The 143,197-nt window shown below is 50.5% G+C and overlaps 1 protein-coding gene across 3 annotated transcripts; it reads left to right on the forward strand.

Annotated features, from left to right (window-relative positions):
- The first annotated feature begins 47,155 nt into the window (after positions 1-47,155).
- Positions 47,156-118,001, forward strand: FOXP4 (forkhead box P4). Of its 3 annotated transcripts, XM_029069176.2 has the most exons (19): positions 47,156-47,306; positions 70,454-70,682; positions 87,426-87,515; positions 95,094-95,216; positions 97,184-97,270; positions 100,979-101,126; positions 101,745-101,961; positions 102,375-102,479; positions 103,486-103,573; positions 104,048-104,131; positions 104,521-104,725; positions 105,376-105,452; positions 106,652-106,753; positions 111,528-111,649; positions 111,953-112,003; positions 112,425-112,491; positions 114,038-114,207; positions 115,713-115,865; positions 116,128-118,001. In XM_029069176.2, exons 2-19 carry the CDS (start codon positions 70,470-70,472, stop codon positions 116,567-116,569), a joined length of 2,544 nt encoding a protein of 847 aa, XP_028925009.1. In that variant the 5' UTR covers positions 47,156-47,306; positions 70,454-70,469; the 3' UTR covers positions 116,570-118,001. The 3 variants fall into 3 exon arrangements, with proteins under 3 accessions (XP_028925009.1, XP_028925010.1, XP_028925011.1); XM_029069177.2 differs by lacking the exon at positions 111,953-112,003; XM_029069178.2 differs by having other exon boundaries at positions 115,713-116,221.
- Positions 118,002-143,197: the final 25,196 nt, after the last annotated feature.

Below are 143,197 nucleotides of genomic sequence, written 5' to 3' on the forward strand. Positions count from 1 at the left end.
TCAATGGCAGCTACATTAATAATAATAATTATGTGTTGCACTTGTTAAATGCTTATTATGTGCCAAGCACTGTTCTAAAATCTAATCCGGTTGGACACAGTCCCTGTCCCACGTGGGCTCACACTCATATCCCCATTTTACAGATGAGGTAACTGACACTTAAAGACGTGAAGTGATTTGCCCAAGGTCACACAGCAGACATCCCCCATTAAACCAGGTGGGAAGAAGGGTTCTGCTTCCTCAGGGCCGCTTGCGGAATCCTCCACCCGAACACTGGCTCTGCCAGTGACCCCGGGCCAGGTTACACCCAGAGCCACTCCTGACCTGGAATAGTGATCTTTCTCTCCTGCTTAGGATCTTCATCTCCCGCCTACCTGGCCTGGCGAGCTTCTTCCCCACAAACCCCTGCTGCAGAAGAGACCACCCCCCCATCCCCCATACTATTCATCTGAGGGAAGTTTCTGTTCCTTCCAACATGATCTGAAGGAACCACACATGAAACGGGATGAATAATCAAACTTACCTCACCAAGACATTCTGGCCTTTCGGAATCAGTAGCTCACTGGGACGACAGCCTGACCACTGGTCCCCCTTTTCCTGCTGACCCGGCTCTTTAATCAGTCAAAGAGGTGCCAACAGGAAATGCTTTCAGGGTCAGGGGAGGCAGCAGGGCTGGGACTCAGTGGGGAATGGGAGCTGAGCCTGGCGGGGGGCAGGGGGTGGCCATGATTCCCTACCTGGGCTGGACCCTCTTCCCCTCAGCCCCCCAACATGCCCTTCCCCTTCTGGCAGGAACATCTCTGGGATTAATCAGCTCTTGGTTTCTGCACAGTAAATAAATGTTAGAAGTGACGGAGTTTCCTTTTAAAGGTATGCACCGTGGCCTGGCAGAGGGCTCTGCTGGCCAGCTGGGCCCTTGTTTGGCAATGTTTTTGCTGCAGAACAAGTGTGATCGACAAAGATTTATCACCATTTTCATTAACTGAAGTTGGTTTTGTTTTGAGTTTTCTATCGGGGGTCCCAGAGTTGCAGATTTATGGGGGTGGGAGGGATGGGAGGGGGGCGGTATATGGGCTCGCTGTATTTTCAGGGCAGGAGGGGAAGGAAAGGAGGGGGGGAGCAGGAGAGGGCCGGGTGTTGGGGGGGGGGGGCAAGTGCTGGAGAATGAGAGAGTCTGAGTGAGTCTCCTGATCCTGAAGAGAGAGTTCTAGGGCTGGGAAGGGTCATGAGCAGGTACCCAGAGGGCCATGGGGCTGCAGCCCCCTCTACTGCAACCGGGCAGGAGAGAGAGAGAGGGAGGAAGAGGGAACCTCACTCTCAACCAGAAGCCGAGGAGGAGAAATTCACCTGGGAGGGAATGATCTCCCCCTCTAAACTGCAAGCTCATTTATTCATTCAGTAGTATTTATTGAGCGCTTTCTGTGTATTTATTGAGCATTTACTGTGTGCAAAGCTTCCAAGCACTTACAAGTACTAGGTGCTTGGAAAGTACAGTACAGCAATAAAGAGAGACAATCCCTGCCCACAGCGGGCTTACAGTATAGCAGAGGGAAGACAGACATCAAAGCAAGTAAAAAAAATCAATATAAAAAAATTAGAACTATATGCCTAAGTGCTATGGAACAGGGAGGGAGGAAGGGCAAAGGGAGTGAGTCGAGGTGATGCGGAAGGGAGGGGGAGCTGGGGAAAAGGGGGCTTAGTCTGGGAAGGCCTCTTGGAGGAGGTGTGCCTTCAGTAGGGCTTTGAAGAGGGAAAGAGTGATTGTTTGATAGATTTGAGGAGGGAGGGTGTTTCAGGCCAGAAGTAGGATGCGGGCCAGGAGTCGGCAGTGAGACAGGCGAGATCAAGGTGCAGTGAGGTTAGCTCCAGAGGAGCGGAGTCTGTGGGCTGGGATGTAGAAGGAAAGAAGGCCAAGATTGATTATCTTGGTTTATTTATTTACTTATTGATTGATTATCAATCCCAGGAGAGAAAAATTGTCAACTATTTCAATCTTCTCTCTGTCCACTACAAATGTGTTAAAGAACACTGCACTAAAACTTGGAAGACTGCAATAGAGTTAGAAGACAAAGACCTTGCCCTCAAGGAGCTTACAACCTAACAGAATCCCATCTTGGCCAGAGTGGAATGATATCTCAATCCAGCGGTAGTATTTACTGAGCACTTATTTTGTGCAGAGAATTGTACAAAGACCTGGGGAGGGTACAGTAGAGGACATGCTCCTTGCCCTTAAGAAGCTTACATTCTAGCTGGGGAGCCAGGCACTGAAATAAATAGCTGTTCCATGTCCCAGCCTTACTTCTGCCCCTCAACCCGGAATCTGGGCACCAGGAGCTGACAAGACTGCTCTAATTCGCTTAACCCCTGTATACTGACTGTCCTCTGGGGGTTAGAGGTCACCCAAAGCAGTGTGGCTTTCAAGGAGTTAGACAGAGCATCAGACACTTGCAGATCTAATTGTCTCAAAAGCCCTTAAGGGTTTGCTTCTCTGCTCTTCAGATGCCTGAGGGATGGGATTCTACAGCTCCTGGAGACTTGAGCCAGTGGCCTAGTCTCTTCCTTTCTTCCCAAGCTCCTCCCAGCTAGTCTTGGGCGAGGCTGATTCATCTCAGGATCCTTCCCCATCCCTGGCATCCGATTCCATCTCCTGGCTTGTTGTGGGCCAGGGAATATGTCTACCAACTCTGTTATAGTGTAATCTCCTAAGTGTTTAGTTCAGTGTTCTGTACAGAGGAAGCGCTCAGTAAATATTATTGACTGATTGGCACCAAAGTGTAGTCAGACGTATGCAGGGCTAGCAGGTGGGAGAGACAGGCATCTATCCTGCAGCCTAGAAAGCTGCCTCAGTCATCAATCAATCATATTCTCCCTCTCCTTAGATCTGACTCCCATGTGGGACAGCACTGTACCTCCCCCAGAGCTCAGAAAAGTGCTCAACACAAAAGAAGCACTTAATGAATACTTCAAGAATTTTTAAAAATATATTTATGAGTATTTGTTAAGCACATAGTCTAGGTCGATAAATGAATTAAGGAATTGAGAGAGTACAATAGTGTCTGTAGACATGATCCCTGCCCTCCAGAACCAGAGAAGCAGCGTGGCTCACTGGAAAGAGCACGGCCTTGGGAGTCAGAGGTCGTAAGTTCGAATCCCGGCTCTGCCACTTGTCAGCTGTGTGACTGTGGACAAGTCACTTAACTTCTCTGTGCCTCAGTTACCTCATCTGTAAAATGGGGATTAACTGTGAGCCTCACGTGGGACAACCTGATGACCCTGTATCTACCCCAGCGCTTAGAACAGTGCTCGGCACATAGTAAGCGCTTAACAAATACCAACATTATTAACCTTAAGATCTAGCTGGGAAGACAGGCACTAAAATAAATTACAGGTAGGGGAAGTAACCTAGTTTAAGATATGAACATAAGTCCTGTGGTGGTTGGGTTGGGGGTAAGTACTCCCTGAACAGTGCCTGCACTAAGTAAACGGGCAAATAGAAAGCAAATAACTCCAGAGTGGGGGCATATTTTAAAACTTCATTTAAAATGGGGGGGGGAGCAGGTGTGTATGTGTGTGTGTGTTTTCCCACCCAGTTAATGCTACAGAGTAGGCAAAGGGACCAGCAGTTCAGTCCTTTTGAGGTCTTAGAGAAAGGAGTATTTATTTATACTTGGCATTTACTTTAGTGTTCTCAAACACCACGCTGGTTCCCAGAGGCACCCTCACCGGAGAGGAGGGGAAACCGAGGCAGAGGGGAGGCAGGCTCCAGGGGAAATCCCTTGTCAGGGCCAGGGCCCCTGACACTAGTACCTCCCTCCGTCCACCCCCTCTCATCGACTCGCCCCGCCACTCCTCTCCCCACCCCCAACCTGCACTTCCCCAACCCTTCCTTCACCTGAGAGCAGCAGGAGGCCCCGTTCCAGGTGCTGAAAGGTTCTTTCAGAAAAAAGGGCGAAAGGTATTTGGCCCTGGGGCTGCCAGGTAGGAGTCAGAAATGTGTCTCTGGGAGGGGAAGGTTGGCTGTTTATATGTAAACAGAGAGAGGGAAAGCTGCTTCCGTCTGTTTGATTCAGGAAAGGAATCCAAATTTCAAGCTGGCAGTTTTCTCTAAGCAATAAGCCTCTCCCTCCTTCCCTCCCCCACCATAATGTCTTTGCAGAACTTTTTCCAGCATTCTCACTTCTAAAACAAATAAGCCAAAACAAAAATAAAGTGGAAAAATATTCCCCAGGCATCTCCTTGAGAACTTCCGGCCCCCAGGAGATCCAAGCCGAGGGGGCCCTGGTGGGCATGGGGTTTTAGAGGGAGGAAGGGGCTCTGATCCCACCTGTTTCTTGTTTCTCCCCACTTCCCCCCTTCAGTAAGGAACAGGGAGCAGACTCGAGGGCCTCTGCAGGGGTGCTAGGGGCCCAGAGACCTTTCCAAATGTTGGCCGACCGGCTGATCATTGGTCTTTATGAAGCGCTTCCTTTGTACAGAGCACTGAACGAAGAGGTTGAGGGAACAAATATGAAAAGTGGACATGATTCCTGCCCTCAAGATGCTTACGGTTTAGTGGGGGAGACCGACTAAAACAAAGTAAATCACAAAATATAAGGAGACACATGTAAGTGCAAAGAGGGTGGGATGAGTATCAAAGTGCATAGGAGGTATCTACCCAAGTGAATAGGTGATACAGAGGAGAGGGAGAATGAGATGGGAGATGAGCGGTTACTCAGGGGAGACTTCCTGGTGGAGATATGATTTTTGAACATGGGGAGAGTGCTAGGGAGGGAATTCCAGGGAGGAGAGAAGGTGTGAGCGAAGGGTGGAAGGAAAGAGAGAGGCACAGTGAGCAGGTTGGTACTAAAACAGTGAAGTGTGGGGGCTGAGTTGTAGTGATTGCCCCACCCCCAACCCCACAGCACTTATGTACTTATCTTTAAATTACATACTATAAATTATTAATTCCTATTAATGTCTGTCTGCCCCTCTAGACTATAAGCTCGTTATGGGCAGGGAACTTGGCTAAGTCAGCTGTACTCTCCCAAGGACTTAGTAGAGTGTGCTGCACACAGAAGGTGTTCACTAAATACCACTGATTGACTGATTGGGAAATGGAGCCAAGGTAAGTAGGAAGAAAGAGAGCTGACACTCCCCCGCCCCACTTGGTCTCTAGGCACAAGCTTCCTGGACAAAAGGGTGATCCTGCTGCACCTCCCAACTGGCTCCCACTGGGGAATGTTCTCACAGACTCTTCTTCTTTTCCAGGCAGTGGATGCCTCCCCCTCTCTCCCCCGCAGGAGGCTGGTCCAGAGACCAAGCCCGGCTGGGGCCAAGGAACTGACCTTGCTGTTGAGCTGTAAAGAATCGGGGAAGGGTAACCGTGCCATTAGTTTAACACTTACTATGTGCCAGGCACTGCACTGAACATTGGGGTGGATACAAGCAAATCGGGTTGGACGCAGCCTCTGACCCACGTGGGGTTCACAGGCTTAATCACCATTTTACAGATGGGATAACTGAGGCACAGAGAAGTGAAGTGACTCACCCAAAGACTCACAGGAGACAAATGGCTGAGCCAGGAATAGAACACAGAACCTTCTGACTCCAGGGCCCAGGCTCTATCCACGGTGATTCTCTAGGGTGGAGTAGGGGGTCCGTCATTCTCTCCCTGGGGAGCTGAGCCCCTCACAACTCCACTCAGAGCAGAGCAGTTGCAGCAGTCACTGTCACCTCACTAGAAAGTGAAAGGACCTCTGGGCCAGGGATGAGGGGCCCAGGGCCTTCAGGCCCAGGGACTTTTCCAGCTGGAGAAGCAGCATGGCCTAATGAAAAGAGCACAGGATTGAAAGTCTGCTGTGTGACCTGGGCAAATTACTTATCTTCTCTGGATCTCAGTTTCCTCATGTGGAAAATGAGGATTAAATGTGTCTCTTCCTTAAACTGTGAGCCCCATGTAGGACAGGGACAGTGTCCAAACTGATTATCTACCTCAGTGCTTAGTACAGTACTTGGCACATAGTAAGTGCTTAACAAATACCACCATGATCATTATTATTTCTGGTGACAGAGGATAAGAGGTTATACCTCCAGAGAGTTGGAATTCCCTCCCCAGGACACAGGCAGGGAAATCAATCAATGGTATTTACTGAGTACTTATCATGTGCAGAGCATTGTACTAAGCGCTTGGGAGAACACAATATAACAGAGTTGGTAGACGCGTTCCCTGCCCACAATGAGTTTATACAGTCAAGAGATGAGTTTACAGTCTAGATCCCTGAAGGCCAGCTCTCTCGTCGACTTCTGAATCACCTCCAACCTTAAAGCCCCTAATGCCAAGAGAGACAGAATGGGGAATGGCCTAGGGAAAGAGAAGCAGCAAGGCCTAATGGAAAGACCCCAGGCCTGGGAAAAAGGTCACTTGGGTTCTATTCCCGGGTCTGCCAATTGCCCGCTGTGTGACCTTGGGCAAGTGACTTCACTTTTCTTTGTCTTAGTTTTTTCATCTCTAAAATGGAAATTCAATACCCATTCTCTCTTCCCTTTAGGCTATGAGTCCTCTGTGGGAATGTGACTAATCTGATTGTCTTATAACTATCCCAGTACTCAGCATAGTGCTTGGCACATAGTAAGCGCTTAACAAGTCCGTAGTTATTATTAGGGTGACAGGAGAGAGTTCACCACATCGCCTAAGGGAGAGGCCTGGGCTCTCATGAGGGCACCAGAGTCCATAGGAAATGAACGTAGACTGGCCGGAGTCCTTGGCCCTCTTTGCCATCCCCAGCCCGGAAATAGGGCAAAGATAATAATTGTGACATTTGTGAAGTACTTACTATATACCAGGAATTGTTGTAAGAACTGGGGTGGATAAAAGCAAATGGGGTTGGATACAGTCCCTGTCCCACAGGGGGGTCACAGTCTTAACCCCGTTTTACAGCCAAGGTAACCGAGACCCAGAGACGTTGAGTGACTTGTCCAAGGTCACACAGCAAACAGTGGCAGAGCAGAGACTAGAATCCAGGTCCTTCTGACTCCCAGACCTGTGCTCCATCTACTAGGCCAAGATCTCACTATTCATTCATTCATTCAATAGTATTTATTGAGCACTTACTATGTGCAGAGCACTGTACTAAGCGCTTGGGATGAACAAGTCGGCAACAGATAGAGACAGTCCCTGCCGTTTGACGGGCTTACAGTCTAATCGGGGGAGACGGACAGACGAGAACAATGGCACTAAACAGCGTCAAGGGGAAGAACATCTCGTAAAAACAATGGCAACTAAATAGAATCAAGGCGATGTACAATTCATTAACAAAATAAATAGGGTAACGAAAATATATACAGTTGAGCGGACGAGTACAGTGCTGTGGGGATGGGAAGGGAGAGGTCAAAGGGCCAAGCATTTGTGACTCTCCCCCTGAAGACCTGAATTCTCCCTCCTTCCTCCTCATTCCCCCTTCCAACCCAGCATGGCCCCCTACCCCTCCACCTTCCTTTTCCATAAAGATTAGTCTGTGTTGCTCCTCTATCAAAGCCCATGGTCGCCTGTAGGGTAAACACGCAGTCAGGAGACAGAAAACTTCAGGCCCAAACTCTCTCTGCTCCCCCTTCCAGCATAAACGGAGAGGCTTTTAAGAAGGGCAATGGTTTTCACTAAATCTCCCCTATCAGCAGAAACCTTTGAAAGAGTTTGTTTAAAGGCCGCAGAGATAAACAGCCCATGGAAGTGTTTGTTTAAGATGTATGTACTGGGGCTAGTGGTAGGAGGTGGGGGTCTCCTCTATTCCGGGACCAGGGGCCTCCCCAAGGGGCTCAGGGAGCTGGGTGGGCACCGAGCTGGAGCTCTGCACCTGAGTACCATTCTGGGGGAGAAGGAGGAGAAGGAGGAGGAGGAGGAAGAGGAGGAAGTTTGTCCATCCCTTGCCAATCTGTCACTAGGATCCAGGTCCTTCTGAAGAGGAGGGGCAGGGAATGGTCCCTAAAAGGGAGAGGGGGAAAAAAACAGGTTCTTTTCAGTTTTCAGGAACAGAACTGAGAAGAAGGTGAAAGAGGACACGGGTGGAGGAGGGAGGGTGAGCACAGGGAGGAGAGGTTGCCATCTGGTCACGGGGAGCAGGTGAGGAAGGAGAAACCCTGGCAGCAATTTATAATTGTGGTATCACTATGTGCCAAGCACTGGGATCGATGCTTTACCATTGGAGAGGACTAGGTCCCTGACCCACACAGTCTAAGGGGGAAGGAGAACAGGTATCTGAATTTCATTTTACAGATGAATAAGCTGAGGCCCAGAGAAGTTAAGTCACTTGCTCACACAGCAGGCAAGTCACAGAGCTGGGATTAGAACTCACTAGATGCCTGTTCTTTCCACAAGGCTATACTGCTCTCTTGAAACCTCCCTGTACCTCCCTTTCCTTTCCTCAGACTCAGCTTTGGCTCCAGTGTTCATCTCCAAAAAGGTGATATAGTTCATTCCCTCCAGGTTCCTGACCCCAACTATGGAAGTAAAAGGAAAAGGAACAGGTGTCAGGGTACCAGGAAGCAGGGAGATTCAGGGGAGGGAGGCATGTAAAGGTTGGGGAGAGCAGGTTGTCGATCCCCTGAACCCTAGATCTTCTATTAATCAATCAATCATAATCAAGTATTGAGCACCACTGTGTGCAGAGCACCATACTGAGTGCTTGGAAGAGCACAATAGAGTTGATAGACATGTTCCCTTTCCACAATGAGCTTGTAGTCCATAGGGGAAGACAGGCATTAATATAAATCAGCAATTTATAACATATAATTTATAGATATGTACAAAAGTGCCAAGGGGAAAATACCAAATGCCCAGGGGTAATAAATCCAAGTGCATAGACGATGCAGAAGGGATCAGTGTGGCATAGTGGATAGAGCAAGGGCCTGGGAGTCAGAAAGTCAAGGGTTCTAATCTCGGCTCCACCACTTGTCTACTGTGTGACCTTCGGCAAGTCATTTCACTTCTCTGGGACTCAGTTACCTTTCCCCCTTCTGGACTGTGAGCCCGTTGTGGTCAGGGATTGTCTCTATTTGTTACTGGTTTGTACTTCCCGGGGGCTTATTACAGTGCTCTACACACTGTTAGCGCTCAATAAATATGGTTGAATGAATGAATGAATGAGTGGGAACCAGGGAAAAGAGCACTTAACTGGAGAAGACCTCTTGGGGCTATGAGACCTTACTGAGCACTTGGGACAGTACAATAGTTAGAAGACATAATTGCAGCCCAATCAATCAATCAATCAATCAATGGTATACCTTGAACAGTTACTGTGTGCAGAGCACTGTTCTAAGTGCTTAGGAGAGTACAGTACAGTGGAGTTGGTCAGTTAGTGAGTTGTATTTTGAGCTCTTACTATGTGCAGAGCTCTGTACTCCGTCTCCCCCGATTAGACCGTAAGCCCGTCAAACGGCAGGGACTGTCTCTATCCGTTGCCGACTTGTTCATTCCAAGCGCTTAGTACAGTGCTCTGCACATAGTAAGCGCTCAATAAATACTATTGAATGAATGAATGAATGTACTAAAAGCTTGGGAGAATACAACACAACAATAAACAGACACATTCCCTGCCCCACAGCAAGCTTACAGTCTAGTTGGTAGATGTTGACTCCTGTCCTCAAGGAGCTAACAGTCACTGAGCCCCAAACCTGGCTAGCTGGACTCTGACCTCAGAACTGGAGCCCGTTTCTCCTCATTTATGCCCAGGGCCAGAGGATGCCAGGGGGCACTGCCTGCCTTCCCTGGACCGCGGCTCCCTCAGCCTCTCGGCTACCCGTCTCTTCTGCCTCCTCGTTTTCTCACAAAGGAAACACCCGGCCAAAGCGATTGATTTAGAAGCAGAGAAGCCGGCACTTTTCCTTTCAAAACCTCTGCCTCTCGTTTTCCTTCTCAGAAAGGAGGAAGCCCCTTCTGTTGAGTACACAGCCTGTAATTTCCCCGTCAGATCCCAGGCAGCAGGTCAGTGTTGTGACTGACTGTGTGAGGATCGCTCCCTTAAGAGTAATTACACTAAATTCCCCTCTGAAGGACAGACAGCTTTCTCTGGATATGATACAAGGAACCCGTTTTCCCTATTCACTTAAATTCATGAATTCTGCGGCGGTCACTGAGCCCTCAGCACTCGGAGGCTTTATGCGATTACAGCAACTTCCCGAGGAGCTGGGGAGGAACTCCTGGTGAATCCTGAGCTGGAGAGGCAGGGAGCATGGGGCAGGAAGCACCAACTCCACGCCCTTTGTTTGTTCGGTGGCCATGTCCCTGATCCCCTCCTCCACTTCCTCCTCCTCCTGGGAAGCCAGCTGGGAGTCCGTCCCGCTCCATGCTGGAAGAGAGGAGAGGCAATCCTCAGAAAGCCCAGCAAGTGGAGAGCCAGAGATCCTGTCTCTCGAGGCCAGGGCAGCAGAAAGATTCTCAGGGGCTCAAGCCTCTGCCCTGAGAAGCCCAAGAGAAGAGTGCCCATCCAAGTTGGGCAGGCTCCCGGGGGCCGGGGAGGCCTCTGCATTCTGGGAGGCTTGGACGGTTGGGGGGCAGTGGGGCACTGTCGCGAGGATCGGGCCCGCAGCAGGTTGCGTTCGATCCAGCTTGGACACGGAGGCTCCCCACTCCTTTCTCTGACACAGCCTCCCTGCTTCTCCTCTCCTGGCTCTCTCCTGAGGGGACCTCACCAAGAGTCCGGGAGTCACTCACCCACAACAAACAGTTAAAAGGAAGAAAACGGGCTGGAAATATCAATGCACTTTGGTAACAATAAACTCTGCTTTTAATTTATGCTAATATGCAGGGCTGTGATGACAGTAAGAACTAAATTACAGAGTGGCTTTCTAGCTGGTAATTATCCCTCCATTTTGCGCTACTCGGGAAGATGGACACACAATTATGCTCTCTTGCTGTATATTAATACGGATTCTTGACATCTTCAGCAGACCTGGAGCTGTCATCGGGCTTTTTGTCTCCTTTAATTGAAAATTAATGGTTACTGGGTTGCCACGGAAACAGAGGCCACGGACGCCAATGGCGCTCACGTCTCACCGAGGGACTGGCGCGGTGCGTGTCCGGAATGACCTTGAAAGTTAAAAGAAAAAAACTTAAAAAAAGAGGGGCGAGCGGGAAAAAATGAGAACTAAAGGGTTGGATAATCTGTGTCTCCCAGCCAAGCTGGGAGAGACGGGGAGAGGGCGGGAGGGAGGGCGGAGGGGCGAGGGAGGGTTGGATGGCGGGTGGTGGATTGAACGGGAACGGTGCGGGAGGAGTAGGAAACTTCCTGTCTTTCGAAGCTCAGAGAACGAGAACAGCGCGGGGCTGGAGGGGGGCAAACCCTGAAATGGAAGTGTTGGGGACGGCTGTTTAGGGAGCTGGATCGAGGCTCGCTAGCCCCGGTCTCACTGGGCCAGAGTTTGCTGGACAAGGACTCTCTGCATCAGGCTGAATCAGGGCTCTCTAAACCGGATTTCCCTGAGCCAGGCTGGACTGGTGCTCTCTGGGCCAGAGTTGGCTGGACTAGGCCAGGCCAGAGCTCACTGGGTCAGGCTGGGATGGGGTTCTTTGGGCAGGGGCTTTTTGGCCTGGGCTGGGTCACTAGGCTGGGTCATAAGCTGCTGAGGATCCCCAACAAGAGCAGAGGTGTGGGGGAGACTGACCAGAGAATACTCTGAGGTGAATGTTTGCAGCAGAAACGTCAGGGCAGGACAGCGTGATGATCAGGAAGGAGGCCAGTCAGTCAGTCAATCATATTTATTGCATGCTTACTGTGTGCAGAGCACTGTACTGAGCGCTTGGGAGAGTATGCTATAACACAAACAGGCAAATTCCCTGCCCATAAGGAGTTTACAGCCTAGAAAAGGAGGCAGGTTTTCAGGTTGGGGCCATCAGTTTGAAGACACAACAAAAGAACTCTGAGGAGTGGGGTGGGGGAGGAGGGCGAGAGGGGGCAAGAAGGATTGTGTGTGGAGATAAGATTCAAAATGAAGGGGGAACTGGCAGGGTGGAGAGAGTGGGCTTGCCCAGAGAAGTCGAAGAGGGCCCGGTCTGGGTGCCCACAGAACAGGGTGGTGGGCAGGGATCGCATCGACCAACTCTCTTGAATTGTACTTTCACGAGCACTTAGTTCAGTGCTCTTTACACAGCAAGTGTTAAGTAAATACCATTTACTGATGGATTTATCGGTGGGTCCTGGCCCCTCTGGGGACTTAAGAAGGGGAGAAAATAGAGAGGAATTGGAGGGAATTTGGGGAGTTGGGGCAACACCCCAATGGGCTGACCCCCCCGCCCCCCGACTAGCACCTGCAAACCAGAAACCGAGGGAAGGGAGAAGCAGGAGAAGGACTCCCAGGCCTCCTCCTACCTGTACCGATGCCCCTCTTCACCCAGACGTGGGGCGGGATGGCAGTCGGGGGTCTGTCTGCCGGCAGCCTCCAGATGTCTCCCTTTCTCCGGCCAGGGGCTCCCCCACAGATCCCATCTGTACTCCCCCCTCTTCCCCACCTCTCCTTCGAGCTAGGTTGGGATGTAACCCCATACTGACCACAGTGCTGAAGGCACCCCTGCTCCCTGGAGTCCACCTCTGTGGACACTGGCCAGTGCCTCTAGACATCCCCAGCAGTAGCTGCTAGAACAGTCCCGTCCTGCCTGCTGAGTGTCAGCTCACCTGAACTCCTGCACAGGGAGGGGTTCTTCCACCAACTGGAGAACCCGGGGGTCACCGATTCCCTCGCCCAGTGGGGCTCCAACCCCCTTTGGGCCTCATTTTCCCCATCTACTGAGGAAGCAGCATAGAGTAGTGGATAAAGCCCAGGTCTGGGAGTGAGAAGGTCATGGATTCTAATCCCCGCTTCGCTACTTGTTTGTTGTGTGACCTTCGCTTCTCTGGGCCTCAGTCACCTCATCTGTAAAACGGGAATTGAGACTGTGAGCTCCACGTGGAACAGGGACTGTGTCCTACCCAATTTGTGTGTATCCACCCCAGTGTTTAGTACAGTGCCTGGAACGTAGGAAGCACTTAAATTATTATCAAGGTCCTGAGTGAGGCAGTTGCGGAAATCCACGGAGCGTATGTGGCGTGGGGGGAGGGCAGGGAACAGTGCCAAGGTCGGCTTTGCCATGCCCATCCAGGAATGGTCCCTCCCCTCCCTGCCACCGGCATCCCCCCTTGTCCACAGAGCCCCACAGAGCCCGGGAGGCCATGCCGGAAGCCCCAAACTCCCGTTAACCCCCCTGCGATCCACCGATTTTACCAACACCCCCTGTTCCCGCCCAGCAGGTCCCCTCACCCCCTCGGCCCCCCATCCCATCTCTCCCCGCCTCTCGTGCCCCATTGCCGCCACCCCCAGGGAGCTCAGCTCTTGGCTGGAGGGCACTGAGCGAAGCAGCCAGTAACTCCGAGCTCTCCGGCTCCTCTTTAGGCATCCCAGGAGGGGGGAGATCTGAGAGAAGTCGGTGGAGAAGGCGCCTGCAGCAATGTCAGCTCGAGAGCAGTCGGGCTGACAAGCTGCTGAGCGGGGATTAAGGTCGGGATCAGGGAAGCCAGCGAGCCGGAGAGAGGTTCTCACTTCCTTGGGCATCTGCCTGCAGAGTGGGTTCCCTGCTCCTTTCCAGTTCCTGAGCCAGGACCATGGGTGGGTCCCGATGGCTTTGGATCTGGGGAAGCCCCAGGCCCCTGCTTGGGAACCTGCTCGCCACACCGAGGTCTCCCAGCTCCTCCAGCATCCTGGGAAACTCAGCCCCTTTCTAGGGTGCTGGGATCAGATAAAGCCCTCAGTTCCTCTCCTAACTCCCTGGGAGAAGCCAAGCACGTACTCACCCGTGACTCAGTTTATCCAGTTGGAGCTATCGCCACCCCCCTGTTTCTCCCCCTTTCACCACCCCCATCCGAAGGCCCCACTCCATATTTATTTATATTAATTTCTGTCTCCCCCTCTTGACTGAAAGCTCGTTGTGGTCAGGGAATGTGTCTGTTTATCATTGCGTTGTCCTCTCCCAAGCGCTGAGTACGGTGCTCCGTACATAGTAAGCGCTCAATAAATATGACTGACTGACTGAATGAATGAATCCTAGGTTGGGACTAGAGGGTAAGGAGAAAATGTCCCCAAGTGCTGATGTGTGACTCAGAGGAAAAAGCTTAAGAAATCTCTGGGAGTTTCTACCTACTGCTCAGCTCACTAGTCCTCCCCCAGAGCCCAGGCGTTTGAACAGAAGCCCTGTCCCTCTTGCAGGAGCTCAACCTTATCTACTGGAGGACACTGGGTTTCCTCCCTCCAGTGCAAGGAGGGGCCTGAACCCCCGGTGTGCATGTGTGTGCGGAGGGGTCGGGGAGGGGGGGTGGAGGCTGACTGGGCCCTCCTCAAGGCCCTGACCACAGCCGGTGGTATTTAGGAAAGAAGGTCTAATGGAAGCAGTGTGGGCTAGAGGAAAGAGCACGGGCCTGGGAGTCAGAGAACTTGAATTCTAAATCTGGTTCTGTTATTTGCCTGCTGTGTGACTTTGGGCAGTCACTTCACTTCTCTGGGCCTGTTTCCTTTTCTGTAGAATGGGGATTAAATATGTGTTTTCGCTCCTACTTAAACTGTGAGCACCATGTGGGACAGGGACTGTGACTGATCTGATTATCTACCCCGCCACTTAGTACAGTGCATGACCCATAGTAAGAGCTTAATAAATGTCACTATCATTATTATTATTATTGTTAGTACAAAGTCTGTCCAGGGCCACACCCCCACCTTCGCCCAAATTAATGTTCCTGCGAAAGGGAAATTTATACTCCTATTAATAGGGTATGCATAACTCTGGGAGCTAACAATTAATCAATCTATCAGTGGTATTTATTGAGCACTTAGTGTGTGCAGTGTACTGTACTAAGTGCTTGGGAGAGTCCAGGATAACAGAGTTGGTAGACATGTTTCCTACCCACAAGGAGTTTACAGTCTACAGGGGGAGAAAAGGTATGCCAGTGTACCCTCCAACTCAGAAGTCCCAGAGGATAAGGGCAGTAGTGAGGCCCTTGGGGAGCCCATGGAATGACCCATGCAGTCCTTCCAGGCTGAGGCAAGCTGGGACAGGCTGAGACATTTCTTCAGGTTCATCCAAGACCCCTCAGGGCTAACTGGTGGCATCTCACTGGGCTGGTTCAGGCTTGGCTTGGAGAGTACGGTGTGGGTCAGTCTAGCCTGCACAGAACTGAGGTAGGGGAAGAACATGGCATCGGGCTGGTCTCTGGTACCCGAGGAGCTCAAGGGACACCTCCAAAAGATAACTGGGATTTAGGGGAGACTGATAGTGTTTGGAGGGTCTGAAAGTCTGACAGGAGAGGTGCCTCTAAAAGTGTGTCTAGTGACAATATACGCATTTTTCTGGGAGGAATGTCTGTATGTATGTGTGCTTGCATATGTCTCTCTGGGATAGTGTCTCGGTGTATATCTGAGGGGTGGTATTTGTGTATATGTCTGGACTGTGCTTATATGTACTTATTTTATAGATGTGCTTATCTTACATTGTCTATTACTTCCTCCTACGTGTAATGTATTTTCGTGCCTGTCTCCCCCACTAGGTTGAAAATCCCTTGAGGGCAGGGATTCTGCTGCACTCTTCTAAGCACCTAGTACAGTGTTCTGCACACAGTAGGAGCTCAATTAACACCGTCGATCGATTGGTGTAGGTGTGTTCTTGTGTATGCACATGTATTGGTATATGGGTAATGACCAGGCAGCTTGTGTCTTTTGGGTATGTGTATGCAACCCAGTTAGCCAGGAGTGTGTAGATGCATCTGGGGAAGCGTCGCTATTTGCGCGTGTTTGTATGTCCATCATAGCATGTGTGCCCAGGTGTGTCTGAGCCTATGAATCTTTTAGGGAGGCAATATCTGTTTATGCATCTGGGGATCTGTGTCTATATGTAATTGTGTGAATAATAGGTATATTTGTGTGTGTGTGTGTGTGTGTGTGTGTGTTTTGGGGTTGAGAGTGTTAGTTAGTATGTGGATCTATTGGGTGTGTATGCCTTTATAGCTATAATAACATTTATGGCATTTGTTCAACATTTACTTTGTGCCAAGCACTGTTCTAAGCACTGGGGTACATGCAAGGTAATCAGGCTGGACACAGTCCCTATCCCACATGAGGCTCATAGCCTTAATCCCCATTTTACAGATGAGGTAACTGAGGCCCAGAGAAGTTAAGTGACCTGTCCAAGATCACACAACAGACAAGTGGCAGAGCTGCTATTATTGTGTGACTGCCTCTTTGCATGAGAAATATACATCCACATGTGGATGTGTCAAATGCCTGTCAGGGTGAGGGGGGTTAGGGGTGCCAATTCTGGGTTCAATTCTGGGATCCCCTTCCCACCACAAAGATTACAGATTTGGGAAAGCGTGGACATGCCCATAGCCACTCCATCTCTCCCCTTGGATCCAGATGGCCACAGAAAATGGAGCTACAAGGAGGTAGTTCATTTCCAGTTCTCCTCTAGGGTCGGTGGAAGGTTCCTGTCCCATTCATTCAGTTGTATTTATTGAGCACCGAGTGTGGAGCACTGTGCTAAGTGCTTGGGAGAGTATAGTTCAATCGTATTTACTCAGCACTTGGTGTGTGCAAAGCACGGTATTGAGCACTTGGGAGAGCCGGGGCCAAGAGGTCATCATGCCCTGCCTGCCAAACCTCTGCTCACCGAGGCTGTGATGCTGAGCTGGGGGCTCCGAGGACACAAGGGGCTGTTCATTCTCAGCAGAGATCAGGACGGGGGGTTCCACCCTCCGAAGCCTCACCTCCTGGAAACACACCCTCTCTAAGGCCTGCCCCAAGTTCATCCCCTAGCTCACAATGAAAGATTGGTATGTGTGTGTCTGTGTGTGTGTGTGTGTGTATGTATGTGCCCACATATGCCTGCTCCGCTCTGACACGCATAGATTGTAATGGTCTGGGGTGGTGTGTGATGGGGAGATGGTTGTATGTGTATCTGACTGGGGATTTGTGTGACTTGCCTGTGACTGTGTGTCCCTGCTTTTTTATGTTTCAACTGGCAGGGTGGTTCAGTGTGTTTGTGTGACTATGATGTAAGAATGCATCTATTTGGGGCAGCGTGTCCATGTTTTGTCTGTGTGTCTTGGGGAGTATTTTCATACCTCTCCATGGATAAGTACCTATGTATGTTTTTATGTCCTTCCGGAGATATCTGGCTGTGCATATATCTGTCTGTTGACCCTTGTCTGAATGTGTGCATTTCTGTGTGGCTGTCTGGTGAAGGGTTTTTTAAAAAACATTATTATTATCAAAAATAATAATGATAATAATAGCTGTCAAATGTGTTAAATGCTTACCATGTGCCAAACACTGTTCTAAGCTCTAGGGGTAAATACAATATGATAAGATTGGATACAGTCTCTGTCCCACATGGGGCTCACAGTTTAAAAGGAAAGGAGAATAGCTATTTAATCTCGATTTTACAGATGAGGAAACTGAGGCACCGAGAGGTCAAGTGATTTACCCAGGCAAGTGTGTGTATGTCTATGTTAAGTGCATTCACAAGTGTCTGACTGAGTATCTTTAAGGGCATGTGGTTCTGTTGGGACACATACATTTGCATGTTCCTAGGTGTGAATATGTGTCACTGGGTTGTGGGTTGGGTCTTGGAGGGTTTGTCTGGATGAGTTCCTTTCTGGGTGTATTTTTGTGAATGTATTTATGTGAACGTGTCTGGGAGGGTGTGTTCGTATAAGTGGGGGTGTATGTTGGTATATATTACGTGTCTGCTCTGGGAAGTGTGTCTGAGCATCTATGTGTCTGTGTGCAGGTGTGTGCTTGCATAGTAGGGAAGAGGTGGGATCTATATTTTAATGTGAGTGTGTCTTCCATTATGTGCAGTGTGTCGGGGTCAGACGGCTGCCGGGGAATGGGTGATTGCGTGGGTCTGTATACATGTCTGAGTGTCCACGTGGCTATGCTTACATTCAAAGGAGAGGGTTTATTTATTTTTTTATGGTATTTGTTAAGCGCTTACTATGTACCAGGCCCTGTACTAAATGCTAGGATAGATACAAGCTAATCTTGGACATAGGACACAGGTTTGGACACAGTCCATGTCCCCCATGGGCCTCACAGTCTAAAACCCTATTTAAAGATGACGTAACTGAGGGTCAAAGAAGTGAAGTGACTTGCTTAAGGTCACACAACAGACAGGTGGCAGAGCTGGAATTAGAACGCAGGTCCTTCTGACTCGAGGCCCGGGGTCTAACCATTAGACCATGCTGCTTCTCGTGTCTGTATGTGAATGTGTTTTTGTATGTGAGTGAAGTGTATGCATCTACAGATTTGTGCATGGGAATGGATAGTGTTATATCTGGGGATAGTGTTATATGTGCTTATATTTGTATATGTTTGATGTGCGTAGTGTGCATTCGGTATGTAGTATACATGCCATTAAATGTATATGGTGCATATGTATGTCTGCATGATTAATGTGTGGGTGTTAGTGAAGAATGTGTACTGCACTTATTTGTATATGGTTTATCTTTGAGTGAGGGTGGGGACTGTGTATTTGCACGTGGCGTGCATTTGATTTTTGAAAATTGTGTGGGTGATTGGAATTGTGTGCGTGTGATGTGTATGCTCACCGTAGTATCCAAAAGAATCCTGCTTCGTACTTCTTGCTTTCTAGTTTGACTTTGGCAATTTCCCCCACTTCCATCCTCACTCGTGTGCACTGCGCCTCCCATTCCTCTACCCTCAAAAATGCCATCCCCCAATCTGCTTCCCAAGCTGTATGATGGGGTCAGGAGCTCTGGCAATGGAGTAGAGAGACCCTGGGATTCCCCCATCCCATCACGGACTCTGTCCAGAAAGGTCAATCAAAGGTACCCTGAGCTGGATCACAGAGCATTTTCTCTCCCCTCCTACCAGTCAATCAATCAGTGGCATTTATTGTGCACTTGGCAGAGCACAATATAACAGAGTTGGCAGAAACGTTTCCTGCCCGCAGCAAGTTTACAGTTTAGAGGGAGCTGCCTTCCTTGAGGACGGGGCAGGTGGTTCTGGAATTGGGGTTGGGGCTGGGAAATGAGGCCAGGGAAGTCCCAGATGGACGCAGGAGAGATTCTTTATCCCTCACCCTTCCGCCCTTAGGGTTCTCAGGGGTTTGTCCTAGGCAATCTTAGGGCTAATAATTAGAAGAATTGTAACCATGGCATTTTCTCCCCCTCTTAACTGTAAGCTTTTCGCAGGCAGAGAACGTGTCTACCAACTCTGTTATACCGGACTTTCCCAAGTGTTTAGTAGGGAGCTCTGCACACAGTAAGAGCTCAATAAATACAATTGATTGATTGATAAGCTCTTATAATGTGCCAGATACTGTGCTGTGTACTGGGATAGACACAAGATAATTGGGTTAATCCAATTACCATGTTAATCCAAGGATTTATCCTATCCCGCCTTGATTACCGTATCGGCCTTCTTGCTGACCTCTCTGCCTCTTCATGTCTCCCCAGTCCAATCCATACTTCACTCAGCTGGTCGTATAATTTCTCCACAAAAATGTTCAGTCCATGTTTCCCCCTTCCTCAAGAACCTCCAGTGGTTGCCCATCCTCCTCCCTATTGAACAGAAACTCCTTACCATTAACTTTAAAGCACTCAATCATCTTGCATCTTCTACCTCCTTGCTACTCTCCTACTAACCCACTGACACATTTCGCTCCTCTAATGCCAACCTTCTCACTGTACCTCGATCTTGTCTATCTAGCCACCGAACTCTAGTCCATGTCCTGCTTCTGGCCTGGATTGCCCTCCCTCCTCATAATCGACAATTACTCTCTGCACCTTCCAAGCCGTATTGAAGGCACATCTCCTCCAAGAGGCCTTCCCCGACTAAGCCCTCTTCCACTCTCTTCTGTGTCGCCCTGACTTGTTTCCTTTATTTATCCCTCCTCCCAGTCTCACAGCACTTATATTCATATCCATAATTTATTATAAATGTTAATATTTGTCTCCCCCCTTCTAGACTATTAGCTCACTGTGGGCAGGGAATGTGCCCGGTAAATTGTTCTATTATACTCTCCCAATCACTTAGTACAGTGCTTTGTACACATCAAGCGCTCAATAAATATGATTGACTGATTGATTGGGTTAGACCCTGTCCCGGTTGCACGTAGAGTCCACAATCTAAATCTCCATTTTACAGATGAGGTAACTGAGGCACCGAGAATTGAAGTGACTTGCCCAAGGTCACACAACAAAGTAGCACAGCCGGGACTAAAACCCAGGTCTTCTGATTCCCAGGCCTGTGCTCTTTCCACTAGGTAATGCTGCTTCTGCCTTAAGGTTCCTAGCTCCTGCCCCAAACTCTGACCTTTGTTTGGCTCAACACTGGATGATGCATTGACCAGCTTAGCTCTGGCCAATCAATCAATCAGTCAGTGTTCTGGGAGTCAGGGTGAACCCCTACCTGGGAGGAGAAGGGCAGAAGGAATAGTCAAACCCCCTCCCACCAACCCCTCACCTCTCCCAACTAAAAAGCACAGAGGCATGGAGTCGCAACTTGGAAGAGAATCCAAAGTTTGAAGAAGTCTGAATCAGTGTGCCTTCACCTTTCTTTCCTCAGATCTGTTCCTAGGACCCAGGCCTTTCCTCTGGGCTAGCAGCCTGTGCTTTCCAAGAAGGACCAGAAAACTTTGTCTGAAGATCGTGACCCTGACCTCCGCACCTGCCTGCTGCCTGGCCTGCTTTGACCTCATAAATGCTGCCCAGAACTTTCAGAAGCAGGAGTTATTATTATTATTATTACGTTTGTTAAGTGCTTATTCTACATGAAGCACTGTTCTAAGTGCTAGGGTAGATACAAGTTAATGAGGTTGGACATAGTTCCTGTCCCACAAGGGACTCACACTTTAAATAAGAGGGAGAACTGGTATTGCAACCCCATTTTACTGTTGAGGAAACTGAGGTGCAGAGAAGTTAAGTGACTTGTCCAAGGTCCCACAGCAGACAAGTCCCAGAGGTGGGATTAGAACCCAGGTCCTCTGACTCCTAGGCCCATGCTCTTCCCATTAGGCCATGCAGCTTCTGAGACCACCTGACCCTCAGTTCTGCCTCTGTCTGAGTCCCCATGAAAGATCATTCAGCAGGGTCAGGGGGCTCTAGTTAGGAAGATTAAACTTTCTACAGGCCTCAGAGTAGGTAAAACTATAGCAGTCAAGACCAGAACAAGAATATTAACTTAGCTTGTTAAGTACTTACTATGCGCCAAGCACTGTACTAAACTTTGGGGTAGCTACAAGATCATCAAGTTGGACATAGTCCCGGTCTCATGGGCAAATCACTTCACATATCTATGCCTCAGTTTCCTTATCTATAAAATGGGGTCTCAATACCTATTCTTTCTCCTGCTTAGACTCTGAGCCCCATGTAGCACAGGAGCTATGTCTGACCTGATTAACTTGTATCTACCGCAGCACTTAGTACAGTGCTTGGCACATAGCAGCGGCTTAACAAGTAAATTATTATTATCATTTATATAATATTGTTACATTATTATTATCAATTAATTTAATGCCTGTTCTCTCTCCCCATTATTAATGATAATATAATAATGATAATGGGGAGAGAGAACAGGTATTAAATCCCCATTTTACAGACGAGGAGACCTAGGCACAGAGAAGTTAAGTGACTTCCCCACAGTCACCCAGCAGGGAAGTGGCAGAGTCAGTATTAGAACCCAGGTCCTCTGACTCCCAGGTTCAGGCCCTTTCCATTAGGCCACATTGCCTCTCTAGGGCTCATGTGTCTCCACCCAGGGGATCCCATAATTTACTTTCCCTCCCCTCTCCCCGGGGTGTGTGTAAGGAATTGCCAGCCAGCTGAGCAGAGCAGCAGCCCTCTGTCCTCTGAGCGCACAGTGTGCGTGGCTCAACCACCGGCTGCTCCTTCACAAGTATTGTGTCCGAGTATTGTGTCCCGTGTCACCTACCCGGGGAGTCCCCCGTGTTACACCCCGTCTCCCAAGGAGGAGGAGGACACCACGTGGGCTGGGGAAGGGGACGAGCCACATCCCAGAACTCCTGCAAGTGTTAAAAAAGAAAAAACTCAATCGGCCCCTGAATGGAAAAAATAAACCGTTCCCTGAAAAAAAAAAATTCGAAAAAATATCTGCGTAGTGAGCTGTGACACTTGGTTACACAAATAGCAGCCGCAGAGGGGAAAATCATGTTTTCTCTTTCATTATTTATCACTCTCTAACCATCTCCAGCTGAGTGAGTAAACAGCCTCATTGGCCTGTAATGAGAACAGGCTGCCGCTGCTGCCCTACTGCCACCGCGGCTGCTCCTGCTGAGAGAGGATGAGGAGGGTGGAGGTTGTGGAGTGCGTTTGTGTGTGTGACCCCCACAGAGCCGACCATCTTAGAAAGCATGGTTGAAAGCGATTCATTTGAACCCCGTTATCCAAAGGACCAGTGACCCAAACCGAGGCCACTTTGGATAATTCCCCCCAAAAGTTTGGAGAACCAAAGTTCATTAAATGGTTAGCTCCTCGAGGGCAGGAACTAGGACTTTTACAAGTCCCTAGTAAAGTATTCAGCACAAAGTAAGCGCTGAATGAATACTGATAATAAAATGAAATGAAATGGGCCCACCCTTGGGTGACACCTGAGCTCTCTCAGCCCCAGTTAGCTCAGTTGATCTGCTAATTTCTGTAGTAGAGCTCTTGGGCAAGGGTCCAACAAGCAAGGGTTGAGAGGGTAAGCCTGTCCGCTATCTCAGCGGCAGCAATAACAGCAGCGGGAGTCTTGGAGGACAATCCGAGCTCTGTTTTTGCCTCTCCCTGGCCTTGGGCAAACTCTATCTCGGTCTTTCCCACTTGGTTTCCTGCAAGAGTGTGTGGGGCAGAGGGAAGGATCCAGGCCTGGCCCGGCCCAGGAGTGATTCATAAACGCTTTTAGAATTCCACCCTCCTGCCCGTGTCATTAACCAGCCCACACCCTGGTCCCCACCCCTCCCAGCATCCCCGGGATCCTGCTTCCGAGGCCAGGAACAAGAGGAGCCTGGGAAAGCCAGGGCCAAATGTGGGTAGGATTCCGAACTTGATTCAAATTTTCCCCTATCTCGCTGCCTGATTTCTTTCTGGCTCTGAGCCTGAGGACTGTTGCTCATTTGCATGGCTGTCTGAGTCACCCTGGGTCAGAGCATGGGAAGGGAGGCGTGGCTGGCTGCTACTCTCCCCACACGCTTCTCTCCCCAGCCTGGCTGGGATCCCGGAGCCTGGGCACCCTCAGGCTTCCTAGGGGAAGGAAGGACTGGAGCACTATGCCTTCATGCCCAGTATCTGTCTGGGAAACCTGCAGGGGCTTAGGCTGAGGGAGAGTTGGAGTTGGGAGGAAAGCAACTCCTGAGGAAGGGAGTGGGAGATGGGAGAGAGCACTGAACCGTGGTCCCTCCTGTGCTACTGTCGGGCATTAGTGGATAGAGTGTGGTCCTGGGAGTCCAAAAGACCTGGACTGTAATCCCTGCTCCAGCAAATGTCTGCTGTGGGACCTGGGGCAAGTAACTTAACTTCTCTGGGCCTCAGTTACCTCATTCGTAAAGTGGGGATTGAGAGTGTGAGGCCCACGTGGGACGGGGGCTGTGTCTAACCTGATGCAACTGTACCTGCTCCAGTGCTTAGAACAGTGCTTGGCACAGAGTAAACACTCTCTAACAAGTACCAATATGATTATCATTATTATTATTATTTGGCAGCCAACCCAGCTCAACCCCCATGTCCGGTCTCCAGGTCCTGTCAATTCTTCCTCCACAATTTCTCCAACTTCCCCTCTGCCACTTTTCTCCATCCAAACTGACACCAGGTTGGTCCAGGCCTTTGTCATATTATGGCTTGACTACTGCATCAGCCTCCCTGCCTCTAACCTCTCTCCTTTCTAGTCTATGCTTTGCTTTGTTGCTGGATCATTTTTCTAAAACATCATTTTGCTCACATCCCCCGATTCCTCAAAAACCTCCAATGATGGCCATCACTCCCCGCATCAAGCAGAAACTCCTGACCGTTGGCTTTAAGGCCTTCGGGCAGCTTTCTTCCCTCCTACTTTTCCTAATTCCTCTCCTACTACCCCCCTACTCCTAGGCTCCACTGCTCCCAGAGACCTAAAATCCATGAGTTTACCAAACTCTTCTTAAACCCTTTGATATCTTCTGCCTCTACGACTTCCCGTGGTGATGTGCTCGCCATCCACTGGGTGAAGAAGTATTTTCTTTTGTTTATTTGTTTGGAATCTACCCCCTTCAGGCTTCAGTGGGGGCTGTGGGATTGATGAACAATGAGTCTGCGTTTGTCTTGCACCCCTTTTATGGTTTTGTAGAGCTCAGTCCTGCATCTTCTAACCTTCATCTTTCCAGACCAAGATTATCGTCACCGTCGTCATCAGCCATAGATGATCCAAATGCCATTGACTTTGCCCCTACAGCCTTTCAGGTAGGTGGGAGAGTTAAACCCGATTCTACTATTTCTACGATTCTATGATTTCTACTTCAGAGAAGCGGCACGGAGTAGTGGATAGAGCATGGGCCTGGGAGTCAGAAGGTCATGGGTTCTAATCCCCGCTCAGCTGCTTGTCTGTTGTGTGACCTTGGGCAAGTCACTTCACTTCTATGGGCCTCAGTTACCTCATCTGTAAAATGGAGATTGAGACTGTGAGCCCCATGTGTTCTTTGTATCCACCTCATCGCTTAGTACAGTGCCTGGCACATAGTTAAGCACTTAACAAATACCATATTATTATTTCTCTTATCCCTAATCTCTTCTACTGTTTGTCTCCCCCATAGACTGTAAGCTCCTTGAGGGCAGGGATCGAGTCTACCAAGTCTGTTTTATTGTATTTTCCCAAGTGCTTAGCACAGTGCTCTGTACACAGTAAGCACTCAATAAATACCACGGATTGATGGATTGCCCCTGGATTTGGAAAAAGAGTCGGGGAGGAACCAAAATATCAGGCGGGGGTCGGAATGCTGGGGGACCAGGGAGAGTGGGGAGGGCAATGGGAGCAGGCTGGAGTCCTTGTGAATGGGTTGAGGGCTGGATACAGGCTGGGGGGGCGGGTCTCACATCGCCAATGGGAGCGGGGCGTCTACAGTGCAAGTGGGGGCCCGGGCCCTCACGGCTGGGTGTGGGCTGGGGTCTTTGCAATGCTAGCGGTGACTGGGGTCTTAGCTGTGCTAGGGAGGGACTTATGTCTTTGAAGAGTTAGCAAGGGCTACTGTCTTTGCGGTGCCTGCCTAGGGTTGGGGATCTGTGCAGCGCTAGTGGGATTTGGGTTCTTTGCAGAGGTAGACTCTAGTCCTCTAGATTGTAAACTCGTTGTGGACAGGGACTGTGTCTGTTTATTGTTATATCGTACTCTCTGAAGCGCTTTGTACACAGTAAGTGCTCAATAAATATGATTGACTGACAGTGCTAGTGGGGGCTGGGGTCCCTGCGATGTGAGAGGGAACTGGGTGTGAACGTGGATGGGGACCCTAGAGCTGTGGGACAGGATGTGTGGGATCCCGGGGGAGAGTGCGATAGGGTGGAGGGGAGGCAAGTGAGTAGGCTACAAAAACACTGAGAATCAGACAGGAGGCAAAATGGACAAAGAGGGAGAGGAATTCCTCCTTTAATGCCTTTTAGAGAAGCAGCGTGGCTTAGTGGATAGAGCACAGGCCTGGGAGTCAGAAGTTCATGTGTTCTAATCCCAGCTCTGCCACTTGTCTGCAGTATGATCTTGGGCAAATCGCTTCACTTCTCTGTGCCTCAGTTACCTCATCTGTAAAATGGGGATGGAGATCGTGAGCCCCACGTGAGACAGGGACTTTGTCCAATCTGATTACTTGTATCCACGTCAGCGCTTGGAACAGTGCCTGGCACATAGTAAGTGCTTAACAAACACCATTATTATTATTACTATGCCTCTAACTTCCTCTTTCTCTCTGCTACCCTTCTCTTCCTCCCTCTTCCATCCACTCTCTCTTTTACTCCCTTCCCTCCTTCTTCTTCCTTCACTTCCTCCTCCCTTGTAATAATAATGATAGTAGCAGGAATCATTGTTGTATTTGTTAAGCGCTTACCATGTATCAAGTACTGTTCTAAGTGCTGGGGTAGATACAAGGTAATCAGATTGGACTCAGTCCCATTTTACAGATGAGGAAACTGAGGCTCAGAGAAATTGTGACTTGCCCAAGTTCACACAGCAGGGCAGGTCCTCTGACACCCAGGCCCATGCTCTTTCCACTAGACCATGCCGCTCCATCTCCCCAAAGCCTATCCCAATATCCCACTTCCCACAGTGGGAAACAGTGTTGGTGAGTGGAAAGATGATGGGTCTGAAAGTGAGAGCTGGGTTCTAATCCCAACTCTTCAATGTACCTACTGTGAGACCCTGGACAATTTACTTAACTTTTCTGTGCCTCAGTTTGCTCATCTGCAAAATAGGGATTCATTCTCCCTCCTAATTATACTGTGAGCCCCAGGTGGGACTTGATTTTCTTGTATCAACACCAGTACTTAGAGAAGCAGCGTGGCTCAGTGGAAAAAGCCCGGGCTTGGGAGTCAGAGGTCATGGGTTCGAATCCCAGCTCTGCCACTTGTCAGCTGTGTGACGGTGGGTAAGTCACTTAACTTCTCTGTGCCTCAGTTACATCATCTGTAAAATGGGGATTAACTGTGAGCCTCACATGGGACAACCTGATTACCTTGTATCTACCCCAGCACTTAGAACAATGCTCTGCACATAGTAAGCGCTTAACAAATACCAACATTATTATTATTATTATTTAGTACAGTGCATGGCACCTAGTAAGTACTAAACAAGTACTATATTTATTATATGATTCCCAAGCTCCTTCTCCCTCTAACCCCCCCATCATTGTCATCAGAAGCAGCAACAGAATTTAGTGAGCATTGACTATGTACAGAGAAATATATTAACTGCTTGGGAGTATATAAGAAAACTAGACGACATAGTCGCTGCCCTCAAGCTGTCTTCAGTCAAATGGGGAAGACAAGCAGTCACAAATTGAATGCATACAATGAAAATGAGAAGGGAGATATAGAAACAGCTTTCTCCCTAATTACAGTGTAAGCTCCTTTGGGGTAGGAATGGGTCACTAGGAATGTGTTTTGTGCAGTGCATTATATCCACTGGGTATTCAGTACATACTGCTATTATTATGACTACTTCTCATTCCCCTACTGCTGCTCCATCCCCCAGTCACCCTGGATGCCCTTTGTCATATCTTCTCCAAACCTTATTTGTCAATCTTACTGTACAGTTAGCACCCGGTATTCTGTGGTTTCAAAGAATGGCAAAACCACACCTTTTGTTTTATTTTCTATGGGCTTCCTGGTGACTCTGATTGAAGAACAGTCAACAATGTCTCTTCCATCTGCCCATCTTCATGGAGTTGGGAATTGATCTAATTTTCTCTAAATGGATTACTTTGGACTTGCTCATACTGAAGTTCAATTATTACTTCTTTTCCTACTTACACTGCATTATGAGGTCTTCCTGAAGTCTATCTCCATCAACAAACCATTTCACCATCTGAAAGAATTTAGAACCATCGGCCATCCTAGCGAATTCGGGGTGGGGGGGGCTCCCCTTTTACTCTTCCTCTTCCTCCTCCTCTTCCTGTCCTCCTCCTCCCTTCCTCTGCTCCTCTTCCTCTTTTATCAGATGCTTTAGATGAAGAGATCACTCTAACAAGCACTGAGACTATACAATAAAAGTAGAAGGTCCCTGTTCTCTAGGATTTTTTTTTACTTTTAATGGTATTTGTTGAACACTTACTATGTGCCAGACCCTGTACTAAATGCTGGGATAGATACAAGGTAATCAGTTTGGACACAGTCCATGGCCAACAATCTTAATCCCTATTTTCCAGATGAGGTAACTGAGGCAGACAGAAGTGACTTGCCCACAGTCACACTGGAGAGTCGGGTGTAGAGCCCAGATCCTCTGACTCCCAGATCCATGCTCTTTCCACTAGGCCACGCTGATTCAAGTTTACAATCAAACTCCTAGAATCAGTTCTTAGATTCCCCACTATTTTCATTTTTCTCTCCAGAAAAGAGACTGTTTATTCCTATCTTTTACTTTCTGTCTTTTGACCATTTTCTACCAGTGACAAAATAGTCTGTTCAACCCTATGGTTATTCAATTTTTTATAAAGCCTTAGAAGGGAAACATTTTTCATAAGACTTCTGTAAATCTAAATACATTATACCTAGATTCCCCTTCTATCTAGATGCTTACAGTCACTTTCAAAAAAATCTTAGCAGATTAATAAGGCATCAGTTTCCCCAAAGACACCATGCTTGTCTTTTCCTCAACAAGGTGGGTTTAAAAACAAACTGCTCCTGATCTGAAATTTAATGATAGCTTCTACTAGTTTAGATGGTATAGCAGTGAGACTCACTGGACAATAATTCTCAGAGATATCTCTAGAGCCTTTTTATTGATAAAGTGGCATTCTCTGCCAGCCTTTTGGTGAGCGATTGTAACAGTAGGTTTTACATTCTTGCTAGGAATTATGTCATTTCCTCTCCGAGACCCTTCAGGACACCATCTAGCCCCAGTTATCTATTTACATCTAGTTTATAAATGTGGTCTAAATCATCTTATGCATTCATCACCCCTAGATCCAAACCCTCTGACATACCTGCTATGAAAAGCAATTTGTACAGTGGAGCTTCCTTATCCCCTAGTGACTGAATTAAAGAATTCACTGAACTTCTGAGCTATCTTCTTTACATCCTTACATGCACCCTTTACCCCCCAAATCATCAAGTAGTCCCACACACTCCCTAACTAGCTTCCTAGTTTGATAAAGTTTGATCAATTTAGAGAATATTTTATTATTAGCTTTGGTGGTTCTAGCAATTAGCTTTCCAAGCTCTTTTGTGGTTCACCTAATTTCCTGTTTGCACCTGACCTGTCATTCTTTATGGACTATCCTGTTTCCTCCCTCATGTGAGCTTTCCATTTTATAAAGGATGACTATTTCCTAAGGTGACCTTTTCCTTTGCCAGTCAGCCATGCCGCGTTTCTATTTGACAGCTGGAGTTTTTTTGTTCTGTGGCCTACATTTCACCGAGGCCTCTAACATTGCCTAACTACAATTCCCACTTTATCTTCATTCCCTTTCCTAAAAGTTAATATCTGTGTCTTGTGGGATTCAGACTCCCCTGCCCACTTAAAATGGCAAATTTAGTTGTGTGGCATCTGTGTGTGGCTTTCCCACCTATACCAGTGCCCTGCTCCATGCCCCATTCTGCCTCTCAGGGTAATAGCTCTCCCTTGTGAATTCTAGGACTAATTTTTCCAGAAAATGGTTATTCACCCTCTCCGAAAACCTTACTTCCACTTCTGGTCCTGATGAGCTGCACAGCCAGTATGGGTGAGGAAGAGCGGTATGTCCCACGCTGACTTCCTGCCCAGGTTTTGCAGCTTCTCCCATCTCATCCAACAATGCGTGTTCGCTTTCTCTATCCTGGCCAGGTGGTGGATCATACTATCCGATTACAATATTTTCATTGTTTCAGTTTGGAATTCTCACCCATGGATAAGTCCCCCTCTTGGCTGGTAAGACTTCTCTGTTATTACTATATTTATGGCCTTTCACATCCTGTGTCATTCATCCATTCAATCATATTTACTGAGCACTTAACTGTGTGCAGAGCACTGTACTAAGCGCTTGGAAAGTACAATTCAGCAACAAAGAGAGACAATCCCTGCCCACCATGGGCTCACAGTCTAGAAGGGGGGAGACAGACATCAAAATAAGTAAACAGGCATCTATAAGCATTGATATAAATGAATAGAATTAGCTAAATATATATAGTAACATATATATATACATATCAGAACAAGTAAAACAGGGATTAATATAAATAAATAGAATTAAAGATATATATATATATATATATATACACAAGTGCTGCAGGGTGGGGAGGGTGGGTAGAGCAAAGGGAGCGAGTCAGGGCAAGGTGGCGGGGGGGGGGGAGTTGAGGAAAAAGGGGGGCTTAATCTGGGTCCCATCCAATCTTCTCTGCCTTGTCAAATTTAGAGCCTAGCTGCCCTGTAGCCTTCCCCCAAGATTCAAAGAGGTTGGTTATCTCCAGGTCTTCCCTGATTTGCTAAGCATTCCAGTTTACCAGTTATTGTTCAGCTTCTTTAGAATTAGTGTAATAACAATTTTACTAATCCTAGCATTTGTTCATTCAGTTGTATTCAATGAACGTTTACTGTGCACAAAGCACTGCACTAAGCACTTGGAAAAGTACAATATAACAATAACAGACACATTCCCTGCCCACAGTGAAAGCACTTACTAAGAGTCCAGCGCTGTACTGAGCACTGGAATAGATGCATGGCAATCAGATCAGACATTATAGACATATTTAGGCATTTGGGGTTTTCATCTTTGGCCTATTTCCATACCTGCCAGGTTCCTCACTTGAGAGGCAGTTAATCAATCAATCATATTTATTGAGAGTTTACTGAGTCCCGAGCACTATACTAAGTGCTTGGGAGAGTACAATATAACAAAATTATTATTAGTAATAACTGTGCTACTTAAGTGTTTACTATATGCCAGGCACTGTTCTAAACACTAGGATGGATACAGCAAATTGGGTTGGACACAGTCCCCGTCCTAAATGGAGCTCACAGTCTTTATCCCATTTTACATGAGGTAACTGAGGCACACAGAAGTGAAGTAACTTGTCCAAGGTCTCACAGCAGACTAGTTGGCAGAGTCAGGGATTAGAACCAGGGCCTTCTGACTCCTAAGCCTGTGCTCTATCCACTAGACCATGCTGTTTCTCACATAGTAGACGTTCACTGCCCACAACAAATTAGAATCTATTGATTTATTTCCATATTTGCCCACTTCCTTGCTTGAGAGGCAGCCTAATTTGCCTTCCTAGTTAACTTCAAATGTCCCAGGAACACTAATAATGTTGGTATTTGTTAAGCGCTTACTATGTGCAGAGCACTGTTCTAAGCGCTGGGGTAGATACAGGGTAATCAGGTTGTCCCACATGAGGCTCACAGTTAATCCCCATTTTCAGATGAGGTAACTGAGGCACAGAGAAGTTAAGTGACTTGCCCACAGTCACACAGCTGACAAGTGGCAGAGCCAGGATTCGAACTCACGACGTCTGACTCCCAAGCCCGTGCTCTTGCCACTGAGCCACGCTGCTTCTCCTCTCAGAACCCCCAGCCCTTAAACCCTCCTTCACTGAGTCACCTCCCTCTGGGGTTTTTGTAAACCCAGGGCTCCTGTTTTTTTGCATTCATTCAATCAATCAGTAGTATTGATTGCCTACTGTGTGCAGAGCACTGTACTAAGCACTTGAGAGAGTGTAAGCCCGTCAAAGGGCAGGGACTGTCTCTATCTGTTGCCGACTTGTACATTCCAAGCGCTTAGTACAGTGCTCTGCACATAGTAAGCGCTCAATAAATACTATTGAATGAAGGAATTAATTAATTAATATGCATTATCTCTGCCTTCAAGAGGTATACAATCTAGCCAGGAGAGACAGACATTAAAGTAATGAAATGTAAATTGTAAGCTCACTGTGGGCAGAGAACTAGTCAACAACTCTGTTGTACTGTACACTCCCAAGTGCTTAGTACAGTGTTCTATATACAGTAAGCACTCAATAAATATCATTGGTTAGGAGGAACTACAGATGACATAAGATATGTACATTAGTGCAACAGGGGTTACTAATATTGAGGTGGCAAGAAGTGCTGAAGTGCGGTGCAGGGATATAAAGTGTGAAGATTATAAATTAATCCCCTCCCCCAACTCTGTTCGTAGGTGAAAACCAGATCTTCTACCTCTGAATCACCCTGACCAGTGGCCTGGAGCCATTGATTTGCCAGGTTTGACCTGTCCTCTAAGAGGGCCTAAAGTTTATTCATTCCCCTCTCCCAGACTCACAGCACTTATGTACAGATCTGTAATTTATATATTTATATTAATGTCTGTCTCCCCATCTAGATTGTAGACTCGTTGTGAGCAGGGAATGTCTGTTTAATGTTATTTTGTATTCTCCCAAGTGCTCGGCACAGTGCTTTGAACACAGTAAGGGCTCAATAATACCAATGAATGAATGAATGAATGAATGAATGAATGAAAGATCCAATCCTCTCCTCTTGATTCCATCACCTTCCGATGAGATCTCAGAATTCTGCCTGCCTCCTCATCCCTGTGAGGGCACCTGGAAGTGTTTGGGAAAGACACTGGACTACAGGCTCATGCCTAGTCACCTGACTTTTTATTTTTGGTATTTGTTAAGCGCTTCCTACATGCCAGACACTGTACTAAGCACTGGGGTAGAATCAAACCAATCAGGATGGACATCGTCCATGTCCCACATGGGACTCACAGTCTTAATCCCCACCTTACAGATGAGGTATAAAGAGGTTAGGTGACTTGTCCAAGGTCACACAGTAGACAAGCGAGCACGGGCTGAGGAGTCAGAGGTCCTGGGTTCTAATCCCAGCTCCGCCACTTGTCAGCTGTATGACCTTGAGCAAGTCACTTAACTTCTATGTGCCTCAGTCCCCTCATCTATAAAATGGGGATTAAGACTGTGAGCCCCACGTAGGACAACCTGATTACTTTGTATCTACCCAGCACTTAGAACAATGCTTGGCACATAGTAAGCACTTAACAAATACCAAAATTATTACTATTATTATTACAAGTAGTGGAGCTGAGTTTAGAACCCAAGTCCTTCTGACTCACAGTCCCGTGCTCTATCCACTAGGCCATGCTGCAAATTATTGACAGTGTCCATTTTCTCATCTTCCAGCTTTACTCTTTTGGGGACTTAGAAAGGATCAGAAAAGGTAATGTCAACTCTGACTCAATATATTTACTGAGCACTTACTTTATGAAGAGCACTGTGCTAAGCACTTGGGAGAGTTGCCAGATATGTTCCCTGTCCACAGTGTTTACTTTCTACAGGACTGCAAGCAGTTAGAATCTCTCGGCTCACTTTGCCTCTGAATCTACTTCCCTGCAAAGATCCTGTCTGCTGTCTCTCTACACATATACATCAATCAATCATACTTATTGAGCACTTACCATGTGCAGAGCACTGTACTAAGCGCTTTTTAAAATGGTAGTTAAGTGCTTACTATTTGCCAGACACTGTACTAAGCACTGAGGAAGATACAAGTTAATCAGGTTGTACATAGTCCATAGTCCACATAAGGCTCACAGTCTTAATCCCCATTTCACAGAAGTAACTGAGGTCCAAAGAAGTTAAATGACTTGCCCAAGGTCACACAGCAGACAAGTGGTAGAGCTGAAATTAGAACCCAGATCTTTTTGACTCACAGGTCTGTGCCCCATCCTTTATGCCATGCTGCTTCTCAGACTATGGTGTTCTGGATGCTTCTCCTTTGCTTCCATGGGTCAGGGACCATCCCAAACCTGATTATCTATCTGCCTAATGATCAAATCTCCTACCACCTCCTGTTTCTGTATGACCTGTGGGCACCTCTTCCCCTGAGGAAAGCCCTCAGGACAAAGGGACACTATTCTTATTAACAGTACTGCATTGATCGCACACCTCTGACTGCTATAACTACTACTAATAATAATGATAATAATAATATCTGTGGTATTTGTTAAGCACTTACTAGGTGATAAGAGCTGGAGTAGATTTAGTTCTATTACAGGAAACACAATCCCCATCCAAGAGTCTACAGGGGAGGGAGAACAGATATTTAATCCCATTTTACAGATGAGGAAACTGAGGCCTAAAAGTCAAGGTACTTGCCCAGAGTTCACAGCAGGTAAATGGTGGAGCAGGAATTTTAGCTCAGGTCTCCTGACCCTCAATCCTGTGGTTTTTCCACTAGGCCACCTTGCTATAGGCACAGGTCAGTACTAGATTCTTGAGAAACATTCAGAATGAATTAAATACTGGACCATAGTCCCACCCACCCCCACCCCCTACCCCCCACTCCACCCTAACCATCTTGCTCCTTGTCTTTCTCCCTGCTCTGGCCTATGTCCCAGCTCTGCCCTGGTCCATAGTAATAATGATAATTCTAGTATTTGTTAAGCACTTACTGTGTGCTAAGCACTGGGATAGTTACACCGTAATCAGGTCAGACACAGTCCCTGTCCCAGATGGGACTCACAGACTAAGAAGAAAGGAGAACAGGCATTGAATCCCCATTTTACAGTTGTGGAAACTGAGGCATAGCAGGTAAGTGGCAGACCCCAGGTCCTCTGACCTCCAAATCTGTGCTCTTTCCACTAGGACACACTGCTTCTCTAACCCTGCATCATCTCTGTCCTGTCTTCTTTGGTCCCTCTCAACCCCAAGGCCCTTATGTACATATCTTTAAATTATATGTTATAAACTACTCACTTATTTTAATGTCCATCTTCCCCTCTAGACTGTAAGCTCATTGTGGGCAGGATACGGGTCTGCCAACTCTGCTATCCTCTACTCGCCCAAGCACTTAGTACAGTACTTCGCACATGAGTGTTTAACGAATACCATTGATTACTGACAGGGAGGGCCCTGTGGCCCCAGGTTCCCAGTGGATACGCCAAATGTCCCTCTCTGTCCCGCATCCCAACCACAGAGCCCCCAGAGGACCCCAAAACCCCAACCAGGCCAGCCCGCAGCCCCCATCTAGAAGCAGGGCATAGGGAGGACAGGTAGGGATCCGACAGTGAAATAGTTCTTGCAGGATCAACAAAAGCACAGCAATGACAGCAGCTCAGCTGGAATCTCTGGATTCCCAAGGTCTCTCTAGGTCAGCGAGGGCGTGGAGGCAGTTTTCCTGGCTGTAGTGCAACCCTGCCCCTGACACTGGGGACCACTCCCTTCTCTTGGAAATGCCGTCAAACCTTGGTTTTTTCTGGCAGTGTCCTCTCCTGGTTCTCCTCCTGCCTCTCTGGCCAATTTTCTCCATCTCTTATGTAGGCTCCCCCTCTGCCTCCTCAACCCCTAACTGTGGGTGTCCGTCAGGGCTCGGTTCAAGGTCCCCATCTCTTCTCAATCCCCGTGTATCCTTCGGGCAGTTCACCCGCTGTCACGGCTTCAACTATGACCTTTATGCAGATTGATTCCCAAATCTACCTCGCTACCCCCCACTTCTCTCTCTCTTTGCAATCTCACATTTCCTCCCACTTCCAAGACATTGCCACATGGATGTCCTGAAAGCACCTCAAATTTTCATCATACCCGAAACTAGAATCCTCATCTTCCCTCCCAAATCCTCTCCTCCACTTAACCGTTGATACCATCCACTTGGTCTCTCAAGTTGACAACCTTGGCATTAGCCTTGACTCCTCTCTCTCTCTTTTAACCCCCTAATGAGTCAGTCACCAAATCCTGCCAGTTTCTTTCTTCGTAGCTCCAAATTGCTCTCCTCCCTTTCCATCCAGACTGCCACAGCACTGATCCAACCACTTGCCAAGTCCAAATTTGTCTACTGCACCAGCCTCCTTGCCGACCTCCCTGTTTCCAATCTCTTTCCTCTCCAGCCCATACTTCTCTCTGCTGCCCAGATCATTTTTCTCTCTGAAAAACCTCCACTGTGCCTCATTCTCCTCTCTTATTTGTTCATTCATTCATTCGTATTTATTGAGTGATTACTGTGTGCAGAGCACTGTACTAAGCACGTGGAAAGTACATTTCAGCAATAAAGAGAGACAATCCCTGCCCAAACTGGGCTTACAGTCTAGAAGAATAATGATGATATTTGCTAAGCGCTTACTATGCGCCAGGCACTGTTCTAAGATCTGGGGTAGATACAAGAAGATCAGGCTGTCCCACTTGGGGCTCACTCACTGTCTTAATCCCCATTTTACAGAGGAGGTAACTGAGGCACAGAGAAGTTAAGTGACTTGCCCAAAGTCATACAGCTGACAAGAGGGGGAGTCAGAATTAGTACCCATGACCTCTGACCCCCAAGCCCTTGCTGTTTCCACTAAGCTGCGCCGCTTCTCGGCTACCAGCTTCTTACTCCCACCTTCCCATCTGCCCGAAACTCCCTCCCCCTACACATTTGGCAAACAACTGCTCTCCTCATCTTCAAAACCTATCTGAAATCACATCTCCTTCAGGAGGACTTCCCTGATTAATCTCTCATCTCATTTCCCCTCCCATTTCCACTTCAGCACTTCCACATCACCTAGGCACTTCAATATTCACACCCCCTGTAGCACATATGTGCATACATATTTTTATAATCTCTACTTAATGTTATATCTCTAACCTCCACTGCTTCCTCCTATCTATATTTTAGTGTCTGTTTCCTCCACTAGATTGTAATAATAATGTTGGTATTTTTTTAGCGCTTACTATGGGCAGAGCACTGTTCTAAGCACTGGGGTAGATACAGGGTAATCAGGTTGTCCCACGTGAGGCTCACAGTTAATCTCCATTTTACAGATGAAGTAACTGAGACAAAGAGAAGTTAAGTGACTTGCCCACAGCCACACAGCTGACAAGTGGCAGAGCCGGGATTCGAACCCATGACCTCTGACTCTGAAGCCCAGGCTTTTTCCACTGAGCCACGCTGCTTAAGCTGCTTATGGGCAGGGATCATGTCTAGTAATTTCACTGTACTCTCCCAAGTACTTGGAGTGATCTGCCCACAGTTGGTTCTCAATCAATCAATCAATCAATTAATTAGTGATCTCTATTGAGTTCTTATCATGGACAGAGCAGTGTACCAATGCTTGGAAGCGTAAAATACCCTGTCCTCAAGGAGCTTGCAGTTTAGTGGGGGAGACAGACATTAAAATCAATTTCAGGTAGGGGAAGCAACTGAATCAATTGATCAATCAGTGCTATTAAAATAGGTATTATTGACTGATGGATAGGTTGATAAAGTCATCAGGTTCAAGCCCCTGCTTCCAGGCATACAAATAACTAAACCATCCAGGGCAAGTAGATCATAATCAGCTCTCCCTTCTTAAAGATCTCCAGAGATGGAGATTCCATAACCTTAGAGAAACAGCATGACCTAATGGAAAGAGCCTGGACCTGGGTTCTAATCCCAGCTCTGCCGCTTGTCTGCTGTGTGACCTTGGGCAAGCCACTTTGCTTCTCTGGGTCTCAGTTACCTCCCCTATAAAATGGGGATAAAGACTGTGCTTCGCATGTGGGACATGAAATGTGTCCAACCTGATTATTTTGTATCTACCCCATTCATTCAATAGTATTTATTGAGTGCTTACTATGTGCAGAGCACTGTACTAAGCGCTTGGAATGTACAAATTGGCAACAGATAGAGACAGTCCCTGCCCACTGACGGGCTAACAGTCTAATCGAGCATTTAGTACAATGCCAGGCACATAGCAAGGACTGAATAAATTATATATATATATAAAATTTTCTGTTTTGATCTGCTATAACTTGGCAATCAGGAAATTCTTTATAGCTCTCTATTTTCATTTAAATCAATTTCCTCTTGTTTGGCCTTCAAGGCTAAAGAGAACAACTGATCAGCATTAGCCCACAGAAATCCTTCACATGTTTGAATGTAGTTATTAAACCTTACCCCCTCCTAGCCTCCTCTTCTCCAAGGAAACCCCCCCTCCTCCAATTCTTTTAACCTTTCTTCATTCCTTTTAGTCATTTTTGTGTCTCATATCTGGACCCTCTTTAGTATCTCTATATCCCTTTCAAAATGCCATGACCAAAATGCAGCCTGGTACTTAAGTAAGGGACAGACAGGAGCAGATCAGAGCAGGAGATGTCTTCCCAGCTCTGATTATTAGTATCATAAAAGTATTGTTAGCTGCTTACTACGTATCAAGCACTGTTCTAAGCGGTAGGGTAGGTACAAGTTAATCAGGTCAAACACTGTCCCAGTCCTGCATGTGACCCACAGCTTTAAGTAGGAGGAAGAACAGGTATTTAATCCCCCACTTAACAGTTGAGGAAACTGAGGCACAGAGAACGTAAGCTACTTGCCCAAGGCCACACAGAAGGCAGCAGCTGGCAGAGTCAGATTTAGAATTCGGGTCTCCTGACTCCCAGTGCTGGGCTCTTTCCAGACCACATCTCCTCCCGTTTTGTGTATGTAATGCACTCCCAAGCACTTGACTCCATTGAATTCATTCATTCAAAATAGTATTTATTGAGCGCTTATTATGTGCAGAGCACTGTACTAAGCACTTGGAATGTACAATTCGGACTGTTTCTCCAGAACTATTTCTTCACTTAATCTCCAGCCCCTTGAATCTCATTTCCATCTTCCGCAGGGCACCAGCACAGCCCAACTTGGGGTCTTCTGCAAATTGGATAGGACTGATCTCGATTCTACCACCCAGGCTGTCAGGAGTGAGGCTGAGGAGAAACTCGTTATGGGCAGGGAATGTGTCTGTTTAATATTGTACTCTCCCAAGCACTTAGTATAGTGTTTTGTACACAGTAAGCCCTCGATAAATGCAATTGGATGAATGAATGAATGAACGAATACCTACTCAGGCAGGAAGCTTCTCAACACCCCCAACACCTCACCAAGTCACCAACTCCCTGTGTTGTGACCCTCAAGTTGCCGAGGCACCTACCCAGCCATAGAGTGGTCAAAACCAAACCTTCCTGACTTGTCGATGAGGCTGTCATGTGGGGTGGAATCAGAACCTTTCTGAAGTCTAGTTAGATTACATCTATTGCTTTCTCTCTTGCCTATGTGGTCTGCCTCTCTCCTAGAAGGAGATTAACACTGTCTTCCAACGTGAACTCTTCACAAAGCCTTCGCTCTCTAGTCACTCTGACTCTGCTAGGAGGTTACAAAATGCTCGTTTGATCATTTGTTCCAGAATCTTCCCGGGTGTCAGTGTAAACTGACTGGTCACCCCTGTTTCCAGCTGCCATTCTCCCTGCTCCTCTCCATAATAATCATTAAGAACTGTGATATTTGTTAAGCGCTTACTATGTGTCAAGTGCTGTTCTAAGGACCAGGGTATATACAAGTTGATCAGGTTGGACGTAATCCCCATCCCACATGGAGTGACTTGCCCAAGGTCACCCAGCAGATAAGTGGTGGAGGCGGGATTATAACCCACGACCTCTGACTCCCAAGCCCATGCTCTTGCCACTAGGACATGCTGCTCCCCATCGTTGCCTCTCTGCTTCTCACCCCAATCCCCTGCCCCTCTCTCTATCCTCCTCTCCCTTTGCCCTCCCTTCCCTTTCCTCCTCCTCCCCCTTCCCCCACTCCTGTCCAATGGTTGTGGTTCCAGTGCTCGAGTTCCAGTGTTCCGGAGCCAGTGCTCCGACTCCATCCCCCCGGGCTCCAGGCTTTTTCCCTCGTCCTCCTCCCTGCGCTGCTGCATCAGGAGGAAGAGGTCCAGGGAAACCCCAGTGTGGGAAATGCATTCGAGCCGAGAAGGCCGTGTTCTAATTGATGGAAAATTGGTTATTTCTGTCCGATTACTGTTCCTGTTCTGGTCCCTAATGACTGATTTTCCCCCCTCGAGGGTGGGCCCGGTCGCTCGCCACTCCTCGACGTGGGCTGGGGGACTCCGACGACAAAGTAGGGTGGCAGGGGGGAGAGGAGGACCTGCTGGGGTGGGGGATGAGGAGTTCAAGGCGGGAAGGTTGAGGGTCCCTTTCCCTCCCCCTAACCCCCACCCCTGATCGCCCATGCCCAGAGAGACATTTCAGGGTCGGGGCCCGGTACCTCCTCCACCCTCCATCCTCCACCCCTCCTCGTCCCCCTCCGCCGGCGGAAGAAACCCGCTCCTTCTGCCGTACTCGGAGCATTACGGTAATTTGCTAACCCGGCTCCCCGGGCCAGAAATGGGGACTCGGGGGCGAGGGACTGGTCCCCGCCAGAACCCCCAAACCCAGGCGCAGGGACGAACGTCCCAGGAGGGAATCTGAAGGCGCTGGATTCCAAGACTTGGAATAGCGTCGAGGTCCTCCAGGCTCTGCCTGAGCCTAAATGAGCGTTCGTCTACACAACAGGTCACCCGGCCAGTGTTGTTTCCCACAGCGCCCCAATCTTCTCGGCAGGAGGCTCCCTTCTGAGATTGCTTCATGAGAAGTAGCGTGGCCTAGTGGCAAGAGCACGGGCTTGATAGTCAGGGGATGTGGGTTTTAATCCCGGCTCCACTGTGTGACCTTGGCAATTCACTTAACTTCTCTGTGCCTCGGTTGCCTCATCTGTAAAATGGGGATTAAGACTGTGAGCCCCACGTGGGACAACCTGATTACCTTGGATCTACTCCAGCGCTTAGAACAGTGTTTGGCACATAGTAAGTGCTTAACAAATATTATTATTATTCCCAGAGCACTAAAGCACTCCCGGTACCTGCCAGGAAGGACTGTCTCAGAAGGACCTTGTTCTCTCTCCTGGGCCACGTCCTACCTCTGGCCTGGAATGCCCTCCCTCCTCACCTCCACCAAGCTAGCACACTTCCCCCATTCAAAGCCCTACTGAAAGCTCACCTCCTCCAGGAGGCCTTCCCAGACTGAGCCCCCCATTTCCTCTGCTCCTCCTCCCTTCCCCATTGCTCCTACTCTCTCCCTCTGCTCTACCTCCCTCCCCACCCCCACAGCACTTGTGTATATATGTACATATTTATTATTCTATTTATTTTATTAAGGATGTGTATATATCTACAATTCTGTTCATATTGACGCCATTGATGCCTGTCTACTTGTTTTGTTTAGTTGTCTGTCTCCCCCCTTCTGGACTGTGAGCCCGTTGTTGCGTAGGGTTGTCTCTATTTGTTGCTGAATAGTACTTTCCAAGCACTCAGTACAGTACTCTGCACATAGTAAGCACTCAGTAAATACGACTGCATGAATGAATGAATGACCGTCGAATCGGAAACAGTCTTAGTATCCTCGCCCCTCTCCCCTCCTCCCCCTCTCACTATTGCTAATGCAAATCCCTCAGGAGCTAGCAGGAGAATTCTTGCACGAGTGAGTATCTATCTGCCCGAGGCTCTAAGAGCAGCAATTTAACAGTAATGCTATTTAATGGGAGCTCCCTGCTAATCAATCGATTAATAGTATTTATTGGGCACTTACTCTGTGCAAAGCGCTGTCCTAAGCACTTGGGTGAGTTCAAGAGTTGGTAGACACGTTCCCTGGCCACAGTGATAATTATAATAATTATTATGATATTTGTTAAGGGCTTACTGTGTGCCAAGCACTGTACTAAGCGCTTGGAAAGTGTGATTATGCGACAAATAGATACAAGGTAATCAGGTTGTCCCACCTGGGGCTCGCAGTTTTCATCCCCATTTTACAGATGAGGTAACTGAGGCACAGAAAGTGAAGAGGCTTGCCTTCACACAGAAGACAAGTGGTGGAGCCGGTATTAGAACCCGCATCCTCTGACTCCCAAGCCAGTGCTCTTGCCACTAAGGAGCTTATGATCTATAAATATTAACGTAAGTAAATACACCACGGATATACTGGGCGAAAATTCACTACTACTAATAATAATAGTGGTATTTATTAAGTGTTTACTATGCAGCAAACACTGTCCTAAGCACCGGTATAGATACAAGATAATCAGGTCACATGGGGCTCTGAGGTACAGAGAAGTTAAGTGTCTTGCCCAAGGTCACACAGCAGAAAAGTGGCAGAATCAGGATTAGAACCCAAGTCCTCTGTCCTCCTGACCCAGTCTCTCTTCACACCATACCACAGTAATTCCCTAACTAAGCACTTGAGAAAGTACGACAGAAGTATGAGAACCATTGCCTGCTCACAAGAGCTTACTTTCTAAGGGAGAGTCCAGTGTAACAGTGTGGTCTAGTAGAAAAAGCACGGGCCTGAGTTCTAAACCTGGCTCCCTCATTTGTCGGTTGTGTGGCCTAGGGCAAGTCACCCATCTTCTCCATGTCTCAGTTTCCTCAGTAAGGCAATAAGTGGGAGAGTAGGGGGGTGAAGAGAGCTGATACGTAAGATGGGGAGAGTTGGTGGAGAACCTCAAAGACGATTCAAATGATTTTGTTTGATGAGGAAGGAAATGGGAAGTCATTGGAAAATTTTGAGGAGAGGGGAGATTTGGGATGAGTGGCCCTTCAAGAAGATGATCCATGCAGTCATGGGATTAGAGTGGGGTGGAGGCTGAAGTCAGGGAGATAAACCAAGAGGCTGATACAATAATCTAGCCACAGTGTGACAAGAGCTTGGACAGAAAGTGTAAGAGTAGGTGAGAAGGATGGAGAAGGAGTAGTTGGATCAATTAATAATGATAATGGTAATTATGGTAATTATATCATTATCATTATTATTATTGTTGTGGTGGTATTTAACTCCTTACTCTTCTGAGTACTGGGATCGGTACGCGATGATCAAGTTGCATATAGTCCTTGGCCCACAAGAGACTCGCAGTCTAAAAGGGAGAGAAAACAGGTATTTAATCTCCATTATACAGATATGGAAACTGAGGCACAGAGAAGTTAAGTGAGTTGCCTGAAGTCACACAGCAGGCACGTGGTGGAGCCAAGATTAGAAACCAGGTCCTCTGATTTCCAGATCCGTGCTCTTGCCACTAAGCCACACTGTTTAATCAATCAATGGTACTTAATGGACATTTATTGTGTTCAGAGTTCAGTACTTAACACTTGGGAAAGTACAGCACAACAGATACCCCTGCCCACAAGGAGTTTACAGTCTCTTCCCGGCCTTTCCAAACAGGCTGAACAGCTCCCTCCTCTTCCCTGATCCCCTCTCCCCTCATTTCCCCTAGACCTTCATTCAGCCTTTCCTTCAGTGCCTACCTGAAGAGCCCCCTCCTCCAAGAAGCCCTTCCACCGAAGGCAGGAGAGCACACACTTCCTCTGAGCTCTGCACATAGTAAGTGTTCCATAACTATGATGGATTAATTGATGGATTGATTGTTCCTCACACCAGCACCAATACAGCTGTGGATGTGGGTGGCTGTTGGTCTCAGCTTCCCTCTGGCACACACACATTTCAGAAACAGTACCTCTTCCTCCTGCTGCACCTTACTGTTAAGATCAGAGAAGGCATCTGTTTCATCAGCCCCTACCTGAATGCCCCTAACTGTGGTCCCTGCCCCAGGTAACTGCACCATCCCCAGTCTTCCCCCAGTGACCTAGAGGGTACCTGTACCTGGAAATCCCCCCTGTCTGACTCGCCGCGTAGACTGAAATCTCGTTGTGGGCAGGGATTGTGTTTAGTTCAGTGCTCTGCACACAGTAGTCAGTCATACTTATTGAGCATTTACTGTGTGTAGAGCAATGAACTAAGCCAGCGGAGAGTACAATATAACAATAAACAGTCACATTCCCTGCCCACAACAAGACTATGGTCTAGAGTAAGCATGCAGTAAATTCCATTGTTTGTTTGTCTCACTGTCCAGGCTGACTGGGGAGGAGCTTCCCGAAACACACACCGGTCTCTAGGTGCTCGAGGTTTGGGGGGTCGCATGGCATGCGCCCCAGCCTCAGACCCCTTCAGTGGGCTCTTGGCGAAGGTACAGAGCTGATGGAGGAGAGATATAAGCAGCAGGGACCCTGGTTGGGGGGAGGGAGAGTTGACACCAGAAGTGGAGAGAGGGACACAAGTAAGGGGAGGGGGACGATAATAAGTCACTTAACTTCTCTGTGCCTCAGTTCCCTCATCTGTAAAATGGGGATTAAGACTGTGAGCCCCACGAGGGACAACCTGATTCCCCTGTGTTTACCCCAGCGCTTAGAACAGTGATCTGCACATAGTAAGTGCTTAACAAATACCAACATTATTATTATTAATAATCATGTCATTTGTTAAGCGCTTACTCTGTGCCAGGCACTTTACTAAGCACTGGGGTGGATACAAGAAAATCAGGCTGAACAGAGTCCTTGTCCCCCTTGGGGTTCACAGTCTTAATCCACATTTTACAGATGAGGTGCTGAGGCACAGGAAAGTTACGTGACTTGCTTAAGGCCACACAGCAGATAAGTGATGGAGGAGGAATTAGAACCCATAACCTTCTGACTCCCAGATCCGAGCTCTATCCACTATGCCATGCTCTTTCCCCAAAAGCCAGTTGCCGGGAACTTAATAAACTGTGAGCTCTTTGTGGGCAGGGATTGTCTCTCTTTATGGCTTTATTACCAAGAGCTTAGTATAGTGCTCTGCACACAGTAAGTGCTGAGTAAATACGACTGAATGAATAGAAATGATAATAAAAAAATACTATCTGTACAGTGCTTACTATGTGTCAAGCACCATGCTAGAGGCAAGATAAACGGATCAGACACAGTCCCTGTCCCACCCGAGGCTTCCCCATTTTACAGATGGGGAAACCGAGGCACAGCCAAGTTAAGGGACTTTCCCAAGGCCACGCAGCAGGGGAACCTCCGATGCTGGGACAATAAGGATGCTGCAGGGAGGGATAGAGAAAGCACGATGGAGACGCACACACTGTGCTGGGGAATGGGGTGGTGGGCAAAGGAAGGAGGAGTCACTGCCTGTGCCCTCATGGGCGGAGAGTCCAATGAGGGAGGCAGGGCAGAGCGGCACACCCAGGAGCTGGAGGGCTGGGCGGAGAAAGGAGAAAGGGTGATCCTTCCCCTCCAGGAAAGCTCCAGACGGACAGACGGGGCCCAGGGGGCGGGACAGAGGAAGAAGTTAGAGTCCCTGCCTTCCACCGGGAGAAAGGCGGCAAAAAGGACCATGGAGAAGGGACGATTTGCAGTCGGCCAGAAAGATGAATGGGACATCTTCTGGAGGGTGGTGGGCTGGGCTGGGGGAGACGGTGGAAGTCAGGGAGCGGGGATCCAGAGGGGTCTTTGTTGGCAGAGAAGTGGACGCAGCCGGGGCCTGGAGAGAGGCCCGGCACCACGATGTCCTTTCTTGGCCCATTCAGAAATACTGGGGTGGGAGGGGTCTTGGGGGGCAAGGGATGAGCTGCTGAAAAGAGGGAAGGAGCCCGGGAGGGGGGAGGCCACCCAAGGTCCTCTCTGCCCCGTCCCCAAAATCCCCTTCGCTGTCACCCTGCTTTTCACCCTCTCCCCCTAAAATACATCTATCTAGACTGTGAGCTCGTTGTGGGCAGGGATTGTCTCTCTTTATTGCTGTATTGTACTTTCCCAAGCACTTAGTACAGTGCTCTGCCCACAGTAAACGCTCAATAAAGAGAAGCAGCGTGGCTTAGTGGAAAGAGCGCGGGTTGGGAAGACAAAATTCGGGGGTTCTAATCCCGGGTCCGCCACTTGTCAACTTCGTGACTTGGGCAAGTCACTTCACTTCTCTATGCCTCAGGGACCTCATCTGTAAAATGGAGATTAAGACAGTGAGCCCCAGCTGGGACAACCTAATAATAATAATAACAATCGTGGTATTTGTTAAGCGCTTATTATGTGCCAGGCACTGTTGTATGCGCTGGGGTGGATATAAGGAAATCGGGATGGACATAGACCTTGTCCTGCATGGGGCTCACAGTCTTATTCCCCATTTTACAGATGAGGCGACTAAGGCCCAGAGAAGTGAACTGGCTTGCCCAAGGCCACACCGCAGGCAAAGGGTAGAGCCGGGATTACAACCTGATTACCTTGTATCTCCCCCGACGCTTAGAACAGTGCTTGGCACATAGTAAGCGCTTAATTTGAAGAAGTAACTTAATTTGGGAAAGTAGCATGGCATCGTGAATAAAGCACGGGCCTGGGAGTCAGAAGGTCATAGGTTCTAATCCCGGCTCTGCCACTTGTCAGTACCTGTGTCCAGCCTGATTTGCTTGTATCCACCCCAGCGCTTAGTACAGTGCCTGGCACAGAGTAAAGGCTTAGAGAAGCAGCGTGGCTCAGGGGAAAGAGCATGGGCTTTGGAGTCAGAGATCGTGGGTTCTAATCCCGGCTCTGTCACCTCTCAGCTGTGTGACTTTGGGCCAGTCACTTCACTTATCGGACCCTCAGTTCCCTCATCTGTAAAATGGGGATTAAGACTGTGGGCCTCACGTGGGACAACCAGATTACCTTGTATCTACCCCAGCGCTTAGAAGAGTGATCGGCACATAGTAAGTGCTTAACAAATCTGTTGCCGAATTGTACTTTCCAAGCGCTTAGTACAGTGTTCTGCACACAGTAAGCGCTCAATAAATACCATTATTATTATCATTATTATTAACAAATACCAGCGCTTAGAAGAGTGCTTGGCACATAGTAAGCGCTTAACAAATACCAACCTTATGAACAAATACCATTATCATCATTATTCTTAACAAATACCAGCGTTTAGAAGCGTGATTGGCACCCAGTGAGCGCTTAACAAATACCAACATTATGAACAAATGCCTTATTAGCATTATTAACAAATGCCAGCGCTTAGAAGAGTGCTTGGCACACGTAAGCGCTTAACAAATACCAACAATATGAACAAACACCATCATCATCGTTATTCTTAGCAAATACCAGCGCTTAGAAGAGTGCTTGGCACACAGTGAGCGCTTAACAAATACCGACATTATGAACAAATACCTTATTAGCATTATTAACAAATACCAGCGCTTAGAAGAGTGCTTGGCACACAGTGAGCGCTTAACAAAGAGCAACAATATGAACAAACACCATTCTCATCATTATTCTTAACAAATACCAGCGCTTAGAAGAGTGACTGGCACCCAGTCAGCGCTTAACGAATGCCATCATTATGAAACGCCACCGTCAAGATTAATCGTTATTATTATTATCGTTAGACTGGGAGCCCGTCACTGGGCAGGGACGGTCTCTATCCGTTGCCGAATTGGTGCCTTCCAAGGGCTTAGTGCAGTGCTCCGCACCTAGTAAGCGCTCAGCAAATCCGATTGAATGAATCTCTCCGCCTCGTTGGATTTCCCTCCACGCCGAGGGCCCCGGGGAAAAGCCGCTGCCCCTGGTTTAGATGGATTGTGGTAGCGGCCCTCCTCCCTCTCTTCCCTCCTCCTCCCTCTTCCCTCCTCTTCCCTCTTCCCTCCTCTTCCCTCCTCCCGCCCCTCCTTCCCTCCCTCCCCCTCCCGGCCGCAGTCCCTCCCAGCCCCGGCTCTCAGTCGCAGCCCCTCGGAGTCCGGGATCGCCTGTGTCCCTCCGGCCCGGCCGGCCCGGCCAGCCTGTGTCCCTCCGGCCCGGGGAGCCGCGGCCAGAAGGAGCCGGGGGTGGGGAGGTCGGGGACGCCGGGGTCCCGGAGGCGCCGAGCGGAGGAGGAGGAGGAGGAGGAGGAGGAGGAGGAGGAGGAGGAGGAGGAGGAGCGCAGCGGCCAACGAAGTGTGATGCCCCGGCGGGGTTAGAGCCGCGGGCCGAGCCGGGAGGCCGGACGGAGCCCCATGTCCCGGGAGAGCTGAGCAGCCGTGGAGACGGACAGGTGGGTGCCGGCACTGGACCGGACCTGGCCCCGCACCGGACCGGACAGGACCGGACCTGGCCGGAGGGGTGGGGGAGGAAGGGGACCCCCGGCTCCCTGTGCCCACTTGGCGTTGTCCAAACTGTCCGGGCCGGGGACACGGCTCGGCCCGCTCCCTCACTTTGTGCCTTTCAGGACCGGACGGTCGACCACTCCCCTCCCCGCCCCCCTCCCTGCTTGGGACCCCCACCCCACCCCCGGGTTCGGGGGAACAGGTGGGGTTGGAGGAGAGCGGTGTTGGGGGGATCCGAGACGGTCCGGGAGGGGGGGCAAAGAAGTGATTTTTCCTCCTCCCCCCGGCCTGAGGGTCGAAGCTGGGAATTGTGCCCCGCCCCCTTCTTGGTCGGGCTGGGGAAGGGGCGTCGAGGGAGCCGACCCCCCCCCCCCCACACACACACACACATACCCGGAGCCAGGACTCAGACAAAGGCAACTTCTAGGCCGGGCGTCCGCGAAGTCGAGGGTGGAGAAAGGGGGCAGAGACCCCGGACCCCCCCCGCCCTTCTTTTCCACTCCGGAGAGCCGAGCCCGGGGGAAGGGTCCGCCCGCCTGACCCGGGGAGGGACTGGCAAGGGCCGGGGGTCGAGGTCGGCTGCGGGAGCCCGGGGGCAGGGGTCCCCACTTAACCCCGGAATCCCTTCTCCCACGAGAAGGACCAGTGCGGGACACTTTCCCAGACCCTCGAGTCCCCCCGAGGTGGCCCCAGCAGGGAAACCCCCCACCCCCCTACCTCCGACCCCCTCCCCGGCCCGAGCCCCGGGGGGCTTTTGGGGAGGGGGCAGGGGCGTCTCGGTGGGAGGTCGGAGGGAAAGCGGGAGAAGTTACCCCGACTCCGGCCGGGCTCCGGCCTGGCCCCCGCGACCAGCCCAAGCGAAGTTGAGGCCCGGGGGGAGGGGGCGGTGGGAAGGGGTCCCCGGGAGAGGAGGGGGGTGGGCTGGGTCGGGGGGACCCTGGGGCCCGCCCCTCCAGCCGGCCCTTTCCTCGCAGGCCGCGGGTTTCGTTGGAAGCGGGGCCGAGAAGCCTGGGAAGCAGCGTGGCGTAGTGGTTAGAGCACGGGCCTGGGAGTCCGAAGGTCGGGGGTTCTCATCCCGGCTCCGCCGCTTGTCGGCCGTGTGGCCTGGGGCAAGTCACTGCACTTCTCTGGGCCTCAGTGGCCTCCTCTGGAAAAGGGGGATTAAGACTGTGAGCCCCATGCGGGACAGGGACTGCAACCAACCCAATTTGCTTGTATCCACCCCGGCGCTTAATGCACACAGTGCCTGGCACATAGTAAGCGCTTAACAAATATCACAGTTTTTATTATTTACTTATTTATTATTATTATTATTAAGGTGAGGCCCGCTCCCTTGGAGACGGGATAGGGGCGCACGCGATCTCCGAGGGGACGGAGTGAAGATATCCGGGGAAGCTCCCAACGCGGTAAACTGCCCTGCCTCGGCCCAGGAGCCGCGGGTGGTGACCCTGGGAATGTGCCCACGTGTGCTCTCATCCCACGGCGGGGATCCGGACCCTGGGCGGAGGCGGGACGGACCCCCTCCCCGCCTCCCGACCCCCTTCCACCCAAAGACAGAGACACCCACCGACAAAACGGAGCGGAGAATGGCAGGGGTGAGCCTGGAGAGTTCAAATCCAAGCCCGCATCCCTTTGGTCAAAGCGGGTTTCCGCCCGAACGAATTAGCTCGGCGTTCCCAGCGGCCTCTCCCCTTCTTTGGAGTGGTGGGATAAGGAGGGGAGGGGTGTCAGGAGGGGAGGGGAGGGAAGGGGGCTGCCTACCCTCGGCGGAAGGGTCTCTCCTTTCCCAGGCCCTCTTCCCATCCCTCCTCTCTCCTGCTCCCGTCCAAGGCTCTCGCCCCGGAGAGGACCCAGGTCCGTCCAGCTTCCAGTTGGCCCGAATTCTCAAATCGTTAGCCCAATTTTCCGAACCCCTGGAGGGCGGGGGTCGCCTCCCGTCCCCCCACCCCTCTCCCCGCCCCGGGCATGACCGAGACTCCAGTTTAGGCCGGTGTCTCCCCGGGCCCGACCCGCATCCGTCTTTCCCTACCTCCTCGTCCTTTCCTCTGGCCGCTGGCAAAAGAGGCCGCCTGACTGGGCTGGGAGAGCAAGGCGCCTGGGTTCCCGTTGGGGCGGCTGCTCTCGCTCGCTCCGGACTATCGACGGTCCCGGGCTCAGCGCCCGCCGCCCCCCAAAACCGCCCCAACCCCGGCCCCAGCCCGGATCCGCCCTCACCGGCGGGATTTACACTTTGCTCGCCTGCTATTTTTTTCAAGTTGTGAAACTTTGTTTTGACAATAAGGCAGAGTGTCGGGGACGACTCTAACCGCCGAGGGAGAAGGACGGAGAGGCTGGATTATGGGCCGCCACGGCCAGTTATCTCTGTTTCTTCAGCTGCCTCCCTTGATCAGTCCGGCTGAGGTCGGTCTGTCTTGGTCTTTTGCCTTTCCTTTGCGCCTCTCTGTCTCTCTCTCTCCCTCCCTTTCCCTCTTCTCCCCTCTTCTCCTTCTGTCTCTCTTTTCCCATCCGTTTCTGCTGCTGTCTCTGTCATTTTTCCGTCTTGCCTCTCTCCGACTCTCCCTCCGACCCTGCCGCTATCCCCCTTTTTCCCCTTACATAACCACATATACACATCCATGTGTCCACCTACAAACAAATATTACACACAAACACGTATGTGCAAATACATATGCACACCCATGCACACCTGTGCACACACATGCAGACACCTAAACAAGGACATACAGATACATATGCGGCCAGTCACCTATATATATAGTAAGTGCTTAATAAATACCCTTATTATTATGATTTATATGCACACACCCTCACACGCTGCCCCTTTGAGTTCCCCTACTTTCCATTTCCGGGCAGCTGGGCCAAGTTGTGTCCCGCAGACCTCCGTCGGGCAGTGTCTCTCTCTCTCTCTCTCCCTCTTTCTCTCTCCTCCTCCTCCCCACTCCCCTCCAGGATCCCCTTTTGAGTCTGGACAGCTCCCGCTCACCCCCCGGTCGCCCCCGCCCTCGTTATTCCGCCTGGTTCGGGCTCTCCTGGCTCCGAGAGAGGCCGGGACCGGGGACGGCAAACGGAGACCGAGGCCCGGGTCCACCCGCCCTGGTGACCACGGACCCTAGGGTGGACCTTCTCGGGCTCCGGCCCGGTAAACGGACCCTAAGAAGGGAAGGGATTTGGCCTAGAACCGTCCCCGATCACCGCCCTCCCCAGTGCGGCCCTTTCTGCGGGGTCGGGGAGAGAGACTCCCCAGCTCCATCCCGGCCCTCCTCCGGAGGGAGCCTCCAATGTGGGGAGCCTTCGGGGCCGGATCCAATTGACGGGGTCCCCGTTATACTATCCCACCCCGGTCGGTGGAGGATGAGGGGTCCGAGGGGAGAGAGTGAGGGGGAAAAAAAAAGCTATCCTAAGCCCCGCGGCGCTGGAAGCGGGGAGTCCGAGCCTAAAGCCTCGAACTCATCACCCCGGGGAAGGCTGGCCTGGGGGAGGTCGAGGCCCCCAAGGGGCTGGGGCCGGGCGAAAGACTGAGGTGGGGAGGGGGTGTCAGCAGCAGCTGGGGGGCTACACGTCACCCCCCAATTCACACGCACGCACACACCGTCCCATAGCTTTGTCCTCCCTAGAGTCCTGAGCGGTCCCAGCCGGGGGGGGCGGGGAGGGGAGGGGGTCCCTGGAAACCCCCAACCGGTCCGCTTCCCTGGCCTTGGTGGTTTCGGATTCCTAGGGCAGGTGTCATTCCCCCGCCCCGCTCCTCGACGGCCCTGCCGTCCTAGCGGTCCCGGGGAAACGGGGCCGGCTGGGCCGGCTTCGGCCGCATTTGGCGGGGAGAAGCCCGCACGGGTGGCTCGAATGCCCGGAGGCCCCCGATGGGCAGCTGCGGGAAGGCCGGAGGCCAGCGAGGGTCGGGGCCTCTCCGGCCTTTCCCGGATCCGCGGGTCCTGCCGTCCTGCGGGGGAAACGGGCGCGGAGGTCGGGCAGAGGGTCAGCCCCACGTGGGACAGCCCCATTACCCTCTCTCTACCCCAGCGCTTAGAACAGTGCTTGGCACGTAGTAAACCCTTGGCAAATACCTTCATCATCGTTATTATTATTATCATTCCCAGCCGCGGCAAGAACCCCTCTCCCGGGAGGGACCTGCCAGAGCCGCGCGTTAGCCGCGGCGAGTCCGGTCGCTCAGAAGAGTCGGGAAGTTTTTGACGACCGCATTTCGGCTCCGTTCCCCTGCTTCCCCAGCGAACCCCTCAACCTCGCTCGGGTTGCGTGTGCGTCTTGGGCCCCCGCACCGTCTCTGCGCGCTCTGGTCAGGGCCGGTTTTCCACCCTCCTGGTCTTCGTGTCCGGTCCTGATTTTCCGGGCCGGACGAATCTCCCTCCCTCCCTCTGGGGCTCCTCTTTCCATCCCGGGCTGAGCCTCCGCCCTCCATCCTTGCTCGCCCTTTAACCCCGGTTCCGCGCTCTCCCCGTCCCGTCCCGTCCCCTTCCATCCCGTTTGGGGTTTTCCCTCGGCGCGCTCCCTCTCGGAACCGGGTTTGTACCGGGATGGCTTGGGTCTTCGGGATCAGAAGTGGGCGGTCGCCCCCCGCCAGGATGGCAGGGAAGGATCTGGTCAGGGTCAGCAGGGTCGCAGAGCCTCAGCCGGCCCCTGGAGCCTTTCTCTCCGTGGTCTCCCTTCACCTCCCACCTCTCCCGCCCGTCCTGTCCCTCACTGCCGGTCCCTTTCCCCTCCTCGTCCCCCTGCCCGCGTGACTGTCCCCAATTCCAGGGGTTCCCCGAGGTTGCCCCGATTCCCGATTTGCGGCTGCGAGGGGACGGGGAATCGGCTGCAGTCGGGCCGCCTGACCGGGGGTCTGGAGCCGCCTCATGGCCAGCCTGCGCCCTCGCCCCTCCGGCTGTCTTTCTCGCCCTCCTCTCCCGCTGCCAGCGCTTTGCTGGGACGGGCAGGGCCGGCTCAGCCCTTCCTCGCCCTGCAGGGAGCGGGGAGGAGGCCGAGAGACAGCCCAGGATGAAGTCCAGGGTGGCCAACGCTTCCTCTCTCTGGCCGCCGAGCTCCCTTCCCCAGCCAAGGCCTTGGGCAGAGGGGAGGTCAGAGAGCCTCAAGTCTGGATCTGGGTCAGCGTCTCTCCGTCCGGAGATTAAGGTGCCGTTCGAGTAACAGGCCCGGGGGGGCCTTTCTCAAGGAAGCCTCTCTTCCAGTTCAGGATTCGCTGCTTCCTTATTCCCTGGATCCTCCCCTGAGCATTTCGTTTGGCACTCCTGCTCTTCGTGGAGTTTGGCTTCCTGGACACCGGGGACCTGGCCAGGGTTGTCTGCTCTGATCCAAATTGGGCCTGAGTAATTCCCTGTGTCCAAAGCAGCCCCTTCCCTGCCCCGAAGAGTATCTGAATATTGGCCGGGAGGAGGTGCTGATGGCGGCTGTAATAATAATAATAATAATAATAATAATGGTCTTTGTTCAGCGCTTACTCTATGCCAAGCCCTGTTCTAAGCGCTGGGGTAGATACAAGGTGCTCAGGTTGTCCCACGTGGGGCTCACAGTCTTAATCCCCATTTTACAGATGAGATCACTGAGGCACAGAGAAGTTAAGTGGCTTGCCCAAGGTCACACAGCAGACAAGTGAAAGAGCCAGGGTTAGTGATGACGATGGTGGCAGAATTGATCGTAAAGGTGACGGCGGTGGTGTTGACTGTGTTTAAGTTTTATTTTAGAGTGGTATCTGTTAAGCGCTTACTACGGGCCAGACTCCATACTAAGCGCTGGGGTAGATGCAAGCTAATCAGGTTGGACACAGTCCCTGTCCCACCTGGGGCTCACAGTCTCAATCCCCATTTTACAGATGAGCTAACTGAGGCATAGAGAAGTGAAGTGACTTGCCCAAGGACGCACAGCAGACAAGTGGCGGAGCCAGAATTAAAACCCATGACCTTCTGACTCCCAGGTCCGTGCTCTGTCCGCTACACCATGCTGCTTCTCGTTTGACTGGAAACATTTCAAGGACAGGAATGATGTCTCACCCACTTGTTATGGGGCAGCGCCGAGTAACTTTCACTCCCAAAGTGGATGTGTGAGATGATGAAGATGGTGGTGGTGATTAGGTTTTACCGGTAATGATGATGATGACGGTGAAGGGGTGGAAAAAAAAAATGGAGGTGATAGTCTTGCCCGGAGTTCTCAGGGAAGACCTTCAACCCAGGTCGGTGGGTCAAGGAGGGAATAGCCCTGGGAGTCGGTGCCTCTGGCCTCAGGCCTGTTTCGAGGTTCAGGCTGACCCCGCCCCACTCCAGTCTTCCAGTTCCCTTCTCCTCGGGACCACAGGTACGGAGAGGGAAAGATGAGGAGTAGTTGGTCTCCAAGACTGGCAGGAGAAATGAAGGGGGCTAGTTGGGCTTAACCCCTCACACCCCCTTTAATTCCTTGCTAAGAGCTTTCTATGTGCCAAGCACTGTTCTGAGCGCTGGGGTAGATACAAATGAATCGGGTTGGACACAGTCCCTGTCCCCTAAGGGGCTCACACTCTTCATTCCCCCATTTTACAGATGAGGGAACTGAGGCCCAGAAAAGTGAAGTGACTTACCCGAGGTAACATAGCAGACATGTGGAAGAGTCCGAATTAGAACCCAGTTGCTTCTGACTCCTAGGTCCAGGCACTATCCACGAAGCCATGCTGCTTTTCACTGTAAACTCGCTGCGGGCAGGGGACATGTCTGTCAACCTCTGCATTCATTCATTCATTCATTCATTCATTCATTCAAGGCGGTTAGTTGCACTTACCCACTCACATCCCCTTGATTCCCTTACAGACTCGTTGTGGGCAAGGTACATTCACTCATACAGTCGTGCTTATTGAGCACTCACTATGTGCAGAACACTGTACTAAGTGTTTGGGAGGGTACAATGTAACAATAAACCCACATTCTCTGCCCATAACTAACCGTATTGCCCTCTCCCAAGTGTTTAGAACGGTACTCTGCACACCCTAAGTGCTCAGTAAATACACCGATTGATTACTCCCTTAGACGGACTCATAAACACCCAGAGAGACACACATCCTTACACATTCACTTCCTCAAACCCTCCACCCCTCAGAGACACGCACATTTCTACACTCACACCTTCACACCTACTCTCTGACCTTTGCCCAAGCTCATACACAGGGACACACATGCTTACACATTCACCCCTACACACGCCGGTATCACGTTTCCACTTTTAAAAAAGAAACCACCCCAGCTTTTTGCCCCCATTTCCCAGCTAATCAATCTAGTACTCTGCTTTGTCGGTGGGGGCGGGGCCTCTCTGGGCCACTCGCTCTCCCCGGGCTGAGGCCTATGAGGCTGCGATTGCCAGGTAAATTAGGACACAGTCAGCTTCGGGACCTAAACGGCCCAAATGGGCAGTCGGAGCCCTGGCAGCTCCCTGGCACATTCCTTCCACACTGGCACACGGTCCCAAGGATTGTCTCCCTCACTCCCCCATCCCGCCCCTCCCTTAGCCTCCCTTCTCCTCCTGTGCCCTGCAGATCCACAGGGGAGAGCGGAGAAGCCTGGGGCGTGTCATTTCAACCTTTCACGGCTGCACCGCCCAAGCCGGACAAGGCTCCAGAAAACCAACTCCCCTGGTGCCCCCTCATCGATTAAGCAGTTAGAGCCTGATCAGAAAGGGTTCTGCCCACCCCGTCCCCCGCCTCCCACTTCCCCACCCCCCCACCCCACACCCTGATTCCCATCACCGAGATTTCCCTTCATCAGAATCTCACATCCTCCAGAAATTAATTGGATGCCTCTTGTTATCAATTAATTGAATCTCGTTGGGACAAAGCTCAGTGCGGCAGGGGGGCAGTCCTTGTATGCCACTAGCCACCACCCCCACCCCCACAAGGGACATCAAAGCCCCTCCTCCAATCTTTTTTTTTTTAATTCATTCATCACCTAAATAAAATCCAAGAATCCAAACTCCCTTTCCCCTAGTCTCCTACTCAGGGGACTTCCTAGTACTCTGTGGAGAAGGTCGGGGGCACCAGGCTCCTACCCACAACTCTCTCACCTTGATTCTCCCCCCTTAAAATCCCTCTCCCTCTCCCCCCACCCCACACATCTGCCTCTTGCTCTTGTCTCTATCTGCATTTTCCTCTGCCTGAACCTCTCACTCTTTGTCTGCTTCCACCTCCTTCTCCATTAGTTTTATCTCCTGGAAATAAACCAGCATCTTAGAAGTTATCCATGGATGGGGACATCCTGCAGACCCGTGCTCCAAGCTGGAAATTCTCAAAGCTGCCACCCATCCCCTCCCCTTCAGCTCCAGAGTTGGGGGCGGGATCGCCCTGTGGGCTCTGTGACTAACTTTGGCTCCAACCTCAGCCTCTGTCTGGCCTTGGGATGTAGGGTGTCATGTTGGCTGGGTCCAAAGGTGAGGCTAGGGGCTTGGAGGGGATTGGGCCTGAACCCCACTGGTCTGAATTATTCACTGAGATTACGCTGTTTGCAAATAATTATATGTTTGTCTTTGCCATTAGCCAATATAAGCTTCTTGTGGGCAGGGAAGGTGTCTCTCCTTTCTCTTCTTTCCCAAACTTTCCCAACATTTAGTTTAGTGCATTGCATCTGGTTGGCATTCAATACCCTGCTCAGTTTGCTACCCTGGCCCTGCTTAGTTAGCTTGTTAAAATCCATTGATTTGGGATAGGGATTTGAAATTTTTCTTTTTCTAGAAAATTAGGAGCTAGAGACATATCTTCTCCTGCTCATCTTCTCTTTTCCCATCGCTTCCCCGAGCAGAGCATATAATAATTATGGTATTTGTAAAGCACTTACTAAGTACAGCATATGTTAATGAGGGACAAATTGGGGTGGGGTGTAGGGCCTAGGTTTGGTGAAGAGACGGGGAGGAACATGCTTGTTCTGGGGTGTCAGGAAGAATTGGGGCATATAGAATTTTCCTAAGTTTTTGGTAGATCGGCTTGATTCCATCCCAGGAACCATCTGAGAGTCCCCTTCCCATCTCTTGTGCTGCCAGGACAGCACCCCCGGCTTACAGCAGTAATAGTAATTGTGGAGTTTAAGTACTTACTAGCTTACTATATAATAATCAAAAATAATAATAATTGTGGTATTTGTTAAGCAATTACTGTGTGCCAGGCACTCTACAAAGTGCTGGGTTGGATACAAGCAAATCAGGTTGGACACAGTCCCTGTCCCACATGGGGCTCACAGTCTTAATCCCCATTTTACAGATGAGGTAACTGAGGCCCAGAGAAGTGAAGTGACTTGCCCAAGGTCACACAGCAATTGGCGGAGCTGGGAATAGAACCCATGATCTTCTGACACCCAGACCTGTGCTCTATCCATGGCACCATGCTGTTTCTCTATATGCCAAGCACTGTGCTAAACTCCAAGGCAGGTGCAGTCAGATCAGACACAGACCCTGCTCAAAGGGGAGGGAGGACTGGTATCTCATCTACATTTTACAAATGAGGAAACAGACCCAGAGAAGTAAAATGACCTGCACAAAGTCATCCAGCAAGCGTTACAGAGCTGGGACTAGAACCCAGGACCCTTGACTCACAGGTTCCTGCTCTTTTCCCTAGGCCATGCTGCTTAGGACCACTGGTTGAACTCTTCACTTCACCCTTCCTATGCTGGGTCAGCTCTGAAACTGAGACTGCTGAGCCATTAGACTGTGTAAGGCAGGGTGGGATCCAGACTTCATCAGCAGGACCAGTTGGGTCCTGCCCCTGGATCCAACCCCTAGACCCTGTCCCTCTTTTTCCCACCCTTTCCCCTCCCTCCCCCCCCCCAGCAGAAGCCTCTCCACCTTAGAGGGGCTCATGTCAGGATAGGGGGTCTTGGGCAATAGTCAATTAGGCTTGACTTTCCAGAAGTGCCCAGATTCTCCGAAAGTGTTCAGCTAGAGACAGGGTGGTGAATGAGGACTAGAAGGAAGTGGGTAGGGCAGAAAAGGAGGTGGGAATGGATCCTTGACACCCCCCCCACCCCAATAATATGGAGGGGCCTCCGGCTCCCAGCATAGGTGCCACCACTGGAGACGATGCTGGGAAGTGGAGGTGGGTTGCCGGGGCAGGGTGAATGGTCGTCAAGCCTCTTCCTGCCCCAGGAACAGAGAGGAGGCCAGGGCACTCAGATCCAGGCTGTCTGAGCCAGCTGGCTCCTTGGCCAGGGCCCAACCTCAGACCCTGGGGCAGGGTTGACCCCATCTAAGATCCAACTGCCAGGCCGGGGGTCTTGGACTCCTAGCACCCCTCATGCCCCATGCCTTGGGAGCCCCCATGTGAGACGTCACTATTTAATTAGACGTCTCTGATTAACCAAACTTGGCATTCGGCTTCTCCTGCCCTCATCTTTCCTGGCTGCGAATCAATGGCTTTGATATGCTAATTAGGGAGTAATTTAATTTCAAAAGGCCGCAATTAACAAGGGTGTTGTGGACATGCTGTAGTTAAGCGGTGTAATCTAATTTGCATTAGTAACAAGCAGGGACTAATTAGAAGCTTAATTAGACACTTAGATGGCTCTTGTGTTTACTTTCTTAATGAGATGGAGTGGAGCCTTTTTTTTTTTTTTGGTTAATTCTTCTTTTCTAGAGCTTCCTAGCTGGAAGGACCAGGCTCAGTCCCTGTGCCAGGTCCGGTGGTGTCCTGGGGATCTTCCTGATTAGGGAGTCGGCTCTGTCCCTGGGCTAGGAGAAATTGGCTCTGGGCTCCAGCAGGCAGTGGAGGCATGCCTGGGTTGGAGGGAGTAGCCTTCTGGGCTAAGGGGAGTCACTCAGGGAAGGCAAGCAGAGCCCCAATCATGAAAAACTCATGCACCACCAAATCTGGTGTTACTATCTGACTGAGAATCCCATGGAAGTCTGGGTCACCCCTAAAAGAGAGAAGCCAGAGTGTCACCCTTCGAACCAAGAACACTGATCAGAGGAGGGTGGGGTGGGAGGGCTGCGGGGAGGATTCCCTGAGTTGGGCTGCAGGGTTTACACGTGTCCCTGATTTGTAGGTTCAGAGGCTCTCTGGCAAACCGGCAGATGACCATAATAATAATAATAATGATAGTATTTGTTAAGCCCTTACTATGTGCCAAGCACTGTTCTAAACGCCGGGGTAGCTACAAGGTAATCAGTTTGTCCCACGTGGGGCTCACAGTCTTAATCCCCATTTGACAGATGAGGTAACTGAGGCACAGAGAAGTGAAGTGACTTGCCCAAGGTCACAAAGCAGACAAGTGGCAGAGGCGGGATTAGAACCCATGTCCTCTGACCACCCCCCAAGCCCGGGTTCTTGCCATTAGGCCATGATGCCACGGCCCTGCCAGCCCCATCGGCTGCTCTTGCATCCCTGGCTAAAGGGCTCCTCACTTCCTGCTCAAAGGGACCACAAGGAGCTACTAAGTAACATCCTCTAGAGACCAGTCCCCTCTTCTAGGAGAGATTGGGCCTCTTTTGATGCAGGGTGGGAAGTTAGTGGCTTAGCGGATAGAGTACGGGCCTGGGAGTCAGAAGGACCTGGGGTCTAATTCTGGCTCTATGACAAGACTGCTGTGTTGCCTTGAGCAAGTCACTTCATTTCTCTGTTCCTCAGTTCCTCAGTAAAATGTAGATTAATAATGTGAGGACCACGTGGGTCAGGGACTGTGTCCAACCTGATTAACCCGTATCTACCCCAGCACTTAGAATAGTGCTTGGCACATAGTAAGTGCTTAACAAGTACCACAGTTATTAATGCACCCTGAGCTACCCCGCTGCCTTTCCAAGATGAGAGAGGAGACAGAGGCCTCAAAGGAGGAAAGGCCCAAACCCAGAGAGGATTGGGGAATTGAAAGTCAAGTTGCACAGAAAAGGACAGGAGAGATGAGGCAAGATCTGGAGAAGAAAAGATTAGGAATCCCTCCAAACCCTGGATGATTCAGTCATTCACTTGCCTGGAGGCAGGAGACTGGACCAGATGATCTGTCAGGGTCCCTTGGAGTGTGGGATTCTAGAATATAAACCACACAACTCCTGCATCCTCTGACCCCTGGCTCACCCCCTTCCTCCTGCCTGGAACTCCCCCGCCCCATTCCCAGCTGCTAGACCTCAGGTCTCCCCATTTTCAAAACCCTACTTAAATTCCACATCCTCCAGTTAGGCTTCCCTGATTAACCCTCCCTTCTCTCATTTCAGCATTTTTGCACTCTCGACTTCTCACTTCCGTTTCATATATAGTTTACATACTCTACTAATTGAGCCCTTCTTCCTTCTATTTACAAATTATTTAATGTCTGTCTTCCCGCAAGACTGTAAGATCCCTGGGAGCAGGGATCATAGTCCAGTACTCTGCATACAGCAAGTGATCAATAAATGTCATTGATTGACTGAGGAGAAATAGACATAAGTTTAGGGGTCAAAGCGGGCTAGGGAAAAGCTGAGATGGGTGGTGAAGGATCTTGGTTCTCAATATGACTTTGGGTCTTTACCTCTGCTCCCAGGCTTTGCCCAGAAGAACCTCGTGGGGTTAGGTGCCTGGAGGATTAGGGAGAAAGGCAGAGCCGGATTTAGGTGGAGGGGGACCAGCCCAGCCTAGCTTGGTGGGCACCCAGTGATCTCGGCAGGTGGTTGGAGGAGAAGGTACAAAGTCTAGCTTTCAGAAAAAGGGAGGGGGAAGGGCCCTGGACAGCTTTGTCAGGCCACAGAGAGCAGAAGCAGAGGGGGAGCCAGGGAATCAGTCAATCAATCGTATTTATTGAGCCCTCGTTATGTGCAGAGCTCTGTACTAAGTATTTGGGAGAGTACAATACAACAAGGGAAGGGAAGAGAAGACCGAGTGGGGCAGCTACCCTTTGGATGGGTGGGAGGGGAGAGGAGTGTAAGTGTGTGTGATAATAATAACAACGGTATTTGCGAAGTGCTTACTATGTGCCAGGCAGCACTGTACTAAGCACTGGAGTGGATACAAGCAAATCAGGTTGGACACAGTCCCTGTCCCACATGGGCCTCACAGTTTCAATCCTCATTATAATAATAATAATGTTGGTATTTGTTAAGCGCTTACGATGTGCAGAGCACTGTTCTAAGCGCTGGGCTAAATACAGGGTAATCAGGTTGTCCCACGTGAGGCTCACATTTTACAGATGAGGGCACTGAGGCACAGAGAAGTGAAGTGACTTGCCCACAGTCACAAAGCTGACAAGTGACAGAGCCAGGATTTTACAGATGAGGTAACTGAGGCACAGAGAAGTGAAGTGACTTGTCCAAGGTCACACAGCAGACAGGTGGCAGAGCATATATTAGAACTCATGACCTTCTGACTCCCAGGCCCGTGCTCTCTCCACTATGCCCTGCTCTGTGTGTGTGTGTGTGTGTCGTGTGTGTGTGTACGTGTGCACGTGCGCATGTGCATGCTCTCACATGGATGGGGTCTGAGGCTGGCAAAAGATTGAGTTGGCACTCCTGCTGCCTAGAAAGGCACTACGAGGGTTTTTCTAGGCATCTGTGGTTTGGTAGTTCCAGAGGCGCTTCCCCCGTGAGAGGGGATCAGTCCCCACTTTACTAGGAGGGATCAAAATCAGGGTGGGCTCCCACTGTGTGAGGTGGGGGGCACCTCAGACTGACACATAACCCCCTCCCGTGGGAAAGCACTCCAGTGGTGGAGGAAGAGTGGAAGAAATGAGGGCCCTCTCACCTTCTCTCCTTTCCCAGTCTTACTCTGATACCTCCTCCCTCCATACTCCCTGGGGCTTCGGTTTGTTTTGGTTTTGGGTTTTTTTTTTTGCTTTTAGTATTGTGTATTTTTTAAATGGTATTTGTTAAGTGCACACTATGTGCCAGGCATTGCTAGGTTCTGGGATAGAACTCCATGAACTCTGACTCCTAAGCCCATGCTTTTGAACACAGTCCATGTCCCACATGGGGCTCATTAATCCCCATTTTACAGATGAGGTAACTGAGGCACAGAGAAGTTAAGTTACTTGCCCAGGGTCACACAGCAGCCAAGTGGTGGAGCTGGAATAAGCTCTTGGCTCCCAAACACAAAGCCTGCAGTGAAGAGCAACTGGTCAACTTGGGGCTGAAGAGTCAGCCCTTCCCTGAGGGCCTCTCTGCTGGTCAAAAACGTCTGGTTTTCAGCTGGCCTGCCCCTGTCCGGTATGTTCCCAGACATCTTCATGTCTAGTTTTCTTTTCGATTCCTAACCCCACTCTGCTCGGCTCCTACTTCACCTCAATAGTATCTACCGAGCACCTACTGAGTGCAGAGCACTGTACTAGAGTTTGGGAGAGTACCATAGAATTAGTAGAATAGAATTAGTAGAAATTCTAATTCTAAATGCAGAATTTCATGGCTCACAAGTGGCACCTGTGTTCACATGGACTTGGGAAGAGACCACATGGCAACAGAGGGGTGCTGGGGTCCCCCCAGAAACGCACACAGCAACTATATAGATTCTGTAGACTTCCCCAAAGAACCTTGTTGTGTATGTCGCCTTTACGTAAATTATATCACAGGGCCAGTAAAGGGCCATTGGGAATCCTTTAGTGTCATCGATAGTTAACGTATCCTGACTAGGAGTGTGCAGACAGAGGGATCTTGGGAATGGGCTCTGGGAAGCAGATGGGAAGCAGCTGGGAAGCAGCGTGGCCTAGTGGATAGTCCACGGGGCTGGGATTCAGAAGGACCTGGTTTCTAATTCTGTCTCCATCTCTTGTCTGCCGTGTGACCTTGGGTAAATCACTTATCTTCTCTGTGCCTCAGTTGCCTCATCTGTAAAACAGAGATTAAGACCGTGAGCCCCATGTGATACAGGGACTATGTCCAGCCCAATTAGCTTGTATCTACCCCAGTGCTTAGTACAGTGCTTAGCACATAGCAAGTGCTTAACAAATACCACTTCCAGCTGGGACCCCAGGCCAATCTCCCTGCATCACCCCAGTTCCAGTGGGGAACAGATCACTCAGCACAGAGGAGGATTTCACCATTTACCAAACCCCTCTATCTTCAGGGTCTGAATTCTCCAAAAAATGTCTCTCTCCCCTGTAAGACTGTGAACTCTCTGAGGGCAGAGCTTTCATCTCTCCTTTCCATTGAACTCTCCCAAGCACAGAACAGTGTTCCGTCCACAGTAAGCGCTTGACGAATACCAGTGATTGATCAACTGGTTGATCACTTCCCCCTCTGTGTAAACTTGACACCTGTGGGTCTGGGATGAAAGGTGCTTTGGGCCAGAACAGTGTTGGGGGAGGGGAGCAGCAGGGCTCAGGATCAGCTGAGGATCTGGGCTATCTTGTGGTCTGCTGGACTCAACGTGAGTTGGGGCTTGGGCTCTGTCTTCTGCTATGAGACCAAATGAAGAGGTCGGGCCCTGAGCTGAGGGAATCTAGAATGTAAACTCATCGAGATCAGGGAAATGACTGTTTATTGTTGCATTGTACTCTCCCAAGTGCTTAATACAATGCTCTGCACACAGTAAGCACTCAGTAAATACGATCGATTGAGTAAGTGGGACCCGGATCAAGCTGGGAATTGGGGAGGCAGAGGTGGGGGATGGAAGCCAATGACTCTACCAGGGTGGACTTCCTGTCATTCCTGACCAGGTGGGCATTCAGGAGGACCAAAGGGCCAGTGACCACTTGCCCCCTTCCCCTCCACCTCCCAGTGCCACCCTAAGGACTGGCAGAGCTAGCTGGAGGAGTCCCCGGATCCAAGGCAATTCAGGCAGAGGGTTGGATTCAGTCAGCCCGCCCTGCCAGCCTCACCCTCCCTGCCAGCCTCGCCCTCCCTCCTGGCCTCTGGCCTCCTTGGCTTCTGTCCAGCTTCTGCAGGAAGTTTCTGGGGCCCTGAGGCAGAGAGGAGGTGGTGGTTAGGGATTGGATGGTGTCCCCAGTCCACTCTTCAGAAACAGACTAGCCTTCCCCCCACCCGCCACTGGCCCTTTCTTCTAGTACAGGCCTCCTTCCTCCTGTCTCTCCCCTTTCTAGTCCATAGTTGAGAAGAAGAATAATAACTGTGGTATTTATTAATCACTTACTATGTTCCAAGCACTGTACTAAGTGCTGGGGCAGATTCAAGCTGAGTTGGCCACAGTCCCTGTCCCGCATAGGGCTCACCGTCTTGGTCCCCATTTTACAGACGAGGTAACAGAGGCTTGGAGAAGCAGGTGACTTGCCCAAGGTCACACAGCAGACAAAAGGAAGAGCTGGGATTAGAACCTAGGTCCTTCTGACTCCCAGGCCAGTACTCTATTCACTAGGCCGCACTGCTTCTCTACTTTACTCTGCTGACCGGATCATTTTTCTACAGAAACGTTCAGTCCATTTTTCCCCATGCCTCAAAAATCTCCTGTGGTTACCCATCCACCTCTGCATCAAAGAGAAACTCTGCACCGGCGGCTTTCAAGCACTCAATCCCCTTGCCCCCTCCTACCTCACGTCGCTACTCTCCTACTACATCCCAGCCCGCTCACTTCGCTATGACTACTACCAGCCCTTCCAGGGCAGGTTTTTCCCCAAGTTCTCTGTAGAGACATCACCTGACCCCTATCCATTTATTCATTCATTCATTCAATCATATTTATTGAACTCTCACTGTGTGCAAAGTATCATATTAAGCGCTTGGCCCCCTATCCCACCATTGCTCTGTCCCTCAGCCGTGCCTCAGTGTCGGATCTGAGTCACTGAGCCCAGCAAAGAGTGAATCCAAAGTAGAACCAGATATGCCATTCTGAACAGCCGTCATGGGCGCAGAGCTCTGCGGGGAATGTAACCCCCGGCCCCACAAAACATAGATGCGTCTGTGGATACATGGGTATGTGGTGAGAAGCAGCATGGCCTAGTCGTTGGAACACAGGCCTGGGAGTCAGAAGAATTTGGGTTCTAATGCAGACTTTGCCGTTTGTCTGCTCTGTGACCTTGGGTAAGTCATTTCACTGTGCCTCAGTTCTCTCATCTGTAAAAAGGGGATTAGGACTGTGAGCGCTATGTGAGACAGGGACTGTGTCCAACTCGATTAGCTCATATCTACCCCATTGTTTAGTACAGTGCCTGACACATAGTAAGTGCTTCACAAATATAGGGGGGGAAAAATGCTTCATTCGCAGGCGTAAGTCCGCTTGCCTGGGGGGAAATTAGAAATTCGGCTGAATGTGTTTTTGCGCCCGTCTGTGTCCCTGAATTGGTGTGGCCGGGTAGGTACTTGGGAGGAAGTGCAATTTGGTATCTCGGGCTGCTCAGGGGCACCCATCAGTCTGTTAATTGTGCTAATTAGCTATCACAGAGGTGTTAATTGGAAAACCCTGGTCTTGTGCCTATTTGGGGAAGGAAATGTCAATAAAAATTAATTGATGAATTGGCAGGGCACTGGACAGGTCCACAGGCAGTCAGTGGAGGGGGAGGCTAAGCTACAGGGCGAGAGAAATGGTGCTGCTCAATTAAGCAACTATTAATTAAAAAGTCATGGTCATTAATAGTGCCATATGGTCTCGCTGAAGACACAAAAGATGTCTCTATGCCCTCTCCCTCATGCCCGTACCTTAACCCTTTCCTTCCCCATGCCCCCTCCCCTGCCCATGACCTCTCCCAAGCACTCAGTACAGTGTTCTGCATAGAGCAAGTGTTCACCGACTGATTCCCAAAACTGTCCTCTCCCCCAACCCTGTCCTCTCTCCTTCTTGCCTGGACCCTCTCCTCCCGGCCTTCCACTGGAGTTTCTCTTTCTAAAATTGCTGCTCCTCCCAGCTGTGAAGAGGATGAGGGCAAGGGGAGGGAGGGAATGCTAGCATAGGAGAGGCAGTTTTCCCATTTCCCTAGATTCAGGTGTTCCTGCTGCTCACCCAGACAGAGAACCAAGGGCCCCAGCAGAGATTGGAAGACATCACCGCCAGACCCTACAACCCTATGACCCTTAGCCTAGCCTTCCCATCCAGCAGGATCCCAACCTCACCACTCCTAGTCCTATTACCCCCAACACTGGCTTCCCTACCAATCAGCCTCCAGCCCTGCCACCCACAACCCCATTACACAACCCTGGCTTTCTACCCAGCCAACCCTCGGCCCCAATTCCCCCAACTCTGGCTTCCCACCGATCAGTCCCTAGCCCCACCACCCCTAGTTCCATTTACCCACAAATTTGACTTCCCATTCAGCCAACCCCAGCCCCATAACCCCTGACCCTGGCTTCCCACTCAGTAAGTCCCATCACCCGTAGCCAGTCCCACCACTCCTAGCCCCATTACCCCCAACCCTGGCTTCCTGCCCAATCGGTAACCAGGACCCTTACCCCAAACCTTGATTTCCTACTAAATTAGCCCCTAGCCCCACCAACACCAGCCCCATTACCCCCAATCCTGGCTTCCCACCCAGACAGCCCTCAACTGCCCCCAAACTGAGCTACACTGGGTTCATGTAGGCCTCTGGTTGAATGGAGCTTGTTCCAGTCCAGACCCCAGCTTCCCAAACACTTCTGATGAAATTTGGAAGGAGCCTGGGCTTGGGTCACTGGAGACTTGGACTAGCACTGGCTCCCCAGGACCCCTGACCCAAATTCTTGCTACTGGAAGAAGGTGGACAGGCAGGAGATTTGGTACCGAGCTGGAAGGAGGCTAGGCGGAGGGGGAGGGTGGAAGCAAGAGCCAGAGGAGGGCAGGGGGTGGGAGTGTCTTGGGCAGGAGAATGAGAGGCCTCTAATCTGAGGAAATTCTTCCCATTGGATGATCCAGGCCCCCTGCCCAGAGAGACTCTAAGAGGAGGAGGGAGGAAGCACAATAGAGTGGAGAATTGCAAGAGAGGGGAGGAGGGGCAGGGAAAGGGGAAAGCTGTGGGATCGATCACCCTGGCCTCCTGGAAGTTTATTGTTTAGATTTTCTGTGCCTGGGACACAGCTGGGCTTTGGGCATCCCCAACCCACCCTGCCCCTGTGTCCATCCCGCCTGGTAGTGATGCCTTGGCCACAGAGGCAGGGCTGGGGGCCCAGGCGAGGACCCCTGCTGCACTTTTGTTTGAAAATACTAAAAAAACTCTCTCCTCCCCCTGCTCACTGCCTCTGCTCTCCCTCCCACAGACAGGCTGTGCCTTACTTCCATCCCAGGACTCCTGCTCTCTGTGAGTCAGTGAGTTAATCGTATTTATTGAGCACTTACTGCCTGCTAACCACTGTACTAAGTGCTTGGGAGAGTACAATACAACAATAAGCAGACACATTCCCTGCCCACAATGAGCTTACAGTCTAGAGGAAAATAGTATTTGTTAACCATTTGCTATGTGCCAGGCACTGTACTAAGTGCTGAGGGTAGACATAAGCTAATCAGGTTGAGCACAGCCTATGCCCTACGTGGGGCTCATAGGCTTAATCCCTATTTTATGAGTAAGTTAACTGAGGCCCAGAGAAGTCAAGTGACTTGTCCAGTGTTGTATATATGGACATCTCTATAATTCTTTAATTTATATTGATGCCTGTTTACTTATTTTGATGTCAGTGTGGCTCAGTGGAAAGAGCCCGGGCTTGGGAGTCAGAAGTCATGTGTTCAAATCCCGACTCTGCCACTTGTCAGCTGTGTGACTGTGAGCAAGTCACTTCACTTCTCTGTGCCTCAGTTATCTCATCTGTAAAATGGGGACGAAGACTGTGAGCCTCACGTGGGACAACCTGATTACCCTGTATCTACCCCAGAGCATAGAACAGTGCTCTGCACATAGTGAGTGCTTAACAAATACCAACATTATTATTATTATTATGTATGTCTCCCCCCATTCTAGACTGTACGCCCAGTGTGGGCAAGGATTGTCTCTCTTTATTGCTGAATTGTATTTTCCAAGTGCTTAGTTTAGTGCTCTGCACACACTATGCCCTCATATGATTGAATAAATACATCTTACAGCTGATAAGTGGCATAGCTGGAATGAGAACCCAGATCCTTTTGATTCCCAGGCCTGTGCTCTATTCACTAGCATGGAAGTTTGGGAGAAAAGATGTGCAGGTATAATGGTGAGGAAAGTGTGCAGGTGTTTGGGTAGAAAGCTGTGCAGTGCAGCTAAGAGTGAGGGAGGTAGGTGTCCAACCTGATTAAATTGTATCTACCCCAGCACTTAGAACAGTGCTTGGCACTTGAGTAAGTGCTGAACAAGTACCACTATGACTATTATTATTATGAGGTGGACAAGCATGGGGTTGGAGGAGGCAAGGGGTGTGAGGTGAATGGGGGTGAGGGGTGATGTTGGTCTGCGCATGAGGAGGGAACAGGGAAAGCCAAGTGAAGGGAATTCACATCATTCCATATGCCCTGTGAAAATGACTTTTCAGATGCAGATAATCTTGATGATGCAAATGAGAGCCTCTTTAAGAGGAGGGGTTACTAAGCATCCATTGGTCTTTGGTTGTTGACTGCTTCACCACAGCAATCGCCAGGCTATCTGCCTGTCGTTCTGCATCACCCCCAACCAGTGCAAAAAAAGGGGTGAGACATGGGGGAGAGACCCCAGGATTTCTCCCCCTCATCCACTGCATGTTCCAGCCTAGTGAGAAGTAATGTGACCTGGTGGAAAGAGCACAGGCCTGGGAGACAGAGGACCTGGGTTCTAATACTGGCTCCACCAATTACTCGTTGTGTACCCTCAAGCAAGTTACTTAACTTCTCTGGGCTTCCGTTCCCTCATCTGCAAAATGGGGATTCAGCACCTGTTCTCCCTCCTAACTTGACTATGAGCTCCATGTGGGACAGGGATTGTGTCCAACTTGATAAGCTTGTATGCACCCTAGTTCTTAGAAAAGTGCTTGACACATAGTAAGTGCTTAATAAATGTCATTATTATCCTCACCTCAAACTCTCTGCCTGTGCAGAGGGAGAAGAAGCTACTTGGTCCAGCAGCAAGGCATAATGAGAAGCAACATGACGTAGTGAATAGAGCATAGGCCTGGGAATCAGAAGACCATGGGTTCTAATCCCAGTGTCTCCACTTGTCTGTTGTGTGACCTTCTCTGGGCCTCAGTTACCTCATCTGTAAAATGGGGATTAAGACTGTGAGTCCCACATGGGACAGGGACTGTGTCCAACTCAATTTGCTTGTATCCACCCCAGCGTTTAGTACAGTGCCTGGCACATATTAAGCACTAACAGATGCCACTGTTATTATTTCATTCCCCACCCCCAAATTGCCAGGTGCCTGTCGGTTGCTGGAAGAGATGGGCGGAGGTAGAGGTGGATGGGGCTGGGTGGGTGCATGGGTGGAGAGGGGGCAGGGATCCTTTCCCTCCTTGATCTTCAGGGATGTGGGTAGGAGGTGGGAGAGTCAGGGCTTAGCGGCTGGGGTTAGGGGTCAAGGGGGAGGGGGAGGAGAGTACCAGAAGGGGTGTCTCCTCCTCATCCCCTGAGGGGACGGGGATGGGGCCGCACCCTGTCCACTGAGAACAGCCCGACAATCTGACGACGGTGGCCAGGGGAGAAGATGTAGGCTGGCAGCAGGGCCTGCTGAGATGCAGTCATGGGGGGAGAAGGCACAGCCCCATCCATCATGCCCCAGCCCCTGGCCCTGTGGCTGACATTGCCATTAAGGCCGCAGACTGGGGTGCTCAATCTCCTCTGAGCCCCCACCCCTAGGCCCCATCCCTTGTGCCGGTCAGTAGTCTCATCCCGTTCCCATTCCCTGGCCCCCGACCCCTTCCCCCTCCCTGTTTCCCTGCACCAATCCAGATTGAAACTGCCCGAGGAGTGAGGAGAGGGAGCTCTGATTGGGAATGGGAAGAGGAGCAGGAAGCAGTGAGAATCTCCATTCTTTCCAGATTCCCCTCTTTACCCTGGGTCATTTGGGGAAAAGGTCAGGAGGGAGATGAATCACTCTCACCGCCCCCCTTCATCTGGTGGGATCCTCACGGTATCTCAGGCCCCTACCCTAGTCCCTTGCCCAGGGAAGGGAGAACAGGTTAGAGTGTTCTCTGGGGACAGCAGTGAGGGAGAGAGAGGGATTGTCTCTCTTTATTGCTGTATTGTACTTTCCAAGAACTTAGTACAGTGCTCTGCACACTGTAAGCGCTCAATAAATACGATTGAACGAGTAAATGAATAAGAAGGGGAGCAAGAACTCTTTAGGGAAGGGAAGAAATGTTACCACTAAGATGAGGATGGTCCACCTGCCTGTCTGCCTAAGCCAGGATGTCCAACAGACCCTGGGGAAGGGGATCACCTGGTTAAATTTAAATGTATATATAATAACTATAATAGTGGTATTTGTTAAGTGCTTACTATGTGCCAAGCACTGTTCTAAGCACTGGGGTAGAAAAACGGTTATCAGGTTGTCCCATGTGGGGCTCACAGTCTTAATGCCCATTTTACAGATGAGGTAACTGAGTCACAGAGAAGTTAAGTGACTTGCCCAAAATCACCCAGTGACAAGTGGTGAAGCCAGGTTTAGAATCCATGACCTCTGACATCCATGACCTCTGACTCTTTCCACTAAGCCATGCTGCTTCCTAAGTGTGTGTGTATACATATATATATATATATATGTATATAGTTAATGGTATTTGTTAAGCTCTTACTTTGTACCAGGCACTGCATTAAGCACTGGGAGAGACACAAGGTAATCAGGTTGGACACACTCCCTGTCCCACATAGGCTTCACGGTCTTAATCCCCATTGTACCGATGAGATAACTGAAGCATAGAGAAGTTAAGTGACTGCTCCAGGTCACAGAGCAGACAAATGACCAAACCAAGATTAGAACCCACATCCTCTGACTCCCAGCCCTGGGCTTTTTCCACTAGGTCTTGCTGCTTCTTGATTTTCTCTGCTTCCCCCTCCACTGGATGGAAGGGGAGGGAGGGAAATATGGCAGGATCGTTCCCCTCTAGCCCTCGTGCCTTGCCCCTGCAGAAGCAAGAGAGGAGAGCCCCAGGAGACACTCTAGGCCCACACCCACCTCCCCCACTTTCCTGATTCCCCTGGGGAGAGGGGAAGGTGAGGTGAGGATGGGGTCCACTTGGTCCCACCCAGTTGGGTTTGGACGAGAGGGGAGGAAAGAGCCCCTGGGCTGGGTTGGTGAGGTTGGAGGAGGAGACGGCCCCAGAAGAGGGAGAGCTAGGCCAAGCCTCTGGGGTCCCGTTGCCTCAGAGCCCCCCCATCCTCCCCCATCCCCTCCCCCAGGTCCCGCGAGAGCGACATGATGGTGGAATCCGCCTCAGAGACAATCAGGTCCACTCCGTCCAGTCAGAACGGGGTCAGCAGCCTCTCCAGCCAGGCCGACGGTGGCGGGGGCGGCGGAGCGGCGGCTGGAGGAGGAGGAGGAGGAGGAGCGGGCAGGGATGGAGCTGCAAGCGGAGAGAGCAATGGCGAGATGAGTCCAGTGGAGCTCCTACACTTCCAGCAACAACAGGTAGGAGGCTGGAGCCTTGGCTCTGCTCCCAGACCTGCCCCTGGCCCTGGTGGGGGGTGGTTGGGGGCGGGGGGAAACTTGGGTCTCAACTCTCCTCCTCCCCAAGTGGACAGGAGTTGGAAGGATGTGGGGGAGGGGTGTCGATAGGCATCTGTCTCCCCCTCCCCTCCCACTCCTTCTCTCCCATATGCCCAGAAAATCTGACCTGGCTGAAGGGCAGTGCAAGTTGGAGTGGCCTCCCTCCTCCGCCCCTCCTCATTCCCCCCTTCCTTTAGCTCTTGTGTGGGGTTGGAATTGTCAGGAGGAAGGAAGTCAGACAGGTTCAGGTCTATCAATCAATTGTGTTTATTGAATGCTTACTGTGTGCAGAGCACTGTACTGAGCACTTGGAAGAGTACGATATAACAAAATAGTGGACACTTTCCCAACCCACAGAGAGTTTACAGTCTAGAGGGATGAGTCAGGCAGACCCAGCTGGGTGTGACCCTCTCATTCTCTGATTATTATTATCATGGTATTTGTTAAGTGCTTACTATGTGCCAAGCACTTTTCTAAGCACTGGGGTAGATACAAGATAATCGGGTTGTCCCATGTGGGGCTCACAGTCTTAATCCCCATTTTACAAATGAGGGAACTGAAGCACAGAGAAGTTAATTGGCTTGCCCAAAGTCACACAGTAGACAAATGGCAGAGCTGGGATTAGAACCCACGTTCTCTGACTCCCAAGCCCGGGCTCTTTCTGCCAACTCACCCACTCTGGCCCGGGGCCTATGGGGCAGAGCCTTTCTGACTGGGGTCTCCTAGGAGTGATGGGGCTGGGCGAGCCTGGAGGGGCATGAAGATTAACAGAGGAGGAGGAGCTGGGGGTCCCAGGAGTGGGGAGAGAAGTGCCGGGCTGGCTGGGCTTCCGGAACCTGTGAAACCAGGAGCCTTCTGGAAGAGGACAGACTATATCCCTCCATGACTCTTGAGCAGACAACAAATGGGAGGAGGCAGGGATTTGGAAGCTGTGTTCGCTCTGGCTTTGTGTCAGGGTTTGACTGGTCTCTGTGAGCTGGTAGTTTCGTGTGTACCTTCTTTGTGGGTATACCTCCCTGGGGTGTATCCGCTCCACCTGTGTGAGTGTGTCCTTTCTAGCTCTGTCACCTCTCTGAATGAATGTGGGTCCTCTCATCAGTTACATGTGTTGTTGTGTGAATCCTCTCCTAGAGTGTTTGTGTTTGTCGTCGCCATATGCCCGGGAGTGTGAATGTGTGTGTGTGGGTGGGAAGCTGTGCATGGGCCTGCTCTGTGTGGGTGTCTCTTCAACCTTTATGCATAAACTACTGGAGCCCATTTCCTCTCTCAGGCACAGACTATGTTGAGCAGGTGGACTGAGGCCCCTGTTGAGAGGGTTTCCTGAAGTTGAGCTGATGTGGTGGTAACAGGCCTCTCCCCTGCAGGGCAGTATGGTTCAGTGGGTCTGGCCCTGCCTCCTGGCCCTGATAGAGAAGGGAGAGTTGGGCTCAGTGGAAGAAATGGTCAGCCTGTCCCCCCAGCTTCCCTGACTTCCTTGCCCCCTCTCCCCTTTGCTCCTCTTCCAACTGCCCTCCACCTCCTACATGGCCCAGGAATTTTGGAAGCCTGAGCTTCCCCCGCCATTCTCCTCTCCTTCACTGAGAAGAAGACAGGCTCCCCAGGGACTGAACTGTTTGACAAGTTCAAGAACTGGCCAGTGGGCAGTCCTCCTGCCCCAGGATTCTTGGCTGCCTGCATGGGAGGCGATGGCTTTCCTTATTTGATTCTGTTTCTAAAACTGCAACATTCGTGACCCCCGTTCCCAGGGCCAAGTGCAAATGAAGAAATGGGCAGGGGACTGTGCAGCAACTAAGCCACCCAGAGACTTCCCTCCACTCCTCCTCCTCCCCCTATTCCTCCACCCCACCCAACCCCGGCAAGGAGTCAGTCCCCTTCCCGCCATCCCACCTGCGGAGAGTCAGAGCTTGTGGGTTCACTAGTACAGAAGAGGAAACTAGTGCCCAAAGTAGTTCTCAAAGATTGTGCCTAAAACAGTGGGTTTAGGGGTTGGGGATGAGAGTGGAGAAATTAAGATCCTCTCTCGTCCCCACAACCCATCCTCCAGGGTCGGGGTCTCAGGCCAGAGTGTAGCCAAGAAATGGAAGCCCAGGATCCCCGGGCCTGGCTCTGGCCCAGGAAATTGGGAAGGAGGAGTGCGGGGAGGGGTGAGTAGGGTCCTGCTTGAGTCCTTCAGCCCAAAGCAGACTCCCTCCAAGGTGACCTGTCAGTCTGCCTTTAAAGGACCTGCACTCCCCTTCTCTCACAGCCTCAGCCTCTGGGACCTTAGAAGACAATAAGACCCACCCCATTTTCCAGTTGTGGGGGTGGGGCAGAAGAGGGAGCACATGTCTTACTCCACTGGAATTGGCCTGCTGACCCCAGCAAGGGAGAATCTTCAAATCCCTTTGGCCTGAAGGGCTGTCAGTATGGGATTCTGGAAGTGAGAGTCCTGCAGAGGACTTTGTTTAGGGCTTTCAAGAAGAAGAGACAGTGTCCCCCAACCCCTCCCGCAGGGGAAATGTCCCAGATCTGCCCCAGATCTATCCATTTCCAAGAGTCCCTGCTGCCCAGGGTTGCCAGCCCAAGCCTCTCCTACCTGCTTACTGCCTCCCCCGAAGGGTCACAGCAGCCAGGAATGTGAAATTTGAAGGGAAAAGTAGCCCAACTGGAAAGTTGGTTTTAATTCGGTATTCAACTCAATGCCTTCTTGTGTGCGTGGCGGGGGGGGGGGGGGGGGGGGGGGGGGCGGTGTGCACACACACGTGCATGTCCTGCGCTTGCCTGGACCTGGCATCCTGAGAAATCCTTTTGCTGAGGACCAAGCATTCCCCTTTTTCTGTTTTCCAAACATGGCCACTCGGCTCAGATGGGCCTCAGAGGGCTAGCAAAGCCAAGAAGTTATTACGCTTGCTTCTCTCTCACTTCTAGGGGAATCCTCCCCTCCCCCAATAGTCCCCTTACTCCAAAGCAGTGGGAAAAAGAGGACAGGAAGTAGTGTCTTCAGGAACCTCTCTAGATTCTCCCAAAGGTAGCCCCCTCTCCCCACAGCCTCGCTTTAGCCTCCTCGGGTTAAGCTGGGGCCCTCCAAGTCCCACTGGTATTCCTGGAGTCCTTTGGAGGCTGTTCTGTTCCAAGATCTTCCCTCAAGAGAACGTGGCTGGAGCACAGGGTTGGAAGAGGCTTCTCGGGATCAGATCCACAGGGGCCAGGGCGGAACCAAGACTGTGTCCAAGATGGAGTGATTAAGGTGTGGGATGAGCAAGCAGAGTAAGTGGGACGCCCCCAAGGGCAGCATCCCAGTTCAGAGGGCAGGTGGAAGGCTAGAAGTTCAGGAACCCGGGGGGGGGGAGGGCGGGGTGTGGCTCTCGCACCAGGCATTTGGGGTGCAGCAAGGAGTGGCTGGTGATCCTGAGTGAACCCCTCGGCTTGGACAACCAGCTCCTGCTCCTTGGGAGCTCTTTCTACTCTGGTCCTGCTCTGGATTTGACGGTTGTTCTGGGTCTCTCCATGACTCCCTCTGCCCATCTGTCTCTTTCGGGGGCAGGGAGGGGTGGGGGGGGGGTGGCAGGGGGAGTGTGTGTGTGTGTGTGTGTGTGTGTGTGTGTGTGTGTGTGGAGGCAGGCTGAGGGTGCATTCTCTGAGTAAACAAGCCCTTAAACGTGAGCCCTGCTGGGGAGTAATGAGGTGACAGAAAGAGAGAGAGATAAACAGGGGAGTCAGAAGTCAGGCAGGGTGACAGGAGTTTAGACTGAAACAAACAGCACTCGGGAGGGAGCTCACGTCACTTTGAAACAAGACGGAGTGTCTGTTTCCATGCAACGGGCAAGCCGGGGGAGCTTGTTTAAACAGAGATGAAGGGAGCTGGTCGGCTGGGTGACCTGGGACAGGCCCGGGCGGGGGTGGGGAAGAAGTTACCTTTAGTCCTTCATACTATGGAGAGAACTGGACTCCTCCCCAACCTGGGCACGTAGGGGAACCCCCTCTAGGTCCCTACCACCCCCAGGTAGGCCCTGAAATTTCCAGGCCAAGACAGGGCACACGGCAACTGCCCACATTGAAGGGCAGTTGGCTCTCTGCACCGGCCAAGGGGGTGTGGGTCAGTTTGGAGGGGGAGGTCTTGGTGGCCAGATACTGAAATGGTTGGACTCCCCCATCTGCCTGGTCTCCCCAGTCTGCCCACCAGTGGCATTGCCTGGAACCGGGCCCCTGCCTCAGCGGCTCCAGCTTTGAGGGTCAGCTCTGCCCAGCCCGGCCCCCGGCGTGGGGAGCCGGATAGCCGTCGGATTCCTCCTGGTGGGACGGGAACCCCAGCTGGGAGTGGGTCTGGGCCGAGGGGCCATGAGCTGGGGGGGCTGGGAGGTTGCAGGCCTCTTCCTCCCCCCTCCCCCCATGAGCAGGCGGGGCTGGCAGTCTGACTGAAAGGCCCAGGGCCTCAATAGCTCCCCTGCCCATTGTCCCGGGGTTGGGGGGGTGAAAGGGCAGACGGGGTCATGGGAGGGTTGCCTAGCGTCTGGGAACTCCCACCGTGGTCGTCGTGGCAACGGCTCCAGCCGGCCCTCCTGCTCGCTCACATCCTGTGACGAGATTCAAAGGCCCGAGACTGTGCACATTAATGAGCTTTAACTCCCAGCAGAACAGCTTGAGGGTTGGGGGGGAAGAGGGGGCAAGGGGTGAGAGAAGTGGAGAGGGGGGGCTCTTCCTTCCCTTCCTCTCTGCCTGTTCCCAGCTCCCTTGGACTGCCTGCCTGGGGGAGGGGAAGGGGCAGTGGCTCCGAGCAGTCAGCAAGGACACAAGAGTGACCAATCTCTCTGGGACACCAGGAGGGTCAGCAGGAACTGGTCTCCCCATCTCTCTCCACAGCCTCCCCAACTATTCCATACACCCAACCCCAGGCCCCTCTCTATCTCTGCCATCTTTCCCTTCTGTGGAATTTCCCACACACTTAGCACAGTGCATTGCACCCAGTAGGTGCTCAGTAAATATGAGGACCACTACCACACTCCCTCTGCACCCTTCCTGTCACCTCCACCAGGTTGCCAGGGAGCTTGAGGGGTCTCTAGGGGTCCTCAGATAAAGATGGAGTGATCTGGTCTGGAGTTGATCTTCCCCACTCATAGTGGAGTTAGGAGCTGGACTGGGTTTTTCAGACCCAACCTGGTCACCAATCAACCAGTGGTATTTATTGAGTGCTTACTGTACAGAACACTATACTGAGCACTTGGGAGAATACAAAATAACAGAGTTGGTAGACTTTCTCTGCCCACAAGGAACTTTCAGTGTAGAAGGGGAGAGCACTGCATAGAGGACCCCTGAGGCCCCTGGAGCTAACTTGGGGTTAACTGGATGCAACTTACAGTCTTGGGAAGGGACACCTAACACTAACTCCCTTGCCACTAAAGTCTGAGCACTGGCCCAGCCTCCCCAGCTCCACGAGGGGTGACAGGCTCTAGAACCCAGGGAGAGGTGTTGGGGGTGGAGCAGGGTAAGGTTTGGGAACCCAGCCTGGCTAGTAACTCAGTGAGACTGCAAGGTGGCCTTGAAGGATTGAAAAGCCACTAGACTTAGCTGAGAAAGGGGCACAGAGGCTGAGGCCTCCCCCTGCATGGGTCATACTCTCAAGCCGGCGAGTAGGCCCTCTGCCCCACTAGACTGTAAGCTCGTTGTGGGAAGGGAATGTATCTACCAACTCTGTTATTTTGTAAACACTTGAATTCCATTGTTGTTATTATTGTTATTATTATCATTATTATTATTTTAGAAACTTGCCTGTAAATCTGCTGCATCTTTCCCAAGCCAGGGGTCCTCACCCTGCAGTGACCCACTTTCTACAAATGTTTCCTGTTTGAACCTGGTTGGTTGGGCAGAGGTGGTTGGGCTGCAGGGCGTCAGGGCTACCAAGTTGGTATGACACTTCAAGCCCCCAAAGGGGTATCCAACCAAGAGTGGATTTGGGGCCCAAGCCTGACCAACCTTGGCTTCTTTCTTGCTTCTCCCAAGTTTCCCAACTGTATTCGATTCCAAGTAGAAAAGCACTCCAGCTGTTTTTATTGTGGATGGGAATGCCACCCTCTGCAAAGCCAAGAAGTTGGTAGGCACATTCCCTCCCCACAACAAGCTTACAGTCTTGAGGGGGAAATACACATTAATATCAATAATTTACTGATATGTACATAGGTGCTATGAGGCTGAGGCTGGGGCAAATGCTTGGAACATAGTAAGCGTTTAACAAATACTACTGTCATTATTATTAGTAGTAGTAGATAAGGATCTAGCAGTGCCTGCTGCTGCAGGGGATACCCAGCAATATTCCACTTCACAGCTCTCACTCCAATCAGGTGCCCCACAAAACATGGGCTGGAGAGTGTGGCTGACTTGGTGTCAACCATCACCACTATTGGAAAAGTAATAATAATTGTGGTATTTAATAAGAACTTACTAGGTGCCAAGCAGTGTACTAAGTGCTGGGATAGATACAAAATAATCCAGTCAGACACGATCCCTGTCCCACCTGGGGCTTGCAGTCCAAGTAGGAGCAGTCCAAGTAGGAGGGAGAATAGAATCCCCATTTTACAGAGGAGGAAACTGAGGCACAGAGAAGGTAAGTGACTAGAACATGGTCATCCAGCAGGCAACTGGTAATGTCAGGACTGGTTCCCAGATCATCTGTCTCCCAGGCCTATGCTCTTTCCACTAGGTCAAACTGCTCTCTCTAACTCAGGCATATGTAAAGGAAGAGGACAGTGGGTTGTCGTCAATTTATTCATATTCATACGTTTTAGTCAATCGTATTTATTGAGTGCTTACTGTGTGCAAAGCCCTGTAACAAGTGTTTGGGAGAGTACCCAACCTTTTTTCCCTACCCAAAGGATCCATGCCAATATTCACTGGCTGATGAGATGGTAGGGATGTTTGGAGAAACCCAGGGTGGTTAAGCAGCCCTATTTAGGCAGCTCACCCCAAATGAGAAAGGGACTAGAAAAGGCACCCTAAAAACTCCTGTCTCATCTGACTCACACCCGAGTCACCAGAAGATCCTTTTTTTAAAAAAAGGTGCTTACGCGCTTACTCTGTATCAAACACTGTTCTGAGTGTCTGGATGGATACAAGGCTATCAGGTCAGACACAGTCCCTGACCCACATAGGGTTCACAGTCTCCATTGGAGGGAGAGATCCTGACTAGTGATCCTAAATTTTGCTATGCAGGAACAAATAGAAAAGTAATGATTACAGAGAAACTTGCTGAGTGCTGTGGAAGAGAGCAGTCTGCAGTAAGACTGCCTCAGCTGCACGGGTAGTTGAGATCTCCCTTCCAAAGTTGGAAGCGTCACCTTGGAAAACAGGTGAATCAGAGCAGAGATGGATTCAGGCAGGATCCCGAGGAGATCTTCATCTTAATAACAATTGTAATAATAATAATAATTGTGGTATTTGTGAAGAGCTTACTATGTGCCAGACATAGTACTAAGCAGTGGGCTGAATACAGGCAAATCAGGTTGGACACAGTCCCTGTCTCACTTAGCGTTCACAGTCTCACGCTCCATTTTACAGATGAGATAACTGAGGCTCAGAGTAGTAAAGTGACTTACTCAAGGTGACACAGCAGACAAGCGGCAGAGCCAGAATTAGACCCAGGACCCTGTGACTTCCAGGCCCATGCTCTATCCACTAGGCCATGCTGCTTCTTTAAAGTGGAGTCAGACAGAGAAGGATGAGATTTTTAGCAGTCCAGCCAAATAATTATAATAATTATGATACTTTAAGCACTTTTATTTTCAAAGCTCTTTCACAACAATGATCTCATTTTTATGTTCACAATGTCCATGTGAGGTAGGGAGAGGGAGGTTTCATTATCCATGTTTTATAGGAAACTGAGGTTCAGAAAGATGAGAAGCAGAGTGGCTAAGTAGAAAGAGCCTGGACCTGGGAATTAGAGGGCCTGGGTTCTAATTGTTGCTCCACCATATGATTGCTGGGTGGTCCCATGGGAAAATCAATTAACTTCTCTTCTCCTCTAGACTATAAACTCGTTATGGGCAGGGAATGTGTCTCTTTATTGTTCTACTGTACTCTCCCAGGCACTTAGTACAGTAAGTGTTCAATAAATATGATTGACTGACTGATTCTCTGGGCTGCAGTTTCCTCATCCATAAAATGGGTATTCAATACTTGTTCTTAGTACAGTGCTAAGCACTTAGTACAGTGCTCTGCACACAGTAACTCCTCAATAAATAAAAGAGATTGATTCTCCCTCCTATTTAGACTGTGAACCCCATATTGGATTATTTTTGATCTGCCCCAGTGCTTAGTGAGGTGCTTGGCACCTAGTAAGTGCTTAACAAACATTACAATTATTGTTGTTGTTGGAGTTGAGACAGCATGCCAGAGACAGAACTAGGACAAAAACTCAGCTCCCTGGCTCCTCCCTGGCTCCCAGACCTGTGCTTTTCCTCCTAAAGAGCTGCCCTGAGTGGCACAAAGAAAACCAGATTCTGCAGAAATCACTTCAGCTAGCAGAAGCCCCCAGACCACCCCACATAAAGGCTGGAGGTTGGGGGGTGGGGAGGGACACTGTTGCTTGGTAGGGAACCACCCTCAGGGGCTGGTCTCAGTTGAAAGGCAGGATGACAGATTGGAAATAACATGGGATTGGGAGTCAGAAGACCCAAGTTTTAGTCCTGGCTCCGCCATTCGTCATTTGTCAAAGCCTTATTGAAGGCACAATCCCTCCAAGAGGCCTTCACTGACTAAGCCCTCCTTTCCTCTTCTCCCTCTCCCTTCTGTATTGCCCTGATTTACTCCTTTTATTCAACCCTCCCTCAATTCCACAAGATTTATGTAAATATCCATCATTTATTATTTATTTATATTAATATCTGTCTCCCCTTCTAGGCTGTGAGCTAGTTGTGGGCAGGGAATGTGTCTACCAACTCTGTTGTACTCTCCCAAGTGCTTAGTATAATGCTCTGCACATGGTAAGCACTCAGTAAATGTAACTGATTGCTCTGTGATCTTGATCAAGTCACTTCTGTGCCTCAGTTTCCTCATCTCTACAAGGGGGAAGCCCCCTTTGGGACAGGGGTTGTGTCCAATCTGGTCATCATGTCTACTACAGCACCTTGGCACAAAAGAAGCTTTAGGAGCATGATTATTATTATCCAGATTCTCTATCAGTTTCAATTCACTGCCTCAGCTGGGGCCTTGTAGACCCACCCCGGCCCTAACAATGGTGAATGTGGAGGTTTTGGGGTTCGGGACCACCCAGCCAACTGTCCACCTCAGGATTCTTTGCCTTTCCCTCAGAACCCCACTAAGACTGGAAGAAGAACCAGCTTCTGCCTTGGAGATGACCAGGCCCAAGAGTCCCAGTGAAGCAGTGGAAACAGTGGGGGAAGGCACAGCCCCCGTGCCAGGAAGTTTGAATTATTAATATTAATAATAATAATAATAATGGTTTTTGTTAAGCATTTACTAGATGCCAAGCACTGTCCTAAGTGCTGGGTAAATACTAGATAATCAAGTCCCACTGGAGGCTCACAAAGTAGGAAGAAGAACAGGTATAAAGTCCCCATTTTGCAGATGAGGGAACTGAGGCACAGATAAGTGATTTGCCCAAGATCACACTGCAAGCAAGCAGCAGAGCTGGGATTATGACCCAGGTCCCAGGCCCTTGCTCTTTCCACTGGGCTTCCATCTGCATGGCGATTAGACAATCGATTAGACCGTAAGCCCGTCAAATGGCAGGGACTGTCTCTATCTGTTGCCCACTTTTTCATTCCAAGAGCTTAGTACAGTGCTCTGCACATAGTAAGCGCTCAATAAATACTATTGAATGAATGAATGAATGGCACCCAGGATCTCAGACTGGACAAAAAAAATTGGGGATCGAGGAAAGAGAGAAGCCTCCCCACACCCTTGTCTCCTGAAAGACAACAGTCTTCCATATGAGAAGAAGTGACTGGTTTATGCTTGACTGAGCCTAGAAAATTATTCAATCTTAACTCTGCTGTAGTATCCAGAGGGTGCTCTACCAAGTGCATTGTGCTCTCCTAAGCACTTAGTATGATGCTATTCACTTCTCTGTGCCTCAGTTACCTCATCCATAAAATGAAGATTGAGACAGTGAACTCCATGTGGGACAGGGACTGTGTCCAACCCAATTTGCTTGAATCCACCCCAGTGCTTAGTACAGGGCCTGGCACATAGTAAGTGCTTAAATACCATTATTATTATTATTATAGTAAGAGCTCAATTAATATGATTGGTTGATTAATGGATTGGTGAGGACAATGTTGATCCTCTAGCCCTTGCTGTGATCTCTGGCCAGCCTCAAGGATGCAGCCTTAGCCCTTTTGGGCCACTCGAAACCCCTCAGAGCCCCAGATTGAGGGGCGGCTTGCCTGGCTACCAGTGACACTCCTCCCTCTGCGTTTTCCCTGGGCACAGGCTCCTGGCAACAGCACCAGCTTTCCAAACTCATTGGAACAATAATAACAATAATAATAATAATGGTACTTGCTAAGTGTTTACTATGTGCCAGGCACTATACTAAACTCTGGGGTGGATACAAGCAAATTTGGTTGGACACAGTCCCTATTCCATGTGGGGCTCACAATCTCAAACTCCATTTTCCACAGGAGGTACCTGAGGCATAGAGATATGAAGTGACTTGCCCAAGGTCACACAGCAGACAAGTGATGGAGCCAGGATTAGAACCCATAATCTGTCTCCCAGACCCATGCTCTAACCACTTTGCCATCCTGCTTCTCATAATTATGTTGAAAGTATGTATTAAGACCTTATTACATGCCAAGCACTGTGCTACGTCTCAGGACAGATACCAGATAATCAGACTGGACATAGTCCTAGAGCCACATGGCGCTCACACTCTAAGAGGGAAGGAGAATAGTACTTTAGCCCCATTTTGCAGCTGAGAAAACTGAAGCACAGAAAGGCTAAGGGCAGAGCCCAGACTACAACCGAAAGAACACAGAAAGAGCATAGACTTGGGAGTCAGATGACCTGGGTTCTAGTCCCAGCTCTGCCATTTGTCGGCTGTGTGACCTTGGGCAAGTCACTTAAGCATGTCAAATGGATAGAGCATGTGCCTAGGAGTAAGAAGGTCATGGGTGCTAATCTCAGCTCTGCCACTTGTCTGGAGTGTGACCTTGGGCAAGTCACTTCACTTCTCTGTGCCTCAGTTACCTCATCTGAAAAATGGGAATTGAGCCTGTGAGCTCCACAGGAGACAAGGGCTGTGTCCAACCCGATTTGCTTGTATCCACCCCAGCGTTTGGTACAGTGTTTAACAAATGCCATAAATATTATTAATTATTATTATTACTTAACTTCTCTGTGTCTCAGCTATGTGTCTCACTTATCTGTAAAATGGGGATTAAAGACTGTGAGCCCCATGTAGGACATGGAATGTGTCCAGCCTGATTATCTTGTATCTGCCTCTGCACTTAGTGCACAGTAACTACTTAACAAATAAATACTATTGGGGGAAAAAAAAATCAGGTGCTGGGGTGTGGCCGCCCTTTGGGGAGAGAAGAAGCAGGGAAAGGGGCCTGGGGTGAGATTGTGAGGCGTGGGGTTCTATTCCTGTAAATCTCATAATTCTGAGCTTCAGAGAACAAAATCAGCAGAGAGAGAGTGAGTTAACGATCCCCACCTCCCCCCTCAGAGATTAGACTAGGAGAGCCTCCAGGTTTTCCCCTCCTCTCACTGTCCCTGACTTTCTCCAGGTCCCCAAGATCCTCTGCTATTTTCTTGCCCTCTCCACCCTCGCTGAGAGAAAATGAGCACTAGGCCTCGTCCAAGCTCCTCTGCCTCTTGTGATCCCCACCCCCCCTAATCCCGCTCCCTTCTGATACCTGGGGAGCCATGTCCCCCTCCCCCACCTCTACTTCTCAGGTAGACAAAGAGGTCATTGTTTGGCCAATGAACCTGGAGCAGGAGACTGACTGAGAAGGGGGATGGAAAGAGGGAGGCAGAAAGGGGGCCCAAGGGGTGGTGGGGGGGGGAAGGGAGGGAGAAGAATGGGGCCCAGAAACTGAGAGAAAGCTTCTTTTTCCCTACAGATCTTATCCTGGTTCATCCCTCTCTTCAGCCCCTTCCCCGTCCCTGGGGCTCTTGACTTTCCCAGTTCAGAAGTGAATCCGGAATCTGAGCAAGCCTCCTCTTCTCCCTGTCTCCAGGAAACTTTCTCAGGAATGGGGCTCAGAGGGAGTGGGCATAGCTGGGCCTCTAGTGAGGAGGAGTCCGCCTGGCCCAGGCAGCTGTATCTCACGACTGGGAGGGGTAGAAGGGAGAGAGCTGCGCCCCAGGCCCCACCACTTCCCTCCCCCCAGGCTACAGCCCCTCGGTCTCTACCACTGCCAGCCATTAGCCATTTTGAAGGGTGGAGGGGAGGGTGAAACGAGATGAGGGGCCAGGAGAGAGTCAGAACCTCCTGGGCACATGAAGCCCCTGGTCTGGGTTGTGTGGGTTTGGCTGGTGAGAGGGGGGCATCTGGGAGCCTCCTGCGATCTCTCTGTACTGCAGCTTTGCCATGGTCTGGGCATGATGGCCAGTCAGTGTGCCTTCTGACCCAGCAGTGGCCCTAATGTCCACTCCACTCCACTCCAGTTAGCTGAGCCAAACTCCCAGATCAGCGTCTCCAAACAGGGATGAAAAGACCCTGATCGAGGTGCTGGCCTGTTGACTACTGACAATTTGATCTACTCCACCCCTGGCCTCCTCTACCATCCCTACCTCCTTATGCCCCACACTCAAAATGAAGAATTGGCTCCTATGATTGTGGTCAGGAAGTCTATACGTGTGTGCCAGTTGTGGAGGGATATCCATGAGCAAGGCCACATACCTTACAGCCTCTGCTTGAGAGATTTCCCCACACAAGCTACAGGGCTGGAAGACAGTTTGGGGTGGAAACATCACTCTCATGTATACACACATGTGCATGGATGCACATCCATGCACATGGCCATTTTGAGGAGAATTATATTGTTATATTGTATTCTCCCAAGTGCATAGTACAGGGCTCTGCACATAGTAATCCAGTCAGGCAGTTCTATTTATTGGGTACTTACTGTGTGCAGAGGACTGTACTAAGCACTTTGGAGACTACAAAACAGGAGTAAACAGACACATTCCGTGTCCACAATGAGCTTACAGTCAAGAGGGGAAGACAGCCATTAATATAAATAAGTAAATTAAGCACTCCATAAATATGATTGCCTAAGAAACACCCCATCATAGGAGGGGTGAAGTCACCCACTACTACTGCAGGAGTGTCTAGGAAGGGGAGTCTGCTGTCTCCTGAACCAATCAATCAATAGTATTTATTAAGTGCTTGCTGTATGCAGAGCACTAAGTATTAAATGTGAGCCCTATGCAGGATAAGGATTGTGTCCATCCCATTTTGCTTGTATCCATCCATAGTAAGTGCTTATCAGATATAATAATAATAATAAGTGCTTGGGAGAGTATAATAGAATTAATAATAATAATTATGGTATTTATTAAGTTCTTACTATGTCTCAAACACTGTTCTAAGGGCTGGGGTAATAATAATCACAATAATGATGGCATTTGTTAAGTGCTTACTATGTGCCAAGCACTGTTCTAAGCACTGGGGGGGATACAGGATAGTCAGGTTGTCCCATGTGGGGTTCACAGTCTTAATCCCCATTTTACAGATAAGGTAACTGAGGCACAGAGAAGTGAAATGATTTGCCCAAAGTCACACAGCTGACAAGTGGTGGAGCCGGGATTAGAGAAGCAGCGTAGTTCAGTGGGAAAAGCCCAGGCTTGGGAGTCAGAGGTCATGGGTTCTAATCCCAACTCTGCCGCTTGCCAGCCATGTTACTTTGGGCAAGTCACGTAACTTCTCTGTGACTCAGTTACCTCATCTGTAAAATGGGGATTAAAAATGTGAGCCCCACGTGGGACAACCTGATCATCTTGTATCCCCCCAGCACTTAGAACAGTGCTTTGCACATAGTAAGCGCTTAACAAATACCGCCATCATCATTATTATTATGATTATTAGAACCCACATCCTCTAACTCCACTAGGCATGGTAGACACAATCCCTACCAAAAAGGAACTTACAGTCTAGAGGAAGACAGGCGACTTATATGGACATATGAGCTGTAGGGCTGGGGGAGGGTGACTATCAAGTGCTTAAATGGTACAGATCAAACTGCATAGGTGATACAGAAGGAACAGGGAATGAAGTAGAAGGAGGCTTAATCGGGGAAGGCTTCCCGAAGGAGATATGATTTTAGTAGGGCTTTGACAGTGGAGAGATGGTCTGTTGTCTTTGAAGGGGGTGGAAGTTCTAGGCCAGAGGGAGGACACGGGCAAGGGGTCGGCAGACAGATACATAAGGTCAAGATATAATGAGGATTGATGGTAGAGGAACCAAGTGTGTGGGCTGGGTTAGTAGGAGTTCATCAATCAATAGCAGTGATTGAGTAGTTACTGTGAGCAGAGCACTGTATTAAGCGCTTGGGAGAGAACAATACAACAGAGTTGGTAAACGCTGGCCACAAGGAGCTTACAGTCCAGGTTGGAGGGGTCCAGATGATTGAGTACTTTGAAGCTGATGGTAAGGATTTTCTGTGGATGGGGGGGTTCACTCAAAGCTCAGTTCTGGATCCCCTTGAAGAACCCATTCACTCCTTTGGCTTCATCTACCATTTCTACAAGTTTGATTCCTAAATCAACCTCTCCAGCTTAGAACTCTCTCCTCTGAAATCTTACATTTCCTCCTGCCTTCAGGATATCTCTACTTGGATGTCCCACCAACATCTCAATCTTAACATGTACAAAATGGAACTCCTCATTTTCCCACCCAAACCCTGCCCTCCTCTTATTTTTCCCATCACTGTAGAAAACACCACTATCCTCCTGTCTCACAAGCCCATAACCTTGACGTTGTCCTTGAACCATCTCTCTCATTCAACCCACACTATTCAAGCTGTCACCAAATCATGTCAATTTTACCTCACAACATTACTAAAGGTTACCCTTTCCTCTCCATCCAAACTGCTTACACTGATCCAGTCAGTCAATGGTATAATTACTTGACTACTGTTATCAGCTTCCTCACTAACCTCCCTGCCTCCTGTCCCTTCCCATTCCAGGCCTTACTACTCTCTGCTGCCCAAATCATTTTTCTGAACAAAAGTTCAGTTCACGTTTCTCTACTCCTCAGAAACCCTCGCATGGTTGCTTATAACAGTTTGCATCAAACAGAAACTCCTTACCATTGGCTTTAAAGCACTCAATCAGCTTGCCCTTCTTACCTTATCTCACCAATTTCCTATTACAACCCAGACTGCCTGCTTCACTCCTCCAATGCCAATCTACATTACACCTCAGTTTTGTCTTCTTCACAGCCACCCCCTTGCTCACATCCTCCCTCTGTCCTAGAACTCCCTCCCTATTCATAGGACAGGCCATCATCCTCCCCATCAATTATTAAAATGATTATCTCTTCCAAGAGGCCTTCCCCTACTAAGGCCTTCCCCTTCTGTGTCACTCTAGCACTTGGATTTGTACCCTTTAAGAACTCGGTATTCACCCCACCCTCAGCCCCAGATCATTTATGTACATATCCATAATTTATTTTAGTGTCTGTCTCCTCCTCCAGAATGTAAACTCCTGATGAATAGGGAACTTGTCTACCAACTCGATTGTATTGTACTCTCCCAAGTGCTTAGTATAATGCTCTGCACACTGAGTGCTCATTAAATACCCCTGATTGATTGGATGGCCAACCACTGGAAGTTCTTGTGGAGTGGAGAGACGTGGATTTAGCTTTTAATCTGGGCAGCAAAGTGAAGTAAGTAGTGGAGTGAGAAGGAAGCTGACACCCCAAGTCACTCCCTATCCCGGTCTCAGAGCCAGGCATGGGTAGTCTCTCCAGAAGCAGCATGCCCTAGTGGAAAGATCATGGGCCTGGGAGTCAGAGGACCTGAATTCTAATCCCAGCTTTGCCACTTGTCTGCTGTGTGATCTTGGACAAGTCACTTTGCTTCTCTGTGCCTCAGTTACCTCATCTGTAAAATGGGAATTAAGACTGTGAGCCCCATGAGGGACACAGACTATGTGCAACCTGATTAGCTTGTATCTACCCCTCTGTGTGTGTATTTATGTTTGTATCTACCCCTCTTTGTGTGTATTTATATAAGTATCTACCCCTCTAGTGCGCCTCTCTAGACTGTGAGCTCGCCTCTGGACTGTGAACTCATTGTGGGCAGGAATATGTCTGTTTTTATATTAGACTCTCTCAAGCACTTAGTACAGTGCTTTGACATAGTAAGTGCACAATAAATACGACTGAATGAATTAATTAATCTACCCCAGTGCTTAATACAGTGCATATAGTAAGTGCTTAACAAAGATCATTTTAAAAAAGCCCCAGCCTTACTGTCCATCACCCTGCACCTCTTCCACTTTTCCTTAGCTCCCACCTCTCTCACCACTCACACATGTCAGTCAGTCAGTTGTATTTATTGAGTATTTACTGTTTGTAGAATGTAATAAGCACTCTGGAGGGTACAATATAACAGACACATTCCCTGCCCACGGTGAGTTTACAGTCTAGAGGAGGGGGACAGACATGAATAGATGGATCACAGGCGCAGTTATGCTAAACCTCCCACTCTTGTGTTCCAGGCACTCCAGGTGGCTCGTCAATTCCTGCTCCAACAGGCAACCGGACTGAATTCACCAGGGGGCAATGAGGCCAAGCAATCAGCTGTACAGGTAAGGGGCTGCAGGGGTGGAGGGAGACCTTAGGCTGGTGATTCTCCTCTCAGCAGAGAGATAGAGATGGATCAGCAAGCAGCATTGCCCGAGAGGCTCTTCCTATCCATGGGTTTCTAGGAGGAAAGTTTGGGTCTGGGGCCTGGCCTTGGCTCTCGCCATCCAATCCATCAGCCCCAGTCTCACCTGCTTTTGGCCTCAGTCTGCCCTTTGCTCAGGATTGGGCCCTACCTGCCTGTCTCCCAACCCCCTTCTGTCCCTCCCCGGCTCTGCACATCTGACTGGCCAGAGCCTGGGAGCTTTGAAGGGAGGGTGGTGGAAGAAAGATGTTGGGAAGAGAGGAGGAGGAGATGGTCAGAGTGAGGGAGTCCAGCCTTTTTATGTCACAAAGAACTTGGGCAACTTGCAGGTGTGAGTTAAGGTCAATCAGGCATCTCCTTTCTCCCCATATCTCTCCCTCCTTCTCCTCCCCTTCTTTAATCAGTCCACCAACGGCATTTATTGAGCATTTACGGGGCAGGGGAGCAGGGGGCATGCAGAATACTGTACTAAGGACTTGGGAGAGTACAATATTGTTGTGCTAGTATGCATGATCCCTGCCCTAAAGGAACTTACAGACTGAGGGGGAAATTTCCTTCCCTCCCCTTGCCCTTCTCTCTCCCCCTTTCTCTCTTCTCCCTTTCTTCCTTCCTCCCCTCCATCCCCCCTTCCTTCTCCCTCTGTTTCTTCCCCCTCCTCCTCTTTCCCTTTCTCTACTCTCCCCTTTCCACTTTTCCTTCCCTTTCCTCCCCTTACCCCCTTTCCTCTCCACCCTCCAGCCTTCTCTTCTCTTCCCTCTCTCCTCCCCTGCCCCCTGCCCTCTTCCCCCACCCCTTGGCCCTCCCCTCTCCTCTTGGGCTGCTGGGGGAGGTTCAGAATGAATGAGGGATTAAGCACTGCAGCAGTGAGGCGGGCAGCTTTGAAAGGAAGTTTATCTATCGAAGGGAGGAAGGGAGGAGGGTGAGAGTGATTTTGAGCAGGCCAGCAGGCATCTGGGAGGGGGGGTGGAAGGCGGGGTGGGGGAGGGGACAGGGCAAAACTGTATGTATTGATCATTTATCTGAGTTTTTTCCAAAATCCCAAATAAAATTTGAACTTTTAAAATGCTTCCAAAGGAACTGGAGCTGGGGTGGGGGAAAGTCAAGGCCAGAGGATCCTGGGGGAATTGGAGGAAGGTGACTAGGGAGGGATTCTGGCCCCTGTGATGGTCCAAAGAAGAGTGGGAGCGAGAGGAGGATATCCTGGTGGGGGGGTAACTCTTCCAAAGCTGGAAATGCAACTTGTTGGGCAAATGAAGAAAACTGGGGGGCAAAGGGATGAGGCAGCCAACTCTTGTGATATTCCCCCACCTGGTTCTCTGGAGAGGTTAGGGCTAGTTGAGAGAGTTCTTCACTGGCCCACTGACTAATCAGCGTGTTCTGAAGATCACCCACAGGGCAGGCCACTTTGCAGGGGCTCAGACTGCTGAGAAATTAGAGGAATTAGAGCAGCCAGGCTCCTGGAAAGCGGGTTTTCCCTTGTACTCTTATCCTCAGTTTCTCTTCCTTTTCCTGCAAGGTTGCCTGTACTGGGTCTGCAATACAAGGGGGCTGAATGTCCCTGCTTCTGGATTAGGAAGGAGGAGGACTGTTGGAGGAGGAGGAGGAGGAGAATGCAGAGAAGCACACTTAGCCTGCCCCTTCAGCCTAAATTTGGGATGGGAAGGGCCCTGGGACGGGAGAGAGGCAGGATGGAGCAAAGCAGGGGCTGGAGAGAAGCAGGAGGGAGCAGAGCAGGGCCCTGAGATAGGCAGGAGGGAGCAAAGGCCAGTGAAGGGAAGGAGCTGGAGCTGGGTGAAAGGTGGCGGGAGGGGGCGTGGGTAACGGGGAGGGGAGAGGGCTGAAGCCAACTGCGGGAAATTGCTTTTCTTTTGAGCGTGGCAAACTGAGGGCGTGAGGGGGAAGGGGGAGAAGGGGGAGGGGCACTCGAGCGGAAAAGTGTATTTTGTTGATTTGAAACTTGAGTGAAATGGGTAATGAAGACAGATCGATGCTGGACCGTTTCCGGCCGCTCGCTCCGGCAGGACGCCCGCCCCGCTGCTCCCGCGCTGAGATTTGCCACTTCAACCTGCTCCTTCCCCTCCCGCTCCGCCCTCTCTCTTCTCCCCACAACCCCACTGGCCTCTGTTGAAGGCAAGTGCTACCCTCATTGGCTACCCTGAGGCCCAAGCACTGCCCTCATTGGCTACCCTGGCTCGCAGAGGAGTGGCCTGTGGGTCCCATTGCATCTCACACTCAGCCTCTAGGCTTTAAAGTTAGTTGGGTTTCCAAATTTAGCAAAAAGTTTCCCCTCTTCCCTCCTCAGGTCCTGGCCCCACCTCAGGGAGTGGATGGAGTTGCCAAGTCTGGCCTAGAAGGAGCCCTGAATTGTCCAACCTCCCACCGGGAAGAAGCTGGGTGTCCTGATCCCTGGGCTTGCTCCCCTCCCACCCTCAGACCCTCCAGCTTCCCTCTGCTGCCCAGCCCACTGCCCATCCCACCTGAAGTCCAGTCGCTCTTGTCCTACACTCAGTGAAGGTAGAAAGCAGACAGTCCTATCTCTCCTCAGCCTTCTCCCTCCTCCTCCAGTCTTAGACTCTGGTTTCCTCAGAGGCTTTCAGGATTTGAGGGACCTCTCAGTCCCCCGTGCCCCCTAGCAAGCCTATGGGAACAACCTTAAATCCACATTGGAACTTTGGCTCTTGCCCACATTGGAGGAGAGTCCATGACCCCGTGACCCTCCAGTCCTCCCTTTCTTCTCTTCTCTGGAAACTCTAGCTCTTTCCTCTGGGCCTACACAGTCTAGGGATTCCCCCCCATCCCCCACCCCTTTTATAGTCTGCCCGCCCCCAGGGTCTGTCTCGCTAACAGCCCAGGACAGGGCAGGGTGGGGCTCTTCTGGGCTCCTCATTCTTGGGGCAGAACGGGGCTAGGCTGGGCTGGGCCGGGTTGGCTACTAAGTATTTTTGCGGCATGGCAGTCAGCCAGATGGTGAATCACCAACTTTGTGGAACTGATTATCTGGTGGACTTCCGTTCTGACACATCTCTGGCTTGGAAAGGAGCCACCGTCAGGGCGGGCCCAAACGGGAGAGGCGGGAAAGGTTGGGGGAGACGGAGCGGGCCGTCTGCGGGATGATGGAGTCCCGAGCCAGCCAGAAACCAGAGCTCAGGAAGCTGACCACAAGAGATCAGGTTGGGATTCTGCCATCATCCAACCCAGCTCGCCTTCCAGGCAGCATCCCAGTGCCAGCCGTGCCAGGATGACCTCTTCCAGACCCATCCTTCCTGACATCCAATCTGTCGGCCCAGTTCGACTTTTCCCCCTCCCAGGAGGAGGCTGCTGGTGGACGCCACGGAGTGGGAGGGGCTATGTTCACAGTACTTCAAAGCTGGGAGGGCCATCAGAGGCATGAGACCCATAACCTCTTTTGCTCACCCAATCTGGAGCCTCCCACCCCTCTCTGTCAGAAAATTCTTCCCTCTGTCTCACTGAAATCCCTCCTGCTGCAGCAGAAGCTCATTTTCTCTGTTCCTGATCTCTCTGCTCTTTCTCTGATGACCCTTTGGCAACTCAAAGACCCACGGTGAATTTCCGCTCTGACTTAGGGCCTCCTGGGTGTTGGCCAACTTCTTTTTCATGGCCCGCCTCTGACTCCTTCCTTTCTTTGCCTGAACTCAGCACCTTTCCACCCACCTTCTCCTTTGAGCCTTAGAACAGTCCTGGAAGGCAGGGAGGGGTAGGAATGATTCTTCACCTTGTGCGGTTGGGGAAAGGGAAACTCATAGAGGTTAAAGGATTTGCCCAAGGTCACACAGTGGTTCAGCGGCAGGATCAGAATCAGAAGAGAGTTCCTGATTCCTAGCCCAGGATTCTGTTCAAGAATCTGCTTTGATTGTTTGAGCATTTGCCTGGGGACAGGAGCTAAGAAGACTAGGGTCTGATTGATCATGGTCTGCCCCTCAGGAAGGGAGAGAGAAAGAGAGAGACTCCCAGAATCCTCTGGAGTTTGAGGCCCAACTTTAGCAGCCATGAGCCTTCAACCAGTTTCCTGGGGAAGTGCTCTTTGTGATTTAAAAAAAATGGTATTTGTAAAGCACTTACTATGCACAAGTATGACTATGTTCATTCATTCATTCAATCGTATTTATTGAATGCTTACTGTGTGCAGAGCACTTTATTAAGTGCCTGGAAAGTACAATACAGCAATAGAGACAATCCCAGCCCATAACAGGCCTCATTCTGTCTCCTGTCCTCTGCTCTTCCAACCTGCCTCAGCAGGGCCCCAGGGGGTAGGGAGAAGGATGAGGGTGGGGAAACTGAGGTCCAGGGAGAAGGGAGGCCTGGTGGTGACCGCATGACTAGGCTGAAACGAGTCAACAGAAGGGACTGATGACCCCATAGTCCCCCTAGACTTGCCTCTATGGAAAGAGTGGGTGGGTAGGGATAGGGGCCGGGGGAAAGGCCCTTCAGGGCCTTCACCAATTTCTTATGACCACCTCAGCAGTTTGCAGGCTTGACCCCTCACTCCCCCTGGCCTTTCCCCCTCTTACCTGAGGGAAATGGATGACAAAGTGGGAGAGCGGAGCCTCTCCCAAATCACCACGAGGTCCCAAATTCAGGGACAGTTCTCTTTCTTGCACCTACAGATCTGAGGGGAACAGAGGTTGCATTGCTCTTGGACAATCAACTTCATTTCTCTATATGCCTCAGTAACCTCATCTGTAAAACAGGAATTAAATGCTGCTCTCCCTTCCCCTTAAACCGAGAGCCCCATGTGGGACAGGGACTGTGTCCAACCTGATCATCTCATATCTACCCCAATGCTTAGTTCAGTGCTTGGTACATAATAAGCACTTAACAAATGGCATATTTATTGTTATTACTTGTGTTGTTGTTTGTGGTATTTGTTAAGTATTTAAAATGTGCCAGGCACTGTACTAAGCGCTGGGGTAGATACAAGTTAATCAGGTTGGACACAGTGTCTGTCCTACATGGGGTTCACAGGCTTAATCCCCATTTAACAGATGAGGTAACTGAGGCACAGAAGGGTGAAGTGGCTTGCTCAAGGTCATACAGCAGACTAATGGAAGAACTGGGTTTAGAACCCAGATCCTCTCATTCTCAAGCCTGAGCTCTGGGGACTGAAGGAGTGTATTCTTGTGTGAGTACTTGTACGTATCAGTGTGTTATCTTGTGGGCATGTGGCTGTTTGTGCTTCTGCACCCGTGAGTGTGGATGTGTTAGAGGGAAGAGTAAAAGATGGCTGTACCTTCATCACAGAAAGCAAGAAAATTCTGCAGAGATGCATCTCTTTCCCTACCAATCAGTAGAAAAGCAGCATAGCCTAATGAATAGAGCACGGGCCTGGGAGTCAGAAAGACCTGGGTTCTAATCCCAGCTCTACCACTTGTCTGCTATGTGATCTGGGCAAGTTACTTAACTTCTCTGTGCCTCAGTTACCTCACGTGCAAAATGGGGATTAAGACTGTGAGCCCCGGGCAGGACATGGACTGAATCCAACCTGAAGAGCTTGTATCTATTCCAGTGTCTGGAACATAGTAAGTGCTTAACAGATACCATTAAAAAATCACTCCAGCAGTGGTATTCACTGAGCACCTACTGAGTGTAAACCACTGGACTGAGTGTTGGGGAAAGGGCAACAGAAGCAAGATGCCGGGTGTCTGCCCTCAAGAACCTCATAGTCTCATGGAGGAGTTAGGAAAAAATGATGTACAATAATGTGAGCAGGGAGGAAGAACAAGCCTATGACAGGAAGTGACTCAACTATATCAGAATGAAATAGCTAAATAAATAATTGAGTAGTCAAATGAAAGTGCAAATGAAAATACGCACAGGTACATTATTGCTGAACATGGGAATTTTTTTAAAAAAAAGAAGTTCTAAGGGTGGATGTGGAGCTAGTGCGACCAAGAGATAAGGTGAATTATGGGGGAAAATCTCCCTGAAGGAAGTGAATGATGATGGAGAAAACTGAGGTCTGGGCAAGAATGTGGCCTATATGAATAAGAATGGTCACTGATGTGTTTGTATGAATGGGTGTGCACAGGTGTGTTTTTGTGGTTGGATACACATGTACCTGTGTGTGCTGGGCTTGTATGAGTGGCAGTCATCAGTGTGTCAATTTGTGTGTATGAGCTGACTGCTAGAACAGGGCAGTCAACTCTACTCTGGTCTTCTAAGCATTCCCAATCAGCAGAAGCATCACCTCATTGGATGATGATGAGATTGTGTATACTGGCTCTTGTGTGCAAGTAGGGCCCAGTCATGTGTGTGCATATAAATCTAGGCACACTGAGCACGATGCCCTATATAGGTGTGATTTTACAGGATACCCAAACAGTGGCAATGTGATAAACAGGACTGTAAACCGTAAGTTCATTGTGGGCAGGCAATGTGTCTGTTTATTGTTGTATTGTACTCTCCCAAGAGCTTAATACAGTGCTCTGCACACAGAGAGTGCTCAATAAATACAACTGCTTGAATGAATGAATGAATGAAAGCAGAGTGATTAGAACAAGCAATAAGCACTGTGGGCTAGGACTCAGGACTGGGAATCAGGTAATCTGGGTTGTAAACCCAGCTCTGCCACTTGCCTGCTGTGTGACTTTGGAAAAATCACTGAACTTCTCTGTGTCTCGCTTTCCTCATCTGAAAAAGGGGCTTCAATATATGTTCAATATGTTGTGTTCTCCCTCCCCCTTAGATTGTGAGCCCCATGTGGGACAGGAACTGGGTCTGACCTGATTATCTTGTATTTTCCCTGGCAGAGCTTGAAACATAGTAAGTGCTGAACGAATACTTTTATTATATTGTCATTATCATTATTATTTTTGTTGTGTAGTTATTAAAAAAAAACAGGGAAGCAAAGGCACAATCAAACCAAGAGAGCAAGACACTGCTGGTAGAACCATACAAGAACTACACCAGCCTGGAGGGCAGCAACTAGAAGAGAGGTTGCTCTCTTTAAAAGCAGATGCTTTGTGAAAATCAGGGTATCTAGTGACAGGCTGCATCTGGGATAAACACATCATCAAATGCATCTCACATGCACAAAAGACACACAAAGAGGTGTATTCGTTTAGTCGTATTTATTGAGCACTTACTGTGTGCAGAGCACTGTACTAAGCGCTTGGGAGAGTAAGATATAACAATAAACAGACACTTTGCCTACCCAGAACGAGTTTACAATCTAGAGGGAGTTTACAGTCTAGAGGGTGTAAACTCCTTGAGGACAGGGATCGCATCTCCCAAATGAATCATCCTTTCCAAGTGCTTAGCTCAGTGGTCTGCACACAGTAAGTGCTCCTTTGTCTCAGACTTTTCGCCACACCTGCTGCCCAGAGGGGTCTCTCCCAATCAGCAGTGCCACCTTCCAGCCCCTTCCAGGATTGTGCTGTGTGGGAGTTGTCTGGGGCGGGGTGGGGCTGGGTAGGGGCAGGGACAGGGCAGGGGCAGGGGCAGGGGCAGGGGCTGGGACTGACTGTGGACTGCCCCACAGGTGCCGGTGTCCGTGGCCATGGTGTCTCCTCAGATGATCACTCCCCAGCAGATGCAACAGATCCTCTCCCCACCCCAACTTCAGGCCCTGTTGCAGCAACAGCAGGCAATTATGCTCCAGCAGGTGAGCAGACTCCTACCTACCCTCTCATCCCCCATCCAGCCCCCACCTCCAGCTCCTCCTCCCTCTCCTAAACCCACTCCCTCTCTCCATGGCCCCCCCCAGACCTCAGCCTTCAGCTGGCCAGCGGGTAGCAGAACCCCCTCTCTGGCTCTTTTCGGTCGCCCAAAGGGGAAGCAGCATGGCCTAATGGATAGAGCATGGGCCTGGGAATCAGAATACCTGGTTCTGATCCCAACTCCACACTTGTCCACTGTGTGACCTTGAGCAAGTCACTTCATTTCTCTGTGCCTCAGTTACCTCACCTGTAAAATGGGGATTAAGATTGTGAGCCCCATGTGGGAAATGGACTGTGTCCAACCTGATTACTTTGTATCTTTGTCCCTTGTAGAAAAAACATCAAGAGACTGAGGAACAGTTTGGATAAATTCATGGATGATAGACCCATAGCAAGGAAAGTTAGGAATGTCAGCACTTAGTACAGTGTCTGGCACATAGCAAGTGCTTAACAAATACTATTTTTAATAAAAGCTCCTGGGATGCTATGAAAATAATGAGGTTCAGGATCCGCAAGCCACCACAGGTCCCTTGATGGGAGGAGATAGAGTGGGGAGGAGCATGCAGGAGTACAGCCCTCCTCAGTATAGACTTTTGCCTTGCTATATTGTTCTCTCCCAAGAGACTCGTATAGTGCTCTGCACACGGTAAGAGCTCCATAAATACAGTTGACTGATGGATCTTGTGTCTCTTCCTAAGAGAGCAAAGCACAGATGTCCTCTGACCCACTTTCCAGTGACCCATCCTTGGAGGGAGGAGTGGGGGCCGCCTGGGGGCCTTATAAGGTGTCCACTGGTGGCATTTGGTGACATAGGTTGGGCACACAGCCAATGTAATGACAAGGACACCATCAATTTGCCCAAATTCATCCGAGTCCACCCGAACCTACAGGCTTTTTTCTGGGGGACCCTGGGGGACCACAGCTCCCCAACTCCCAAGCTGCTATATTTCCCTCCCAGTTCCCCAGAAACCTGGCACTGCTTCCAAGCCAGGGGCAGAGAGAGGCTGGACCACAAACATACAAATGCTGAGCAGAAAGTCATCCACTGCCATATCTGTGCCGGACTCCTAAAGGGACAACTGAAAACTGGACTGTCTGGCATACACTGGACAAATGATCGCCCTAGGACCATCTCAAGGCCATTCCCCTCCCTTACACAGCTGGCAGAAAGTCATGACGATATCAAAATGTGGCCTAAGCTGTTCTTCCGAGCTGGGGGCAGGGTCCACCCAGCTCTGGGAGTGTCCGCAAAGGTGGTCAGAGGACCAGCTTGCTGGCTGGCCAGCTGTAGAACAGCTCCACTCTTTTGGGGAAGAGCAGCTGGCTTTCCCACCTACTAAACCGTCATGGGTAGGGTAACTATTTAAACCCTCTCAAGTCCGCTGACATTCCTAACTTTCCTTGCCAGGGGTCTATCGTCCATGAATTTATCCAAAGTGTTCCTCAGTCTCTTGATGTTTTTTCTACAAGGGACAGAAGGCATTCCTTTGGGCTTTCTCTTTCAGGCTATAGGGCCCCTGGCCCCTCTCCTACCCCTTAACTTGGCTTTTAACTTCAGAAACCAGGCCCTGGCTCGAGCATATCCTTCCTTCCCCCTTCTTCCTGAGATGAGAAGATGAATCAGAATAAAGGAAGAAACTGGGGATCCTGGATCCTAGAGTCTCTCCCTCTTGGCCTCCTCCCCTCCTTACCCTTTCCTCTTCTGTCTCTCCCCCTTCACTCTCCCATTCTACTTTTCCCCTTCTCCTCCTCCTCTCTTTCCTTCTCGTTCCGTCCCTCTCTGTCTCCTTCTTCCTAGGTTTGGTTGCCCGGCTCAGGGTGGGGACGGGGTGGGGGTGGAGGGGCAGGCCTGAGGTGGTGGCTCTTACCCCTAACTCTCCCCTAACTCTCCTCTCTCACTTTCCCCTTGCAGCTGCAGGAATATTACAAGAAGCAGCAAGAGCAGCTGCACCTGCAGCTCCTCACCCAGCAGCAAGCAGGGAAGCAGCAACCCAAAGAGGTGGGACCCCCTGGGGAGAGGGAAGTGCAGGAGTGGGATAGATCCTTAAAGGTGGGGAAGAGGAAACTGAGGGAGCGGGGTAGAGCCTCAAAGGTGGGGGAGAGGGAGGAAAGGAAAAAGCTGGTGAAGGGAGAGTGAGAGGGGCAATAGAGAGTCAGGGAGGAGAAAGGGAAAGGATTTAGCCCCTCTTCCACCTGGCCACAACATTTCTTCCTACCAGACCATGCAGGACCGTCATTTCCTGTGGCAGCTACAAGTGCCAGCTCTGTGCCCGTGTGCCCATGGTTGTTTTCAGCACTAGGGTTGAGCCACAGTTTTCATTCCCAGCTGCCAGGGTGGATGTCTAGCCCTGCCCTGCTCAGCCCTCTGACAAGACTCAAGAACCAGTGAGTAGGGCTGAAAAGACCCCAAATCTGACTCGCTCACCCTTGAGGCTTGCCTAGAGCCCCCCCCAGCCCAGCCTCATTGGGGTTCCCCTCCTCCTCAAAACCTCCCTCCATTTTCCTCCTGCCCCCCCTTCAGCCAGTTGGCTCAGAGACTGTGGGCAGGGACCCAGTGGGTGGTAGTGAGCAGCGGCAGTGAGCCTAGGGCAATCACAGCAGCTTTAGCCTGCCACAACTGGCCCTTCCGGGTGGTTCTGGACAGTTTCTGAGCCCACCAGCTGTTGGACCTCTGGACTCACTGGAATCTCCCATCCCTGGCTCAGGGAGGCCAGGTTAGCTGTAACTGACCATGCACCTAGATTGGGGATAGACAGACAGACAGAGAAACTCCTCACCCAGTCAAGTGTGTGAGGGCAAGCTGGTATTGGTAGGGGATTCTACTTTGGCATCCCACTCTTAGGTTCAATTACATTAAATAGGGAAGAGGGGGCTTGTGTGTGCAAGTGTGCACATGCACAGAAGTGTGTAATTGAGAGTATTCATTGTGAAAGTTTGAAACCGCATCTCTAGGAGTGGAAGTATGGCTGAACATGGTTGGTGCTCTAGACTGAAAGCTCATTGTGGGCAAAGATTGTGTCATATTAATATTAATAATAATAATAATAATTGCAGTACTTGTTAAGCACTTATTAGGCACCAAGCAATGTTAGAAGCATGGGAGAAGATATAAGCCAGTCAGGTTGGACACAGTCCCTGTCCCACGTGTGGCTCACATTCTTAATCTCATTTTACAAATGAGGGAACTGAAGCCCAGAGAAGTTAAATGAGTTGCTCAAGGTTACACAGCAGACATGTATATTATATTGTACTCTCTCAAGCACTTAGTACAGTGCTCTGCACACAGTAAGCGCTCCGTAAATCTGCTTGAGTGACTGCCGATTAAGTGAGAGGGTGTGTGTTGGCGTATAATCAGTTTGTGCCGTCTACGTGTCTGTATGTAAGGAGGGGGATGTGTGACGTTTGGGGGTTCTGGCTGTAGGTAAGAGGTGTGGGTGTGTGGGTGGGTCTGTCTGTCTTTGTGGGTGTGCTCATGTGCCTGTCTATTTCTGGGTTTATGTGGCCGTGCTTCATGCTGTGTAGGTGTGTGTCTGTGACTGACTCTGTGTGTCTACTTCTGACGGTGTGGTGATGGTGTATCTGCCGGGGTGTTTCCGAGCCTGGTTGTGGGGAAGGGGGCAGAACCTGCCTCTGGGTGTGGGATGGGAGCCTGGGAGGAAGTCTGTGGAGGTGTTCCTGAGCCAGGTTGTGGGGTACCTCTGGGTTGGCGATGATTCTGGCTTTGGATGTGAATGGGTTTGTGTCTGTAGAAGCAGCATGGTCTAGTGGATAGAGCATGGGCCTGGGAGTCAGAAGGACCTGGGTTCTAATCCCGGCTCCACCACTTGTCTGCTGTGTGACCTTGGGCAAGTCACTTCACTTAAATCAAATTAAGTCTAATCAAATTAAATCAAATTAAGTCTAATCAAATCGATTAGACTGTAAGCCCGTCAAACGGCAGGGACTGTCTCTGTTACCGACTTGTTCATTCCAAGCGCTTAGTACAGTGCTCTGCACATAGTAAGCGCTCAATAAATACTATTGAATGAAATACTATTGAATGAACTTCACTTCTCTGTGCCCCAGTTCCCTCATCTGAAAAATGGGGATTAAGACTATGAGCCCCATGTGGGACAGGGACTGTGGCCAACCCGCTTTGCTTGTATCCACCCTAGCATTTAGTACAGTGCATGGAACACAGTAAGCACTCAAATACCACAGTTATTATCATTATTATTATTTTAAGCCCCTCACACCTGCTCACTGCACCTCCTCTACCTCCTTCTCTCAATTAGGTCTCTTCTGGGGCCTTTCCCTCTGCCCTGGGGGCTTAGAAATCAGCCCCCCCCCCACACCAGAATTTTGTCCTTGGTGAACATGTAAGGTGGGGACAGAGAAGGGAGCCAAGAATAGGCAGGAGAGCCAGACTCCCCACACTTCCCCTACTCCGACACCCCCACACAAAAGAGAGGAGGCTGCTATCTGGGCTAGGCAGCAGAGTAAGCAATAAAAGCCCCTCAGGTATTGGACTGGCTTGGTCCCAACTATCCTGAGTTGAAGTCCCTCTGCGTTCAGATCGGTCCAGACTCATCCCAGGGCCCTGGTGTTCCACGCCACACCCTCCCTCACAATCCCTTTGCAAACCAGATTTGGGCTGGGGGAGACAGGTGCTTGCTGCACTTAGTGGTTTCCCCACTTTGCCATAGGAATCTGGGATTTACATGCCGTGTGACCTTGGGCAAGTCACTTAACTTATCTGTGCCTCAGTTTCCTCCTCTATAAATGGGGACTCAGGGATAGAGCATGAGCCTAGGAGTCAGAAGGTCAAGGGTTCTAATCCCGGCTCCCCAACTTGTCTGCTGTGTGACCTTGGGCATGCTACGTCACTTCTCTGTGCCTCAATTACCTCATCTGCAAAATGGGGGTGGATAATGTGAGCCCTGTGTGGGACAGAGACCATGTCCAACTTGATTTGCTGTATCCAACCCAGCGCTTAGTATAGTGCCTGGCACATAGCATTTAACAAATACCATAATTATTATTATTATATTATTATTATTCCTCCAAGTGCCATAGTGCTCTGCACATAGTAAATACCATCTATTAACCGATTGCCAAAAGCCCTCAAGCAGTTTCAGTCAAAGCAACCCGCCGCCCCTTGAAATACAGCCCAAGTCCTCCCTGTGCTGGCTGGGCTCCAGCTGGTTTGGATGCCAGGGTGCTGGAGTCTGGGTCTGGTGGGCTAGGGCGGGGGCACCAGGCTGGAAGAATGGAGCCCACTCAGGGCCCAGAGGGGAGGGGAGATTCAGTGTCAGCACTTCCTGCATCCCCGGGGGTCATGGATGGCATTGGGGGATGCTGGGGGAAATGGGGAGAGGGGAATTGTCGTTTGTCCCCAGAGAGCCAGCTCAGGGGCGTACTACAGCCAGGCCACGGTGGCACCCAGAGCTTGATGGACCCATCGATCATCATGATAGGCAGGGGCGGGGGGCTCCCCGGAAAGGGGCCCGCTCAGCCGCAACGAATGGAGCCAGACGGCAGCCCCCAGGGCAAGGGGGTGGGGAGGGTTGGGGAAGAAGGCTGGGGGGGGGGTTGGGAAAGGAGTCAGGGGCCTCGGCTCAGGAGGGCTCCAAAGGCTGGGGTGGCGACTGGCCGACCCAGGGGCCTGGGGGAGATCTGGGTGAGCCAGGTGCTGGGGCCCCGGGGCCCTTCTGCCTCCCATTCCTAGGCTCTAGGGACCAAACAGCTGGCCTTCCAGCAGCAGCTCCTCCAGATGCAACAGCTGCAGCAGCAGCACCTGCTCAGTCTGCAGAGGCAGGGGTTGGTGGGTCTGCAGCCCGGACAGGCCAGCGGCCCCCTCCAGACCCTCCCACAAGGTAACGGGGAGAGGGGGTCCGGGGTGGGGATCAAGGCAGGGATCGGGGTTGGGGGGTCTGGGCTGAGTTGGGATGGGGATCAGGGCTGGGGTCTGGACCGGTGCAGGGATCAGGGCTGGACGGAGAGGAAAGAACTGTTGCCGAATTGTACGTTCCAAGCGCTTAGTACAGTGCTCTGCCCACATAGTACTACTACTAATAAATTATTATATTCAATAAATACTATTGAATAAATGAAAGAAGCCATTTTCTCCAGTGACTGGAGGACTCGGTCCCTTGGGGAGTGAGGGGCCAAGGGACTAACGTGGATAGGGGGTCTCCAGCCTTGAAGGCTAGGCTGCCCCGGGGCCCGGGGCACCCCCAAAACGGGTCGGGGAATCCCAGATGGGGGAGGATCGTGGTCAGAGGTGGTCCCGGCCTGTCGGAAGAGGTGTGGTTGGGGGGAGGGGGGGCGGATGCCGCGACGTGGGAAGAGGCCTGGTTGGGGGTGGTCCGAAACAGGAGGAGGTGAGGTTGCGGGTGGTCCCGGGCCAGGGGAGGAGGTGTGGCTGTGGGTCTCGGTGGAGAGGCCCGGGGGATAGCAGGGTCCGGGGTCTGTCTGCTCTGTACTTGCCGCAGCTGTGTGCCCCTCGGATTTGCCGCAGCTGTGGAAGGGGGACGGGGCGGCCCCAGCCACCGAGGACGGCATCAAACAGGAGGGGCTGGACCTCACCGGTCCCGCCGCCGCCACAGCCCCCAACGCTACCTCGTTCGCCCCTGCCAAGGTCTCGCCCCCCCTCTCCCATCACGCCCTGCCCAATGGTCAGGGCCCCACGCCCACACCCCGCAGAGACAGGTACCGGGGGCCACCCGGGGCGCGGGGCGGGGGCAGCCCTGGCCAGGGGAGGCCGGGGAAGAGGGACCGGTGAGCCCCCTCCTCTGCCCGTGCCTCCCCCCTCCCTCCCCGGGACCCTGCCCCAGCACAGATTTAGCCCCTCGGAGGCACAGAGTCTCTGGCGGGGCCCTGGGGGAGCAGGGCCCTGGGCTCTCCTGGGCCGAGAAGTCCAGGAGGGAGAGGGGAGGAGGAGAAGGGGACGGTGGGGAAGAGGAGGAGGAGGAGGAGGAGGAGGAGGAGGGCCAGGGCTGGGGCAGGGAGGGGGCTGGCCCATCGGCGGCGGTCCCCTGTGAAAGGACTCGTTTAGTGCAGTGCGCGGGGCTGTGCCAGCTGGCTCTGTGTGTACACTGATGCCCTCTCCCCGTGTCCCGCAGCTCCTCCCACGAGGAGAACCCCGGCTCCCATCCGCTCTATGGGCACGGGGAGTGCAAGTGGCCTGGCTGTGAGATCCTCTGTGAAGACCTCTCCCAGTTCGTCAAGTAAGTACTAGCCCCCGCCGCCCAATACATACTCATTGCCCTCCCCCGTTACCACTCCAAACCCCTCCTCCACCGCCTCTTCTCTGCCCTCCCTTTCTCTCTCATCCCCTGTCCTACTTAGAGAAGCAGCGTGACTTAGTGGAAAGAGCACGGGCTTGGGAGTCAGAAGTCGTGGGTTCTAATTCCGGCTCTGCCACTTATCAGCTGTGTGACTTTGGGCAAGTCATTTAACTTCTCTGTGCCTTAGTCACCTCATCTAGCAAAAGGGGATTAAGACTGGGAGCCCTACGTGAGACGACCTGATTACCTTGTACCTACCCCAGCGCTTAGAACAGTGCTTAAAACATAGTAACCACTTAAATATCATAATTATTAGTATTATTACTCTCCCACTCTCCCATTCTCCCCCTGAGCCTGCTCGAAGGAGATGGGAGGACCTTGGGAATGGGACAGGGGAAGCAACAGAGAAGCTGGGGGTCCTGTTCTGGCCCCTGGCCCCACCAGCTAAGGAGCAGGAGGAGAGAAAAATGAGCAACGGGCCCAGGGGAAGTGGCCAGTGCCCAGGCGGGTGGTCAGTGCCAGGGGGCTAGTCAATGCCAGGCAGCCGGGCGGGTGGGCTGTAGTAGGATCTGACACTGACTGATTAACTCCACGTCTGCCATCCTCATGCAGCCAGTGCAGGGTCAGACAAATTGTTTTCACGCTTGGGCAGAGGGTTGCTTAATTAGTTCATTTGCAATTAGATCTCTTTGTCGCGAGGATTTTAGCAAAGACATCAAAGACAGCTGACGGGTTACTGAGTCTCCTTCAGTGTCTCTGCGCCTGTCCCTGTCTCTCCCTCTCTTTCCATCTCTGTGCCTCTCTCTCCCCATTTGGATCTCTGTCATGTTTCTGCCTCTGGGTGTGGGGAGGGAGGGTGGGAGGCTCTGACAAGGCAGAAAGAGGTGGGTTGGGGGCAGACCGACCCACCTCAGGGGCTACCCTCTTGCCCTTGCCCCCCCACCAGACACCTCAACACCGAGCACGCCCTCGATGACCGCAGCACAGCACAGTGCCGGGTCCAGATGCAGGTGGTCCATCAGCTGGAGATCCAGGTGGGGTGCGGCCCAGTGGTGGGGAGGGCAGATGGGTCAGGACTCTCCAGACCCTCAGGGGCCAGGCTGGCAGGGGGTCTCCCCTACCAAGGAATGTCCTCAGCCCAGGGAACTTGGAGGGCTGGCTCTAAGGAGTTCCTGATAGGGGCAGGGGTGGAGGCCTGAACAAAGGTGACTTGGTAGTCCCTCAGAGAGGGATCTTGCTCAATGTGACCTTAAGTGACTCTCCCCCCAAAAAGTGATCCCCAAGTCCCTTGGCCAGGATGGGAGGACTGACTAGAGAGTCCACGAGGGGCTCTGAGAGGGTGGGAGGGGAGAGGGGCACTGAATGGACACTGGGGGAGAGTGTGGAAGGAAGGGCAGGGGTTGGGGCTGCCCGGTAGATGACCGGGAGGGCGGGAGGGTGGGGAGGGCCGGGGAGAGCTGGTAGCTCTGCTCGGGTCCAGGTGTGCAGGACGCACCATCTCCCCACAGCTAGCCAAGGAAAGCGAGCGTCTGCAGGCAATGATGGCCCATCTGCACATGAGACCTTCGGAGCCAAAGCCCTTCAGTCAGCCAGTGAGCATCCTAGGGCCCCTCCTTGAGACTCCTCCCCGAGCCCTCGGGACCCCTCCTCAGGCCCCTCCAGCGTCCCCAAAGGCAGGAGCCAGGTCTTGCCCTGGGGCCAACAGGCCCAGAGCCTAGAGTACTCCTCCTTTAGCCCTCCGTTGCTCCTGGTCTGGCTGTGCACACTCAGCCTGCCCGCGGCCCCCGCTGGGAAGACAGGAGGTAGGGGCAAGAGTGTGGCCCTGGCGGGGTGGGGGTGGGGGTCGCTTCCTCCACTCCCTGCAACTCCAACACCCTGATCCCATCTCCCCAGCCCCCCTCCCTGGCTGGGTACCTCGTACGGCCTCATCCCCACAGTGGCCCCCCATCCTTCCATTCTCACCCTTCTGCCTCCCCTGCAGCTGAATCTGGTGTCCGGGGCCCCCCTGTCCAAGGTGGCCATCTCGACGGCAGACTCGTTCCCCGACGGCCTGGCTCATCCCCCCACTTCGGCCGCTGCCCCAGTCACCCCCCTGCGACCCCCAGGCCTCAGTTCCGCGGCCCTGCACGGGGGTGGCCCTGCCCGCAGGAGAAGCACTGACAAGTTTTGCACCCCCATTTCCTCTGGTGAGGGAGGCTGGAACGTGAGCGGGTCTGGGGCAGGGTAGGGTTTGGGAAGGGGCGGGGCTTGGAGCAGGTGGTCGGGCTTGAGAAGCAGTGCGTCTAGTGGATAGAGCACGGGTCTGGGAGTCAGAAGGACCTGGGTTCTAATCCCGCCTCCACCACTTGTCTGCTGGGTGACTTTGGGCAAGTCATTTAACCTCTCTGTGCCTCAGTTTCCTCATCTGTAAAAAGGGGATTAAGACTGAGCCCATGTGGGACAGAGACTACCTGATTAGCTCTGTGGTTATCCCAGCGCTTAGTACAGTACTTAGCACACAGTACGCGCTTAACAGATACTATGAAAAAAAAGATGGTGGGGCTCGGGAGCAGGGGTGGGCTTGGGGGGTGTCAGGCTCGGTAAGGGGGTGGAAGAGGAAACCCGGGATGGGGGAGATGGGGTGTCCCTGAAAGGGGAGCAGAGGTGGGGAAATGGGTGGCAGCTTCCCCAGAGGAAGGCTGGAGGTGGGGCCCGAAACTGCAGGGGAGCTGGATGTTTTGGGAAGGGAGGCTCCATGGGGGAGGAGGGGGTCTCTCCTGAGGACACCTTGTGCCCCTTCACCGACCCTGCCTCCCTCTCTCTCTTCCCTCCTCCCCAATGTGTCCCTCCTCCCCAGAGCTCGCCCAGAATCACGAGTTCTACAAAAACGCAGATGTTCGACCGCCCTTCACCTACGCCTCCCTCATTCGCCAGGTCAGTGCCCAAGGGCAAGGCCAGTTTCCTCCCCGTCCCCAGAAAGCCCCTACAAGGAGCCCCCGGCAGCAAGGAGACCCCAGCCCAAGGACTTGACACTCTGCTCCCTCTTCCAACCCCTTCCTCGAGGTCACAGCCTCCAATAGCCCCCAGATTGGGGGCTGACACAAGCAGAGCGCACACAGCAATTCACAAGCACACATATGCCACATCCGGAGATTCACATGCTCTCACACGTTGCACCCAAAGATTCACATGCTCACAGACGCTACACACAGCGATAAACATGCTTGCACACACCGCACCCAGAGGTTCACATGCTCGCACACACATCACACGGCAATTGACCTCCCCCCGGATAGGCTATGGTGGTATACCTTTAAGGGAGAGACCAACCCAGAGACAGGAAGTGCAACCAGAGCCTGCAGAAGATTGTGCCCTGCTTAGACCTCACTTATTCAGAGTTAAATCCTATAAATAAGTTATTGGTTATTTAATAAAATAAGCAGAGGGTGGTTTGATTGTCCCAGAAGATAAAACAAGATACACATTCACATACATCCATTCAGACACGTAAGCACAAACAGGCTTATACAGACTCATGGGCATGCAAACATTCACATTTGTATTCACACAAAACAATTACTCACACAGAGATACACATAGCCCGACTAACACACAACAGAGTGACGTAATGGAAAAAGCCAAGGACCTGGGTTCTAGTGCCGGTTCTGCCATTTGCCTGCTGGGGGACCTTGGGCAAGTCACTTCACTGTTCCAGGCCTCAGTTTCCTCATCTGTAAAATAGGGATTTAACACCTCTTCTTCTTCCCTTTGGACTGCGAGCCCTGAGTGAGGCTCTAGTTGTCTCGTAAATACCTTGGCGCTTAGTACACCACTCGACACCTCCTAAGCACTTAACACATCCCACCATTGTTATTACATCCACTCAGACATTCCCATAGAGCGGTTGTGCACATAGTCACACACACCCTGGGTTATCCACGCATGAGCTCACACCTACGGAGGGTGGGAAGAAGAGTAGAGGAGGAGGAGGACAAGGAGAGGAGGGGGAAAAGGAAGAGGAGGAAGGGGAGGAGGAGGAGAGAGGAACAATGAAGGAGGAAGCCCAGCCCTGCCCGCCTTCCACAGCTCTGTGGCAGAGTGAGTGACCCACTCCCTCCCCCCGCTCCCATCAGGCCATCCTGGAGACCCCAGACCGGCAGCTGACCCTGAACGAGATCTACAACTGGTTCACCCGGATGTTTGCCTATTTCCGCAGGAACACGGCCACCTGGAAGGTGAGGACTCCCACCCCCTCGCAGACAGCCCCCAGACTCCCTGAAAAACCCCGCTCTCTCCAATTCCACCGGGCCTCCCCCAGCCCCCCTGTCCCCAGGAGGTGAGAGCCCTGGGCGGCGGGGAGGGGGTGCTCCCTGCCCCCGCTTCGAGAGGTGGTCGGAATGGGGCCAGCCCACAGCCCCCGCCCCTCCTCTTCTGGGATCTGCTGGGACAGAATAATCTCCCCCTGTTCTGCTCCTCCTGGAATATCAGCTAATGTGGGAAAGGCCCCTCCCCACCCAGTACAACCTGAGACCCAAGCACTAGACCCGCACACACTCTATCTCCCCTCCCCCCGCCCCACATATACACAGCACACACCCGAAATACACATATATTCACACATGGGTATAGGCAAAAACACTCATCTGCTGCTCATACTCCCACACGTGTTAACACCTCACATCGCGACATAAAACACGCAGCGCACCTACCCATCTATCCAGGAGCACCCACACATACGTGTTCACACTCACTCTCCACCCGCTCCCAGCCTCAGAACTGCACCCTGGAGACCCCTTCTGCCCCCAGCTCCAGGCGCTGAGACCCTGCTTCCTCTTCCCACCCTGCCACAGCCGGGAAGGGAGGGAGGAGCTGACACTTTCTCTCCCACGAGCGTGCACAGGATACACACACATACACGTATCCCTCCACTGACACTCATGCGAGCCTTCACACTCAAACACAAAGGCTGTTCCTCCTGTCCCGCACAGAGCGTTTAGCCCCAGCCCCAGTCCAGCGCCCGTTCCCCCAGGTGTGAGGTGGCTGGAGGGGTGGAGGGTCAGACGGCTTCAACCTCGGGTGGTCGAGACGATGGTGGTCACCAGATCTGTTGCGGGGAGGCCGAAGGGCTGGAGGATTGAGGCTCTGAGCTGCCGTCAGGGTGGTCCGGCAGTGTGATGGTGGCTGGTGTTTTGTTCTGTTTTGCTTTGCTGTCTGTCTCCCCCGTTTAAACTGTGAGCCCGTCATTGGGCAGGGATTGTCTCTGTTGCCGAATTGTACATTCCAAGCGCTTAGTACAGTGCTCTGCACATAGTAAGCGCTCAACAAATACTACTGAATGAAGGAATGGTGCTGGGCTGCTGGGCCCAGAAGCGGCTACTGCGGCCGCTGCTGCTTCTAGCCTTGGCCCCTGCCTCCCCCTGCTGGCCCTTGGAGGTACTGCAGAGCCTCCCGTAGCCTGGCCTCCGGGCCTCCGAGGTCTTGAGGGCATCAAATAATAATAATAATAATATCTCTTAAATTCTTACTGTGTGCACTGTTCTAAGCGCTGGAGTAGATGCAAGGTAATCAGGTTGCCCCCCATGGGGCTCACAGTCTTAATCCCCATTTGATAGATGAGGGAACTGAGGCAGAGAGACGTAAAGTGACTTGCCCAGGGTCACACAGCAGACAAGTGGCAGAGCTGGGATTAGAATCCACTGCCCCTGACTCCCAAGCCCGTGCTCTTTCCACTAAGCCACGCTTCTTCTCAAACTGTGTTTCTAGGTGGTGCTTTTATTACCAAAGCACCTTACATTATTTAGCTATTTACTCCTCACAACTCCCTGCGAGGTAGGGTTCAGGTATTATTTCCCCTAATTTACAGCTAGGGAAACTGGGGCATGGGAAGGGTAAGTGATTTTCCAAGGCCACACAAGGAGTGGGTGTCAGAACCCCTCAAATGGAAGGGAAGCCAGAATGAGGGGGGGGCAGATGGGGACCATCTGGGTCTGGGGCCCACCAGCCTTCCACCCGTCACGGGCTGGACCATGGCAACGACCGAGAGGGGGAAGAGTGGAGGGAGGGATTGGGCAGCAGCTGGATCTGACCCAGGTGTTCTGCCTCTCCATTCCCCACCTGGTCCAAGGCAGGCTCTCATGGCCAGGCCTCTGATGGCCTCTCATGGCCTCTGAGAACCAGTGGCCAGAATCTTCCTCTCCCTCCCAGCCTCACTACTTACTCTCCAGCTCCACTCACTCTCCCCTCCCTTTCTCCTTTCTTGTGATTGCTCTTGCCTCTCCCCTTCCCCCCAGTGTCTCTGAGATCTAGTTCAAGACCATGATGTGGACTATGGTCGGAGCTTGAACAGGGCAGGGTGGCTATCATATTGCCTATTCTTCTACCCTCCCTCCCTTGAGCAGAGGTGCCAGCTGATCCTGAGAACACTCTGAAAACCACTTCAGTTTCAGGCGGGAAGTGGGCCACAACATTTGTGTGGGCATGCACATATGCATACACACACCCTTTCTGTTCCCCTGGCTCCCTGTCCCATACAGGGTCCTTCTTCAGCTTCAAAGACCAGAGTGGGTCTGATGGACCAGAGTGGGTCTGATGCCATTCCCACCCTCTCACTCAAGCACTCAACCTATATTTATTGAGCTCTTACTGTGTACAGAGCACGGTACTATGGGGTTTGAAGAGCACAATAGAGATGGTAGACACATTGCCTGCTCACAAGGAGCAAACAGTTTAGAGGAGGAGACAATCAGTAATATAAAGAAATAAATTGGGAATTTGTACATAAGTGCTGAGGGACTGAGAGTGGGATGGATATCAAGTGTTTAAGGGGCACAGATCCAAATGCCGTGGCAACTCAGAAAGGAGAAGGAGAAGGGGATGGGAGGGCTTAGTCGGGGATGACCTCTTGGAGGAAATGGTATTTTTAAAAGGCTCTGAAGGTGGAGAGTGATTGTCGAATATGGAGGGGGAGGGTGTTCCAAGACCAGGGATCGGTGACGATATAGACAAGACTGAGATTCAGTGGGTAGTTTGGCATTGGAGGAGGGAAGTGAGCAGGCTGAGTTGTAGTAGGAAATCAGCGAGGAAAGGTAGGGGGGAAAGTGATTTTATAGCCACTGGCAAGGAGTTTCTGTTTGATGCGGAGGTGGATGGGCAACCATTGGAGGTTTTGGAGGTGCGGGGAGATATTAACTGAATGGCAGCTCCCTCTTCCCCACTTTCCTGTTCCCTACCCTTCTGTCCCACCCATTTCTGATACCTACTTCTGCCTAAGCTTAGCCTGGGGAGAGAGTGATCCCGAACAGCACCCGCTTTTGATATCCCAAGGGCATGGGTAGCAGGGAACCTCTCTGCTCCAGGGTTTTCTGGGACTGGGAGCTCCAGAAAGCCAGGCTGGACCTCAGCTCCCAGTTGGATGTCGGGTCGATAAGTTCCAGGTCCTCATATGTTTAAGTGCGTACTACCTGCCAGGCAGTGTGCTGAGCACTGGGGCAGGTACAAGATCATCAGGGCAGACACAGTTCAGGTCTCACATGGGGCTCCCAGCCTTAATCCCCATTATACAGCTGAGGGAACTGAGGCTACTCCCTCTCCCTTCGCTTTTGCCTGTGGACCTATGCCCTTTAAGTACTTGATATTCACTCACCCTCAGCCCCGTACCACTTGTGTACATATACTTATACCCTGCTATTTCCCCTACCTGTAATTTATTTTAATGTCTGTCTCCCCCTCTAGCCTGGGAGCTCCTGGTGAGCAGGGATCCAGTCTAGCGACTCTATTGCATTGTACTCTCTCGAGCGCTCAGTACAGTGCTCTGCACGCAGTAAGCGCTCAGTAAATACCCTTGATCGATTAGGTGTGGGTGTGAGCAGGAACCCGTCCGATTCAGGACGGAATGAGGGCCTGGGATGGGGAGGTCAGGGAGAGGTGACTCTGGACCCCCGAATAGGGAGAAGTCGTCATGGGAGGCCCCTCTGGCTGCCCCTTGCCCACCCCCCTCCCCGCCCTTGTTTGGGGGCTGGTGCCTTTGTTTATGTGGCCCCGCCCGACCTCTTAAATTGCCGTTAATGTTTTAGCGTAACGAATTAGTCTCTCATCACGACTCGGGACTCGAAATGAGGCAAAAAGCCCCCGCGAGGCCATCCTCGGAAATTGGGGTCATTCTCATTTGCAAAGCGGAGGATCCGAGACCCGTAATGCGGGGAAATTTATTCCGAGGCAGGAGCCCCAGCGCGATTAGGCCTTTGTAATTATCGCTCCGAGAGATTCCGCCCCAACCGCCTGCCTCCCTCATGGATTAGCAAGCGAGTCGGAAAAATACACAGGATTTAATTAGAGGCAAATTAAAATTGGTAATGAAATAGGGGCAGTTGCAAGTGGCAGAGTTGGAAGGGAGAATAGGAGCGGGGGTCTCGGGGGGCACCGAGCCCGCTCACGGCACGCTCTTTCTTCTCTGTTTGGAAACGTGGGGCCCGGCGGGGAGGGGGCCGGGGTCGGGACGGAGCCGGGGGCGATGTCGGGCGAGGGGATGGGGTGGGAGTTTAGACGGGGACAGAAGATGGAGCAGGAGGGGAGGACCGGCGGCGGGCGGTGGAGGTCAGGGACAGGGATGGAGACCCAGAAGCTCCCTCCTGATGCTGAGGCTGCCGGGAGAGGATGCTCTCTCCCCGACAGGATGGACAAGTGGAAGCTGGGAAGATCCTGGCACGTAGTAAGCGCTTAACAAATGCCATTATTATTATCCGAAGCCGGGAGAACCGGACCTCACAGGACCCTTCCCCAGCCCCCAGCCCCCTCCTCACAGCCTCCCGGCAAGGAAGGAAGGGGAGGAGGAGGAGGCGGTTCCTTGGCCTCCCCAAGGACCCTGGCAGGGAGAAGCTGGGTCTAAAAAAGTCCGGTCCCGTCCTTGTCCGTCAGAGGAAGAGGTGGGGGGTGAGAGGGTGGTTATTGTGCCCATCCTCCTCTGCCCCTTCATCACGCCCCCGCCTCCTCCCCACCGCCCCCGGCCCGCAGAACGCCGTCCGCCACAACCTGAGCCTGCACAAGTGCTTCGTGCGAGTGGAGAACGTCAAAGGCGCCGTGTGGACGGTGGACGAGAACGAGTACCAGAAGCGGAGGCCACCAAAGATGACCGGGTGGGTGTGCCCCGCCCCCTTCCCGCCCCTCCCACCAGGCTCACACGTGGCACCCAGGTGGGTAGCGCCTTCCCCGGCGGGGCACCCGGTGGGCAGGACTCTGGCTCCGGCTCCGGGCCTAGCTCTGGCTGAGGCAGTGGCTGGGGCTCGGGCCTTGGGCTCTGGCTCCAGCTTCTGCTCCGGCAGTGGCTCCTGCCCCGGCTGTGGCTCCATCTGGAAGGGCAGCGGCAGGCCGGGGGGCGGGGGGGGTTGGGGCAGGGGGCTGGGACTTGGCCCAATCGTCCTGCCACCGTTGTCCCCTAGGGTCCCGGCAGGAGCAGAGGGACACCGCGGAAAGGCGGGGGGAGACGCTCGGTAGGAAGAAGTGCAGCGTGGGAGCGGGCGGGGTGAGGGTGGATGACTCTGGACCCGGTGATTTTTCCCATCAGTGCCCGGCCAGGTGGGGGGGGGGGGGACTCAACCTGCTGCCCCCTGGTTCACAGAGCTCCTCCCCGCTCCCCTCCCCTGCCCAGACTCCCCCCGCTGTGGACCAAGGGGGTGAGCCGAGTTGCCCCTGCCCTCCACCTGTTCCAGGCCCCTTCCCCAGCCCCTTGCAGATAGTGGCTGAACCCAGAGATGTTTCAGGTTCAGAGTCCAGCCCCCTCTGCCCCATCCCCCTGCCTGCGGGAGCCCCACCCTCTCCATCCCTGCCGACCCCTCGGGAGCAACCCTCCCCCCCACCCCCACCCCTCGGGTCTCTGGAGGGTGACTAATTGGTCCTCCTCTCTCTGCTCAGGAGTCCGACCCTCGTCAAAAACATGATTTCGGGACTCAGCTACGGAGCACTGAATGCCAGCTACCAGGTGATGCCCTCCGGTTCTAACCCACTGAGCCCTGGGGCTCCTCTGCCCCATTCCCCTCCCCCTCCTCCACCTTCTCCGTGCGTGTGTGTCTCTCTCTCTGCTCTCTTCTTTCTTCAGCCTACCCCCAACCCCAAACCCTCCATCCCAAGAAGCCCAGAAGGAGCAAACTCAGGCCTCCCTTTATGCCCACCAGCCAAACTCTTGAGATTTCATATTTAACAGTAATTACAATTATCATCATTATTATTGAAGCATTTGTCAAGTGCTTATTGTGGTCAAGCACTCTACTAAGCAATGGGAGATGTATAAAATAGGTTGGGCACAATTCCTAGTAATAATGATTGTATGTGTTAAGAGCTCACTGTTTCCAAACACTGCACTAAGCACTAAATTAGATACAAGATAATCAGGTCAGAAATGGTCTCTGTCCCACATGGGGCTCTCAGTCTAAGTCGGGGGAAAAGCAGATATTGAATCCCTATTTTAAAACTGAGGAAACTGAAGCATGGAGAAATGAAGTGACTCCCCCACAGGCACACAGCAGAAAAGTGGCCGAGCCACCCAGGTCCTCTGACTCCCAAGCCCATGCTCTGTCCGCAAGGCCACAACATTATTATTTAATGATTCGGTTGGGGTGTGGGGTGCGGAGTTGCCACAGAAGCCAGCCAAGTCCTTTCCCTGTGACTGAAGCCCCAGCAAGGGATGATGATGACCCGACAGACAGATAGATGGGGTGGGCGAGCCCAGTCAGGCTGTTGGAGGGGTGAGCCCACAGAGAGATCTACTCAGATATACAGATGCCAGGCAGGGAACACTGGCAGAGGGGCAGGACTGAGGGACCAAGGAGTGAGATCAGACAGATAGAGGCTGGCCCAAATGGAAGGTCTGCCGAGACTGACGGATTTGCCTTAGGTGAGATCAGACTAACAGGAAAGAGAGGGGGGACCAGGCATCAGTCGGATAGACAAAAGACAGGGACCGTGTCCATCCTGATTTAACCCCAACAATTAGAAAAATGCTTGACACATAGTAAAAGGTCAACAAATGCCATAAATAAATAGGTTGATAGATAGATTAAAAGATGAGCCCAGATAGATAATGGAGAGAGGACTGGAGTCAGACAGACAGGAAGTTCTGACAGACAGATGGGCAGCCAAGCCTACTCACCTGGCTAAGCAGGCAGGCAGAGGGCTCTGGGCAGGAAGTTCTCTGGCTGGTGGGTGGATGGTCTTCTCCTGGGGTCCCGGGTTGGGGGGGAAGGAGAGAGGCTCCAGAGCATCCTGGTGGTTCCAGGGGTCTGCCCTTTCTCATGGTCCAGCTGCCAGGGTAGTGGGTGCGAATGGGTGTGGGGAAGCAGCCCCCAACCCCTCAAGAATAACAAGCCCCTTGAGGGCAGGGATTGGGTCCTTTCCTTCTGGCACATTCTCCTGAGCTCCCGGTACAGTGCTCTTCACCCCAGCGGGCACTCAGCGAACACGCTGGATGGCTCGCCTGGCCGCCCGATCTCTCGGCAGATCGGCTGAAGGAACCTTCCATCCCTCCGCAGGCCGCCCTGGCCGAGAGCAGCTTCCCCCTCCTGAACAGCCCTGGGATGCTGAACCCCGGCTCCACCAGCAGTCTCCTGCACCTCGGCCATGACGACGTGAGCAGCACCGTGGACTCGCTGGCCAGCAATGGCAGCAGCAGCCCCCCCCGCCTCTCGCCCCCACAGCACAGGTGAGGCCCTTCCCACTCCCTACCCCTCAGACCCCGTGTGGCTCCCACTCCTCATACCCCAATCTGGATCTGGCCCACAGCGTGGCCTAGTAGGTAGAAAATGGACCTGGGAAGCAGAAGGACCTGGGTTCTAGTCCTGGCTCTGCCACTTGTCCGCTGTGTGACCTTGGGCAAATCTCTTAGCTTCTCTATGCCTCAGCTCTTTCATCTGTAAAATGGGAATTAAGACTGTGAGCTCCCTGTTGGACTGTGTCCAACCAGATTTCCTTGTCCCCACCCCAGTGCTTAGTCCAGTGCCTGACACATAGTAAGTGCTTAGCAAGTACCACAACTGTTATTATTATTATTATTATTATTATTATTGTTACCTCCCTCTCCCTGACTGGAACTTTCTTCCTGACCATGGCCAGCCTGTATGGAGCCCAGGTTAAATAAATCCCTGCTTCCCTTAGGTGAGCCAAACCTGGCTAATATGTCTTTGGGGCATTAGAGGTGAATCGGGGAGGGGGAGGAGGCTGCTCAGGTCCCACTGAGAATGAGGGGATGGGGTGGGGCGGGTGAGTCTAGGGGAGGACCAGGTAGGCTGACACAGCCCCTCTCGATTTTCACACGAGAGGGGAGTGGTTCCAGGGAGATAGATGAAAATGGCAAAGTCACCAACTGCTCCTCGTAGGGGGGGCAGACTGGCCCTAAGAGAAACCCAAACCCTGCTGCCTAAGTGCCTGGGTCTTCCTAAAAACCACAGAACCCCAGACCAAACCACCTAGATCTGGCCAGGCATCGGCTGTGAGACGAGGGTATGAGACTGGTTGAAGCAAGCCAGAGAGCCTGGGATGGGCCTTGACCAATGTCAGGGCCATTTCAGTGAGGGGACAGGCCACTGGGACATTCAGATAGGATGGTGAGTCCAGAAATATGATATTCTAAGGCCTGGTGCCAGATTCTGAACCTCGTGGTCCAGCTTGACCCCCAAGACCCCAGAGTATGGGTCCATTTTGGAGCCCACTGGGGTTGGGGGAGAGGAGAGGGGTGGGTTAGGAAGCAAGGGGTTCTAATCCTAGCTCCCCCACATGTCTGCTGTGTGACCTTAGGCAAGTCACTTCATTTCTCTGTCCCTCAGTTACCTTATCTGTAAAATGGGGATTAAGACTATGAGCCCCATGTGGGATAGGGACTGTGTCAGTCCTGTGTCAGTATCTACCCCAGTGCTGAGAACTGTGCTTGGCATATAGTAAGAGCTAAACAAATTCCATTATAATAATAACCATCCGATAGTACCCTAATGCTGTCCCCGGGACTCCCAGTCAGTCCAGGGGCTCCCAGAGCTTTATCCATCTCCAGATATGGACTTGCTTCAGGCTGGCAGAGGGAGTTTGGGGAATACCCGCCGTTTCCAGACTTCCAAGCCGGGCACAGAGGCGGGGGGCCGGGACAGTTGGGCAGGGGGCAGCGGGAAACAGATTCTGAACCCAGCCTGGTGCCTGCATGTCCCTCCTTCCCCCCAGTCACCAGGTGCAGGTGAAGGAAGAGCCAGCTGAGCCTGAGGAGGACAGCCGGCCTGGCCCCCCGCTGGCCCCCACCAACCCTAGCGCCGCCGCAGCTACCACCGCCATCGAGGACAGGGACCTGGAGGAAGAGCTGCCGGGGGAGGAGCTGTTGTAAGGGTCGCCGGGGGGGCGAGCTCTTGCCCTCACGAGCCCTGGGTCCTCGCCCCCCCTCCCCAACCTTCTCAAGGCACTTCCACGGCTGAGGACGGGCTCCCACAGCCAGCTCTGGTCTCCCCCTCGTCAGGTGGACGGGCTCACACAGCCAGCTCTGTTCTCCCCCTCATCAGGCGGATGGGTGCCCACAGTCAGCTCTGGTCTCCCCCTTGTCAGACGGATGGGTGCCCACACCCGACTCTGCTCGCCTCCTCATCAGGTGGATGGGCGCCGACAGCCAGCTCTGCTCTCCCTCTCGTCAGGCGGATGGGTGCCCACAGTCAGCTCTACTGGCCTCTTCATCGGGCGGATGGGTGCCGACAGCCAGCTCTGCTCGCCCCCCCGTCAGGGGGATGGGCGCCCACAACCAGATCCGGTCTCCCCGTCGTCAGGCAGATGGGCGCCCAGAACCAGCTCTGCTCCCCTCGTCAGGCGGACAGGCTCACCCAGTCAACGCCGGGCTCCCCCTCGTCAGGCCGACGGGCGTCCACAGCCAGCTCTACTCTCCCCCTCGTCAGGAGGATGGGTTCCCACAACCAGCTCTGGTCTCCCCTCTGTCAGGGAGACGGGCTCCCCCAGCCTGCTCTGATCTCCCCCTCATCAGGCAGACGGGCTCACGCGGCCAGCACTGGTCTCCCCATTGTCACCCCGCCAGTGACTGACAGACTCAACAGGACTTGAGGAGACTTGCATTTCCCCCCCCCCCCCCGCCCCCTAGTCCAGAGTTGGCAGGGAGCCCAGCCGGGAGCTCCAGCTAAGACCCATCCCCATCGCCCCTTCCCCATCACCCCTCCACCTGTTCCCCCTGTCCCCATCTCTTTCCACCCCTCCTCCCACCAGCATCAGCAGCACGTCCCCTCCCACCCCCATATGCTTCCGTCCCCCAGCTCTTAACCCCACATTGAGTCCCTTGAGATGTGGGGATGGAGTCAATCCACATACACAGCAACCCAGAGACCCTTCTCAGCCACCAGCTGGCTTTGCACTAAGAAATGTCCGCTCACTTCCACCCCACCTGGCTGTCGTCGCCCCCTGCAGCTCCCCCGAAGGAGCCTGAGCCAACCAGCCGGGGGAGGTCTTACTTCTCAAATCTGTGTGCTCCCACCCCATACTGTGAAAAACTTTGCCGGACCCCTCACCCAGTCTGTGCTGATGCCCCTACTCCCTTCCCCCAGCCTGGCCAGCCCGGTGGTGGACGAGGGGCTGTCCTGAGGGCAGCCCAGATGGGGAGAGGTTCGGGGAGCGGGGATTGACGGGTGGGGGACGGGGCAGACCTGCAGTTGGACCCCTTCAGTTAGCCTTACCTGCGGTGAGCGACTGCTGAATTTCCTCCCGTCCCCCTGGGACCCAGGCTCAGGCCCAGCCCCTCTCCTCCCACCCTTGATCTGGGATCTGGAAGTATGACCTGAGGGGTCAGTGTAAGCATCTCCCTCCACCCCACACTCTACTGCCCCCCTCTACCCCTCACCCCCTGCCAGCTTTCCGGCTCTGGCCCTGTCTGCAGGAGACGAGACCCCTATCCCTCCTCTCGGCGTCCAGTCGGGAGGTAGAGGGTGACCCCTGATGAGGGGAATGGGTGATAGAAGAAGGTCCCTCAAGCCCTCAGCATCCTGCTCCCATCACCTCCTGCTCTGCCCTCTCTCCCGGTGACCCCTCCCCATCCCAGGACCCCTTGGTTACCGATGACCAAAGACCTTTCTTATGCTAGAAGCAGAAACCAAAACTTTTTGTTAGTTTCTTCCTTTGTTTGTGTTTCCCCTCCCTTTCCGCGCTCCCACCCGGCCCTTCCCCAAGACTGCCCCAGGCACCCTCTCCATTAATTTATTGTTTAAACCAAAGTTTACAGCTGCTGGGGGTTGGGGATGGGGGGAGGGGAGGAGAAAGGACCCTCACAGCCCCCAGCTCCCTACTGTGGAACCCCAGGTGACCCAGAGCCCTCCCTTCAGCTCTCGCTGTCCTCCCCCAATCCCACTCTTGCACCCCCAAATCCAGGCCGGGATGTGGGGCCCGGGGAGACAGGCTTCCCTTCTCTAAGCCTGATGGGGGTCCCTGGGGCCGCATCCTCTGGGCACAGAGTGGGTGATGGGCCCCACCTTGGTCAGACTGGGGCTTCTCTGGGCAGCTGCTGCCATTGCTGCGCAGCCTGGCTCCGCTTCCCTGAGTCCAGGCCCAGCGCTTCCCCTCCGTCAAACCTCCGGTCCAGGATTCCAGCATCGTACCACTGGCCTCAGAGGGCAGGAGCTACTCTGGACTGGGCAGGGGACTTATTCCAGGTCAAGCACCAACACCGCCCTCCAACCTCCCACCCCCAAACACACACACACACACACACACACACACACACACTCTGGCTGTTTCCCCCTCCTTGGCCACCATTTTCTGTCTTTGAGCTGGGAGTGGTAACAAATCTCATGGGCCCTGGCTGAGAGTGGACAGAAGGGCTCTCAGCCCCCCGCCCCCAAACAATCAATGGTATATATTGAGAGCTTACTATGTGCAGAGAGGTGGTAAACACGGGCCCCGCCCTCAAGTACATGCTAGCATCTCCCTTCTCCCTCATTTCCTCTCAGTGCACCCTTCTCCCCTGCCTGCCTCAGCCCAGTGAGTAAACACCCTGTGCACAGCCAACTTCCAAACAGCCAAGCACCAGCTGGGCAATGCCTGGGGGTCCAGGGACCCAGGGGGCAGGGTTTGGGGGAGAGGGCAGCGGGAGCGGTCTCTCTACCCAAGGCCAACAAAAGAGCCTAGATGGGAAATCTTGTGTATAGTCAAGCGCACATTGTCATAAAGGGTCAGGCACACACTCACTGGCTTACATGTACACATGCAGCATCAGGTACTCACAATGCCTCAGAGTGTTGGGCGCACAATGCCACCAAAAGCAGCCATGTTCAGGCACATAGTGTTGCACACAGGGTCTCACTCATGCACACTCCTCCACAAGGTGATATAGTGTGCTACTCTCAGTGTCAGGTACATAAACCTATAGGGTCATATTCATGCACATGGGAATATGCAGCGGTATGCATGTACAGATACATAACAGGGTGTGGATATGTCCCATAGTGTCACCACACACTGGACAGGCAAAGTGGACACAGATACCGTGGTGACCCCTGCCCATCCCACCTCCAAAAAGTACACGATTTTGCTGGCTGGAGGGTCCTTGAAGGGGGTAGAAAATGAATAGAGGGGGTGTTTCTGGGCAGAAACTGTAAATAGGCCCAGAGGGGGAGGTCTTGGGGTCAGGTTGAGGGTGGAGAAAGGTCCAGAGGAGGAAAGTGGACATGAGAACATTTTATTTTTTTTGGTCTCCTCTACCCCGAGCCTTACCCTCCTCTGCTTCCCTCTCTCTCTCCCTTTCTGTCCCTGACTGCCTCTCTCTCTCTATTCTGCTCAGTCTCTGACTCCTCTTCCCTCTCTCCCTTTCTCCCTCTTTCCCTCTCTCCCTCTCTTTATCTCCCTCTCCCCCCATTTCCGGTTTCTCTAACATTCTAGAGGCCTCCCATGAGGCTCAGAGTGCAGCGTTCTCTGTTCTTTTGTCATATTGCTTCCAATTCCGTTGTGGAGAGAGGGCCTGAGATCTCAATGGGGCCGTTTCTCTAATCAGAGTGACAAACCAGCCCTTCCTGAACAGTTCCCAGCACAGACCCTTCCCAAAACCCCTCAGCTCAGCCCCCGGTGGAAAGGCTGGACTCCCCACCTCAGTTTGAAGCTCTAGGCTGAGAGCCCCTAGAGGGGATCTCAGGGTACCAAGGCACTTTCTGGCCACTGGAGATCTCACAGCTCTCGACCCTTGGGGGAACTTGAGGGACCCCTGAGTATTCCAGTGGTTCAGACCACAGGGATCAGCAGAAAAATCAGTCAGACTGACGGTGGCTTTTGGGCAAGTGGTCTTAAGGTGGGTCAGCTACCCCAAATAGGTTGGGGGGGGGGGATGTGGTTCAAGGGTCCTGGGTCAATTAATCAATCAATGGCATTATTGAGTGCTTACTGTGTGCAGAGAATTGTACTGTTTGGGAAAGTACAATACAATAGAGTTGGTAGACAAGTTCCCTGCCCATGAGGAGAACCCTAAGGGGGAAAATCCAGAATCATCCAAGACTTGGGGAGCCCCCAATACAGAAGTCATCCTAGCCTAGTTTGGACTCTTCTCAAGTACCAGCAAACTAAATTGAACCCTTACAAGACCGGTCCCCTCGCATCCCCCCCGCCACTTCCAGGGGCAAGTATTCTTTAGTTCTGGACCACATGGCATGGGGGTATCTGGGCCCTGGGGAAGTCAGAAACATTGCCAACCATTAACGTATTTGCAGACGTATACACACCTGTGCATCTGCAGGGGCATACTTGTGTATCCGTGCATCGGGCATGCATGGGTGGGATTGTGTGTACATAAGAGAGGATGGTTGTGAACAGGGGTGTCAGTGTGACCAGTACCAGCTGACCCCATGATACAACGCAGATAAACTTCTGGGCTCCCAGGTAGGCTCTAGGAGTTCCAAAGCATGTGAGCCAAAGTCCTCTCTCTCCCAGGCCTCTGGCCCCAGCCTCCTTGCTCTTGGGCCAGCCAGGGCTTCCCCAGGTCCATTTGAGGTCTAGTGGCTGGTGAAGGTTGGATCCACCTTGGGCCAAGCAGTGAGAGACCTACCCACCCAACGCCCAGGCCCTGGGCAATGGGCTCGCCATCCTCCCAAGTCTCAGGACCATGGGGCTGGTCACTATCCCTTTCCCTATGCACCTCTCCCAAGTCTTCCAACTTATCCCCCACACCCCACCACTGAGGAGGACAGCTATCTCATGTGGGCAGATACTTGGGAGCAATGGTCAGGACAGAAGAGGATGGGTGGGAGAGGGAGAGGGAAGGAGAGGGTGGGACCCAGGGCACTGGCTATGAGTGCTTGGGTAGAGCCCTGCCTTGTGTGGGTACTCTTGGGGAGCCAGGGGGTGAGTACTGAACCTCAGTCTGGCCCGAATCTCATTCCAAACTTCAGGGCCTCCTGTTGGCAGGTTTCAAAGGACATCCACTCCTTTGTCGGGTGTCGTTCCTCTACCCCTTCTTTTCTGCTCCTCAGTGGCTCCTCCGACTCAGAGCTGTGCCCTCTCTCCTCCCCTTTCCGTGACACGTGGTCAGTACCCCGGTCTGGGTGGGTTGGGGAGGGGAATCGAGGCCCTGCCCACCCCCGACAGCCTGAGCCCCCTTCGTCCCTGCCCCGTCCCCATGCTGTATAAAGGAATAGCCTTGCTGTGTGTTTGTACTCACTCCTGCGGCTGAGTGACAGCCAGCAGTCTGACCTGTACAGTAGCTGTAGATGCATGTAACCTGTATGGACAACGGAATTATAAATTGGAATAAAGTGAATTACCTCGGCCGACACTGTTTCCTTTCCATGTGGGAACCCCCCTTCTCCTGTCCCCCCCATTAGTCAGCCTCCCCCAGCCTTTCCCCTGAGCTGTTAGGGCCTGTCTGAGATCATTCTGTCCATCCCCCTGCCTCCAGATAAGGAGATGGCTTGGCTTCCCTCTCTCCCTATCCCTGTGTCTTCTCATCCTCCAACAGGCTAATCTCAATTCCACCTACAGCTTTCAGAGCCCTGAGAAGGAAGCCCGGAGGTACTCAGATGTAGAACAAAATGAGAGGCAGGAGCCTAGGAGCGACTGAGGCAGAGACAGTGAAACTAAAAGGCTCAGAATGAGAGACGGCAGAGACAGTGGCAGAAGAAATGTCATCCAAGATAAGCAGAGAGGGGACAGCAGCAATTGAAAAGTTGCAATTAAACTGGGGTTCTAGCTGGGGATGAGGAAGTCGGCAGTGGGTCACACATTCCCAAAAACACACATAAACACACACACATATTCCCACACACATAGCCTGCTCTCGGAACAGTGTTCCTGTAGATAAATGAAGGTGGAGAAGATACTTGAAACAGGCAGTGGAAGAAACTGGAGAAACTCTAGAAGCAGCGTGGCCTAAGGAGAAAACTCAGACCCGAGAGTCAGAAGAATCTGGGTTCCAATCCTGTTCCCCCACATGCCTGCTGTGTGACCTTGGTCAAGTCACTCAACTTCTCTGTGCCTCAGTTACCTCATCTGTGTGAATTATAAAAGTGAGCCTCACCTGGATCATAGACTATACCCAGCCTGATTAGTTTGTATCTACCCCAGAACTTAGTAGAATGCCTGGCACATAGTAAGTGTTTAATAAATACTGTAATAATAATAAAACAAACCCTTCTGGATGGGAGGGTTTTGGTGTTGCACAAACAGAAGAGGTAAGGAAAGTAGCCAGCATTCAATCAGAAGATCCATGGGCAGGGTGACCCCAGGGAAGGAGATGCAAAAGAGTAAAAAGAGTTGGGACCTTGGGGGGGTCTCTACACAGTCTAGGGTTGGGGGTGGGGGGCATTGGATGTGTTATCAAAGACCTAGAAGGAGAGGATGCTGGTTGCTATGGGGAGATTTCAGTGGAGACTCTTGACTGCCTTTCTACTGGGGCTGGGAGTTTCCTGTGTTGAGGGGATCATGGGATGAAATGTGAGGGGAAGCAAACTGGAACCAGGCCAGCACCCTTGCTTTACATGGTGCCTTTCTGAGGCCCTGGCCCCTCACTGATCAGTTTCCCAAACAGAACAGAGCCAGAGGGCTCCTTGGTAGACACGGGCCCTGGGCATCATCCCTGCCTTTGTCCAGCCTTGGCCCCCCACACTCTCTTTCTTTCATATATCCAGTGACCAGTCTCTCTGACCAGCAGTTCAGAACTAGGAAGGGATTCCTCCTTATTTCACAGTGGTGTGAAATACAGGTCCTGGCCTTTGCTGAAACTCAAGCCTGGCGAGGTGGACCCCATCAAAGCCTGGATCAGCCAACCCTCTCCACTGACCCTCTGCTGTCCTGCCACCTACAAGACTTTGCTACACTGACCCTCTAGGAAGCAGCATGGCACAGTAGTTAGAGCACGGGCCTGGGAGTCAGGAGGTCCTGGGTTCTAATCCTGGCTCCACCACTTGTCTGCTCTGTGGCCTTGGGCAAATCACTTCACTTCTCTGTGTCTCAGTTAATTCATCTGTAAAATGAGAACTAAGGCTATGAGCCCCATGCAGGATAGGAACTGTGTCCAGCCCAATTTGCTTATATTCAGCCCAGCACTTTGAACAATGCTTGGCACGTAGTAAGCGCTTAACAAACACCACAATTTTGATTATTATTACCAGTCCACCCCCACCACCACCCACCACCTCCACTTCACTGACCCTCCCCTGGGCAGCCAAACCCAACCTCCCCCAACCCTTACAGTAAGACACAACTTTTGAGATGTTCCCAGCGGCCCCAAGAACACCACAGTCGAACAGTTTTTGACTCTGGCCTTTTCTCCAAAACCCTCACCTTTGCCCACAGGAGGTTCTCAATAAAAACCATTGATTGATTTGTCAGTTGGTCTTTTAAGAAGGGCGAAATAGTCCCTTTACAAGCACTCTGCTCTTTATGATCAATATATAGTTTTAGGGACCCTCTAATAATAATAATAATTATGGTATTTGTTTAGCGCTTACTATGTGGCAGGCACTGTTCTAAGTGCTGGGTTGGACATAATGCATATGCTTATTCTGAAGACCTTGGGCTTTCTGGTAATCAGCTCAATCAATTGATGGCTTTTATTGATCCCTTGTTTTGTGCAGAGCACTGGACTAAGTGCTTGGAATAATAATAATAATAAATAATAATTAAAGAGTTGGAAAAGTTCAGTACAACAGAGTTGGTTGGCACATTTCCTACACACAAGGAGCTTGCAGGCTATGGGGGAGACAGACATGAAAGTGGGTTAGGGAGAGGGGAAATAGTATTATCTCTGAATATTTATGGAGTTCTGGTTTAATTTTTAACTTATTGTAAATCTGTCACAGCATACTTTCTTGGGCAACTGTGTCTGGCAAAATCACCTTTTCAGTTCCATTCAATATTAACTTTACACTCCAATCTGGATTACTTCCACTGTTTTTTATATTTCTTCTGTAATCTCTAGCATTTATTAATTTAGGGAATTTATTAAATTGCTCTTTTATTTTTTCCCCCTGGAGTTAATGGTACATTCCTTTGAACATGTCCTACTGAACTGTGACCTTTCTGTTTCTCCATTTTACAGCTGGTGTCCAACTTTCCTAGTCTTCAGATGACTCTTCATAGCTGCATCATTTTCACACCTTTCCTCTGACAAGTTAGATACACTTGTGCTCTCCCAATTACCTCACTTTGCATGATTACCTCTTTATTTTCAGATTATTCTGGTACATTAAAATAATTCAAGACTAGAATATTATTTCCAGGGTGCAAGATGAGTATTATCTCTGTATATTTATAGAGTTCTGGTTTAATTTTTAATCTATTTAAACCTATTGCTGTGTAATATATTTACTTGGGCAACTGTGTCTAGCAAAACCTCCCCTTCAGTTTCTGTTAATATTAGCTTTATACTCCAATCTGGACTACTTCTACTGGTTTTTATATTTCTTCTTCTGGACACTTTTACAATATTCAGTTGTCCTCTTTCTTGTCCACTGTAAATTACTCAAGTGGGCTACTGTCATTTTTAGCCAGTCATATGCTCTGCTTCTCTTTGGTTCTTGGATTTCTTGTATTATGCCAAACAAATGCAAAGTGATCTTATCAACTGCAGTGATGAACACATTTTTTGAAGCTCAAGAATCTTTGTGCCTGATGGCTCCTGTAACATTTTTTGCAATTCAGTGTCATCTCTGATCTTATTCTATCATCCTATTTTTCCACCTAAACCAATTCTAGATATTCTCTGCTCCCTGACCTTACATTAAAGTTAACTTATCGTAGATGTCACTGCTGTAAGAACTTGACATATTTTCATGGTTTTGTTGCAAGTCAGTTCATCCACTTCCTGTTAGGTCCATATATTTCATTTCAGTCACTATTTGACCTCCAATGATAAAATCTACTAAATTCCAAAAGTGCAGGTTTGACTTAAATTCATTAGCACAGTTAGATGGATTGAAGAAGTCTTATCTCCTATTTGATATCTTAGATGAAACTTAAATTGTTCAATTGTCCCATTAATCTTTAGTAAACAGAAGTCCTGAAATCTCAGGATTACCAAATTATAATTACTCTTTCCAGGCTCTGATAGATTATAGCTATTAAAATTGAGACAGTTTCTTTCCCTGCTCGATTTAGGAATATTGCAGCCTTCTGAGAGGTTCTTTGAGATTAAGTCCTTTCCATCTCAGGGACAAGCCAAACTCATATTCATTCAATCGATCATGTTCATTAAGCACTCACTGTGTGCAGAGCACTGTACTAAGCTCTTGGGAAAGTACAGTGCAACAATAAACAGTGACATTCCCTGCCCACAATGAACTAACAGTCTAGAGGGGAGAGACAGACATTAATACAAATTAATAAAATTACAGATATATACATAAGTGTTGTAGGGCTGGGGGTGCAGGAGAAGAGCAAAGGGAGCAAGTCAGAGTGACACAGAAGAGAACAGGAGATGAGAAAAGTGGGGCTTAGTCTGGGAAGGCCTCTTGAAGGACGTGTGCCTTTAACAAGGCTTCGATGGGGGGAAAAGTCGGATTTGAAGAGAGAGGGCATGCCAGGCCAGAGGCAGGATGTAGGCCAGGGATCAGCACCTAGACAGGTGAGATCGAGGCACAGTGAAATGGTTAGCACTAGAGGAGAGAAATTTCCAGTCCTGAGCAGTACTAATTGTCAATTTTAAATTGCTAAATCATTTTAACTAAGTCTAAATATCTATCTTCCCTTCACTCCACTTGCCCCAGACTCTGTTTCCTCTTTAATTTGCACCTGAAGATGCCATTGTTGGTTATCTTCGGGGAGAATCAAATCAGTCGCTGCACACCTTATTAAATATAAATAAATGTTTTGTTTATACAATGTGAAGAGATGTGGTCTAGTGAAAAGACTACCAGCCTGGGATTCAGAAGACTGGGTTTCTAATCCGGGCTCTGCCATGGGCTTGATGGGTGAGTCTGGGCACGTCACTTCACTTCTCTGTGCCTCATTTTCCTCTTCTGTAAATCAATGAATCAGTGGTATTTATTGAGTCGTAAGTGTGTACAGAGCACTGTACTATTCACTTGAGAAAGTACCATTCATCCAAGTCGGTAGACACATTCCCTACCCATGAGGAGCTTACAGTCTAGGTGGGGCGACAAACCTTGAAATAAATCACAGATAAGGGAAATGGCAGAGCATAAGGACAGATACACAAGTGCTGTGGGGCTGAGGGTGGGATGAACAGCAAGTGCTAAAAGGGTACAGATCCAAGTGCATAGAGAAGCAGCGTGGTCTAGTGAATAGGCACAGGCCTGGGAGTCAAAAGGACCTGGGTTCTAATCCTGGTTCTACCACATGTCTGCTGTGTGACCTTGGGCAAATCACTTCACTTCTCTGTGTCTCAGTTACCTCATCTGTAAAATGGGGATTAAGAGTGTGAGATCCTTATGGGATAAGGACTGCATCCAACCTGATTAACTTGTGCCTACCACAGTGCTTGGAACAGGGCTTGGCACACAGTAAGCACTTAAGTACCATTAAGTGATCAGATGGGAGAGCAATTAGGGGAAATGAGGGATTAGGGAAATGGTCTTGGAGATGTGATTTTATTAGGGCTTGGAAGGTAGGAAGAGTGGAGGTCTGTCAGATATGAAAAAGGAGGAAGTTCCAGGTCAGATGGTTGATAGGTCTGCAGCAAGATAGACAAGATTGAAGTACAGTGAGTAGGTTGGTGCTTGAAGAGCAAATTGTGTGGGCTGGGCTGTAGTAGGAAATCAGTAAGGTAAGGTAGGAGGGGTAAGATGATTGAGTGATGGGTGCTGAACCAGAGACCATCTGTTCTGATAGGTCGGACTCTTGACCATTCAAATGTACACATGCGATTTTCTAGGACTCCAACAGAAGTCGATTGAGAACACCTGACTGGAGAAGCAGTGTGGCCTAATGTAAAGAGCACAGGCCTGGGAGTCAGAAGGTCTGGGTTCTAATCCCTGCTCTGTCACTTGCCTGATTTGGGACCTTGGGTAAGTCACTTAACCTCTCTGTGCCTTGTTTTCCTCATCAGTAAAGTGGAGATTAAACACCTGTTTTCCTTCCCACATAGACTGCAAGCCCCATGTGGGACCAAGGTTAACTGAACCACAACCCAGCCCTCATACTTTGCTCCTCTAATGCCAACCTACTCACTTTACCTTGATCTTCTCTATCTCTTTGCTGTAACTTTGCCCATACTCTCCCTCTGGCTTGGAATGGCCTCCCCCTTCATATATGAGAGACCACCACTTTCCTCACTTTCAAAACCTTATTGCAATCACATCTTCTCCAAGAGGCTAACTCCCATTCCCCTACTTCCCCTTCTTTCTGTACCCTTTAAATGTTTGATACTTACCCCACACTCAGCCCACAGCTCTTATGTACATACCTGTAATTTATTTTAGTATCTGTTTAGACTATAAGCTAGTTTACGGAAGCTAGTCTCTAATAGTTTATGGTGAACACTCTGTTTCTGCCAACTCTGTTGTATTGTTTTCTCTCAAGCATTCAATACAGTGCTCTGCACACAGTAAGTGCTCAGTAAGTACTACTGATTAATTATCTTGCATCTACCCTAGGACTGAATGAAGTGCCTGTTACGTAATAAACACTTAACAAATATTATATTATTGTTATGAATATTACTTTTGAGTGGTGCTATGATTGTGTGAAATTTGATGAGTTATCACCAGAGTTAGAAGATTAAGGGGTCACTTAGAAATCACCTAGGGATCCCCTTCTTGATTTGATCCTTATTAAAAGGAAAAATTTGCTGTGAATCTAAAGGTGTTTTCTTAATTCATCTAGTTCAGGGCACCACAAGGAAATCAAACAATCAGTTGTAACTACTGAGCACTTACACGGTGCAGAGCTCTGTACTTAACACTCGGAAGAGTACACTAGAGTTAGCAGGCAAAATTCCCTGCTCCCAACAAGCTTGCAGTCTAATGGGAAAATAATATACTTGATTTAATTCTGAATAATGGACAGTATCTGGTACAAGAGGTATGTGTCAGAGAGTCACTCTGAAATAGGGATCATGACCCTATTAAATTTAACATTCTTGTTGGGGAGAGATAATAAGAATAAGAATAATAAGTTTTAGAAAAGACTAGGATAAAGTAAATGAAATAGGCTACCTGGGAGCAGCATGGTCTAGTGCAAAGAGCACAGATCTGGTAGTCTGGGAATCTGGGTTCTAATCCATCACTTGCCCTGCTGTGATAAATTTCAGATCAATCAGTCATATTTATTGAGCACTTACTATGTGCAGAGCACTGTACTAAGAACTTGTAAATACAACAATTTCCAATTACAATACAACAGAATTAACAATTACCATACAACAGAATTAGCAGACATGTTTCCTGCCCATGATGAGCTTATAGTCTAGAGGGGGAGAGACATTACTATGAATAAATAATTTAGAATATAAAATGTAAAGATATATACATAAGTGCTGTGGGGTTGTGGGTGGGGTGAATATCAAATGTCCAAAGATCACAGATTGAAATGTGTAGATGACCCAGAAGGGAGAGCAAGCTAGGGAGAAGAGGGCTTAATCAGGGCAGGCCACTTGGAGGAGATGTGATCTTAGTAATGCTTTGAAGGTGAAGAAAGTAGTAGTCTGACATATATGAAAGGGGAGGAAAGATAATAATAATAATAATATTGGTATCTGTTAAGTGCTTACTATGTGCAGAGCACTGTTCTAAGCGCTGGGGGAGATACAGGGTAATCAGGTCGTCATCTCATGTGAGGCTCACAGTTAATCCCCATTTTACAGATGGGTAACTGAGGCACAGAGAAGTTGTGACTTGCCCACAGTCACACAGCTGACAAGTGGCAGAACAGGAGTTGAACCCATGACCTCTGACTCCAAAGCCCAGGCTCTTTCCACTGAGCCATGCTGTGGGAAAGGGATCGGCAATGAGATAGATGAGATCGGGGCACAATGAGTAAGCTGGCACTACAGGAACAGAGTGTGCAGGCTGAGCTGTAGTAGATCAGTGAGGTGAGTTAGGGGTAAACCGACTGAGGTCTTTAAAGCCAATGGTAAGGAGTTTCTGTTTGATGCAGAGGTGGATGGGCAGCCACTGGAGGTTCTTGAGGAGTGGCGAAACATGGACTGAATGTTTTCGTTGGTAAATGATTCGTGCAGCAGTATGAAGTATGGATTGGAGCGGGGAGAAAGAGGAGACAGGGCGGTCACTGAGGAATCAGATGCAGTAGTCAAGGTGGGATAGGATAAGTGCTTGAATCAGCGATATGTACAAAAGTGCTGTGGAGCTGAGGGAGGGGTGAATAAAGCGTGCAAATCCAATACGGTGACGACCCAAAAGGGAGTGGGATAAAAGGAAATGAGGGCCTAATTGGAGAAGGCCTCTTGGAGCAGATGTGTTTTTAATTATGGCACGTAAACAGGATGTTTTGCACTAAATGTCTAGATGTAGCAAATCGTAATATCGTCCTCCCAAATAATTATGGGAAACTCTTGGCAAGAGCAATGACCTATCATTACAAAGGGCCACTGTCCTCAAGGGCTGGTGAAGCAATCAGTCAATCAATCAGTCCTTTTTATTGAACATTCAATGTGAGCAGAACACTGTACTAAACACTTGGGAGAGTACAATCTCCGTGGAAGAGTAAAATCCCCATCTATAAGAAAAGTTCCAGAGATAACCCCGTATTAATAGGTCAGTGTGTCTCACATGTTGGCAACTTTTATTCTTGGTAGAATCTATAAACGATCTTAGGCTTTGTGAGCGCTTTGACTTCGCAATGAATGGAATCGGGGATGACATGGTTTCTGTAAAGGAAAATCAGGCTTCACTCACTAATCTATCGAACTTCTTTGAAATGGTAGACCAGCTGTGGAGGCAAGAACGAGAAGACATAATATATTTAGATTTTCTAAAGGTCTCAGATAGGGTGTCACACCAGAGACTTAAAGAAAAAAAAGCTGAGGAATGATGGGATTGGCGAGAATGGTCTGTCATGGATAGAAGACTAGTTAAAAAGAAGGAAAAAAGTGTAGAGATTAAACAGCCACTTTCGAACATAGAAAGTGTGAATAGTGAGTGTCCCCCTGGGACCAATTTTATTCAACCTTCTCATAAATGATCCAGAAGAGAGCGTGTACAATGGAAACTCCAAATTGCAGACGATACGGTTCTATTACAAAATACTTCTTATTCTTTGGCCAGCTATAGGACAATTTCTACTTTCAAAGTCACACATCCAGGCTATTTTTAATTCTATCCCGCCCGGAGTGATAAACAATTCATGAATGGGTTTGGTGGTGGGGAGGGGCTTTCCTAATTTCACCTGCTCTTCCTCTTGCAGTTTTGTGTGGGTTTCCTGTGACTAAAGATTGGGTATGGGGGTGTTGGTCAGTTAGTTTTTGTGGCCCTCGGTGGCTCTTCCCTGCTATGAGGAAAACCAGAAAAATGCTTTCTTCTAGCCCCATGATCACCCAGGAGACAGGAAGAGACCTGATAATAGAGGACTGTGAAAAGTAGAGAGGCTTTTCCCTTTTTTCCCTTAAAAATTAATTCAGAGCAATCGATTAGAGAAGCAGCTTGGTTTAGTGGATAGACTATGGGCCCAGGAGTCAGAAGGACTTGGGTTCTAATCCTGGCTCTGCCACTTGTCTGCTTTATGACCTTGGGCAAATCGCTTCACTTCTCTGTGCCCCAGTTACCTTGTCTATAAAATAGGGATTAAGACAGTGATCCCCATATTAAGTACAGTAAGTGCTTAACAAATGCCACTCATTGTAGTAAGTTCTTTACAAATGCCAAAATAATAATAATAATAACAATAATAATTATTATTAATTGTTCAAAAGATAGAGCTGCAAAGGCCCCACTTCTAAAGGAAGATTAGAAGTCAAACTAGAAAATAGTCAGTGCTCAGTGAATGCATTTATTGCTGCTGAAGCTAATGCCTGGTTTGTGGTCAACCTGTGGGCTGGATTGTTATTCCTAAAGTTTTCCTTCCCCCCTTTTAGAGAAGGACATATTATTGCCCTTTTCTGACCTCCAAGCATTCGCTGGATGAATATAAGGATTGGTCCTGACCTGGAATTTTTTTGATATTTTTATCATGAACAGTGAGCCAGGCACTGTGCTAAGTACTGGGGTAGACACAAGAGAGTTCAATTAGACTGGAAAAGCAGTATGACCTAGTGGAAGGAGCACGGGCTTGTGAGTCAGAGGACCTGGATTCTAATCCCACCTTGTCTGCTGTGTGACCTTGGGTAAGTCACTTCACTTCTCTGTGCCTCAGTTCCCTCATCTGTCAAAAGGAAAGGCTTTGAGCCGCCATGTGAGACATGGATTGTGTCCAAACTGATTGTCTTATATCTACCCCATATGGTGCCCAGGACAGAGTAAACACTTAGCAAATACTATTTTAATAAAAGCAATTAATCATTGACGTTTATTGAGAACCTACAGTGTTCAGAGTGCTGTTCGTGCTTGGGGGAATCCAGTAGAATCCCTGGATGATCCCTGTCCTCGAGAAGTTTGCAATCTGGCTGGAGAGATCAACTCCATCCAGCAGGAGTCAGGAAGTCTCTCTGAATTAACAAATGATCTCCAGGAATTACCCATATCCTCTGACTTGCAATCCAAAGCTTCTTGGGGACAGGGAATGTGTCTGTTTATTGTTATTTTGTACTTTCCCAAGCGTTTATAAAGTGCTCTGCACACAGTAAGTGCTTAAAAAATATGAATGACTGATATACAGTGTTTTAGGTCCTTTGCAGGTGATTTCCTCAGAAAAATTTATTTGTTTTGGGGCTCCACAGGCCCAGCACCGAACGTTGGAATTACTGGGGGAACTCAGTAGTTCTAAATCACAGACACCTTTAGCCATCGGGAAGATTGCCCTGTTTAAGCAGAATGAAAAGATAAACTGTAGCAGCACCACAATTCCCCATTAGGTGACTCGCTGCAGGTAGCGTCCCACTGTTTGGCTTCCCCATGGGTCCAAACAGACTCTTTTTTTAAAAATGACATTTGTTAAGCACTTACTATGTGCCAGGCACTGTACTAAGCACTTAGATACAAGCTAATCAAAGTCAATGTCCCACATGGGGCTTACAGTCTTAATCCCCATTTTACAGATGAGGTAACTGAGACACAGAGAAGTGACTTGCCCAAGGTCATATAGCAGACAAAAGGCAGAGTTGTGATTAGAACCAGGGTCCTTCTGACTCCCAGGTCCATGCTCTCTCCACTAGGCCAAGCTGCTTCCCTGGGCTCCTGCCCTAAACCGAAGCAAATGATTCCTGGATGGCCTCATTCCTGGCATAGAGGCTGCTGGGAAGTTCTCGGATTCCACCGAGGTAGGTCGTGTGGTGCTGCTCTGAAAGAAAACATACCACACCTGGAGTTGTTGGACTCGGCAGCCCATCTAACCGTTAACCCAAGTGGCTTGTTGCCTTTTCAAAACAAGAGCGGGCTAGCCTTGGCATTTGTCATCCCTAGCTTCGGTGCCTGGACTTTGATCTTGTGAGGTTTTCCATTGCTTTTGGGATTGGCCATCATCACCATCCTCTAGACTGTAAACTCACTGAGATCAGGGAATGTGTCTACCAACTCTGTGATATTGTACTCACCCAAGCACTTAGTACAGAGCTCTGCACACAGTAAGCATTCAATAAATATCACTGATTAACTGATCATTGGTATTTATTGAGCACTTAGTGTGCAGGGCATCAATGCCAGGCCACTGTGGACACAGGTTCACCAACCCCCAGCAAATCTTTGCCGACCTGATGGGGCCCACTGGGGCCCAGAAGATGAGCTCTGGCGAGATAACAGTTGGCCTTTCTTGGGGAGGGTCTGAGCCGAGAAGGTCCGGCCTTAATGTTCCAGCTCAGTCCAAAGTGACATGGATTGGTGGCATGTGCCAGTATTTCCAACAGAATCCTTTGAACAGCCCTGGAGTGGAGAGACTCTTGTCAAGAAAATGACTTCATTACGGTGGATCTGTCAGATACTGCTTTGGAAAGATGGAGACTGCCAGGGATTGGTGTTTTCAAAGGGCTCTAGAGCAGGTCAGTGGCTTCGGTGGAATGGGGAGGGTGTTGAACAGACAGGAAAGAGGTTGGGGGAAGTGGGGAAGAGAGAAAGAGAGAAGAGAAATGTAGGGTCACTAGCCTAGTATGTGACTTTGGGCAAATCATTTAAGTTTTTCTTTGCCTCTGTTTCCTCACCTATAAGATGGGGACAGAATACCTATTCTCCCTTCTTAGAATGTGAACCCCATGTGGGACATGGGTTGTGCCAGATCTGACTGTATTCTATCTACCCCAATGTTTAATACAGTGCTTTGCACAGAGTAATCAATTGACAAATACCACAATCATTATTTTAATTAATCAATAGTCTCATTAGTTGAATATCAACGTTAGACTGAAAGCAATTTATGGGTGAGGAATGTAATAACAGTAATAATAATAATTGTGGTATTTCTTAAGTGCCTGGCACCGTACCAAGCCCTGGGGTGGATTCAAGCAAATTGGGTTGGACACAGTCCTTGGCCCTTATGGGATCACAGTCTGAAGTCCCCATTTTACAGATGAGGTAACTGAGGCACAGAGAAGTGAAGTGACTTGCCCAAGGTCACAAAGCAGGCAAGTGGCAGAGCCGGAATTAGAACCCAAGTCCTTCGACTCCCAGGCCCATGCTCTCTCCACTAGGCCATGCTGCTTCAACATGCCTTCTCTCTTGTGCTGTGCTCTCCCAAGCACTTTGTACAAGCTGAACCCTCAATAAATACTATTGATTGATGGATATTGAGTGCTAAATCTGTGCAGAGCACTGTACTGAGCACTTGGGAGCATGCCATAGAGCTTGTAGACACGATCCTCACCCTCTGTCTAGCAGCGGCACTGATTCCACTCCATCACTACACAGAAGTATCCAACTGTCCCTGAAAGGCCAGCTTTCCTGGGGCCTTGCAGCATTTGGGGATGCTGTAAATTGGGGAATATTTCCCCGCCAACAGTGGGAGTTGGCTTTTGGCACTCAGTCTTCTTCTGGGCAGCGGACTGACCAAGGCATGGCTTAGCTTCAGGTGTGATCTCAGCAGCTAAGTCATCCGTGCTGTCTGGGTCTCGCATTCCGTCAATACAAACCTCGCCCTCTCTGACCCATCTGAGTCTTGGTCTTTACTGGTCACTGAGTAAGGGCCATTGTGGGAACAGCTGCATGACCAGCAAGCTTTATGCATCCTCACCACATCTTTGCTGAGAGAAGTACAGTTTGAGCATACTCAAGTTTGGTGGGGGAAAAGGGGATGGTGAGAGGGGCCCCCCTCTTCACCCTCCCTCCCTGCCTGGTAAGTGGAGGAGGGCAAGTACAGATGTTCTCAAATTGAGGTTCCCAAAATGAACCAGGTGCTTGGCAGCTTTCCCCCATACCAAGCTTGAGTCTCCGAGTAGCCCCTCTGCACCCCCTTTCCATTGCTTCCTCCTTTCTCTCTGTTTTCTCTACCCCCTCCTCTTACTGTCTCCTCCTACTCTTCTCTCTGCTCCTTTTTACCTCCCAAGGTGATCTTAATTAAAAGTTGTGGTATTTCCTAAGTGCTGACTATTTGCTAAGCACTGAGGTGGATATAAGATAATCAGGTCAGACGCAGCCCCTGCCCCAAAGGGGGCTTGCAGGCTAAAGGGGAGGAGAGAACAGATATAATAATAATAATTGTAATAATTGTGGTATTCGTTAAGTGTAACTGTGGTATTCGTTAAGCGTTTATGATATGCCAAGCACTCTACTAAATGCTGGGGTAGATACAAGATAATCAGGTCCCACATGGGGGTCACAATCTTAGTACGAGGGAGAATGGTTACTGAATCCCCATTTTGCAGATGAGGGATCTGAAGCACAGAGAAGTTAATTGACTTGTCTAAGGTCACACAGCAAGCAAGCGATGGAGCTGGGTTTAGAACCCAGGTCCTCTGACTCCCTGGCCTGTGCTCTTTCCACCAAGCCATGTTGTTTCACATTTCTGGTCATCTTATGAAGTCTCATTCTCTCTGTTTATCTCTCTCCCTCTTCTCCCTTTTGTCTTCTTTCTCTCTGACTCTTTTTGCTTTCTTCCTCTTAGGAAGTGCATCTTCCTGTTCATTCCTCTGTCCCTGAGTCTGTTTTTCCTGCTTTTTCACCACACCTCATGTCTCTTTTTCAGTTCCCCCAAATTTGGTCCCCCAGTCTTAATCGAGGTGGTGGAGAGAAAGAGCTGGAGTCTAGTAGTAAAGCTCAGGGATCAGCGGGCCCGCTAAAGCCTCCTCTTTACCATTCTGGAGCCACCTCATGAGCCAAATAAATACGATGGATGGATGGATGGATGGATGGATGGATGGATGGATGGATGGGACCAAGACTGCAACTAATTCCAACTCCCCAAGCTGTCTCCCAGATGATTCCAGGAGCAATACGCAAAACACAATCCCGAGCGACTGAAACTTAAAGCTCCATTTGTCCTCCTGGGCAGGGATCGTGCCTACCTACACTAAAGTATTGTACTCTCCCAGATGCTTAGTGAAAAGGCATTGTGTGCTTCTCTTGAGTGCTTGACCTCTCTGGGGGCTGGGGACTGAGAGCTGGAGAATGGTAACTGGGGGCTGAGGGGAAGAGAAATAAGAAGCAATGGAGAGAAGAGGGAGAAAGGAGAAGGGACAAATAACAAGAGGAGGAGGAGGGAAAGTGGATGGTGTAGCAGCATGGTGTAGTGGCTAGAGCATGGGCCTGGGAGTCAGAAGGTAATGGGTCCTAATTCTGCCTCCACCACTTGTATTCTGTGTGACCTTGGGCAAGTTACTTAACTTCTCTGGGCCTCAGTTACCTCATCTGTAAAAAATGGGGATTAAGAGTGCGAGCCCAATGTCATAATTATTATTTATTATTAAGAGTGAAGTATGGACTGGAGTGGGGAGAGGCAAGAAGGTCAGCAAGGAGGCTGATGCAGTCTTCAAGGCAGGATAGGACAAGTGCTTGGATCAGAATGGTAGCATTTTGATGGAGAGGAAAGGTTGGATTTTAGCAATGTCGTGGAGGTAGGATGGACAGGATTTGGTGACAGGATTTTCTCCCCCTCTAGACTGTAAGCTCACTGTGGGCAGGGAATGTATCTGTTTGTTGTTTTATTGTATTCTCCCAAGCCCTTAGTACAGTGTGGTGCACCCAGTAAGCGCTCAATAAATAATAACAATAATGATAATAATTGTCGTATTTCTTAAGTGCCAGGCACTGTACCAAGCCCTGGGATGGATAAAAGCAAATTGGGTTGGACATAGTCCTTGGCCCTTATGGGCCAAGGTCCCCATTTTACAGATGAGGAACTGATTATTTATTCAATTTATTATTTATTCAATTTATTCAATTATTGATTGAATAAATGAATGAATGACAGAGACTGTGTCCAACCTTGTATCTACCCCAGTATTTAGAATGGAACTTGGTACATAGTAAGTGCTTAACAAGTTGTCTGCTGTGTGACCTTGGGCAGGCCACTTAACTTCTCTGTACCTCAGTTACCTCATCTGTCAAGTGAGGATTAAGACCGTGAGCCCCAAGAGGGACAACCTGATGACCTTGTGTCTACCCCAGCGCTTAGAACAGTGCTTGGCATACAGTAAGTGCAGAACAGATACCATTATCGTTATTATTATGATGATTATCATTATTATTACTATTATTATCAGAACCTGGGGGTCCCGGGTTGGGGGAGGGGATGGCTGTGGGGACGGGTGAGGTAGGCCCTATCCGGAGAAGGAGGAGCGGCTTGACAGAGCTTGGGATGGACAGACCCAAAGATGATTAGACTGTAAACCCGTCAGTGGGCAGGGATTGTCGCCATCTGTTGCCGAATTGTACATTCCAAGCGCTTAGTACAGTGCTCTGCACATAGTAACCGCTCAATAAATACTACTGAACAAGGAGCTTTCTCCACCGGCCGGGCAGTTCTCCCGTTTGACCACTGGGTGGCGGAAGGCGCTGCCCTGTGCCGCCCGAACACGGTGCTATTGATGGAGCGCTTACTGGGTGCAGGGCACTGTATTGAACGCTTGGGAGAGTACAGTACAACAGTAATAATAATAATGTTGGTATTTGTTAAGCGCTTTCTATGTGCAGAGCACTGTTCTAAGCGCTGGAGTAGATACAGGGTCATCAGGTTGTCCCACGTGAGTTTCACAGTCTTCATCCCCATTTTATAGATGAGGTAACTGAGGCACAGAGAAGTTAAGTGATTTGCCCAAAGTCACACAGCTGGCAAGCGGCGGAGTCGGAATTAGAACCCATGACCTCTGACTCCCAAGCCCGGGCTCTTTCCACTGAGCCACGCTGCTTCTCTACAGACACATTCCTGGCCCACAATGAACTTACAGTCTAGGGGGGGAAATGTGGACCCGGATTTTTCAGACTCATTCATTCAATTCATTCAATCGTATTTAATAATAATGTTGACATTTGTTAAGCGCTTACTATGTGCAAAGCATTGTTCTAAGCGCTGGGGAGGAGACGAGGTCATCAGGTTGTCCCACGTGGGGCTCACAGTCTTCATTCCCATTTTACAGATGAAGGAACTGAGGCCCAGAGAAGTGAAGTGACTTGCTCACAGTCACACAGCTGACAAGCCCAGAGCCGGGATTTGAACCCATGATCCCTGACTCCCCAGCCCATGCTCTTTCCACTGAGCCATGCTGCTTGTCGCTTATTGAGTGCTTATTTATTGAGCGCTTACTGTGTGCAGAACACTGTACACTTGGAGAGTACGATTCGGCAACAGATAGGGACAATCCCTACCCAACAACGGGCTCACAATCTAGAAGGGGGAGACAGACAACAAAACAAAACAAAACTCGAGTCCCCAGGGTAGTTGTGAAAGGGACAAAAGAAATCTCGGCCTCCTGAGTGGAAGGGGCATGCCGCAGTGCTTAGTACAGTGATTAGCATAAAGTAAGATCTTAACAAATACATTATTATTATCATCATCATCATCATCATTATCATTATGATCCCAGAGAGCTCAGAGTTGCAAGAATCACTCCATAGATATTGGTGGTTTCACATAGTGGATAGACCACGGCCTGGAAGTCAGCAGGTCATGGGTTCTAATCCCGTCTCTTCCACTTGTCTGCTGTGTGACCTGGGGCAAGTCACTTAACTTCTCTGTGCCTCAGTTACCCCATCTGTAAAATGGGGATTGAGCCCCATATAGGACAGCAACTATGTCCAACTCAACTCAATTCAAATGTATTTATATCCAACCCAGCGCTTACTTCAGTGCCTGTCACATAGTAAGCACTTAACAAATACTATTATTATTATGATCCCGGAGAGCTCAAAGTAGCAACATTCACTCACTAGATGGTTTCCATTTCTCATCAATAAATCAATGGCATTTTCTGACCACTTACTGTTGCAAAGCACTCTACTAAGCGTTTGGAACAGAACAATATGATAGGGTTGGTAGACAGGATCCCTGTCCCTAAGGAGTTTATAATCTAGTGGGGGGTGCTTAGAATCTATTGGGATCTGTTCTTTCCTCCATTTCTTCTCTCTCCCTCAGCTTTCTTTTCTTCCAAGTTCTTCATTCTGTTTCAACTCTCTCCTTCTCAACCTCCTGCCACTTCCTCAGTGGCTCCTGATCCAGGGGCTTGGGTCCTTGCAGGTTCAGGCCCCTGGTCTCTCAGGGACTATTTCTTCTGCCACCGAGTTCTTTTCAAGTAGCCCCCTCTCAGCTCCTGTTAGAGCATCCAGGACTGAGCAGCTCCCAGGTGAGCTCCTGCAGAGACTGCTCAGACAGGTAAAGATTGGGCTTTGGGGGAGTTGGAGAGGAAGGTTTTATGTGTGTGTTTGGGAGGGGCAAGTAGCCCTGACAATGTTACCAGAGGCCCCAAGTCCTCCACAGTGCCCCCAGCTCAGCCCCTGTAAACCCTAAAAAAGGACCACCATCAAAAGCAGAGACAGAAGGGGCACTAAATACCAGATATACAAAAGGCAAAGAGGTAAAAAGAGATGTCAAAGACAAAACTAAGCTACTGAATAGGTATCAAATAAATATACTTCATTTCTTATTCATATGTACTGAGTGTGTGTGTGTGCCTGTGTCCAAATGCAGGTGATAAGGTTGCTGATGAGCAGAGATTAATTAAAAAGGTGACTTTAGCAGGGTTTTGAAGGTGGAGAGAGTAGTCCTTCGGCAGATTTGGGAGGACAGAAAGATCTATGCAGGGAAAAGATGTAAAACAAGAGAGGGAGACAGGAGAGTCGGGAGTGAGGTGCAGCTGGAATGTTAACTTGGAAGGAGCAAAGACTGCAAGTGAGTGCAAGAGGGATAATGACAGATGATCTGTATCAATCAATCAATCAATTATATTTATTGAGTGCTTTCTGTGAGCAGGGCACGTACTAAGCACTTGGGAGAGTACAATTTAACAGCGTTGGTAGACTCGTTCTCTGCTCACAACAAGCTCATAGTCTAGAAGGGGAGTCAGACATTAATATAAATAAACTACGGATATGTACATAAGTGCTGTGGGGCTGGAGGGGAGGGATGAATAAAGGGAGCAAGACAGGGTGATGAAGAAGGGAGTGGCAAAAGAGGAAGTGAAGGCTTGGTCAGGGAAAGCCTCTTGGAGGAGATGTGCCTTCAATAAAGGTGTGTCTGTGGAGAGAGTAGTTGTCTGTCAGATATGAAGAGGGAGGGTGGTCCAGGCCAGAGGCAGGACATGGGTGAGAGGTCAGAGACAAAATAGATGAAATCTAGGTTCAGTAAGTAGACTGGCATTAGAAGAGCAGAACTGTAACAACAACAACAAAAAATGAAGTATATTTATTTGATACCTATTCAGTAAGTTACTTGGTTTTGTCTTTGACATCTCTTTTTACCTCTTTGCCTTTTGTATATCTGGTATTTAGTGCCCCTTCTGTCTCTGCTTTTGGTGGTGGTCCTTTTTTAGGGTTTACAGGGGCTGAGCTGGGGGCACTGTGGAGGACTCGGGCCCTCTGGTAACAAGGCTGGGTTGTAACAGGAGAGCAGCAAGGTGAGGTAGGAGGAGGTAAGGTGATCGAGTGCTTTAAAACCTATATTAAGGAGTTTCTTTTTGATGCAGAGTTGTATGGGCAACCATTGGAGGTTCTTGAGGACTGAGAAAACATGGACTCAATGTTTTTTGTAGAAAAATGATCCGGGCATCAGAGTGAAGTATGGACTGGTGTGGGGAGAGTCAGGAGGTGGGAGAAAAGGGGGTGTGGTCAGCAAGGAGGCTGATACAGTAATCGAAGTGGGATAGGATAAGCGGTTGGATTAAATGTGTTAGCAGTTTGGATGGAGAGGAAAGGGTGGATTTTAGTGATGTTGTGAAGAGAATCATAAAAGATCCATTCAAGGAAGGAGGCTGGGAGAGTGCCTTGAAAGCCAAGTATCTGAAGTTCTTGTTTTAGGGAACAAAAAATGAGTTGCAATTGAAGGTTTTGGGGGAATCAATCAAATAATGGTATTTATTGAACACTTACTGTGTGCAAAGGACTAGAGATTTGGGAGAGTACAATACAATGGAATTGGTAGCCACAATTCCTCCCTTCCCCAGACTAGGTGGGGAGACAAACATTAAAATAAATTACAGACAAGGAAAACAGCAGAATGTAAAGCGGTGTACATAACGGTAAGGAGTTGGGGTAGTTTGAGTATCAAAGTACTTAAAGGGTAATACAGGCTCAAGTACATAGGCAACAAGCATGGTTTAGTGGAAAGAGCCCGGGCTTGGGAGTCAGAAGTCGGGGGTTCTAAACCCGGCTCAGCCACTTACCAGCTGTGTGACTTTGGGCGAGTCACTTAACTTCGAACCCCACATAGGACAATCTCATTACCTTGTATGTACCCCAGCGCTTAGAACAGTACTTGGCAGAATAAGCACTTAACAATTACCATCATTTATTATTATTATAGAAGGGAGGCCAAATAGAGTGGGGGAATGAGGGGTAAATCAAGGAAGACCTCTTGGAGAAGATGATTTTAGTAGGGATTTGAGCATGGGGAGTGTGTTGGTATGTTGGATATGAAGGGGGAGGGAGTTACAGGCCAGAGGGAGGACGTGGACGAGGGGCCGGTTGGTGGTGAGAGAGCCGAGGTTGAGGTTCGGCAAGTAGGAAGGGGAGAGTTATGCATCTAGATCAGCTTTTTCAGATGATATTTGCAGGTGTAAACCCCATCTGAAAAATGGAGCTTAAATACCTTCCAAGCGCTAGTACAGTGCTCTGCACATAGTAAGTGGTCAATAAATACTATTGAATGAAATACCTGTTCTCCCTCCCCCTTAGACTGTGAGCCCGGTAGGGGACAGGAACTGTGCCTGACCTGATTATCTTGTATCTTTCCCAGAGCTTAGTACATTGTTTGGATGTAGTAGACACTTAACAAATATAATAATCATCATTGTAATAATGTTTGTGAGAAGCATCAAGACCTAAGGAAAAAAGCATGGACCTGAAAGTCAGAGGACCTGCCTTCTAAGCCTGGTTCTGCCATTTGCCTGCTGTGAAACCTTGAGCAAGTCACTTAACTTCTTTGTGCCTCAGTTTCCTCATCTGTAAAATGGGAATTAATTATCTGTTCTTCCTCCTTAGACTGCAAGCCCGTGTAAGGCAGGGACTGTGTCCAATCTGATGATCTACCCCAGCATTTAGAACAGAGCTTGACACATAGTAAGTGATTTATTTGTAGGAGAGGCCAAAGAGGGGAGAGGCATGAAGTGGGGAAGGCAGCTGTTCATTCATTCAATCATATTTATTGAGTGCTTACTGTGTGCAGAATACTGTACTAAGTGCTTGGGAAAGTACAATACAACAATAAACCGACACAATCCCTGCCCATAATGAGTTGTCAGAGGTGTTCATTCAATCGCATTTACTGAGCACTTACTGTGGGCAAAGCACTGTACTAAGTGCTTAGGGTTGCATTGGAACTGGTGGGGTGGCCATAAAAGTGGAGAGAAAGGAGCAGATCTGGGAATTAATCTAGAGGAAGGATCGGAAGGATTTAGTAGTAGAATCAATGTGAGCGGTAAATGACAGAGAGGAGTAAAAGCTGGATGGTGCTGCTGGGGAAAATGAGGCGTTCAATTTGGGAACTACGGATAGTCTGACTACCAAACGTATTTTCATTACAAATGTTGTTCCCACATCATGAGTTTGTTCTTGTAGAACGCGATTCCCAAAATGTCTCAAATAGATCTGGGGTAGGAATAACCAATCTCCCCCATTAGACTACTATTTCTTCCATTGTCTTTGCCCAAGCAGTGTGATCCTGCAATGCTTCCCAGCCTCTCCCTCAGCCCTACTGTATTCTACCAAAAGTATTTAATATTTCTGCTACTTTACAGCGTTTAAACAGTAAAACAATGATCATCAAGAGTATAAAACATTTCACTTGTGCTGCACGTAATGGTAATATAGGGATTTTTTTATTTAAGATGTCAGTCATTGAGTTTCAAGGTTCAGGGAAGTAATGGCTAATGGAAAGAAGTGAACTAATAATAATAATGATGGTATTTGTTAAGCGTTTACTATGTGCAAAGCAATGTTCTAAGCGCTGGGGAGGATACAAGGTGTTCAGGTTGTCCCATGTGGGGCTCATAGTCTTAATGCCCATTTTACAGATGAGGTAACTGAGGCACAGAGAAGTTAAATGACTTGCCCACCATCACACAGCTGACAAGCGGCAGAGCTGGGATTTGAACCCATGACCTCTGATTCCCCAGCCCATGCTCTTTCCTCTGAGCAATGCTGTTTCTCACCAGTAGTAGTAGTAATAATAATAATAATAATAACAGTGGTATTTGTTAAGCACTTACTGTGTGCCAGGCACTGCACTAAATTGGAGTGGATACAAGCAAGTCAGGTTGGACATAGTCCCTGTCCCATATGGGATTCACAGTCTCACCCTCATTTTCCATATGAGGTAACTGAGGCACAAGGAAGTGAAGTGATTTGCCCAAGGTCACACAGCAGACAAGAGGCAGAGCTGGGATTAGAACCCAGAATCTTCTGATTCCCAAGCCCATGATCTAACCACTGGACCAGTAGTACTAATAATAATAATTGCATTTGTTTTTATTATTAATAATAATAGTGATGATAGCAATGGCATTTGTTAATAATAATAATAATAATGTTGTTTTTTGTTAAGCGCTTACT

This window comes from Ornithorhynchus anatinus, chromosome 7 (assembly GCF_004115215.2).
Source record: "Ornithorhynchus anatinus isolate Pmale09 chromosome 7, mOrnAna1.pri.v4, whole genome shotgun sequence".
Taxonomy (NCBI): Eukaryota; Metazoa; Chordata; class Mammalia; order Monotremata; family Ornithorhynchidae; genus Ornithorhynchus; species Ornithorhynchus anatinus.

Bases quoted from the DNA above. Each gene is read 5' to 3' on its own strand.
- FOXP4 (XM_029069176.2), top strand. From the start codon at position 70,470: ATGATGGTGGAATCCGCCTCAGAGACAATCAGGTCCACTCCGTCCAGT. The intron at 97,271-100,978 runs GTGGGACCCCCT...TCCCATTCCTAG, and splicing joins GGAAGCAGCAACCCAAAGAG to GCTCTAGGGACCAAACAGCT. The intron at 101,962-102,374 runs GTACCGGGGGCC...CGTGTCCCGCAG, and splicing joins CCCACACCCCGCAGAGACAG to CTCCTCCCACGAGGAGAACC.